The following is a 122,118-nucleotide window of genomic DNA, read 5'->3' on the forward strand; positions in this document are numbered from 1 at the left end:
TTCCATTGTAACAAAGGTGCTATGAGGAAACACTTCTGTGATGTTCCTTAAATATGTAGATTAGAAAGATTGGGGAAAGGACCTCAGAAAATGATTTCCAATCCTACATGGTTAGTTTTTAATTTTTCAGTCTTGCTCCTTTTGGATGATGCAGAGCAAGTGCCTCTGAAGAGTTTGCAAATGTGGCTTGGAATCATCAGAATCCTCCAGAAAAATACCTTCACTGGTCGTTTCCCAAAGGCTTTCTCCTTGCATGTCCTAACCTAGACACACAGGATACCCACATATTATGTCTGAACCTTACTGTTAGAAGAGAGGAGCGATTAAATGCTCTGTATGATGCCGTACAACCCCTCTGGCTGTATTCAGAGATTTATGATCATTTGCTTCATTTGCCTCAGACCTTAGGCCACTGCCCTGTTTTACACAGTCTGAGACAGAACCTTCTTAGGGTTTTATGTATGGTGAGAAGACTCATGAGCCATATAGTCCTTGGCCCCACTCAAAAACATTTATGCTCAAATCTTTCAGACACTTTACTTTCATTATTTTCCATTATTGTAATTTCTTAAATGAAGAGATCAAAACCCTGAAATCTCACTGACAGAGAGACACTGAGGCCTCTCTCTTCTTCAGGTTCCCAGCCTTAGGATCATTACAGTGGCAGTAGGCTGGGCACAGTAGTGAGGAGACAAAGCTCTGAGTGGTTTTTTAATGTCTTCATTAAAAATGAACATATTTTATGAGCATTCTCTTCTAATGTGTAATTTCACTTTGCTATGAAATCCCAAGTTCTTGGCAATGTGATCCCATTGGAGTATCTTTCAGCAAATAACACAAAGAACTTTTACTGGACTTTCTAGGACTGCACAACTTACACTTTGTAGGAATCCTCACTAATATTTGAAGGGATGATAATTAAAAAGAACCTGAAACAACAACAAACAAAAAATCCCAAGTTACTCCTGGATGAGAGCTTGAAAAATACTCCATCTGGCTTTTATGAAGTAGATAACCAGGATCAGTCTCCTGTAGAGCTGATGATAGGAGAAATTGTGGTGTTGTGAGGTCCCCAGGACGAGGTGAGAGATGAGAATTTGACTCCATGTTCTCAGAAGGCTGATTTATTATATTATGATATTATATTAAATTAAAACAAATGATATACTAAAACTGTACTAAAGAAAGAGAAAGGATCCATCAGAAGGCTAGACAAGAATGACAATGAAAGCTCATGAAGTGACTGACTCCTCGGAGTCTGACACAGCTGATGGTGATTGGTCATTAATAATAAACAATTCACATGCAACCAAAGATGCACCTGTTGGTAAATGATCTCCAGACCACATTCCCAAGCAATCAGATAATTATTGTTTTCATTCTTTTCTGAGGCCTCTCAGCTTCTCAGGAGAAAATTCTGGGCAAAGAGGATTTTTCAGAAAATATCATGGTGACAAGAAATCTCGTGACTAAAAAAATGGCAGCATAGAGCCTCTTCCATTAGCAGGGTCTGTCCCCATGTAGAGATTCTGCATTCTCTCAGCTGGATGCACTGACTGTATGCTCAGTCTCCCCTCAGTCTGACAGGCCACCAGTCTCCCAAAGGCACAAGGTGCTGAGCACGAGCAGCAGCCTTCTAGACTCACTCCTTGTTATGCAGGCACAGCATCAGTTGCCAAGTCAGCTCTGAGCACATCTACTCCCTGTAAAAAAAGATTGAAGCTCCTGCTCACATGACTGCTAAGGCTAAATGGAGCGTGGCTGATAGCCCTGAGACCTCAGGAGAGCATGATCTGTTTTATCCCCATCACAATTTTCATTATGAAACAACATTTCAGGGAACAAAATAATTTTGAAGTGGTAGTTCAATTTGGTTAGCTTCAAGTAGCTTAGCAAGCTGGACAAGGGGGCATTTTAAGACTAAACACTCAAAGTTTTTGTTTACAGTTTGGCATGAGGCAAAAATAATGGTAACAGTTCCTCATTGGGAATCCAAATCCAGCATTTAAACTTGTGTGCATCTCATCTGTCTCTGAGTTCTGATTTATTTTTCCCCCCTAGTCCTTTCCTGACATTTTTAAGCATTAAATGTTAATGTAATTAAGCTCTAATGTGATGACAGCCTCTAAGAAACATAGCATGCATTTTTGTCATACTCAGAAAGTCTCACAGTAGTGTGGGAATTTCCTCTTTTCCTTCAGTTCCTCAAGTTTTGGAACCTCTGCTTCCAAAAGTGACGCCAGCAACCAATTCATGTGGCCCCAGCACATGATGGAAGTGTGGCTATGGCATAAGCATTAAAATAAACATTTTAAACCTGAACACCTGACCAGAGTGTTATATATCAATCATATCATCATATCATATCATATCATATCATATCATATCATATCATATCATATCATATCATATCATATCATATATCATATCATATCAATCATATATCATACCATATCATAATAGACCAATTCAATCATCATATTGTATCATTTCCACTGAGCCCTGGGCTGTCCTAGTAATGCAACTAGTCATAATAAATACAATAAAATAATAAAATTTTTTTAGACGGTAACAAATATAATGACCATGAGCTAGCAAGGACTGTTTCATGCAGTACTGAGCAGAACTATAATGTGACTTAAGTGTTTTATATATTTCTTCTGAGGGATGGGAAATTCCATTTGCTGTGGCAGATGGAGATTCTTTTGTGTTCCTTCTCTTCTGAGCCATGCTCTCCAATGAAGAAAGTGTTTCTTTCCCAATCCCAGAGGTATCTGTCCCTTTCTGTTCCAATGTGGTACATCACACATCGTGGTATTTGTGCTTGGTCTGTAAGAGAAGTAAGTTACAGGAAAACATTCTGTCAGTTATGGTAACTTCTACAAAGTAGTTGGCTGAAGTTAAACCTTCCTATAATTCCTAGGGATTCTAAGCACAAACATCCCCTTCACATAGTAATCATAGCAACAAAAAGCCCTCCAACTTTTTAGTAAGGAAATGTTCTTTTGTTTCAATTTGCTGTAATTAAAGCCTGCTCTTTGCATTAGAAAATCAAATTCCATTTACCAGATGAATAATTCCCTTGAGTTCTCTTTGCTTCCATTGTTCTGAAGCCATCAAACTTCTCCCTGTTTGGCTAAGGAAGCCCTGCAAGTTTGGGTTTTTTTCTCTCTCAAAATTAACCCCGTATAACATGCAGAGTGAGAGCAGAATAAGAGCTCTGTGACATTGCTGGTTGCAAGCTGCCCTGCTTCTCCTTTTCCAGAGAAGGTACCTCTCCTCCCACAGAAGGTGATTCTCTTGGCTAGGGAGTCTCTCTGCTGGAACAGAGCTTTGGTTCAGAACTTGTGGATTTTATTCTTACAGTATTAACAAACCACAATATCCATTGCTGCAGAATCAGAAAAAAATCTTAAGTATTTGAGAACAGATGGATGAGGATTTTTCTGCCTTTTTTTTTTTTTTTTTTTTTTTTTATTCAGCTTAGATCATAAATCTTCTTTAACTAAAAAACCCCCAAACCATACCACTGGAAGCCACTTTATTGTTTAAAATAGGATGGTTATTCCCATGGATCTGCAAAGAATGGATATGAAACTATCAATGCCATACAACCCCTGCTCTATTCCCTTTTCTCTCTCTCAATATCTGTGCTCTCTTCAGCTTACCAAATCTTCCCCCAGCTCCTCTTTATCATTCCAACACATCCAAGACCACCATTTTCTACAAAGCTGCAAAATAATTTACGTTGAAAGGGAGATCGTCCAGTCTGATCTGCTGGTTGAAGTTACTTGGAACCACAAAGAGCTGTGCTTCAAATATCTCCAAGGATGGAGTTTCCTCAGGTTCTCTGGACTCCTGCCCTTCGGCTGCACCACTGTCATGGGCATATTTGGAGGGGGAAGATCACTCAGAATTTTCTGCTGAAATTTAATACATTTCAAGAGTTTAATGCTGTTAAAATTAGTTCTGTTACTCTTAATAGCCAGGCCATGGTTAGCAGTAATGGATTTTCTCCTCTTCCATCCAGGCATAAGGGCCTCTGCTCCATCTCAGCAATCCAAGCACTGAATTTGAATCTTAACACAGCTTCAATTCTTCAGAGGCATAGGCAGGAGTCTCTTCCCTGTCAGGGAGAGCAAAAACAGCAGTGAGCTGGCACAGACTTATGAGCAGAGCTGTGAAGAGGAGATAAAAGTAGGAGCATGCTGGGATGCCCAGAGAAATCCTTGTGCCACCCCATGCTTCCTCATCAGCTTTGCTGCTGCTCCTCTGCCACTGATAGCTCCAGGGCATAAACAGCTCTGAGGATCAGGGGTGGATGCCAAGGGAAAGGTGAGTTGGTGGCACAGAAGGTGGAAAGCAAAGCAAATGGTTTCTCCTGGATAATTTGCTCCTCGATATTAAATGGACCTGAGTATGTCTCCTTGACTCCAGATGAGTCAAGGAGCTGTAAAATGAAGTCAGAGGTAACTAGGAAGACATTCTGGAGAATGCTGGATATCTAATCTGTGAGCAGTCTCTGTGCTTTGTCCAGAGATTAAAATATGAGAGCATTAAATATCTGACCATATAAAGTGATGCACTATAATGAGTGAAGACCCTTACAGCTGATTCCTTTAACAACATAAATCAGTCAAGTATTACAGGTTTTTCATGCTGTTTTGAAAAAAAAAAAAATCCTTAAAAGTCTGGGGGCTTTTTTTGACAATGAGCTTAGAGCAATTGTTTCACATGACAGTTGACAATTTGACATCCAAAATTTTGAGCAAGAGCAACTATGCTAATCAAGGAATTTTTGTTGGGATATTCCAATTTTCTAATTTGTTTGCTTGTTTGTTTGTTTTAAAACTTAATTTAACATATAAAGCCAAGATTATAGTTGACTTTTTATTGCACGTTCCAGCTCTGGAATTTGTAACTTCTTGATGCAATGTTTTTGAACATTTTGATTTAAAAATGTGAGTTAGAGGAAGCACCATGAAATTCCTGAATCATGTGAAAGAAACCTGTCTTGACCTTCATATAAACAGATGGTTTTTACAGTTTTCTGTTTGGGTGTATTTTTTGTTTGTTTTTGTTCGTGTTTTGTTTGTTTGTTTTGTGGTTGTGTTTTTCCCCCATTTGGTTTATGCTAACACAAATTCTTGTCTTGCCTTTTCATTTTCATGTACCACACCTGGCCTGATCTCCTGGGAATCTCTAACCCTTCCTGAAATCCAAGGGGAAGAATGTCCCTGCCACTGCTGAGGGACTTGCAAACACTGCAGAGAATTTGTCTCTGGTATCCACTTTGACTTATGATCCTGCAGTAAGTTGGTGAAATGTTTTTGCTGGGCAGTGCACCCAACATTGTCCCTGCCACAGCCTCCATCCAGCAAAACCAAATGAAATTCAGAGCTTAATGAAGGACAAAACCCAGTGCCTTTCTTATTCAAAGGGTTTATTTTCTAACAATGTTTCTTTCATGACTTGTTCTTCTGATACAGAGTTATCATTGTGCCTTAAACAATTACTAGCTTGAATCCAAAAGGAATCTGCAAGTTTGTGTCACCTTATCTAAAAGAATCGAGAACAAGAGAATACAGATGGAGCAAAACTCCTTCCCCACTTCTTTTCAGCCTATGGCAAAGGTGGCGAGAGGCCTTGAGTGTTTGTCTTTGGAAGAATCAGCCCTTTCAGAAGCAGGTGGTGTCAAGATCGATTGATGTGAATGCAGCTTAGTGTCCTTGCCAGCTCTTAGTGTGCATGGCTGCCTGTCCCAAACAGCCCCTGTGAGGGCCACATGCTGATACCTTTTCTCATAGTGGGCAATCCCCCACTCTCCAGCTAGTCACAATCACACTAGAGAGGGCTGGACTCAACAAGGGCAGTGCAGATGGCAGATCCTCATGCACAGTGTGCAAACAGCAGGCTCAGATCCAAAGACCTTGCAGAGCTTCACAAGCAGCCATTAGAAACCTGCAAACTCTGATTGGTGTGATGGATAATTACTGTATTGAAGTTCTCTGAAATACATGGAGACCTCTGTTGGTTCTCTTTTAACCCACCTTTCTAAAACCCTTCTGTCCTATACTAGTAGGAGTAACAATGGCAAGCAGTGAAACATCATGAAAAAAGCTGCAGGTGAATAAAATAAATAGTAGGAGTGATGACTTGGTTTGGTGAAAATCAGTCTCCCCATTCCTGTGCAGCTGGTTGGAGTGCATGTAACAACTGCTTGCTTGGTTAGGTTAAGTCATACCTGGCAAATCTAATGGTCTAAGAGTTGAGCTGTGTGTGGGCAGCCTCAGGACTTTGCCAAGACAATGCTGGATGTCAGGCAGACCAAGGGAATCAGCACATCCAAAGTAGGTACCTGACACTCTGAAGCGCAAGACAGTAGCTCACGGAACACCACCATCCAATCCTAAGTGTGGAGTGAGTTCTCATCCAGTTTGGGATGGCAATATGGTACATAAACTGAAGGAGCAGCAGCTGTCTTCTCAAAGGTGTGATTGCCACAGTTTGCATGTGTGCATGCACGGTCAGAAACAGAGTCAGCAACAGGCACTTTTAGGATGGGCCTTAGTCAGCTTAAGTGAGTCATTCATCCAACCATTTCTCAGAGTTTGACCCCACTGAGTGTTCCATCTTCCTCCTGTCCTGTCTTAGGAGTCATGCTGGTGGGTTAACAGCATTCCTGATGTCACTTGGTAGGTATCAGGATAGGGATGCCCAGCACCTTGCAGTGTCAGGTGACAAGAACATCCCCTGAGTCATGGGAGGAGCACCAGACATGCTTTATGACTAATGCAGGAAGAATGTGGCTTGTTTACTGGCTGGCAAGAATGTCTGTATGTGACATGGCTATATGTGGTATGAAATCAGAATTAATCAACTGCATGCTTTGGGACACTTGGGAGAAGGATTAGAACCTGATTTCAGGATATCTGGTGAGATTACTTTTGAAGCAGGAGGTGCTGGAGCCGTTCCTGAACCACAGCAAAGTCTGAGAAACCATCACAGGAAAAACAGACATCCCACAATACCCAGAAGAGTGTTTGCATGGAAATGACAGCCAGCCAGTATGTGCTGAGTTGTTTTTGTGGTGAGTCATGGTGGTGAGCACACACCAGGTGAGCAGGAATGAACGGCCTGCAGAGTGTGGGGAGCTCATGCTCTGGCATAACGCAAAAGCTTGGGTAACATGGCGACAGCTATTTTTCCTCATGTCTCTTCAAACCTTGAAAAAGTCTCTCCAAAACATGTTATTTGGCTGGAACAAGGTTTGGAGCTGTGGATGTGACCTCAGCCAAAACTTCACACACAGTAAAAAGAATACTCAAATATCTTACCTAAGCCTTTATTTAGGCAGCAAACTCCTCACCCCAGGATTTGCAAGCTTTATTGCTGTCCAGCAGAACTTCAGAGTTTCTGTGTTTCCAATTATTAGAGTACATATTACTTGGCATAAGCAAGGACTAGGATCTAGCCTTGAAATAGTAAGCACTTAAGGGCTGTGGGGTTTGTTTTGGGAGAACTCTGTTTTTTGCAATGTGTGTAACACCTGGCAGCAATTCACCAATACTTTGGCATGGTGGCTCTAAGCACCATGTTCTTGAGTGCAGCTGTGTCAATGCACAGCTATCTTTCTAATCATGCTGTTGGAATTAGTGAGATAAGCTAGAAACAGACTTTGGTCTCTACTTAATGGGCCACCCTGATGACTCTTATTTACATTTTTGAGCCTTTCCTGTCCCATCTGTGACTCAGGTTGAATGGATGATGTTGATTTCTCCTCCCTAGGTCTCTACCAAAATTCATCATGTCCATTTTGGAATGTTCCTCTGACCTGTGTAGACTTTTGAATTTTGATCCTAACCACCCAAGTCCTTGCAGGCTTTCTGACTCCACCCCTAAGCTTTGTAAGTATACGCTCTTCCATACCCTCTGCCATTAATCAGCTGTTTCAGTCCTATCCTTCAAGTCAGACATCCCATCAAAGAAAAAAGTGAGTTTGGTACAGCCAAGCCAGTGGGGTTTTTCAACAGCTAATTACCTTCCAAGGACTTAAAATCCTTATTGGTGCCAGGGTCTTTCCAGTGATCAAAGCTAGGTCCTTCAGTTTGGTTTTAATTAGCTCAGTACTGTTCAGTTCCAGGTGCTCAGGGGCTTGCTTGTCCTCCAGTGATCCAGTATTGCTCAGATGCTCTGCTGCCCATTCCCCAGATGCTGCTGACTTGAGCTCACCTGTCTCCTCCAAGCAGCCATCCCACAGGACCCATTCCTAGAGGAAGACCTCTATACTGTCTCACTGTTCTTCCTCCTGCATGCTTTCATTTCAATAAAACCTCAATAAAACTATCTCTCAGATGGAGAACCACACGAGTCAATTCCACCAACAGTGCAGGCCCTCCTGCTTGCCCAAATCAGCACAGCAGCCTTTTAAATCATTCTGGGCATTTCCCTTTGTCTTCATGAGAATTGGATCAAGCTTTCACTGAAGGTGTTGTAACAACGAGGCAACTTGTGCTGCTTGTCAGGGAGGCTCCTCAGAGAAGTTCAAAGTCTGCTGGGAGTGGTTGAAGCCATTAAACCATTTTAATTGTTAGTACAAGACTTGAAATGTGAAAGACATATTTTCTCAGGAGAGCATTGCAGAGATGATAATTTGGGCAGTGTGCTATGTTTTGTGTGAAAAGTCTTAATCAAAACATTTTCTGTTTCATAAACCAATGATCTGATCCTCAACAGAGCTCTGGTTTTATACTGGGGCTCTATCCTCTGCAGATCTCTGAGAATTTGTGACTATAAGGGAAAGTTTGACTCTACTTTGTAGTTTATTTTCTTCTCAGCAAACAGAATTTTGATTTTATATGAAGGGGAAAAGATTATATGAAGGGAAAAAGACAGGAAACAAACATGGCACAAGTAAGCCACAGAGAGACCTGACTGACCCCTCCTTATATGTCTAAGAAGATTAGGAGAACTAAGAGTCCAGATTTTGCCTATCTGAATAATTTTAGGGTCTGAAACACAACTGTTCAAGGAGTAGAGACTAATCCCTTATGTTTTTATAACAAAAAACTCCCAACCAAACCCAAAACACAAACCAAAAGTAAACCCCCCAAACAGCAGAAGTTATAAGTAATATATAAGTCTGGGCAGAATTGCAGCGGTTGCTACAGTAACTGCAGAATCACTGAGTTAAAAAACTGGATGCATGAGTTAACTAATGGTCATTAAACTCTTTGAAAAGTAAAAGGTAAACATGAAATGGATTTTTTACACATTTCTCTAAAATTTGTTAACAAGAAAATTAATTATGGTAACCTAGTACCTACAGGTAAGGGATAAAATTACAAATTATGCAAAATAGTAATTTATTCAGTTGAGGAACTGGTGGTCCAACTGCTGATGACCAAAGTGCTGTGTGAATTGCTGAAAGCTATACTGAACAACCCTTTCCAGCATATTGGTTTATTTCTCCTCTTCTCCTGCTTGGCTCTTGAGGTGCCTAAAATCTCATTGCCTGTATCTTTTCCACAAAAACCCACTTGGTGCTTGCCTTTGGGTGGAACCACAGAAAGCTTCCCCTGGGTGAGAGCTTAGGCACCTGGTTCACAAGTCACCAATTCTGAATCTCCTCCGTGCCAGATTCACACAGCAGTGATTTGTGGGCATTTTTACTAGAGGCTTGATGGACTAGGACTCAAAGAAAACATTAGTTGCGTCACAGTTCCACCACATCCCATGTTTCTCATCTGGGAAGTTTAGGAGATACCACCACTGGAGGCCTGGAGTAGTCAAGCTTCTGTAAGCGTGGCCTCAATGAGTCTGTCTGCGGTCAAGGAAGGACTAGAGTTTTTAGTTCTTTTCTATCCTTGTGCCCCAAGGGGTATCTGAGTCACCTCAGATGTGGGGCATGAGAATCAAATCCCCCCTGCTGTCTATGGAAACTGGAAAATGCATCCCACGCTTTGCTGGAGATTGTGTTCTCTAGCTTGGTTCCTTTTGTTTCCCTCTAGGGAAAGAGAGAGGGTGGTGAGACACTGGTTGAGATGTCCTCTGGAAGGGAGAGGTCTGCGTTTCAGACTCAAGCCCAAGCCAAGTGAAGCCCTAATCAAGGTATGAGGATGACTCACTTCTGCTCACCCTTCTGACTGTATTTCTCTGTAGGATGTGACACCCGTAACCTGGCAACACAGCACTGGTGACATCACTTTTTTTGCAACAAGTTTGGCAGCTGTATAGAATGCCTTACAGGAAAAAGAGCTCACATCATAGACACTGGATTCCCAAGAAAAAACTCATGTGATTGTTTGCTCTGCTGCTCTAGCCCTCATCCCTTCCCCAGGGATTTTATTAGAGAGTCTGGGCTAATTTCCAGCGAATTTGATAGAGGTTAAATGTCTCAAAAATACAGAGTTTCTAAAAGAGCCACAAATATTGATGGCCATGTAGAACAGAGATTTCCAGATTAGTGACCCTACTGAGACACTAATGGAGACTCAGTTTTATTAATAAAGACCAGAAAATCAAAAAAGGAAAGAGCCACCAGGAATCAGACTTTGTAAGTCCCACTGCTTATGAAATTGCTAACTCCTACTTGTTATTACTTGTCTTCATAAAAACACTGCCTGTCTTCTCCCTCGGGCATCTGTTACAAGTGTTACTGAAGACGTCCTTGCAGAAAGAAAACAATTATTTTAATAGCTCCCTTTAATAAGAATACAGGCACTGCAGTTAATCAGCTGCCTTTTCGAGCCCTCGCCCATTCGGAGCCCGGTGCAGCAGGTCTGAAAACACAGGGTGTAAAAATGTGATTGCCAAGCCCCCCAAGGCTGTGTGAGAGCTGGAAAAGGCACTGCTATCACATGGTGGGCTGGTAGGAACTGCAATTGCTGCCTGAACACTGAAGGCAAACTCTGTGTTTTTCTGTTGAGTAACATCTTCTCTCTCCTTCTATCCCTCATCATAAAACCCAGTTTATTTGTTTAGAGCCTCTGCAGTGTAGATGAGGGATGTTAAAAAGTGTAAAAATGGATTAATAGATTCTTTTAAGACCAACTAAAGGCTAAGAAGTTAGCCTTTAAAATCTATTGGCCTGTAGGCAGATTTTTTGCATCAATTATGCCAAAAGACATTGTTCACCAGTACCTGCTCCCACTCCATCAGATTCAAGCGCTTCTACATCATCCTTAAACATTGCATTTAGAGGCTTGAAGTACTGCAAAACCTCCTTCAGATGGAAAAGGTTTGGTTTTGTTCTTTCTTCTTTGAAGAACACCTGCAGGGAAGAGTCATTTGAGACTTCCAGAGCTGGCAAGCAGGTGACACAACCCTTCCCCTGCGTTTCTCATGTGGCCAGCTGCTTGCCCTGGTGCCACTCAGCTGTCCAGAAACCTCTTTCACTACCAGTTTAGGGGGACAGGATGTGAAATGTTCAGTTGAGGAGGGCTGTAGACAGTGGCAAAGCAAGTCCAAGATCAACAAATCTGGGCAATGATGAAACCACTGTTCTCCAGCTCCTTGCTTTATAACACTGTCCAGTGAAACACAAAAAGACTCTGCAGGAAGTCTGATGGCTGCTCCCAGGGGCCTTTTGAGGGTGTCCCCCCACACCTCTCACTGCTGGAGCCTGCCTGGCCCTGTGAGGTCCTCCCCATTCACACCCTCAGAGCAGTGAAACTCAATTTTGCTGTCACTGAGAGGTTTCTAAGCCAGCCCTGGCCAGCAGCCAGCCACTCAGTAGGCAGCAAGCTGAGGATCCTGAGGAATAAGCCACCCACGGTGTCTCAGAGCCCTCTAAACCTGTTGGGGCTGACGGAGATTCAGGAATCCTGGATTCATGGCCCCTTGCCAGGATAGGTGCCAAGCAGACCAGGGAGGCTACCTGCCAGCCAGTGATCACCAGGAGACTATGATCAATCCATCTCTTCTTGAATAAATTTACATACACTGGGCTCAGGAGTGGATCAAAGATAAAATCTAGTATCTCCCTGAGTTTCACAAGATTTATTTTCTGTTGCTTACACTGGCTGTCAATAATTTTGCCATTGTTTTTTCAATAATTTACTGACTGAACCTCGTTTTAATGGATTGCCTCAGATTAATGGATTGCCTAAAACTGATGTCAGGCCATTGATGGATCTTTTTTTATTTTGTTTTCTGCTTAACTTTTCAAGACCTTTTCACATCTTTTGGTGCTTTCCTGAAATGTGCCAAAGGCTGACTCAGATCTCAGCAAGCTTCCTGTAACTTAAAACAACAACAAAAAATACAGGTATGGGGCTAATGGAATGATAATCCCCTCATTCTCCCTCCCCCCAGCCCACATTTCACATTAGCATGAGGTCATTCTCAGGATTGGGTGATGGGACACTTGTTACATCCCTCTGAGCTCTGCTTCCTCAGCTGCATCCATTCTCACAGGTTAATTTGGTGCTGCAAATTCAAGGAATGTTGAGTAGTTGCTGTCAACAGAAAGTGCTGGACAAAAAGGACATCTGTTTTCTTTCTGAAAATGCTCCTGCCTTTTTTTCTGAAACACAGAAAACTTAGTGCTGCCAGCAACATAGATGATGCCTCAGATAGATTTTGGGGCTTTTCAGCTTCAAAACTTAGTTAATGAGCCTGGATCAATGCAAAACAACCTGCTGTAGAATGGAAGAGAGTGTGTTCTCCATTGAGATAACAGCTTGTGGAGCTATTACTGTAATAATACGGCCTTGCAAAGAATACTCATTTCAATGGTTAATTGTTTCCAGCTCTGTGCTGGTATGGTCCCAGCAGGAACAGGCCCAGCATGACTCCTGCTGCATTGGCTGCTGCTATCGCAGCGCACAGAGCACTTTCCAGCAGACGTGGAAGCATTTAATCAACTAAGCAAGCACTTTCTGCACTCCAGCAGCCAGCAGAGAGCCAATGCCCTGATGCAGCCAGTGCCCTAATGCAGCCAGTGCCATTCTCGTAATGGTAATTTGCTAACTCCACTGCTGGGCTGAGCAGAAGGGAAAAAGTGTGATGCGCAGCAGAGTACCCAGAGTCAGGGTTAAAGCACCCATGCCCCTGGGCAGTCTGAGAGCCTGGTAAAGCCTGGTGCAGCCTGCACTCCCTTAAGCACATTCTCCTTTGCCAAGAAGCTGAATAAATGTAACTTTTTATTTCAGGTGGACACAAATGATTTCCATTAAAAACGCCAATTTCCATTAAAAATGCCATGAAAAATACATGTACAAGCTGCTACTGCAAGTGGTTTCATTTTCATTAGAGGGCAAACCAAGAGTGTTGATGTTGAAAATACATATGTACCATATTCTATGCAGCTAAAAGAAATACATAGAGAGAGACAGTCAGCACAAGGCAGCATCAAGGTGCATAGCTGGCATCTGCAGTCATATCATATCATATGCTCTTTCTTTCAATTCCCCCTTCCTTTTCAATTACACCCACCGATTATATTTCGATTCATTGACATTGCAGTCACTCCTGTGTGGGCACAGTCAAGCTAGCTTCAAATGAGCTAATTTGGCTACAGATAACATTGCAGACAGTGCAGTATGGGAGTGGATGCAGTAGGAACTGGGTAAATATTTTAGTGGCTTCTCCAAAATGGGCCGTGGTGGGCTGCTGCGGCTCTCAGGGCACAAACAAACTGTGTCAAATCCAGCTGAGGCACACGGGCAATACACAGCCACGATTTTGGTGCAGAATGAGGTTACTCTCAGGGAAGGGCTAGGCATGCTGCAGACCACCACCCCGGCTGAGGCAGAGCTAGTAAATAGACCTAATGTGTCCAAAAGCATCATTCTGTGGGTGGGGAGTTTCAGTTTGTTCAGCACTCTTGTAATTACTTGAGACGTTAAAAAAAAAAAAAAAAAAAAAAGGAAGAAAATGCAGACTTTACCCCGATATATAAAAGCATAGTGCCTGTAGGAGCACAAAACCAGTGGAGATGACTGATGAGGCTTTCATGAGGTCGGAAAACACACCTATGCCTCACCAGATGCAGCGACGAGCCCAGGGAACTTCTGGGACAGTTATGCTGCAGGGAGCGTCTCAACACCCGATACCTCAGCGTCCTGTCACCTGGGGATGGAAAAAGCCTGCCCTCAACGGCCAGGCGACAGCACTGGGGACGTTCTTAGTCCCTCCTCCTTTAAGCCCCCCGCCGGCGCCGGGGTCGGGGTCGGGGCCGGGGCCTCTCCGTGGGGAGCCCCGGGGATGCCGCTCCCGGCCCGGCCCCGCTCGACCCGGCCGGTGCCCGCCGTGCCCGGGCGGGGGCGGGCGCGGCGCGGGTGACGCCCGGGGGGCGGTGGCGGCGGCGGCGGCCCCGCCTCGCCCGGCCGAGGGGCGGGGACTCCCGCGGAGCTACTACTACCGCCGGCGGGGCAGCGGCGGCTGCGAGCGTCGGGGCCGGAGCGGGGCCGGGCGGGCAGCGGCTGCGGAGGCTCCTCCCGCGCTGGAGAGCTGCGGTGCTCGAGGTGGGGAGAGGAGGAGAAGAAGAACGAGGAAAGGCGCGGGGGCCCCTCGGCTGGGCGCAGGGTTCCGCTGATCGGGCGAGTGTGGCGGAGCGGGGTCTGTCCGCAGCTGCCCCGCCGCCGCCAGCTTCCCGCGGAGGTCCATGAGTGGCGGGCGGGCAGCCCCGGCAGCGCCCCGCGCCCGCTCCCCCGGCTCCGGCAGCGGCCCGTGGCGGCGGTGAGATGGGGGGCAGCCTGGGCTGCCACCGCTCCATCCCCCGCGACCCGGCCGACCTGTGCCACAGCCGCAAGTTCAGCGCGGCGTGCAACTTCAGCAACATCCTCGTCAACCAGGAGAGGCTCAACATCAACACGGCCACGGAGGAGGAGCTGATGACCCTGCCCGGGGTCACCCGAGTGGTGGCCCAGAACATCGTGGAGTACCGCGAGTACATCGGCGGCTTCAAGAAAGTGGAGGACCTGGCGCTGGTGAGCGGGGTGGGGGCGGCCAAGCTGGAGCAGGTGAAGTTCGAGATCTGCGTGAGCAGCAAGGGCAGCTCGGCGCAGCACTCGCCCAGCTCCGTGCGCAAGGACCCGGCCTCTGAGCACCACCTGTCCGCCACCAAGATCAACATCAATACGGCCACCCCAGCACAGCTCATGAGCATCCGTGGCATCACTGAGAAGATCGCCAACAGCATTGTGGACTACCGTAAAGAGCACGGGCCCTTCAAAAGTATCGAGGACCTGGTGAGGATGGACTGCATCAATTCCTCCTTTCTGGACAAAATCAGGCATCAGATTTTTGCAGAGCGCTCCAGGCCCCCTTCAACAAATACCAATGGTGGCCTCAACTTCATGGCCAAGCCTCACCCCAGCCCCACCTCTCTAAGCCTCCAGAGCGAGGACCTGGACTTTCCTCCCGGGGGTCCAACCCAGATCATATCCACTCGCCCCTCTGTGGAGATGTTTGGGGGGGTGAGAGATGGCAGACCCGTCTTCAGGGTGGCTACGTGGAACCTGCAAAGCTGCTCCATCGAGAAGGCCAACAACCCAGGCGTGCGGGAGGTCGTGTGCATGACGCTCCTGGAGAACAGGTAGGAGGCAGCACCTGACCTGCAGGCCCAGCTCCATGCAGGATTGTAGGCTCATGCCTTTGAGGTTTGGGCACTGTAGAGTCTTGTTGTGATCCTAGTGGGACTCACTCCTTCCCAGGATTACTAAATGTTTCCCACTTCTTGCATGAAACTGTGTTTGAGTCATAACGCTGGGACTGTAGTGGCTGTCCCTCCATAAAGCTGCTGTAACCTCGATAGGCAGTGGAGCTCCTGAGGAGGGTGTGTGTGTACACACAGCTGTGCAGGGGAGACTGGGCTGTCACAGTCACCTTAGACTTGTTAATGGTTGGTCAAGGATTGTTTCTCCATTAAGAGCCTTTTGAACATGTCATGGAGAGCTGCCTTTCCTGCCAGAAGCTGGGGGGCAGTAGCAGGAGAAGGGCTGTGTAACAGGTGTGGAATGCCACAGCTCGTCCTGCAAGGGTGACACAGCTTCTTAATGAGCGGTCATGGGGCATCTCCTGAGCTGGAGGGAGTGCTCATCCTTGGGGGTGTGAGACATGGAGCACCTGCCTGGGGAGGTTGTGCTGTCCTTGTGCCAGGCTTTGTGCCCTGACTGCACTGAGCACTTGGTGGTGTGGCAAACAGGATGGTACTTCAGGTGTTAATGCAAAGCTGTGAGTTTGGGTTTTGTTTTTTGTGTAAAATTGGGCAAGGGTGCTGGGGATGTCTGTGTTACTAAACTTTCTGCTGGACACAGAAATGCAGATTGCAATGAGCATTTTGAAATAACTCTAGCCCTTTCCTTTTCATATGTCAGATCTGTCCCAGCTGATCTGGCATTTAGTTTACAACACAGGTAAAGTTACTTTTCTCTCTGGCTGTGACTCAGACTTCCAGCAGGAAATTAATAGGGGCAGGGGACTCTTAGGCTTCTGCAAAAGGGATGTTGTGGGGAGGGGAAGTGCTCATGAACTGTTATCTCTGTCCTTTTCCATTATTATGCTGAATAACAGCTCTTGTCGGTGTGGTTGCAGAGGTCAGGCATGCAAGCAGGATGGTGACAGTGATTTGAAATCCTGTGCTGCAGTACAGTATTTGTGGCCAGGGATACTTCTGCTATGCACTGCTTGGGAGCCTGATGCTCCCACAAAGGAAACATCTGTCATCTCACAGCCACTACTGTTTGATACCCAAAATGAAGATGATAGACCAGCAGGGTTATTGAGATGTTATACTGATGGCTTCAGCCTAACATCTGTCAATATTCTACTTCACTAGTTCACGTATCCTGTGCTTCCCTCTTTGTCTCCACTTTCTCTTGCTCTTTTTCTTTTTTCCTTTTGTTGTTTTGTTTTGGTTTGGTTTTGGTTTTTTTGTTTTTTTTTTTTTTTTTGGGGTAAGCAGCTGGAATGGAGCTGCTGGGAATAGAAACTCATTATCTCTAGTCTCAGAATAATTCTAATAATCCAGTTTTGGAAGAAAAGTGACTTTGGTGGTTTATTTATGTTTTTTATATACATATCTAAGGGATTTTTAAGGGCCTCCTCCACTAAAGTGCTGTCACTTCTGTAACTTCAGCATTTTGGGGGGAAAAGCTCCAAACAAGATGGCCCACCTATTACAAAAATCAGGAAGATGTAGTGGCTTATGAAATAAAGCTGCCTTAGCCCAAGCTGGCCACTGTGTGTGCAGAGTGTGGCCCTAGAAATTAGTTTAATTTTTGCCCTTAGACTGCATGGTGCTAGTTTCTGTGCAGCTTAGCCAGCAGGTCTTTAGCTGTGCTGGGTGCTGTAAAATGTCTCCTGGATACTTTGAAGTTTCAAAGGAGCTTGGTAGAAGTACTTGTTTTTGTTCTGTTTTATTGCACATATCTGTGTCATCCATCACACAGGGTGAGTGCGATGCAATTGTTTTCTGTACTTGATCCAATTTGTGATAACGTGAGAAGCTGGAAAGAAATGAGAGCAATGTGCATCCACAGACAAGCCTGCAAAACTTTCCTGGGAAACTAAATGTGGGAACAGAAAAAAAGCAACACTCTGCAGGAAAAATATATACATTAGGAAAAGCCATACTCAGCAACTCAGGGAGGAATTTCCTCTTGCTTGTGTGAGCATTGCTGGGGTCAGTGGAGCTTTGTAGCTGTAAAACAGCCTCAGCTGAGGCCAGAAACTGCCTTCATTCTGCTTTTGAGCTCTGTGGTCTCACTCCCAGCTCAGGTTGTTCCCCTGGGAATGGACAAAATGCCTTGCAAACTAATCTTTTTCCCAGGTAAATCAACTTCAGTAGACAGTCAGCTGGAGAAATTCACCTCTTGCTTCTCCAAGCAAGAATATATCACTGCACGGGGCTCACCAGCTTTCAGCCTCACAAAATCCATGGGTGTGTTTTCAAGGTGCTCTGTGGGTGTCCCACTTGTGTTGCTCAAGTCTCCAGCTATGACCCAAGCTGGAGGTGGATCTGAAGGCTCTTTGGCCTGACAGCAGGTGCTCTTGTGAGCTGTGCTAATGGGCACCTGCTTGCTGCTGCCCTGATGTGCAGGAATAAGTGTGCTCCTTCATACTGGTTCCTTACAGTCAGGGCTGGTCTCAGGTAGTCCAGGATGCTCTCAGGAGTTGAAGCACTGTCTTGTTGCAGTACATACAGCTGGAGGAGCTACCTCACCTTGTTTCTTAAGTCTAGAAATAAAGAACAGCAAGTGAAGAAGATCAGTAAAACTGTGTAAAGAGAAGCAAAGAATCTAAATTTTATGTATTGGGGACTTTAATGCCAGTTAAAAGGCTTGCTTTGGGGTTTGCTTTTTTAAAATTTATTGGTTGGGTTTTTTTGTTTTAATGACCTGGTCACAGCAAGTAGCTTTACAACCCCTCGGGGTTGTTCTTTCAGGTGTTAACCACAGGGAAAAGTACTGCTTCTTTCCAGGTGAGGCTGGAAGGCTGTGCTCCTTCTGTCTTCCAGCCCTTTGCATTTAGGGGACAGTTGTGCAGGAAGGGAGGAAGGCCAGACTTTCATTCAAACCAAACAAAATGCAAGAAAATGTCGTATTGCAACTTGCTGAAGGGAGGAGAGGGAAAAAAAAAACCAATTCAAAGTCTCATGCTTGTTCCCAGAAGTGCTAAATTTCTGAAGAGCAGTGGAAGGAATGTACACTAAATCAGTAAGCATGACTACTACTGCTAAGCTATTTTGAAATTCATTGCTGTAGTGCAAAAATAATGAAATACAGCAAGGTCCTCACCCTCTTTTCTCATATTACAAGGATCTATGTTTATCACAGTGTTTGAAGTGAAGGAGCGAGGTGTTTTCATTCAGAGGACTAGAGGGTAATTTTAGAAGAGCTTAACATGATGAACGAGGAGGCGAGCATGACACATAATTGGATTGAAGTATCAAGTCTGGGGTGAGTTTGTCCAAACCTGCAGTGTTTCTTGCAGGTGTTGTTCAGAAAATCTGGGATTTATTGACAATGAGTCAGAGTTGGCCTGTCTCTGGGGATGCAGGTCATCCCCTCTCTGACCTCCATGTCCTCCCCATTCTCAGGGGGAATGAGGGAATCAACTTCTTCTCACCAAAAAACTAAAGAAAAATGTAGGATAAGAGCAGCATGATTAAAAGGGCAAGTTCAGGTCAAAGGCAGCAAGTGTTTTTGTGGAGAATAAGTAGCCCCATATTTCCAGCTCCAGATGATGTTTCTTCTGGGCAAGGATGGTAGAAGCACCCCAGAACTGTCCCATACCCCAGGTCCATATGGAAGGATACTTTTGCCACTCCTTATCCATACCTGCCTCAGGCCTGTCCCTCCTTGCCATAAACTGAGCTTGTGGCTCCTGTGACACCCTGTGACTGCTTTCTCTGGCTGTCAGGGTGCCTGCTGGATGGTCCCATGAAGAAGTGTGGGGCAGGCTTTGCAACACCAACCGACAGAAAGACAGGGCACCTTAAAGGTGCAAACTCCAGTCTGGCTGTGTGCTTCAAAGTCTGAAAGTAGCCAAGAGCAGTGATCAGCTGTGCACTTTCCCCAGCATGGTTTTCAGTGGAGGTTTTCCAGCTAGTTTTCATGATGCTTTATAATACGGAGCAGCAACTTTGTGAAGACTCTTAACTTTTTTTTTTTTTTCCTTTGGAAGCACACTTTGCAGTTGACTGAATGAAAATTGATAGAGGGTGTGAAGGCTAGAATTTGTACTATATCTAAAGGAGGGGGAACTGTGTGTCAAGATGATAGTGGGTCCAAAGGTCCACAGAGCCCAGTTCCCCTTCATTTCAGATGTCAAGCAGTTCAAGCTGTTGTTTCCTTCTGCTGCTTTCTTTGGGCAGCTTCTTGGTGTGGTTACATCTTCTACATGCAAAAAGTGTAAGTAATAAAGCCTTAACACTTGTCACAAAAACTGCAGAACCACAGAAGAGCTCAGGTTGAAAGTGACTTCAGAGTATCATCTGACCCAGCCTTTCTTGGGAAAGGGAGCCTGGATGAAATTATCTATCCCTGTGTCCAATCACATAGGCTAGAGGATTGAAAACTTCTAGCAGTGTGGTTCTTCTGTGTCACAACACAGGAGGTTGTTCCAGTTATTGACTCTTTTCAGTATAAAAAAAACTTAAAGCTTGCATGTCTATAGAGTAACAAATACAAATAGCAGTATAAGGTTTGTACTTAGCACTAGTGTTGGTTTTTTTCTTTGGCATGAACAGTAAGCCTTAGGAACATGTCCATTCTTTTTCCTTCCCAAGGTTTGTAACTGGTGAGCTGTTTTCGGTTTGGTTAGACAGAAGCGTAGAGGTCTCTCAAAGGCAAGAAATTAATCTCAATTTCTGTGTCTGGGACTTAAATCAGTGTTCCAGCTGGGGGGAATAGTAGGTAAACCTCAGCCCTAAATTTCTTCCTGAGAGGCAGTGGGTTTACAGGCAAGCCCTGGGTAACCCTTGCTGTGCCTCCTTGCTTGAAAATTCCTCTTCTGAGCCTTACCTACCCCAGGAGACCTTAAGCACATCCTCTTGTCACCCAATAAAAAGAGGTTTCTGAGCCAACCTCTGAAGCAGTCTCTTCCTATTAAGACATGAGGAAAACTTAATCTTGCTCAGGCCCCTGCACTAGGTGCTGGAGGCAGGAGAACCACTTTTGCCATTGTTCCACTACACTAAATAACAGGGTGGGGCTTTTACTTTCCTCTCCAGTCTCTTAGTCTGGGCTGAGAGGTGGGGTTTTACAAGGGGCAGCTCTGCTACTGGGCCTTGTTAATTTGCTTGGGAAGGGGTATGGTGTGGTACCTTGCCTCCAGGATTGTACTGGGTTTCCCATCAAGATGATGGAAAAATATTGCACCCCCACAGAGCAGACATCGTAGTACTTTGCCATGGCAGTAGTGATGGGTGTACTTGCACACTTCAGAGGCTCACCACCAGCTTGTATTTGTTGTTTCTACACCTTTGCTGAAGTTCTCAGTGGTCGGTCAAAGCCCTGAAGCGCATCTGTTTTATATGTCTTTCTTTGTAAAGCTATGTGGTTTTCCCTCCATTGGGTTAGGCTGGAGCCTTGCCAAGAATAATTCCCCTGCAAGAAAAGATCAGGAAAGAGGGCCTGGCTTGAGTAACCTGACCATGCTAATAAGTCTTAAAGAGCAGAAGAACAAGTACACCCTCTTCTCCTTATGTAATAGAGAGGAAATCCTGCCTCCTGCAACTTCAGAGAAAACTTAAGGAAAAAAAAGGAATTGTTAGATGATATCATTTATGTGCACTTCACAAAGGGGTTTTAATGAGCAGTAGAAAAAAATGATGCATATAAAACCATCATTAATTTGCACTTTCTGATACCTCAGAGGACAAAAAAAATGGGGTGATGGAAGAGTTGTTGTTTTGGGGATTGGCTTTTTTGTTGGTATTTTTTTTTGGCCTCTGCCGGCATGACACCAATGATGTTTTAGCTACTGGAGACTAGTGGGTACCTTGTACTGCCTTCTGCATACCATCTGTCATGGGAGAGCAGCAGGTCAGACCCTGAGATATGTATTTTCCAGTGAAATGAAACTTGACTGATTTACTCCTGTTCAGGATTTGGCCCATTCCTTTGCCTGTGTAAAATCACGTGAAGGCTGCCAAGCTTAATGCTAAAGAACACTGCCCTCTCCCTGGGGGTTAGGGCTCCTCTGAGGTACTGCTCCCATCTTGGATAGGGGTTCCAGCCACTTTCAGGACTGCTGCTGCGGGAGCAAGTGATGTCAGTTTTAAATTAATCAAACAATATGCTAATTGGATTCCATTTCCAAACTTCTGCTTCGTATGGATGCAGCACTGAGCCCCTCTACAAGGGCATCACCTGCTCCTCCTGCAGGAGGTGGGCTGCTTGTTCAAAGTACTTTGCAACTCCTGGGTCTTTGCAGGAGAGATCAAAAGCAGTGGGTGGACTTTCAGCAGGACTCTGATGGATATATGCCATCCCTGTGTCCAGACACTTGGAGAAGGCATCTGGAGCCACTGCTCTGCAGGAGATCTCAGAGGGGAATGCACTGAGTTAGCTGATTGATCCTGTTTGGTCTCTGCTGCCACAGCCCCCACAGATTTCCTTCCTCAGGCATGACATAGGAATGTAGGGCAGGCCCTTGAAATTACCCCTGAGTAGCCTTTCCAGGGATTTTCTGTTTTAAATGGAGATCTGGGCATTGTTTTAACTTTGCACAACTGCAGTTTCAGTGTATTTCCTGGACATTCAAGAGCTGTATCCAACCAGTCATTTTTATCTGCTTTAAAGTTGAGAATGTGGCTGGAAAAATAGTATAGTTAAAGGCTGGTTTATCCATATAAAATAAACATTATTCTTCTCCTTTTTAAAATTATAACCATGCCCTGCCACTATTACTTGTGCTATAAAGCTTGACTAAAATGAAACAGATTAGTGGGGAAAGAGTTGGTTCATATATTATTCTTTCTCCCAACATGTCTAATTGATACATCTGGCAGCACTTAATGGCCACATAGTCCATGCCTGCTTGACTATTTTGCACGTGTTATTTTGTGTCACTGGATTCATGTTGCACATTGCAGGTATTTTGGTAAACCAGAGCTGCCAGCTTATTCCTGTAGATCCTGCAAGGTTTACTTCATTCCATGTGGCAAAGATTAAATGGGTTGGCTGATTTATAGTAATAAATCGGTGAATTATTAAGTGATGCTGTACTGCCTGTTCCTGATCATTCTGCTCGACTTCTCAGAAATCTTGTGCCACATGGCTGTAGGAGACAGACTAGGTGCCTACTCACAGGGCTTTGTCCTCTAAATAGAAATATTTAATGCTTCGTGATTTTTTTCTGTGGTTTGGGAACTTGCAGTACAGCTGCAGGATGGGTGGTTTTCTAGCTTTGTCTTTGAAAAGAGCAACAGGACCATTTACATTCCTTACTGGGAAAGAAGAGCCAAGGGACTCCTCAGTTCCTGACAAGGTGAAAGCAGAAGCTCGGTCACTCACTGTTTACTAGAGGAAAACTCTGTCTCTGCAACCAAGTGCTGGTCTAGCTCACTGTGAGTATGGATCTCTAGCAGTGTTAATCAGGGACATTTAGGACAGAGTTTTTTTTCAAATTCAAATTTAGCTGCATCCTTCTTGATGTAATTGAGCTTCAATGTGTTTCCTACAGCTTCATTGTTAGGAGGACCCTGCTTCTTTAGCTTCTAATTAGTGTTTCTTTGGGAACATGATTTCAAGATTTTTCTGGATGAGGGGAGAAGAGGTGATAGGTCATGGATTACAGTGTGCATATAACTTTATTTTTAAGTCACATTGTTCTTCATTGTAATGCAAGTGTAAGCTGACAGATGGAAGCACAGTGTCCTTACTGAAATAATTACAATATGCTGCAGTAATTTCTTAACACTATTATATGGTGTGGTGATGGAGACAAGAACCATGGCACATTAATAATAACAGTGCTTAAAAATAGGAACACAATAGCTTCATCACTTCCAGGTTTTTTTTTTTTCTTATTATTATTTTGCAGAGGTACTGTGCTTTGTTTGAGTAATAGCTGGTGATCCCCACTGATTTATCAAAGAGTAAAAGTGCATGATGGCTTTGCTGAGGGGAGGGGAAGACCTACCAGAGACCTCCCTCATCTCAGGCCTGGGTGCTCCACAGTGGATTCCAAATGCCTTATAAGGTGCCAAGAGCACCTTAGAGGGCATCGTATCAGTAGTAGATAAATATGAAGGGAATATTTAAAAAAAGGATAAAAAAGGATATTTTTCTGTCAGTAAACTGTTTCATCTCACCCCTGGCATATACAGCATATCCATGTCCTGATCAGACCATGTGACATTTTCAAATGGCACGAGTGTTTTAAACTGCTCGGTCGGTCACCGGCGGGGAGGCTCAGTGCCACTGACCTCCTTTCCCTCCCTGCTGCTGGGGGCTTGTGCAGGAAGGAACCTGTGTCAGCACCAAGCTGTTATTTTCAGTGCCTGTGGTAAAATTATTAGAGGCCAGTGAGTAAGAGAAATAAGTTTACCCTGCATGTGTCCCATGTGCATGCATGTTCCAAAAGTTCAACTGTGTATAAAAATATAATTTAATAAACAATTAATTCCTATGGAAAAATACATCTGGGGTTATATTGTCATGTGTGCTAGGGATGGCTGAGAACACTGTGGATACTGGATGTATACTGGATACTGTGAGTGCAATGGAATTAATGCAGCCTTCTTGTGCAGAATGGGTTGGAATCCCTCTGACTGAGGCTGTCTGGAAGGGAGCCTTATGCAGGCTGTCCATCTGTCTGTTCTGTCCCTGTGTCTGTCATGGAGTTCAGGGGAGAGCACAGTAATGCCCTTCTTCTGTTTGTGGTGAACATCCCAATGGGCAAGGCTATACCTGGGAGCAGCTCTCGCTGTAGGCTTGCGGATACCGATAATGAGGAGGAACCAGAAAATTTCCTTTTCCTTCTGTGTGGCTATTTTTCTCCCTGTTTTTAGAGGTGTTTCAGGTAACGTAATCAATCTCCTGTGCAAATTTAGCTACAACAGCTGTCCAAGGCATTCACAGCTGAGCGGGTTTTTAATGGGTTCCCGAACAGCTAATTGATCGGCTCTGCTCTGGCTGCGTGAGGCGGTGGCAGCCTTCCTGCCCCAAATCCCTCGCGCTTGCTGCACGCCAGTCCTGCACAGCCGCCGTTCCCTCTGCTTCGCCACGAGGGCGGGATAAAGGAGTTGCCGCTTTTGCCTTCAGACTTATCCTTCCACTCCTTGGTATTTTTAGCTCCGTTGTTCCCCTTGGCTTCCGTGTCGCTCTGCCGGTCACAGCCCTGCGGGTGCGGAGGCGCAGGCGCTCGGCTGCCCAGGGCTTGCTCCAGGCTCCCTGGAGGTCATTGCCGGTCAGTGCCCACTCTCTCTAGCTCAGGCTTGGCTGGAGTAAAGGTTAGCCACCTTTCTGCCAAACTGGAAGCAGTGTGCTGTTGGATACACACTGGATGTTAACTGAGAAACCTTATATTTGGTTTATTTGTTCTATTTAAACAAATAAGAGCAAGTGTGGTTCCGTCTCAATGCCATTGAATTGCAGGGTGCTGTGTCAAAAGCAGGTCTTAATTAGGTGTTGAAAAATGAACTGTCAGGCAAGTTTTCCTTTCATACATGCAAGGCAAGTTCTTCGGGTTTGCTGTCAAACCTATTGCCTGTAGAATGTTAAATGACTGCCTTACTCCTCTTTTTTTTTTCTCCTTCTAAGCAGGCAGAAACATGGAATAGTTTGAACCCCTGTCAGAGAGGATAGTCTTAGCTGGGAACAACCCATATGACTTGTTTTAAAACAGTCTGCTTTTCTAACAGGGCAGGAAATTTCCAGTGGTAATTCCATTTTAAGCTAATATGGGCAGATTCTGCTCTTCCACTGAACACAATGATGGGTAAAAATTGCCTTAGGGAAATCTTTGAGTTGTTCCCCTCTTGTGATGTGTGAGGCTGATGGTGGTGAGGCACATACCAGCACCACAATACACAGGAGAGGAAGTATACTGTGTCTGCAAGAGATTCTGCCCCCACACACAAAACACCAGAGCTGCTGGTGAATTAAGAGCTAAAATAAATACTATTACCAAGAAAATACTGCAGTGCCACCTGACTACCCTTTGCAACCTTTATTCTGACCGGCCCAAGTTTTCATATGATTCTGGCAGCACTGACAGTGCAATTTTTGGCTATCTGTCTATATCTTCCTGCTAGTCCTTCGTACAGCTCTTTCCATTATCTATAGCTGTCCCCTTTACAGTCCCCTTTCACAATTCATGGAGACTACCAGCTGCCCACTGACGTCCCTGTTGGCTGTTCTCCTGAAAACATGGCACTGATCAATAAGTAGTATGTGGCCTGGGTGAGGGCAAAGGGGTCAGTACTGCTGGCAGATAGCACAGAGGTACTTCCAACACATCCCAGAGGGATCTCTTGGTGAAGATTACCCATTGGTTACCAAAAACCCCTACAATGTCTTGCTTTAATTGCTTCTGAGTTCTCAAGTGCAAAGCAGCACTGCACCAAAGGAAGCCTTGGCTTAAAGGACAAGATACAGTTTCAGTCATCAGCTGTTGGATATAGATACAGATAGAAATTTCAACAATCTCCACTCTGGGCTGTTGTCAGTAAAAGTTCTGAAAACATTGCTGCTGGATGGAAGCTGTGCAAAAGCCACCTCCAAGGATGTGGTGTTTCCCATTTCTATTTTAAGCTGAGAGCACTTGGACTTGGCTGAGGTTTGACTTACTTCTCTATCCATTTTTTCCCTTCTTTTTTTTTTTTTTTTTTTTTTTTTTTTTGGTTTTGTTTTGTTTTGTTTTCTCTGTGTGTGTGTATGCAGCAGATTTTTTGAGGAGCTGGATGCAAGGATGATGGTGACCTGTATTGCCCTGTGGAGCTCTGAAATTTGGCAAAAAGAAACTGAAAGTAAGAAACTGGGCAGATATCTGTATATTGGTTGTCTATAGGTTGAAAGGAAGTTGCCTCAAAAACTTGCTTCTATCTTTGACCTTATATTTGAAGCTTCCTCTTGCAACCTGAACATGAATCCCCCTTCCATGTCCTCTTTCTACCCCTCCTGAATCTAAAGCCTTTTCCCTGGTTTTACTTGGCTTTTTGGTATGTTCAAGTCTTGCCATACCTTGAACACTTCCAGTTATCTCAAATGCTGCTTGATCAAGCCTTTGCTTTCACACCATGAGGGTTGAATGAAATCATCTCTCACCTACAAGGCTGAGGACTTTAGTTTCCTTGGATCATTTGTGATACTTCCCCCAAATCTTTCTAATGCCATCTTCCTGCTCCAAGATGTGCTGCAGCATTTCTTTCTCTGCTGAGAAAGGCCTCTTGCCAGGCAGTTTGAAAATCAGTGCCTTTTAAGATATATCAAGTTTCAGGCAAAAGCTGCCTGAAAACTGCAGCCTCGCCTTTTATTTCTGAGGGTGTTGGGAATTCTTGCAATTAGAGGAGGCTCTTGTACCATTGCTTTAAAGGAAAAAAGTATTTATGCTTTCTATTTCTGTTCCTCAGAGGTACTAAAAGCTCTGCAGAGAAATAAATTGTTAGCTTCCTGATGTGTTGGTAGTGGTTTTATTTTTAACTTCTTCGAGCAGTTGTTTTAAAGGAGTTTGTATGTACATTAAGCACTTGGCAGTGTGAGTACTCGGTATATTTTCCTATCTGATTATGCTGTGCGGGTGCCTGCTGCACTGACAGTTTATGGTTCCTCTTCCATATGCATCCTATCTTCCTGAAGATAGTGTCGGAGATGTCAGCTCTGTGAGGAGAGACTGATGAATTTATATCAGAAGAATCTTTTTTGTCTAGCAGCTCTTCAGCAGAGCATGCTGTTCAGAATATCTCTTAAAAATAGAAAGCACTGGAAGAATATCATCTTTGACATGGCGGTGTCATTCATCATCAGTGCCAAATTGATTTGGCTATTTCCTGGTATTAGTAGGAGAAAGCCTGAGTTGCCCACACAAGGTTCCCTGTGCCCCACTTTTTAGAGTGCTTAGTGATATATTTAGGATTATTGTTTTGCAGTCTACAGCCAGACCAGCACAAAGTGTGTGTACTCACTTAACTCATACCTAAGTGTGTTTTTCAGTAGGAATGTAACTATGATGGTCTAAAAACTTCAGTTCTTTTGGAGATGAGACTTCCTTGTGTGTTTATCTGCTGCAGGACAATTTCATGTTATCAAGAAGCAAGGGTCATACAACAGCATGAATCCAGCATCCAAAAAAAGCACAGGGATTGTTGCTTCCCTTTTTATTACTCCCTGTGCTTGGCTCGAGTTTCACCTCCCGGGTCTACTCCTCAAAACCGGGATGTTCTTGGAAATGCTGTCATATCTAGTAGTTTTTTCCCACTGAATTGGTGGATACATTTTGGACAGTTTGATTATCCCTTTTTTTCATCGTCCTGAGTGCTTAATCCAATCAAACACTTCTGCATGTTTCCCTGTCACCCTATTTTTATGTCTTGTTTTCCATACTGGCATTCTGCCCTGTGAGTGCAATGAATGGCAAGATATATTTTAGTTCTGTGTTATTGCCCATAGGTATTAAATTACTGGTTTGATTATTTTTATAAGCTGTTTTTATAGCACAACTTTAGGAGGCAGACAGGCTAACAAAGTCTATGTGAGGCACTCCTCTTCAAATAATCTGGAATGATTTCCATGGAGCAATGATTACTTCCTCCTCAGAATAATCAAGGAACGCGAGTGGGATCAACATTGTTAAAAGTTTATAGTTTCTCCTCCCTGGACTTTTTAGACTGCAGGTTGTATACACCATTGATAAGAATCACTGGTGCCCTCTTTATGTTGCCTTATGTCCACTATTGAATCCAATAAAATTGTCACCAGGCCTCAGCGTTCAATGTTCTTGCTCCTTTTCCCTGGAGATATTTGCACTGCCAGCTTCACCATTTCCCCAAAACACTGGTTTTGGGGTGTAACCACCTGCTTAAGCTTGGGAAGATCAGTGGCAACCTGGAGGTATGTGTGGCATGGCAGTGGGGGGCCAGGGCATCAGGGAGAACCTAGGGGGAACATCTTCACGAGCATCCCACATAATCCTGTTTCATGCCCTGCATGTAGTTTGTTAGGAGTTTGTTTGACTTGGAGCTTGTTAAGAGTTTGCCTTGGATCATGTTACAAAACATGCAAATCATATCAAAAGCTGCACAACACAGAATTTTGCACCAGTATGTGCATCCCATCAAGCATGATTTCCTCCTGTCATCCCTTTCCAAGATACATTTGCACTTCAGCTCCAATATTTGGAGAGCTCTGGATCTGCATAAAGCAGGCTTTCTCATTCCCACAGAAGTCTGGTGTTTCTAAGACTGTTTTGTGCTGAAGGTTAAGGATCTGGGCTGCACAAGTAGCACCCAATGCCAAGAAAGGGAAAGCTAAACTTGAGCCACCATTCCCCGCTTGGCCAGGGCTGGTCTGCATAGGGGGCTCTGTAGTCCTCTTGCATCCTTATGCTGTAAAGGCCATTCTTATGTCCAGACGTCTCTGAGCCTGGCACGCAGGGGTCCGCTGTGACTGAGAAGCTTTCAAAGCTCCTTCCTGCATGTCATTGTGCAGCTAGAAGCTGGGATTGCTTCCAGCTCACTGAAGACACTCCGACATTGTTTCCTCCTAATCCCCTCATTCTCACAGAGCATGGTTTTTCGGAAGGCTAGCATGTTCCCTTGCTGGCTTTCCACGCGGGAACAGAAGCTGCAGTTCCTGGGAATAACGTAACCCTGAATTAGCGATGAGCCAAGGCGGAGGGCGGCTGCATGGTGTGATGGTGGGATGAGCCTTTGGCTCTGTGCTGTGTTAGGGAGGATGCCTGGCTAGCCAGGCTGGCTTGTGGCTGTGCTCCATTTATCTGCTTGCTGGCTTGCCAACAAGAAGCACAAATGTTTAGCAGTGGTGGGGCTGGGTTTCAGCAGGAAGAAATGCCAGCCCCCCATCCCCCTTCTTGCAGCCGCTCAGAGATTGATCCACACCTGGTTTGCTGTTTCTTTTTGTGTGCTGTCAGTCTGGGGAAATAAAAGCAGGTTAATGGGACAGGGAGGAGGGTGCTTTCTACTGAACTGGCCTTTTTTTTCCCCAAACCCAGATACAAGCAGAGAGAGAGAGAACAAGGTAATGAATAAATATATATATTCAGATGTCTTTACAAGGGCATCTTTCAGTGCAGGGATTTGACCTTGGAGATATGGATTGTGTCATTTATAAGATGGTGGCCTGAAGATGTGGCTCCAGAAGACTTTGCGCATCTCTCAAAGCATTCACAGGTCCAAAGGGAAAGAAGAGTAAAGGGAATTTATTCCAGCTAAGTTCTGTCACCTTTTCTTGCCTTCTAGCAGGTCAGGAGCTCAGGTGAAATTATAACTTTTGGTACATCTGGCTGTGCTACTGTTCACTCTGCTGCTCCTTCTGATGTTATTAGCTGTTTGTATTTGGAGCACTGAAGGAGATATTAAAAGAGAGGGAAGCTGGGATTGAAGCTGGGATTTTTTTTCAGGTTTTCTCCTAATGACAAGAACCTGGAAACATCTATAACCATGTGCACCAGCCAGCATGACTGGGATCCCTAAATCAGTGGTGGATCTATGGTGGGTCCTGTCTATTCCCTAAATAGATGTTGGAGCCTCCTTTGCAGTATCAGGCTCTAACTTTCAAGTTTTGCCTCCTAGGAATATTCAAAAATGGCGAAGATAGTTTATGAAAAAATAGCAGAATTAACTTAGAGCTATACTTAGCAATTTTGCAGGTCTGTTGTGATCTGTAATCTCACACTTTTTGCTTTCATCCCTCTGAGTGTGTCCTGTGGAAGAGGCTGTGCTCTTGGGAGATAGGACAGCTAAAGTGGGAGGCGGGTAGTCAGTCAAATCCCACAATGATATGCATGATCTTAGATTGGATATTAGGAAAATTTTCTTTGCTGAAAGGGTTGCCAAGTATTGGAACAGGCTGCCAAGGGAAGGGGTTGAGTTGCCACCCCTGGAGGTATTTAAAAGATGTGTAGGTGTGGAGCTTAGGGACAGGGTTTAGTGGTGAACTTGGTGCTGTCAGGTTAATGGTTGGAGCTGGTGATCTTGCAGGTCTATTCCAGCCTAAATATTTCTATGATTCTATGGGTTGCCACTGTGAGCTTTGGGTCACATCCTGGTGTGACGTAAAGGGCACAGCCATCGGAGACACATTGCTCCACCTCCTCCAGCTAACCCACATCCCTTTCACCTCACATCCTGTAGACACGATGGGTATTTCCCTTCTTGAAAGAGGGCTTTAAAGCATTATTGTGTTTTGGGATGGGGGTAGGGCAGAGAGGAAATCAAAAGCCCAGCATGCTGGCTTTGCTGACTTAGGGAATCAGATGGTTTGCCTTGTGAGAGATTTCTTCAGTGCAGAGCTGGTTGTGAAGTGGTGGTTTGTGGCAATGTTGACTAATTCATGTTTTCCTGCCAGACGAGGAGGTAGATTGATCCCAACAAAGTGTTGGTTCTGCCTCATGGTGTAACGAAACTCCCTTTGCATGCTGTCTTTGTATCTGTGCATGCACAAGTTGCCCCTGCTTGCTCATCAGAACAGGTTGTCTCTCTGCTTCTGGCTGTGGTCAGCAAACTTAAGCTGGTGGGAGGTTTTGTAGTGACCCAGGCTCTGGGAAGAGCGCCCTGCCATCCTTTCAAATGAAGGGAGGAGCATCACTGCTGAAAATCTGCTCCAGTGTGTGCTCAGCCTCTTTTTCTGCCCATGCTGAATACTAAAATGTGTTCTTTTTTTTTTTTTTTTTTTTTTTTTTTTTTTTTGCCTGAACTATTTGTGCTTTTCTCTAAAGAGGAAAAGGGCAATTTAAAAATCTCCTTTCTGCTCCCTTCTTCTACCCCACTTTTCTGGGAAAGCTGTCCTTAGCATTTTCCTCTGTGTTTATGTCATGAGATATGTAACATATGTTGTCATCTCCTCCCGATGTTCTCCTAAAAGAGGAAGGCACAACTGCAGCCTCTGTAGCCTTTCTTCCCCAAGGGTACTGCTTCTTTCCTCATCCTCCCGTGTCACTACATAGTCATTTGTACATATGGCACTGTCCGAGTGAGACCACCCAGTCTTGTCATCATTGCCTTGCTGAGCTTGCTGTGGACTTGGTAAGAGGTTGCCTATGACCTAGGGTGTCACCCAGAGACCCATCCTACCTCTTTGCTCCATTAGGGCTCATTTTTATGTTTCCTCATGCTCCTATCCCCAAGGATGGCGCTGCTTCATGTTGGCCTTACTGAGATGCCAAAATTGCCATTTTGCAGTCGGCTTTCTTATTCAGTGAAGCGACTGAATGCTTCTGTACCTGCTTTCTTTTCATCATCTGTGATATGGCCAGTTTTTTCCTGAATATTGGGGTTTCAGGCATTGGGGAAGCAGTTGTGATTTTCCTTACTGGCTTATATGTATATGCCACAGTAGGGTTATCATTTGCTTAGTGTTTTATTGATTAAGCTAGTGAAGCTGGTGAGCCTCTAAGGGACCACAGGCAGTTCAGCTGTAGATTAAGATCCAGGAAGCCCCAAGTGCCTGATTGGCATTGTGTATGGGAGGAGCTAGCCTGCTGGGGGACTACGCCTTCCCAGTTGCTGTTCCACGGACTCCCCTTCATCAGGAGAACATGTGGATGTGGAGGCTTTCCTGCTCTCTGGGTATCCTGGCCACCTGGACTGCAAACCAGCATCAGTCCCACTGAAGTGATTAATGTGTCTGGAAGCCTCAGTACCCTTTAACGTGTGCTGCACATCTGCAAAAAACTGGAATGCTGAGCCAAGGTGAATGGAAAGGAGAAATGGCTTCTGCCTCCAAACCCATTCTCCTTTCTAAGCCTTGAGTCATGGAGCAATAAACAGGAAAAGGAATGAAATCACCTTTTTGATGCTGTGCAGGTATGCTAGAGTTATGCCCTATTAAAAGTTCAGTAAACTCTATTAACCTTTCTTACACTGCTAGGACTTGCATAACATCAGGAACTTCTTTCCCTTGCAGTAGTACAGAGGCTGTGTGGCGTGTGTGCTATTTTTCTCTTTTCTCTGTAAAGCAAAAAAGGCATGCTGGTTTTCCTTAACCAAGGGAGATAAGAGAACTTCCTCTTATTCAGTCCTGTGGCAATGCAATCCTAACCAAATACTATCCAGCTGAATTTGAGCATGTGGAGACATCTGCCTTTGGCAATTTTTATTTTTATTAGTGAGAGAGAGTGAGAGTCAATGTTTCCTCTCTTTCAGTGTGAATCGTAGTAACCCCTAAGATGTCTGGCTGGATCCCTGCCTGTGCAGGGTTATTTCAGTTCAGGCAATGCACACTGCTGCAGCTCATGGCAGGCTGCATCCACTCACAGGCAAAGCGCCTTAAATCTTTGCCCTACACACACTGTGTAGCACAAATAAGAAGATGCTGAGAATCATGTGTTTAACAAAATCTCCTTTCCATGGCTCTTTGAAGAGCTTTAAAACGATTTTTTTTTTAAATCCCCAACAAGCTCACAGTCTTTAAAATTATAAGGATTTGGGATTTTACTTTTAAGTTTACCTGTACCCTCTCTAAAAGAAAAACCTTTGGTGACAGAGCTGACACAGCAGAATCGTGTTTATTGTCCACTATTATGCATCTGGTAAAGCGGATATGACAAGTTCTCTTTTCTTGAGACCTTAAATCTTTCCTTTTTTTCTTAGTGGATACTAGAAGGTGGATGCTAGCAGGATACTAGCAGGTTAAATAGAATTCCTCCATAGATGCAGTCCTCTGCAATTTTTGTAACAGTCATTTCTACAACTTCGCATTGTTACGAAGTTGTATGTAAGGTTACATACCTGCATGCTGGCTGTGCACTGCAGCAGCTGTGACAGTTTGCAGGCATCAGTGTTTATTAAGAGCTCTAAAATAAAATTAATGACCCTTTCCATCCTCCCAGCCTTTGTGATTTCTTAGGTGTCCTGCTTTTGGTTTGAATTTTTGATTATTTTGGCTTATTTTGTAAATAGCATATGGTCATTTAGGATTAAGCTGCAGCTGTTCAGTGCTTGGGGATTTGTTTGATGCCCTTTAAGAGAGAGACAGTCTCAGACTTCTGTTGCTTAACAGGGCCTTTCTGAGAAGAAGACTCTGACACTTCCTGTTGCTGTCCTGTTCTTCTAAACTACCACTTGTCATCCACCAGGTTTTTCCTCTGCCTCCATTATTAATCCTCTAAAAAACAGAGCTTGCAATTTGTAATCAAGATTATAGCTAGGAGCTATTTGACTAAATTGTGGGGGGAGGAAGGGGGGCTACGACAAAAATCAGAGGAATGATCCAAATAGTGAAGAGTAAATGCTGAAGTAATGAATAATGCATTAATGCTGTCCTTAAGTGGGAAGTAGGAGCCCTGTACACTATATAATTAGCACTTATATAACATGTATGCATTCCTGCTCTGTAAAATGTCTAAAGGAGGAACAAAAACATGAGGTGGTCTAAGTGGAGTAGACTGTGCCTGGGAACTGTAGCCACTCTGGGTCAGTCCCACCTCCTCTCTGACACCATGCTGGATGGGTGCACTCGCTTCTCTGTGGCTTCAAGCGCATTCTGATCAGTGAAGAAGAAGCAGCACATGTCCCTGAGATCTCCCGCTAGCTTCTTGCTACTCTTTCTCAGCACCCAGAGCTGATCCAGGTTAATCTGGGACCTTCGTGTCTGCCAAGTAGATTGGCTTCACTTAACCAGCTGCTGAATGCTCAGCTTGCTGAGCAGGAGTGGTGACTGCTCAGGCCGTGTTCTCTGCAGTTGCAGGAGACAGCCAGACTATGCCCTGGCTGTTTGGGCCATCGCCGCTCGCTGCCTCTGTAAAGAATGTGCAAGTCCACAGGGAATGGTGTATGGAGACATTAAATTACACAGGCAGGAGAGCTGCTGTGTGGTGGGAACGTGGCACGGAGTGAGATTTTCTGGGTGGTCACCTCTGGCATTTGATCAGTCCTGCTCTGCCTATTGAGGGAGATAGAGCCGTGTCCTACGGCCACCAGGAGAGTGGATGTGGCCAGCGTGGTGCTGGGAGCAGGGTGCCTGGGCAGTGCTGTTGTGTTTCAGCCTGATGCTGCTCTGCCTGGCCTTGTTCAGCTGTGCTGTACTATTCCTTATCAAAGTCGGGCACTTGGAGACTGACACTAATTCTCATTTGTTTACTTTTTATTTTTTTCAACACTGACAAATGCAGGGGTTCTGTTTGACGTAAACTCATGACTCATGCTCTTGAAATTGCAGGAATTGCTCTGGAAATTACATGGGGTTCTGGCTTGTTGCTGTTCTGCCATTCACCTGGAGTTTCAGGAGGCTCCACTTTGATGGCATTCCTCTTGAGCTTCCACAGAACATGGCTTTTCCTTAGGACCAAGGAGAAACTGTAAGCTGCCATGCTTCTGTGCCCAGACCTCTGCTGCAGGGAAGCATTTACTAGGCAGGCTGCTGTGCACAGTGTTTCTGCAGACATTGACCAAAAGATCTGCTTTTGTAACAGTGCCAATTATTACAGGCAATATAAGCTTCTGTGTGTGTACACATATAACACTCTTGATTTGAAACTTGCTATTCCACAATTTAAACTCTCAGTGATAACTTCCATCACAGAAACTTAAGATTTTCCCTCTTCTCTAGGAGAAATAGATCACTTTAATGAGTCTCCTTAACTGATGGAGTTTGTCCTGATCTCAAAGTCATAAGATACTAGAACAAAGAGGCTGCTGTGATAAGTGAATGTAAAGTAACTCAGCTGTGCTATTTGCTAAGCACATTATACAACAAGGGGAAAAACCTTCTGCTGTGCTTTATTCAAGGAAACTTTTAACATGGCACATTAATAAACCCATGCCAGAAAATCCCACACAGTTTAGGACCTAAGCAGGAGCTCAAATAAAGGATTAGTTGCCCTCCACCTACCTTATTCCTGGGGTGTGACTGATTTGACTGTGGTCTCATTATTGGTGAGGCATCCCTTTTGTGTATCTTTTGGTCAAATATTTCACAACAGCATGCCATCTGCTGTGGAGGGCAGCTTCAATCTTGACAGCAGGCTGCAGCCCAGAGAGCCTGGGACCCACCAGAGGAGATGCTTCTATGGACAGTGGTGCCATCCTGTTATGAGAGATGAGAACAGCAGGGAAAGTGGGAAAACCCTTTGCCTTCCTTACCATGTGTCTCTAAAGAATCTGGCACAAGCTACTGTTGGGGCAGGGGAAAGAAAACATTACTTGACTCCTGTATCTTGTCAGATAAGCCTCTTCCTTTGTCAACAAAGACCGTTTGTGGCAGTAGATATTTGCCATGCAGGATAATTATCCTTTATGATGAGTAATAAGTTATTGCGCTCTATAACAGTGTGTAATTTGAGACAGTGGCCACTGTGACAGATGGTAGCCCTTGAATCCTGAAGACCCTGAAGAAACTCAACTGTGTCAATGGAGCCTTGTGAAGCTCGAATGGAAGCCCATAGCTCAGCACTGCAAGTAAAATGACTCCCTGCTTTACTACAAGAGGGCATTTGGTTGGCTTGGGATCTTTAAAACAGATATTAAAATAAGCTTCCTCACTCAGAAGCTGGTGCAGCACTGGAAGATGTTATCTCAAGGTCATGGTGTCTTAGTGTTTTAGAGGTTTTCAAGACTACAGCTGACCCCATGAGAGCCCCATGTTGAGGACACTGCTGCATCTAATGGTCTCTTTTGACCAATGTTCCTGGGTTTGTGGCTCTGCAGTACTGCTAGAGACAGGCACATGGGATTTGGTTCGTAGGAGATTCTTCTCTTTGCCACCCACTGTCTCAATGAATTTTCTGAGAAGCAGTGGAAAAAGTGAAAGGTAGCAGCCTGTGGAAATAGGCCATAGTCTGCCTGGCTTCATGTTTGCATTGCTTCTACTTTCTTTTTGCACGGTCTGTCCCTTCTGCTTGGTGTAACTCTGCCAGCAAACTGAGCAGAGGCTGGTTTGAGGACTGCTGTTGGCTGGGAGAGTGTCGACTCAGCCAGTTTTTCTGACTTTGAGAACCGAGGACGGATTACATTTGCTCCCGGATTAGAGTTACAGCTATGTGATGCATCCACGGGAGGTTTAAATCCCAACCTTTCCGTGTTACTCTGATACTCGGAGCACAGGCTATATGTGGTTGTGGCTTTTGGCTAGCTGGAGGCTTAAGCTTGACATAACCCTCATCACACTTCAAAGTCATTACTGAAGTACAAAACAACTGGACTGATAGAAAGACCGTCTGGTCTGTTATTTGGGTTAAAGTTACATAAATGGCACTCCAAATGCCCCGTAAGCAAAATTCTCTTTTCTAGTGCAGTATCATGTGATGTTGTAGATGAAGCTGATAGGATAATTTTGTTAATTAGCTCTTGAAAAGAAGGCTTTTAACTTCTTACCCTTTTTTGACGAGTAGTTTTTTTTTATCTAATTTGTGCTTTCTGTGGGCTCTTGCAGATGCAACCTCCGTATTGGCTGACTGTTGTTTTCTGGCTACAATTATTTGCATTTCTGGCAACCTAAGAGCATAGTGTTACATCAGTATAAACAAAATTCTTTATGGCTTAACATCAACACTACTTGTAAATAATAGCGCAGACTGACAGAAGGCTGAGATGTTTTCTGTGGCTTTTCTGACATTTAAAGGCTCGGGTGCATGCAAGACGGAGGAGTGTCATCTTCGCTGGTATGCAAAACTTGGGTTTTCTGCCTTTGCTGCCTCTGGCCTGCTTCTCTTCACAGTTTTCTATTTCTTCACTTTTTGTTTTGGACTGTTCAATTGACCTCTGTTTTAGTAGGATGAGTATTCATGTTCATTCAAGCTTGGGTTGCTCTGTTTTCAGTAACCTTTGCGTGGGCTAGCTGAGTGACAGTTTTGAGGAATTCTCATCTATTGTGACCTTTCCTTCACCATCTGGGATAGATGCTGTAAGGAGAGCACCCCAGTTGTTGGCAGTGGGTCCTGACGCCATCCCTGTGTGTGGAGCAGCAGATGGCTGTGCTGACTGACACTCCATTGTGTTGACATGCGGACTTGATAGTGTTAGGCTAGGCCTGCACTGGAGACTTTTCTTGGAGTAGTAATGCATGAGTGTTATCGTGTTAAACCCACATTTTCCCCCCTCTCACAGTGACAAGATCTCAGTCACCTTGACAAAGTCTTTGGATGCCTGCTCCTTGCCCTCGCAGAGCACTGGTGTCAAGGTCTTGTCACCAGCTTCCCAAGCACCACTATAGGAATACAGGTGGGCTGGCTTTTGGCCACAGAGTGGGAAGTCCTTTAAACATAAGGGCTGTCTGCTAATACAGTTTCTGCTTTGTTTCCCACCTGTTATAATGATGCGCTTCCTTTTAGCTTTTTTGTCAAAATGTCCTTGAATTTGTAAGACAACCTAAGCTGCTCGTGAAAGAGCCATGGAGAAAAGTGCACTTGACCAAAGCGCTGCTCTTGGTTTCTGTAGTGCTCCTTTTCCCTCACCACAGTGCCTCTCCTCAGTAATTTTGTAGGATCTCTTGGAGCATTTCTTGTGCACCTTCTTCTGTTTTAATACCCAGTGTTTAGTGTCTTCCAGCACTTAAACAATTCCATTTTGGCACAAAGTCTTTGATGCGCGTATGAAATGCACAATGGCTGTGACACTTTGCCAGCCTCTTGGAAGAGGGAGACGGCTCTTGAGGGTCAATCTCTTTCTTAAGAGTGTGCTGTAAAAACCTACAAAGTTCTGTATCCAGATTCAGCCAGGAAGCTTCAATACTCTTTGCACAACACCAGGATAAATCTAAGTGGCACTCAGATGTCACCAGCTGATCATAGTTGTACTGCCGTAAGGCTGACATTTGCTCTTGAGAAAATTTTTTGCAAAGCAAACTGACTTTCACTGTATTCCTTAGTAATGATTTTAACTGTGTAAACTCATTTCTCTGAGATGAGGCTGTGCATGTATGGCAAAGTAATACTGCCTTAAGTTTCTGAGGCTGAATGAAGGGCCATGACGAGCTTTCACATGAGAGCTTGATAGCATATGGTTCATGTCCCTAACGGAGAAAGGGATGTGGGCTATTCCAAATCACATTTTATTTTGCAGGGACACAGAGGCATATTTTTAAAGTACAGTCCCAATTAACCACTTTGCCTCCCAAGGCCCCATAATTTTGCTGTAAGCTTTGTAATTCATGGCAGAAGGGTAGTGTGGTGGTGTGCCCTTTCCAAGCATATCCATTTATTTAACTAGAAACTACTCAGTTTTTCCACTGCTGCTGTAAGGCAGGATTGGGTGGGAGAAGGTGCTCTTTCTGGAACTAAGAGACTCTACCCCAGCAGGAAATGATTCAGAAAATCTAGAAAAACAGCCAAATGCCAGGGACTACATACACTATAACATAATGCCTATATTTGGAAGCTCTAAGTCACCTTTGATTTTTATGACCTTCTAAATTTTTGTTTTTAGTGTTGATCTCCTCCCTTGTTGGACAGATTTGAATAATTCAGTGCAAGTTAAATAAGCTGTTCATGTCCAGTTTAGTGACCCAGAAGAAATCAATGTTGCCACAGACACAACATTCTCTGTGAGTCTTTCTCTTCCTGCAGAATTATAGGGAAATGGGCATATTTTGAAAAATTAAAAAAAAAAAAAATCCTGTGACTGTGGACATTATACAGAGGATTTTTCCCAACTCCGAAACAATTGAGCATAAGGTGAACTGGTTTGGATGAAGACATTATTGTTCTTAGCTAAATATAATAAGAAATAAACTACTGAGGAGGAAAAGTGCATTTTAGCATTATATGAATTAAGCCAAAAAGCAACTCCCCCCTTTTTTTTTAAATGCAGGCAACTGATTTTGGTTTGCTGTCTGTCAGAAGGGAGTTGCAACAACTGGTGTAATTTTTTTTGTGCATAAATATAACACACATGCACACGGATGCGCCACTTGCAGTAGTACTCTCTTCTGTTGCCTGAATTATCATGTAGTGAAGTGTTTGTCACAGGAGCCATCAGTGAAGGTGGAGGTGGAAGTGGTGACAAAGAAGCCTGCTGGACTGTCAACCTGAGTTTTGAATGATTTTGGGAGTTTGGCTGCATTGCCACTGCATGTACTTGGTTCCTGATAGTATTTATGTGCGGACAAGATTGTTGTTTGTTTAGTATAATTTAATATAGGTATTTGATTTACTGCTTCTTTATTCATTAGGTTACTATTTTGTAGTCGTTATGTTCCTGGCATCCTGGCAATCTCAGGCCTTTTGTGGTTTCATCTCATGCGTTTGGGAATTTGGGACATATTTTCAGCTGCCTAGTCTATTTTAAACTCTCTTTTAAAATTAAAAAAAAAAAAATCAACAAATAACGGGTTAGAACAGATTGATCCTTTTGAGCCATTTGCCTAATTAACCTTTGCCTCTCAGGAATCAGCTTTGATTCTGTTCAATCAAGTGCAATGTATCCCAGCCCTTAATAACCAGCATTTCTTCTGAGGACCTTGGAAGCCTTCCCTGACTTTTACTTTTCTAAATGCTGCCACTGTCTTGGCATTGCACCAGTTTGCAGAAACCGAATTGGAAAAGGACAGGAAAGAATAATAACAGGATATCAAGAGAAAAGGCCGTAGGATGGCCTCTAACTTAGTCAAGTGTTTCTGAAAAGTACAGTTAGCACAATGCTTGGGTCTTCAGTACTCTGTACCTCAAATGCAGATTTATGAACCTAATAATGAAAGAAAGGACAGTATTTATGTGTGCATTGCATGCACCCAAAGGATGACCCTTCTGTGACTTCCTCTAGTGTAAAAGTTTGAGGGAATCTTCAGAGAGACTTCATACAGGTGGAAATGATGTCCTCTTCTCCTCCCTTTCCTGAAAAAAGGAAAGAATTAGGCCCAAGATCTGATCCTCTATGTGGAGAAAGAGGTAAATAGGACTCTTCCCAGTTGCTCCTAACCTACTCTCCCTTATAGAACCCCTGGAATTTGCACCTGAAAAAGCATCACTGCCTCACTACTCAGGAGACACCTTTTCTGGGTAGATGGATAAGAGTGATGTTTTCTTAGCCTCACAGAGATTCTCTGAGTTTTGAGCAGCTCCCCTCTTAATTTTGCTGAGTGTGACCTGCTCTGCTTACTGATGTAGTGAAGGTCTGTATGCACAGCAGCATGGATTTCATCCATTTGGAAATAGCTTGGGTTGGGTGTTTCCAAGGAGGTGGTCAAGAAGGCTTCCAGGTCTCATTATACATGGGCATTCACGTGTTTCCTGCAGTTGGTTGTGGTTTGAGTCATTGTGAGCATGTTTTATTCCCTCCCAGAATTCTAGGAAGAAGTTTGCTGCCTTGCAGCCTTTTTGGTTTTTCTCTCATGCCTTGGGAATACACAGTGCTCAGAGTTTATGAATCATCCTTCTGTCTCTGCAATGATACAGCTGCACTGAAACCACAGCATCAGCTGAGCATAAATCAGATCCTCAGTGCAAAGTTCATATGTCCTGCAAAGTGATGGCTTTGCTGCAAATTTAGGGCAGAGATCAGCAAGTGGAGAGCGTCCCTGAGTCCAGGAAACCACTGAAATAGGAAAGGAAAGAAATGAACTATTTCAATTGCCTTCTGCCTTGTAATGCTGCTGTTCTCCCCCTTCAACTCTCAGTAGTAACCATCCATAATTCATGTTTTTCTTCTTCTAGTTCCATTACAGTTTCCTTTCTCCCCGTGACAAATACTTCAATCACTCACATAATGTAATAGGATCCATGAATGCAAACATCAGGGTGGGAGAGTTTGTGTGGCCTGCACTGCATTGCCAATTTGCTTGATGGATTTTGGCTTCTCTGCTCCTTCCATTTACTCCTGATTCCCTTTCCAGCTGCAGTGCCTTGATCTGCTTTTTGGTTTCAGACCATGCTGCAGGCAAATCAGCAATGACTAGACATTGAAGAATATCTGCTTTCATCCCAATGAGAAAGATGCAAAAAAAAGTAGCCCTAAATAAATTTGCCTATATATAGTTGTGTAGATATATGAATGTTTCAAAAATTATATCTAACACATATATGATCTGTTTTATGTGTATCTGTAGTATAGATAGATACAGATACATTTAATATGTAGGACATTCAGCTTCCTGATTTTATCATTATTTCTTCTTACTGTGGATACATTTTTTCCTGAGAATCTTCCAACATATTTTGTTGTGTCATTAGCTGGCAGTTAGTCCCAAAGCAATATGGCATGGTATTCCCATCCAAGCCCTTAAGCTTACTTCAGAAACTCTCTGGTGGCTTCCAGCAGCCGTTAAGATGTGGCACTGGGCACAGTTTTTCCTTCCATTTAAGGAGTGATTGAGAAGATGCAGATGCTTTTATTGGAAAAGGAGAAACTGGGGATTTTTTTCCTTATCCAACTTCACAGGGATAGATGAAGGAAGTGTACGAGGCTGAAAGTCATTGAGCATGCTTTTCTTTCCTCCTTCTGCTTTTGTTTTTATGAGGGTGTGAGTAAACAGGGTCTTGGGGGGAAATGACTACTTTGTAAATTGGCTATGCCAGCAAAAATAAGATATATTTTACAGTGTATGCATTGATGAAAGCTTAAAAGTTGCTCATTCAGTGTGAAGGCATCCCACTTGGGTGACCCGTTGCCCTGGTCAGTGTGGGCAGCCCCAAAAAAGGAGAGGCACAGATCCCTTTGCAGCCCCAGGGTGCTCAGACTTGCTGCCCCCATCATCCCACTGTGTTTAACTTAGTCTGCTAAGTGCAATTGGTGCTATTGGTGGGAGTCTGCTGTTCTTTTACCTACCCTTGTGCAGGGTAGTCATCACAGGGGCAGACAGAGTCAGGAAGAGAAGACTTGGGTCCCATTAGTCATTAGCAGTGAGGTCCAGCAGCAGGTCTATATTTAAAACAAACAGTCAAACACCAAAAAATACCCACCTCTGCTCCCTCTATACACACTACTGCCCCCCACATTTGTTTAAGCCACAAGATCTCTGTTTATCTGTGTTTGCCACTTTTGGGCTGTTAGCTTTCCCTGCTCTCCATCTATTTCTCTAGGAGTTAATCACAGCCCTTGACCTCAGGCTGTTGACAGCAGGGACCACCACAGCCCTCTCAGGGAACACCTACATGCATGGGGTTCTTCCCCAACTTTATTGTTACTTGCCCTATTGTTACTCATCCAGCAAATGCTGAAAGAAAAACAGGGGCTGTGGTGTGAATGGTAATGATTGTGCCCTTTCAGCAGCACAAGGGGAGACTAAGGTGAGGGGTGGAGAGAGCAGGCAGATGATGGGGAGTGCTCCTCCCAGGTACCAGGTACCATTAGCACAGCTCAGCTGCATTTTATTTTTTCTTTCTTTTATTAGTCCAACTCTCACATTTCATGCCCATCTCTTAGAGCAGAATAGATTTATGAGCAAGGCTGGTTTGGATAGGTTTGCAGATACAATTTTGACATACAAATTTGGTGGCCCAAGTGGTTTTGTCCTGTTCTTTTTGTTAGCTAACTCACACATGTGTGTCTGTCAGTAAACACTTCAGTTACATGCTTTCATGCTCTACTCTTAGATATGTAAGTGTTCCATAAAACTTCACCATGGGCCATAATATGTTTGTGGGATCTTATCTCAAGAGCAAAGAGGAAGAGTTTGTAAACCAAAAGGATGGGAGAAAGGAATTATTTAATGTTGCTCAAAATGGTTTGGGATTGAGTGGTTTTTGCATGGGCTATTTGTAATAATGTCTGTGAGTCTAGCTGAAGCAAGATTTGGTGCAGCTGTATGCTGAAGAAGGTGACAGAAAAGCAAGAGGAGTCAAATGGCATTTCTCAATGTTGTTAACTTTAGGCTTATGCAGTGGCTGATAGAAAGCATGAGGGTTTCGGAAAACCTCAGGCCTCCAGCAAAGGTATGTAGTTGAGCTTTTGTAGGGCACCGCCGTGAGGCCAAGTGTTCGCTTAAATGCTTCACTGAGTCTCTGATTCCTGAACTTAATGCTTCACATTTTCCTCACTTTCTCCTCTTTCCCCTTTGCTCAAAATTACCAGGTTCTGCACTGAATGGAAGCCTCAGCTCCATGCTGTGCTCAGCTCAGCAGAAATAGGTCACTGTGCTCACTGATGCTCTGCTCTGGGGACCCTCTCTCTTGATAGTGGCAGCCAGGTGACCTATGTCTGTAATGGCTGCAGTTCTAGTTCTGTGCAGGGGTGGTCCAGAAACTGACTGTAATTCTAAAAACCTTCCCACCCCTAAAGCACCCTTCAAGCTGATTTTGGAGGAAGCAGTTTCTCTTCCTCAGGTTAAGAACTGAGGTGCATTCTGCATGGATGGAGCTGGGATCTGCTGTGTGTGGCAGTCTCAGACCATCCCATCTGTCTTGCTGCAGAGCCATAGGTTCACTGGTTTGCAGGCAGATGACCCTCTAGTGGTTCTTAAGAGAGCCCCAACATTCCCCACTGCAAGAGCAGATGGGATTTTGTGGGTAATGTGAATTCAAGCTGGGAAGTGAAACTCAGTGCAAATTAAACGCGGTCCTGATGGCTCAGGGTAAACAGGAAGCCATCAGCAGGCAAGGGACCTATCTGCAAGTTTGCAGCATTGCAAAAGGCTGCCAAAAAGACTTAAATTACTCCTGGGTATGTGGGATTAAAAAGAGAAACCCAATGCTACTTGTTTTTGAGTAGGAAGACTTTGAGGAAAGGATTTCAATGATACCCTGAGGTGTAGAAATGTGTTGAAGCTATAGGCATTTGCTCAGCACTGTGACTAATCTTCTGGAAACCAAAAGGAATTCCCTTAGAGGAGAATGCCGTGCGTCACCCATGGCCAAAAAAAGAGGGAGTCATGTTTCCTTGACAGCACATCATGTTTGCATATTTTCAGTGCTGGAGGAGAGTCCTTCATCCTGATCACTGCATGTTTTCAAGTATTTTGAGTGTGCCTGGGGTGCCAGGATATTAATTTCAATAGCTTTGTTTAAATAGATCATGTAAGTAATTCAGTCAGTGATTATTTATAATAGAGTTTCATATTCAAGCAGAGGCATTTTCAGTATAGTTACTCATATTACAGGTTTCTTAGCCAGTATATTTTAAAGCTAGTAAATTAGAGCAGACTCTCCAAGAGCCATTAGGTTTTTTTGGGAAATATGACTTTTCTACAACTTTATTCATGAGCTAGTGTTTGCACAACACGGGTGAGGATGAAAGAAATAATGCCAAGGATATACATAAACAGAGTTGTACCTAAGTGTTGTATTGTAGACTGCAAGAGCTTGGGCTTCAGCTTTGGCTTTTGGTAATTATTTGCATTTCATTTGAGGATTTTTTAGTTGGAGACTTCCTCCCGCTCTCTCCCCCCAGTTACTGTCTGTATTCCCATGTACTTTGAACTCCTTGGTGAACCAAAAAGCTACGAACAGCAAATGAAGTTATGAGCTGCTCTCAGTGGTTGTAAGATTGCTGATGTAGTGCCTAAATAAGCAGCCTGAAATCTTTTTGAAGCATCAAATGCCCAAAGCAGCAGCCTTGAAAGAAGCAGAATTTCCAAGCTCACATTGCATCAAAGTAGCACATACTAATGTTGCTTGGAACTGCTGGAAGAAATAGCAGTAAATAACTGGTTATCAAGAGCAATTTTCCAGGCTGTAATCCAATGGACAGAGAAAGCATCTGTGATGGTGCTTTAGGAAAGAAGGATCTTGCAGCTGATACTTGTGTTTGCACATTCCTTTTGACCAAGAAAAAATACCAGAGGTATTTTCAGGTGTCACCTGAGGAGAAAAGAGTAAAGTACTAGGCAAACGTTGATCTCTTAATTTGTAACAGCAGAGGAAGTCTTTTTCTCTCCAGGAATCAAACCAATATTGCTGCAAATCATGCATCTTCTTTGAACTGAGATTTGATTCTGACCCTGCATATGCAGGATCTCTGCAAGAGGTAAACCCTTTGTATGGTTTCTTCACCTCTGAACGAGGGTACAGCATCTCCATAATATAATGAAACAAAGTAAAAAGATTCCTGCTTCCTGTTTCATTACTTGCTTTTCTATGACTAGATACTTTTTTAAAAATAAGTACAGAGCAGTTGAAAAAGTTCTTGTGGGGCTTTACAGGTGTAAATGGGAAGGAAGGTAGGTTTTTACACTGAGGTGATGACTTTTAATGAAAGTGGTACTTGCTTTTAGGGCACTCTACATCTTTCTTCTGTAGCTATTGAGTGTCAGATAACTCACATATAACGTTCTAGAAATAAATCAGTCAACTGGTAGAAGCATCCGCAGCCTTGACTGATTTGATTAAGTAATCAAAAAGAAAAATACAACAATAATTTGCATACCCCCAACCCATGTATGCATAGACTTGAAGGCACCTTTGCAGCAGCCCAGGTGGCTGTGAGCACCCTGAGTGCATCCTGTGTGTGTTAGCCCACCTCCCTCTCACCCGTCCGGTGTATTTCTCAAGTGCACTGCAACAGAGGTGAGTAATCCAAAAGGTGACTCCTGAATTCAGAGACAAGTCTTAACTGTGGCTGCATTGTTCCTGCTGGGTTATTGGACTTTGTTCTCCAAGGTGCATCAGCTAAGGCTCCTTCTGAGTTGGGCACAGCACTGCAGTGTTTTTTAAATGGAACAGCCTTCTTTCCTTGCTGCCCAGCCCATCTCTATTTTGCATGCTGGCTGAATTGCAAAGAAAATTATGTTAAAAATACGTTGTACTGGTTTTGTACTTTCCCTAACTGCCTTCCAGTTCAGCTGAATTTGTCTATGTGCAGCCTAGTGTGTTCACCAAACAGTAACACCAAATCACATGTCCCCTGCTACCACAGTGGTTGGGCTTTAATGGAATACCTTTTTCATTTTTCTGATTATCCCAATGTTTTCTGAACCATCTCCACCCTCTTTGTCTTAGTAGTAATAGTCTCTGCAGACTAGAAATGCATTGTCTGTAGCTATTTTATAATTCATTGGGTATAGGCTTTTTATGATACCTTGAAGATACTGAAAGCTGGAAGTCCATTAAAGTGAAAGCACATTGGTGTTTAGGGATTAGGCTCTGAATACCTGCAGTGGGAAGCCATAGAAAGACAGGACTAGCACTATGCTTTGCCAGCTGCTGTTGCAGGATGGATGTACATAATTAGCATATAAGGTATCAGTGGATGCTCAAGAATTATGCAATATTGCTCTGAGGTTTTGAAAGGCTAATAAAACTTTTTGTATTATATCCTTTGGCAGGCTTGTATGTTGACTATTCACACCTTCTTGAATATGAGCTTTTAACTGTACTGGCTTTTTAGTGTGTCTATGTGCAGGGTGGTGAGAGTAATTTAAACAATATTTATATGCATCATTTGATTCTTCTATTGCCATAAAAATGTTTTTGTATCCCTGGGTAAAGGAAATTATCCTCTGGAGTTCAAGGATAATATATTAAGTGACTGGGTTTAAGACTGGGTAAGGGAAGTGAGCCTGTGGAGTAGCAATACAGGTGTAGAATCCTGTTTGAGTGGATCTCATAACCCTGTTGAAGTGAATGAAATTCAGTGTGCAGGATTTAGCCCCTAGAGGTAAACTTAGAAAAGATTCAGTAGGTGAAGAAATTTGGGATTGATTAACAAAGGGCATTACAAGAATAATAATTGAGGATTACCTTTCTACTCTAACTTTAAATGGTGCTGCACATTTCCCTCATCTCTCCCTCAAATTTCTTGAGCAAGATGGTCTTAATTAGTGCACCTTATATATAATATTGTGAATCCCTGGGAATGGTCTTTTGGGACTTATAGAAACCTGTTGACACTGAGGAACAAAGCTGACTATAACTGATAGAAATGTCTCAAATATTTTTCTGTGTTTGTCATTCAGAAAATCCTTTGGCGTTAATTTGGGTTATTGCAAAAGTAATGATTGTTGCAGTTTCTCTATAAGGCAAATTCAGATACACTTGTAACTTGGAAACCAAAAAATCTGCTTGCGACAGCTAATTCAAGGCAAACAAAGTGTCATTGTCTCTCTTGCTTTATTTTGTTTCATCATGAGCATTTCTTGTATTTCTTTTTTCTAGAGAGAGTATAAAAACAGCGCTGCAGTTCTGCTGTTTCTTCAATTTCTGTAATGTTTGCAGTAGAGTGATTAATTCTCTTTTTCTCTCTGTTTTTTCTTACAGTATCAAGCTTTTGGCTGTGCAGGAGCTGGCTGACAGAGAAGCACTGGAAAAGGTATTTAAAAATACATCTAATGCAATTATTGTAACAGATTTAAACTCTCAATAGCTGTGCTTCCTAACTTCATGGAATACCATGCTGCATAAAATAGGACATCTTCCTAGCTACAGAGCGCTTGAAGGCAGAGGGTCAATGTTTTGTCTAAGCTGACCTTGTGCTTTTGGTGTTTTCTGATTTTACAGCAAGCTTGGGGTAAGCAATGCTTAAAAATAAGCAGTAACTGATAAAATCCAGTGTTGCTCTTCATCCAAGGGTATTGCAAGCACAGCAGGCTCAGGTCAGATACATGGAGGAAATTCTTTACTGTGGGGGTGAGAGGGCACTTGAACAGGTCCCTCAGGGTTGTGGATGCCTCATTCCTAGAAGTGTTCAAGGCCGGGTTGGATGGGGCTTTGACCCATCTGGTCTGGTGAAAGGTGTCCCTGCCCATGGCAGGGGTGTTGGAACCAGATGATCTTTTAAGGTCCCTTCCTACCCAAACAGTTCTATGATGGCCTGCTTCTGGATGAAGAACCAAATTTCTTTCTGCTTTATGATTCTTCTGGCCTGGCAAGTAGGACTGGACTCCCAGTGCCCATACTGGGACCAGTGGTTTCCCTTCACTTTCTACACTAACTCCTTCACCTCAAGAGCAAGGAGCCTGCTGTGAGGCAGCATGAGAGACCTTTTAGCATGCAAAGAAAACAAGTGGATTCTGAGCCCTGTTGGAAAAACTGCTGTCTTAGAGCAGGCATGGAACTGGTCCTGATCCAGGCAGCCCCTCTGTACCTATGAGTGGTGTGACAAGGCTCGGGAAGGAAGGAGCAGCCCGGCCTTGAGCACATCCTTTTCTGTGTGAGGGAGGATGTCCTGCAGTGCTGTGCTCAGGCTGCATCTGCTGGGTACTCTAGAAATAATGAGCAAAACAAGATACAGCAGCAGTGGGTGCTTCAGCCTTGTGCTTTGCCACTGGCTGGAGATGCATTTCACTGAGATCCTCCATACACCCCAGTAAATTCACACAGGGCATCTCTTCACTGGGAACTCTGATTCTGACATGAAGAGGTAGATTTTGATAATAGGCAGTGACACAGGACTGTGCAGAGACATTGTAGTTTTTTACACGTGAACAAGACACGGTTCTCAACCACTCATTCTGCAGATCAGGTTGTTCTTAGCAAATTTTCATTGTTTGCAGCAGTCAGATTCACTGGCCCCTCACACCCTGTACCCTTCCAACCTTTCCAATGGACCTGTACCTCCCTTTGGCCCAAAGCCTCCAAAAACATGGCCTGGCAAGGTTAAGTGACCTCAGCCTGGTGGGAATGGCAGTTTGAGGCATTGTCTGGAGCGCTGCAGGAAGCTCTTCAGAAAGAGCTCAGGCTCAGAAAAATGATCTTTCTAAATTGAGCTCTCTGAATATTTGATATCTGCTTTCATACAATGCCAAGCTTAAAGAATTTAAAAGGCCAGTTTAGCCCTATGGAAAATAACAGGCTTGAATTATGTAAGTTCAAAGAAATTTGCTGTCTTTATTTTTTTAAATACAGGAGGGGAAAGAAGCTCAGAGAACAGAACAAAATCCCTTGTCAAGCCTGCTTGCAGAGTCAGGTTTTGAGAACACTGTGCTGAGTTTTGTATTCTTTATTTTTCAGCATTATACTGCAGGAATACAGAATAGTATTAAATGATAATTTTTTCATATTTATTCTAAGATGGGTTTTTCTGGTTTTCAAAGGGAAGTTTCCTTTAAAGTACTATGGACATGATAACTTAAAACTGGTTTTTTTGTGTAGGACACTTTCCAGGCTGTCGTAGATGGTTTTGAGCTTTGGAAACTTTCTTGTTTCTAAAATTTGCTACCCAGCTTTGAAAGTGTTCTTATACATTTTTGACACTTGCATGGAATCCTGGAGTGAGCAGAAGCCCCCTGCTGAACAGACTTAGGGGCTGCAGATTAGCTCTGTGAAATCAAACCACATCAAATTGGGTGCATGTGCAGCTCATCTCTTGACGACCAGGGCCACGGTGCAGTGTCATAAATTCTTCTGGCCATGAAAAACACAGGCAGACTGTGAGGTGAGGCACATGAAGCCAGTGGACTGTTGGAGCAGGCTGGGAGAACTTGCTTGAACTGTTGGGGTCTTGCTTGCTGGAAAAGGAGTTTGTGCTGTTCTGTCTGAGGTACTTAAGTATCTTTAAATGTTTCTCCCACCTTGGCTATTGAAAATGAACTAACACACTGTGAGAAGCTTTGTGTCATGCAAAAACTCCATTTGTTTAATTTCCTAAATCCCAATGTTTTGGCAAATTGGGCCAAAATGGCCCTTTAAGCCCAAGGTCTACCACACTGGTGGCATTTATGCCTGGTGTTGCCAAAACAGGAGGGATGATTGGCAAGGTTTAATTACAGCCTGTCCTGGACTGGGACATGCTGGACCCTTGGATGCTGCTCATGAGCTGGTTTGTTTTTCTGGGGTGCCACAGTCTCCTGTTAGCAGTACAGACAGGGTGCTGCTTGTGGAGCTGAGCCCCAGCACCATGCTTACTGCTGTTAGGAGGAATGGGAAAATAATAATTTATTTCAGTGAACCAGGCCACATAAGAAGAACAAGAGCCTTTACCTGAGAAAATTCTGGATCAGAGGTGGGTTTGCGTTTGTTTTGGCCATAGCCTGTCAGATCAATCCGGCACAGGCTCCACGTGAGTGGTCTTGCAGGCAGCTTAAAACCAAGCCCGTGCTTACCTGTGTTTTGTCCTACCTTCAGCCTCCAAATCAATGTGTTTGCTTCCCCCTGCCCCCTCACTGAGCTTGCCCTGCTGCTGTGGGATTGCATTGCTTACGTGCCTTCCTTCAGCAGTGCTGCTGGCATTTGCCGAGGGCAGGGAAGAACGCAGATGGCCAGATGCCATGGGAGGGCTTCCAGCCATGCCAGCCTCGTCCCCACAAGGGTTCAAGGCTGCTCAGCCTTTAGGAAGAAGTATCACAGGCACGCAGGCTTGTTGGTGCCGAGTCCTGTATGGAACATCTCTTCCTCTTCCAGAAGCACAGCTCTGGGAGGCACTCCCAGCGACACTCTTGTCCCAGTGTGTTTTGGAGTACTTTACTTTATCTAATTTTGGCAAGTCCTTAATTGCAGAAGAAGAATTCCACTTGCCAAATGGTAATTGTATTTATTTGGGGAAGGGGAAAAAATAATTCTCCCAAGGAACATGCTGTTTTTATAGTTTAAAAATAAATCTGTGTAAGTAATTAGGTTGAACTGCCTAGCCAGGTGACATTTCTCATAGGTAACTGTTTTAGAATTTAAATTCGCAGCCTTTTTCAATAGGCATGCATGTACACCAAGGCAATGTTCTCATTGGTGCTTGATGCCATTAAGTTATGCAGGAAGAGTCATCCATCTTACAAGAAAAATAAAAATATTCTTTGCATTCTAAGCATTTTCTCCTGCATCTTTCAGGTGTTAACAGGGGCTCTTGAGTTAATTTCTGCTTCAGAGGTGGGTTATAGAGGAAATAAATAAATTGTACAATTCAATAATCCCCCAGCAGCTCTTTAAAAGGTAAGCCTGCTTTGTGAGCAAGCAACAGTAACCCATTATTTTCCTATTTGTGTATTAAAATGTAAATGCATTTGCTGTTACTCAAGATGACAAAGGACTGTTCACTTGACTCCACAAAGAAGTTTGTTGGCTTCTCAGTCTAGGAAATGCAAATCATGTGATTCTGATCTGCAGTTTGTGAAGTGTGGAATTCACTTGCAAAGTGATGATTGTTCTGCCTGGAGTTGGAAGAGATCTACTTAGATTGCTATGAGACACACTATGTGGGCTGAAGGACAATAGGAATTGGGGTGAGAATTTTGATTTTGTTAAGGAATGATGTTCTTGAAGTTGACAATGACTTGCAGCTTGAAAATCAGTGTAAGTTACACAAGTTTCACTTTTAAGGTCTGCCTATAAGAATGACAGCTAATTTATGTGAGCTATGTCCAAGAGGTCAGTGAAAAGAAAGTGAAAAGAACAAAACAATTATCAGTAGGCTTGCAGTGTCTGTGTGGGGATTTTCACCTTTACTGGAGGAGTTTTGGAGGTCACAAATCAAGAGGGATTGAAAGTCTTTCACCTGGTGCCTCTGAAGCACAGAATGCATTCTCTGGGCACAAGGGCAGGCAGGCATGCACTTCTCAATACAGGAAGGGATCTCTTCTGTCTGCTGGTCTAACCTTACTTGGTCATCCATTGGGAATTTCTGCTGGAGATGACAGAATGAGAAAACTCTGATCAGCCTTTTCCTCCAGGCAGATTCCCCCCACGCCATTTATCTTTCTTCATATTTACCTTGTTGCATTAAATGGAAAACTTAGCTCTGTAAACAAATAATCTCTGCAATCTGTGCTCTTTTTTTTTGGTTTTTCCCACCTCCATGAGCTGTACTACTGGCTGGACTTGTCTTCCATGATGTGGAATCAGTTTCCTGGGTTTCCTCACCTGTAGGAAAGACCAGATGTCTGTATCTGGGAAATATTTGCTAAATTCAGCCCCTTCCCATCACACAGAATTTTCACACTGTGCATGAGGAATCAGTGAATCACAACTGAGGTGATACTGAGAAGGTGGCATTATTTTACTAGAAGAAATTTAACGTGCCTGCCATTGATCAAAAAGTGGCTTTTGTGTGAGGGAAAATCAGTGACTGCTGTTGCACAATTTTACAGGGTAAGATAAGGCAAAAAGGGGGTCCTTGTTTATTTTTAGTAGCATTGCTCTGCTGGTGCAATTTCAGCTGCAGTCAAAAAGAGGTTTGTAAAATGCTGAGCTGCCCTGTGTGTTCCCTGCTTAGCTGCCTTCTTTTTACACAGCACATGGAGAATTTTAACTAAAAATTTGCTTTTGTTTTCTTGATCCAGTGTACTGTTTCCTCCAGATATTATCAGAACATAAAAAGTATGACGTCAATTGAAGTTCCAGAATTTCCAGTATGAAATGCATCTGCTGGAGGTTTTTATTTATCTTTTGTCTGCTTTTGAGTAGATTGAGCCAGATCAGTGTTTAATCATGATTAAGCCCATTGTAATCTCTGTTCTTTATAAAATCCCTCTCCAAGCAGAGCGGGTTGTTTATTTGTGAAAGGTTATCCCTAGGAGCTTTTCAGTGTTTGAAAGAGAGGTGGTGGTTTTCATTTGCAGGGGTAAGCATAGGCACATCACATCTTGCTTGCATGGATATATATGTGGTTTTGTGTGCATTTGATGTGATTTTTTTTTTTTTTAATGTTGCCCAGAAATGATGTTAGTCTGGGACTGAGTCTTTGTGTGCATATTTTTAATTGCCATAATCCTTCTGTACAGTGTGAACCCTATCTTGCAATCTTGCTTTGGGCTGTTGGTTAAAAAAGATCATAAGGCGATTTGCAACGAATGAATTAGTTGCTGTAAAGGAGTTATATTTACTGCCTGTTCTTAGACCTATCCTTTCCAGAAAGCAGTTGACCCCTTTGAAAATTAAGTACATTTGGATGTCCCCTAGAGTCAGATAAGGAAACAGCAGTCTTGCTTTCACAGATCAGGAAAAGCAGATGTCAACTTGGCCAGTGACTCAATCAGGACATTTGATCAGTTTCTTCCAGCCCTGTCACTGCCTCATTTTTCTGCTCCCCATTTCTAGAGATGATAGCTGGAGTCAAGTCTCTGAGCTGTGGGCTGCACTTCTGCAGAGTTCATCAGCTGATGTAGTTCCTTCTGCCCTGTTCCTTCAAAGCCACCATGGACTCAATGATTGATTTCTTAGAGTAAAAGGAGATTATTCCAAATCATCCCACTGATTTTGCTTCTATTCTTTTCTCACCTTATACCCTATTACTTTACCCTTTTGCTTTCCCACACCTTCCCTGTATTTCCCCCTCTCTCCGTTGTCTTGCTTGTTTACCTGAGTGAAAGTAATACTCAGTATTCCTATAATTTTTTTCAGACTGCACCCCATGGGGTCATGAAATCTCAGAGTGAAGGAAAGAATAGCTGTAATTGGAAAGCAATAATTTTTGGCTGAATGAAGCTGCAAATGCTGTAGCATTTTTTACTAAATGGGTGCCTTTTTTGGCATTAGCATATCTACTCAATTGTCTTAGGAACACTGCAGCTATACTGTGTTTGCTTCTGGCCTTTTATATTTTTCATCCTTTCTGTCCTCTAGGAGGGATCTAGATGGCTGGAAGTTTAAGGACATGTATTGGTGGACCTTAACATTCTGGCCAGGTCTATGATGATTCCAGTAGCTCTATGCTGGAGGACCTGTGACTACTTTATCTTTCCAGGCCCCTCACCTGCAAACTATCAGCACTTGGTCAGCAGCATTGGAACCACAGGCTTTCATCTTCTAGGATTTCTGGTGTCTTTGATCCTGGCTGGGTTCTTTTTCTCTGTAGTTGCATTGCCCACCTCTTTTCTGATGATCAGTGGACTTTAATAACCAAAACACTAGAAGCCATGCTATACACAGCACAGGAGCTACAGAGAACACAAATTCTCTTAAAATGCTGTCACCTTATTAGGTGCCCTCTCCTTCCCTAGAGCACTGCTGAGCCTCTCTGAGCAGTGGTGGTGCGGAGATTGCTTGTTCTAATAGCCTGGAATTTTTTGCAAATCATCTGGTCTTGTCCCTGAACATAAGCCAAACTCACCCAATAATGAAATCGTTCTCTACACTTCCAGAGCAGGGAGAAACAGAAAATATGTGTTTATAAGTGCTGGCAAGTGTTAAGGTTTGGTTGTGAGTAGTAGAAGTAACAGGGGGCTTACTCAGTCCTTTTTCCTTGATTTCTTCTAGAAGATGGTAGAAGGCAAAAAGCAAGTTTAAAGAACAGGAACAGTTTTGAATAGTCAGCAATTTGAGGAAGAGTGTTTTTTGGTTTTGTTGCTTTTTTTTTTTTTCTTTTTTAATAGATTGACATAGCTGCAAGGGTGTTTTAATGTCATCCCAAATAATTTTTGATAGTAATACATATGCTCTCCATGGGAAGCCAGAATCCATGGATTCTGTTGGAGCTTTGGTCAGGGTTGAAGGACAGTCCTGTAGACTCCGTGGAGGGCATGCTAGTAAGGACAGACAGAAAACCATGAATTATTTCTCATGGAAACTTATAAATAAAGAATGAGTTGTTTCAGAGAGGAATCATTGTTAAATTGGGCCCTCTAAATTAAGGGCTGGAGCTGTAAAAACAAAAAAGAAAGGAGTATGATTTTTTAAAAAAATTTTTTAAAGGTAAAATACCATGGCCCAGGCTAACAGCCTGGAAGAGATCCTCCAGATTATAAGCATTAAAAAAAAATAAATTAGGAGGTGAGGCAGATTAAAATAACTTTACAGAAGATGGCACAGTGTTCTGTAGGGTGGTGTAATCAATGCCTGAAGGAAGAATAAATATTTGAGGCTGGCAGTGGTTGTGAGTCATATTAGATGTTTCTTTCTTCCTTGTTTTTGTGTTCTTACCATGGGAAAGAATGCTTGCTCTCAGCAGAGATCAGTTAATCAGTTAGGGAAAACAGTAATACCAACAGTATGAAAGAAATGAAGCCACGAAACACCCAACTCACTTATTATTACCTCTAGATTTAGTGAAATTTTACCATGAAATGGAGGGACACCTAATCTTACATGCTTAAGCAGCTTTCTTTGATTAATAACATTCAAATATTGTGCTTTGCCTGCTCCCTTTGAGTTTTATTTGTTCTTCTTTTGCATTAGAACATTTCCTCCCCCTTCCTCTTCTCCTCTGGCTGAAGGTGGCATGCAGATGAGGAGATTCAGATGATGGCAAATTGATAGAGCTCATTTTGTTTGAGGTGCTTTTAGTCAGTGAATGATCTACTGTTCCTTATCACTTTTGTATTTCATGTTTCATAGGATAGTTCTCTATTTGCTTTCTATACTAAGGGCTAGGTTCTAATAAACTCATTGTCACCTCGTGAAGTCCTGGTAGTTCCTGGGTGAGTAAGGTTGTGTTCACAGTGGTGTCATTTTACACCACGCTGCAGAAATTGATTCCTGGGCTTCATGGGAAAATAATTGACCCAGGATTAAACATAAAAAACCAACCCCCAGGCCCTAAGGAAAAAGGAGAAAAACCTCCGAAACAAACTGAAAACCCCCAACAAAACCCCACAAAAACCCCACCAGCAGCAAACATCTGAAAACCCACACAAAGAAAAAACAAACCAAAACCATGAAAAGGTATTCCCAGGAAGCCATTGACTCCTGGTTGCCCGGTACCTGATATCCAGTCCAAATGGACACATAGTTTAGGTCTCCAGACAACTGCTGCATGGATGCTCATGATTTTGTGATTCTGTGATTTTAGCTACTCAGTTGAGCTGGGTACTATTCGATAACAACATAGTGCAACTCCTTGAACTCACTCAATTTTTGTAAAACCATTGTGGTAAAAAAGATATTTTCACAGTCACCAGAGCTTCTTTTTATTCCTTTTTATATCATGTCAATCCCCTTGGCATGCCATTATAGCTGTTAATGATTATAGTGCCTACTTATGAAGTATAAAACACTGGCTTGAAAAGACTTCAAGAATAAATGTGTGACCATCCTTGATGACCTCTTGAGCCTTAATTTATGAACTATGTTTAAAATAAAAAAAGTCTTTGGAGTATGAAAAGAAGTAGTCAGGAAATGTCTTCTCCCAAATGAGTCCATCCTGCAAAGTATAAGAAAAAAGCTCAGCTTGTGAATGGAAACATGAAAAATTAAGAACCCACAAATGTTCTACATAAAGGCCTGGTAAAATATGGCTGTCCCCTTCCACAGGGAAAGGACAGCATAGATTTCCACCATGCATCTCTGAAGACACCTTTCCATTAAACAGCAAACTAGGTGAAAGATAGTGAGTATTCAATTCTGACAGGAGGCAGCTGAACATCCCATAATTCTTCACTAGTGCCCCCAGCACTAAAAATGTGTTAGTGGAGTTACTGTATTGTCTCTTTCAGTTGTGGTTCTGCTGCTCTGTGTTAAAGGTTCTTCCTTGTCTTCTTTTTGAAGATCTATAAAAAGACACTGTTTTTATAAATAATCATCTTTGTTTAGGATGAAGGTAGGAGAACAGGCCAGTGAATGACCTGCATTGTTGTCCTGGGAACACAGTGTTTAGAGGTGAGCAAAGAACTGGGTGTATGGGCAACAATATGTTTTTTTAATCATATATTGAAAGATTACAACAGTAACTTCCTCTCAGTTAGTCCAGAAAAGTAAGCATTTGGGTGGCTGTGGTGAGCTATAATTCATCTGGGAGGGCAGTGTAGAAACTCACTGTTCTCATAAGTTTTTACAAAGCAAGTACTCAGAAGGGAAAGCAAGTAACTTGGGAGTGCAGACTTAGGCTCCTACCACTCCCCAGTGGATCCTGTAAAGCCGGCCTGACTTAGGAAAAAGTGATCTGATTCCAACAAGTTTGTGTATGGAAACAAACCATCACACACTTTTGATAACTGAGATAATGTTAAACTTATCAGCATAATTATTTCCGGCACATTCCCGAAGCACAATGGGTGAGTAACACAGCAGTGGCAGGAGAGGGGCTTGTGTCCAGCTGGATTCACATCCAGGGGCTGCTTCAAAAGAGAGTCAGGCTCAGATACCTGATGTGGGAAACAATGCCTTCAGTTTGAAAAACCTTCCAGTCTTGCCAAGCATCATTTAGCTGCTGCCTAACCCCAGGGCGCCTTAAATGACGGTCTCCTCTGACGCTTTGATTTGCTGAGAAGTGCCTCTCTGCAGACATGGAATTGCCCACCTCTGAAACAGGCTGAGGGACTGCACCGCTAAGTTTCTAGCCTGTGTATAGTTGGGCTTGAAAAATGATCCTTCCTCATCCTGTCCCCTCTGAGAAGCTCAGTCCTGAGGGTTTCCTTTTTAAAAAGTATAAAGCTTAGAAGTGGTTTTTGCAGCAAAGCTGGGAATTCAGGTCACCACAAGGCTAACGGGGGTGAGGCTGAGGTATAGTGTTTGCTCTGTGGTCAATAACATAGTGCCTGGAGCTGTCATTCCAGAGCTGAGTGAGAATCTGATCTTCAGAGGAAATAAATCCTTCCTCTGTGGGTGTCTGAATTACTGGTGTGCTCTTTAAGAAGCAGAAACAGCACATTTTCCAGGAAAAAATAGTCCTTCTTGAGTTGAGGAGAAAGCCATAGGTGCCTTCAGATGGACCAAGCTCTGAACATTGCCAGATGGTCTCAGGAATCCACTGTCTATTTTGTTGTATCTTTTATCAAGCTTTTGCACATTATCCCAACAGATGAGCTTTGTATGTCCATTGCACACCAAGGTATGTAGAGGTGGTGACTGTGCCTATGGGTCCTGTATTATTTCTGAAGAAAGACAAGGGGTGAATATTTGGTTGTGCTGAAGGGCTCTGCCTTGATTTCACCTCTTGCAATGAGTATATAGAGCTTTTTGAAGGGTGAATTAGGCAATGTGAAGAATGTGGAGGGTAGCAAGAATTTATTTGGCCATGAATCTGGATGTTTTGATTTAGTTCCAGTACAGAAAGGATGGGTAGGTGTTGCCCCAGGTCTCAATGACCCAGTACAAATAGGACATGCTGGCATGGCCAAAGGGGCAGATAAGTTTTCCAGGCATGAATCTATGGCCTTTGCCTGTTCAGTGGATTGATTAGCTTTTTTTCTTTGTCCTAGAATTTTTCTCCCAAACTTTTAAATGTTTTAAAATTATTTACTCAGCTCTAACGTCAGTGTAGAATTCTGTACAATATTGAGAAAGAGAAAGCTTTTTTCATCACAAATATATACATATGGATAAGACTGAAACTGATTCCCTGAAGGAGAGGTTGTTCTCCTTTGAAAACACTTATAATTACCTGCCTATCAGACCCCCATCAACCTTTGTCTAATAGCAATACATGAACACCACAAGCAGTAAAGATGATGCAGTCTTCAATGAAGTCTTCCTGAAAGGGACTGTTTGAATGGGCATGTGAATAATGTCATAACTTAAAATAGTTATGACTACGGTGTCACCCCAGTTTTCCCACATGCTTCTTATGTGGAATGGAGCCAGTGAGTGCATCCTGCACGGCAGGGGATGCACCTCGTTCTCATGTGTGTTTTTTTCAACTGTGTTGCAAACAGGAAAGGGATATGCTTGAGAGAAAGGCAAACAAGCAGTGAAGGCCTGAGACAACATTCTTGTCAGTTTCAGGCTTTAATCGTAATAAGGCTTCCTTCCGTGCTGTTACATTTGGTTATAGGAGAATGCAGATGTCACTAAAACACCTGCTGCTCCTCTGTGTCCCCTTCCTGAGTTGCTCCAGCCTGTGGGAAGTGCATTCAGTGTTACCCAACTGCACAAGTGTGCTGAGCATCCTGGCCCCGCTGTGTCCTTGATCTCCTCTTGACTTGCCTTCTGCTGTCATGTGTGCCTACACCAGGACAACAGTCCTGAAGCCTCTGACCTTTCCCTATCTCAATAGCCAGTACAATAAAATACAGCACCCACAGGTCTCTTCAGCCCTCAGCTCTGCTTTTCCTCCTCACAAACCTGATCTAACAAAACACTCATCTTCTGGAAGTCAAATCAGAAAGTTTTTCTTGAAAACCAACGGTGTTGGTTTCAGGTTCTTGGAAATATTTGTAACATTTCTGATCCTGGCTTACTGGGTCAGGCTTCCTTAGGGTGAGGAACTGTAGCTGTGTCCTGTGGTAGATTGGATTTGGATGATGGGTGTTCAGGTCTGCTTTTTCAATTAGAAATAAACATACAGTCCAGTTGGATGAATAAAGAAATGATAATATGCATTTAATTTTTAATTTATACATTACATAGGAATAGAGCAGGGAAATCAAGTATGGATTAAAAATGAACATTGCCAGATGGTCTCAGGAAGCCACTGTCTATTTTGTTGTATCTTTTATCAGAAATAAATTCCATCATATTTCAGGATGGGATTTTTATTGGAGAGTATTGTGGGCCTTCTCCTCAAGTGCCACTGCTCAATTTACAAGGTCTATCTTAGAGCTCTTCTGTTTACCCTTCCTAGGTGCTCCAAGTCCTTCATCCTGGGAGATGCTCTGTAGCACAAAACAGCCCTTACCTCAAACTGCAAGTGTCTTTCCCCATGGAAAGACAAATCTTTGCTAATATGACATCTACACATAGCTGAGATGATAAGGAATTGATAGAAGTTTCTTACTCATCTTTAGTACTCATTAAAGCTGCTCCCTCTAGTGCTTATTAAAAGAAAAGTAACTGTGCATTTGTGACATCTAGAAAGGGAAAATTTATTCTGTTGTTCTCATCTCTCTTCTCAATTAAAAGGAACCAAAATCACCTTTTCTTTGATGAATCAAGTAGTTGTTTACCTCAACTGCAGTGCCCTTTTGGCCTGACAGCTTCTGTGCTGGTTAACCAAAATGGATATTTAATTGTTTTGAGTGCCTTTCTGAAGTTCAGGTGATGATTATTGCACCTAGATGTACCAGGCCACAACAACAGGCTCACCCTGCAATCTCCTCTTGACTGCTCTTTCTCCTGGTGCCCTTCTCACAGCCTCTGCTCTGACTCCAGGTCTGAAACAAAGGTATCCTCCAAAGAGCAATCCCTGGCAAATAAGAAATGTGTAATTTATTAAATCGTAAGGTATTTTTTTCTGGGTCACATTTAGATTCCCTGGGGTTTAGCCCATTACAGGAGTAACACTTGGCAGGCCAAGATGTTCAGCATGCAGTGGTGTCATCAGCTGGGAAGGATGAGATCCTGCTGCACAAATAGGGTTGGCTGCACAAATAAAACACAGAGTAACCAGGGCATCCTGAAGAAGAGGTGATGGGAGCTGCTTGTGCGCAGAATTGCAGAGTGCTCGCTGGCAGCTCTACTAGGGGACAGAGATACTGCACTGGAAGAGATTGAACTTTATGCTCAAGTTAGATGTTCCTGCTTTGAGTGCCCTGGGGAGGCAGGTAGGTGTGTTAGGAAGACTCTGACTGCATTATGGTCTCTAGCATGTACCAGCCCAGCATATGTTTTTTTCCCTGCTCCCACATTAGTCCAAGACGCCTTGCCTTTGCTTCTCCAGTCACTCTTCAAATGTGCATTTCTCCAGCTTCTTCCAGCTGCCCTCTGTTCTCTTCCTAAGTCAGCCATAAGTACCTGTCTCTGCTTCTGGACAGGCAGGGAGGGACAGGTGCCAGCTCTTTATCAGGGTGGACAAAGACAAATTGCACCTTTGGATCCTCCCTTCTTGGGAAAATGACGTGTTACTTATCAGCAGTTGTAACAGAGCTTGTTCCAGTTCCAGGGGTAGGAGTTCTTATTGGCGCCCTGTATGCCAGATGGGGGCAATCCTAGAACTGCAGACTAGTTTTTGGTTGGAGAAGACCATAAAGATCATTGAATCCAATGGGCAGGTAGTTACCTGGCACAAGGAGGTTGACCACTCACAAGCACAGACTTCCCTTTGTATGCCTTGGAGCCTGGTGCTGCCGTGTTCCTGTTCCCAGGCAGCACTGCCTATCCCACTGAAATCTGCACCCAGCTGGAGAGAGACCACAAGGTATCTGTGTAAATAAGCCTGGGTGCTGTTGGTCTCACAGTGTGTGTGTGAGCTTTGACTTATTATATGTAGGTTATAATGAAGAGGCTGGTTAAATTTCAGGAAACTTGCAGCTTGAATGGCTCTAGGGAAAAACAAAGCTAGAGCTCTTTTTCATAGGAGAATTTTTTTTTTTTTGGAGGGGGGTGGGAAGGAAGTTGTTTTGATTAAGTGAGATTTTAATTTTTCTTTATCACTTGAAGAATTGCCTCTCAAAGGGGTTGGCATAGCTCTAACTTAGCTTTGCAAAAGAGGAAAGGCATTTTTTTTTCATTCCCAATGTGGACTAGGAGCTTGTCTGTATATTTTTGCTGCATGAGGGAAAGCGTAATCTTGGTGGACGTTGGGTTTTGTGGGCAGAACAACATGATTTGAAAAATGCCATTCTCACTTCAGCAAAAAAACATGACCTCAGCAAGTATGCTGTCACAGCTTCAAAATATGTGTGCCTGTAAGCCTTGGAAAATGAGTACAGATTGAAATCAGCGGCTGTAGGCCAAGTTCTCCATGGCTGCAGCCGTACCCAGAACGAGCTTTTTTCCTGAACAAACCGTGTAATCTTATTTGTCGTCTTTTTGCATCCACAAAGTCAAATCAAGGCCTTAAAAAAAAAAAAAATCAATTTGAAGGAAACAAACTATTCAAACTAGTCAACTGCAGATGCTCTTTTTAATAAAATCATGGCTTTTGTAGGATTTTTTCAGTCCTGTCATGCTTTATGCTGGCTGGACCTTCTAGGCAGCTGCAACCTAGAGATAAGTCTTTTGTTAGGTTACTTTTAAGGTCCTAATTTCAACAATATTTTTGTCTTTCTGATTCAAATTATTTAAGTGTTAGAAAACTCATTGACTACATCCACTCTGTTTGAAGACATCAGAATAGCATTAGGAGTGAGTAATTATTGCTGCTGTGATTTATTGTATTAGCTGGGGTAGCACCTGGTGATCAGCTGAGAGCAGAGCTGTGTTCCCAGGCTGTGCAAACACCCTACCTACCTCTGAGTTCCATAAATCAGCCCAGCCCCAGCACTGCCTGAAGGTACATAATGAGCAACAATGTGGTATGTTACTGTGGCATCTTAAATAAGAAGCCCCAGCCAACCTCTGCACGTCAGAAAACTTGTTTTAAAAACCGTGCCAAGTGTTTTTGCTTCAGGTGTGCAACCAAAATTGCTCTTGGGCTTCTGAGGCAGATATGGGTGCCTGGGCTGTATCTGAGAATCAATGCCTACAGCTTCAGCCTGAAGGATGCTGAACTTGCAGACAAGGGAGTCAGTGAAAGATCAGGATTTGATTTTAGTTTCTGAATCAAAAGGTAAACATGAAAATAACTATCCCATCATTTTACTGATAGCCGTGTAGGAAATACTTATATCCGTGCAGCTCTGTAGCTCTTCAAACTGTGTGAGACACATCCCACTGCAAAGAGTCACTGTGCACATGACATTATTGTTTGCCTTGCGTGTACATTGTTAAATTGCTGCTTGATCTGGAGGGGTGTTCTGGATCTAAGACTTTGTCCGAGGATCCTTCTTCACTGTGAAAGCCTCTGCATTTCAACCCAGTTTCTCCAATATCCAGAACAAGATGATGCACGGTGGAAGTCCCTGTTGCTCTTTCGCAGGGATGACTTTTTCCCAGCCCCTTTCCTCACAGCCAGAACCTCTGCCACAGCTAGGGCGTCTGACTGCTGCCTATCCCTGCCAGCTTCCAGCCAGAGCCTGCCTGGAGCCAACATCAGCCTTGCAAAGGACTCTAGCTCTTGTTGAGCCTGGTTTTGAAAAACACCTAACAAAAAGTATTATATTGCATATAATATATTATCTGCATAAGAAGTTTCAGATCCCAGAAATTCCAGGGTGGTTTTTCTTATTTATTTATTTAGTTAGTTAGTTAGTTACTTACTTACTTACTTACTTTTATTTAAATCTCAAGATGTTAATCAGGCAGACTCAGGGGCTCTCCACAGTGTCCACAGTTCTGGTGTCTCTGATCTGCTGGGCATTAGGATGCAGCCTCTCTAGCTCTGACCCTGAGCTTGGACATGTAATGGTGTCTGAGTGCTGTGGCTGTTCAGCAGTGACCAAGGAGATGAGCACCTCTGGGAAGCATGAGAAGGACGTGCTAGAACTCCGTGCAAGTGTGTAGCTGCTTCCTTCATGCACTGAGGAAATCGAGCACGTGTCCCTGGCGTAAAGTCAGAGGAGCCTTAACCCCAAAACTCCAGCTACTGCGCTTGGCCTACACCCTTCCTCTCATGTCGTGCCAGTGGCTGTGTTGTTGGAGTGGGGCCAGCCACGCTATGGGGGCCTCCTGCCCCCAGGAGGATTTGGCAGCTGTTTGTGAAGCCCCAGGCAGGGGTGGGATATGGTGCAGCCAGCGTCTTCGGAGGCAGCACAGAGGAAACCCCTTTCCAATCAAACAAGTAGCTCTGGAGGAAAAGAAAAGGGTCTGAGGGATAAATGTTCTCCTTGCAGGATTTGCACTGAGTTATTTTAGCTTTTATTTATCTCCAGTTTGGGGGTGAGTCACCCTGGGATGTGGCTCGGACCACCTCCTTTGCAAGCCTTCAGGGAAGGCAGAGAGCACAGCCTGTGCTCCTCTGTGCCTCTTACCAGTGCTTTACTACACACTTTGTTTTGCAATTTTTTTTAAAACTCTCCAAGCTGATGTTATTTTTTTTCCCCTTTCCTCTCTCTCTAGTTTTGTATGGAGCTGAACCAGCCGACGCTGCCAAACATCCGCAAGTGGAAGGGCCCTAGAGGATGTTGGAAGGGTGTTGTTTCCGAAAAGCCCTCAGGCCAGCTACACAAGGTACATTAATCCCTAAGTCTGAACTTTGGCTTTGCTTTTTTCCCCCCCTCTGACCAAGGACATATTTGAATGTTCAAGGCAACGCTTTTTACAAATCCTTTTTGGCAAGGTTTGCATTTCTTGTTTTTTAAGCTTTTTAAGTTCCTATAGCTTTTAATTTGACTCTACATTTTGGAAGAATTGTGGCACACTTGTAAGGAGGAAGATGTGTGTGTGTACTTGGTGTGTGTGTTTTTGGGGGAGGTGGACAAAAGCAGTACAGATATATAGATGAAAAGCCATGCTTTTGGACAAGGTAAGAGTCCTGAGTTTTTCCCCTGGCAGGCTGCAGTACTTCTGACATTTTTTGTGCAAGTCACCTGAGCTTGCTCCCTGGTGCTGCACTGGCTGGCATTTGGAAGGGCTTCCCATTTTCCCACCCTTTTCCTAGTTTGCAAGTGAAGAGTCCTCAGAGGAGCCCTGCAGCCTGTCATCCTCACCTGCAAGGGTTTACGTTTTGTGTTCCCCAGAGTCCTCAGCACAGGTGTTAAAAATGCTGTGGACTCCATTTGAAATCTGCACTGTGCTTTTCCCTGCAGCATCTTCTGCTCTGACAATATACATATATATGTATATATGTGTGTGTATATATATATATATATATGTGTGTGTGTGTGTGTGTGTGTGTGTGTGTGTGTTTAAATGGGTACTGCAGGAAGGTACTGATTTATTAAGGTGACGACAGCTGCACCTGCCTACCCTTGACAATATTCAAAGTGTAGCTGCACTAGGCTGGACATCACTGACAGTCCCCAAAAGCAGTTTCTCCTGAGGGAAATCTCTCTTTTTCACCTTTAAGGGTGCTAATGAGTTTTCAGAGCAGTGCCCTCCTTGAGCTGGAGACAGTTGTTGCTGAACAGGGTTGTTCTCATGGTGCAGTTGTTGCCGTGTTGCCGGATGTTGTTGTGGGTAGAAGCAGGATCTGAGACCTGTCACGTAACAAGTAGTGCCTGTTAGCACATGGGGCAGTCTTCAGCAATCTATTGATCCAGAATGATCTATTCTGAGCACTCTTGTTAGTGGCTGCAGCTGTGTCTTGTAGCCAAGCTGCTTAGAATCCACATTTCTCTATTTTGACTTTTCCAAATCAGGTTGCATCACTGTTCACTGGTTTTGGACTCATGTTTTCGCAGGTGCACCTCCTTTTAGGAGGTGAAAAACCCAAGAATGAGGGGAAAATAAATCCAAACAAAACAAAACCCACCACCTGGGCAGCACAAGGATTGTACTCTAGCTAGACAGACACACAGTGTCAAGAAGGGTGTGGAAAGATACAGAGTGTCTGAATGTATCTAAAGTTTAGATACAATCCACACTTATTGCAGTGCAGAATGTAAATGCCCTTCAGGACATTTTTATTTGTGGCTGGAGTTTTCCTTTGGGATCTCTTGTTAGGCCAGATCATTAAAGCACTGAATATAAATAGTTGTGCAAAGCTGTCAAAGTAGTTCCCTCCACTTTTTCTCTTTTTACCAAGAATTATTAATAATATCTCAGAATTTCTATGTTAAATTCAGAGTCTTTAGTCAGTTCTTTCTTGAGCTGTACTTCCAAAGATAACAATCTTTGGAAGCTTTGACTACAGGGTGACTAAATAAAAATTATCATCCACCTTGTTTTACAGACAGGGATATAAGAATGAGCAGTTCCCAAAATAATGGGAGAAATGTGCAGCTAAACTAAGAATAGAAATTTTATCTACTTGGCTCTTCCTTTTAGCTGCTTTAACAGGAATCTGGCTGAGCTGTAGAACCTTTTAGCAAGCCAAAAAGTCTCTTCTTTTTCTGGGGCTAGTTAGTCCTTCAGGTTTGAGCACTGTGTACACAAATGCAGTGAGGTAACACAGTGTAACCCCGAGAACACAGCATCTTTGGCACAAGGTGATTTTGGGATGCTGTGTAGGGCTAAATAACACAAAATGGTGGATGGTGCTTCTGGCTTGTTCTTCCATACAGTCTGAGCATTTCAACCAGGCAATTACTTTTGACTGCCATGTTGATATGAAGTCCGGAGCCTGGAAATAGCCAACAGCTGTTGGCAGCAGTTTTATTATTTCACATCTTTTCCTGTATCAGTTTTTAGACCTTAGGCTTCTTACTGGTGGAATAATTTTGTCAGTATTTTAAAGGTGACATATCAAAGGAGCTACCGAAGAATTTGAACCAGCCTTAATCCTTTCAAGGCTCTTGGGAAGTCAGTGAAGCAGTTAACACTTTTTTATTGCAGCTGAAATGGAGAAAACTCTTCCTTGAAACAGATTTAATTGTGATTTGCTAAGGGAAGTGGGTTTGAATGATGCCAAGGGAAATGGTGTCTGGGCAGTGGGAGAAGAGGCTGACAGTGTTTGAATTAGATACTGCTGCTGGTGTGACCAGCATAGAAAGCTTTCTGAAAATGCCAATTCCATGTCATGAAGTGATCCAAAAATAAAATCCCATTTAGGATCATAGAAGCAGAGCTGAAAGGAGCAAAGAGCTGAGCATGAAACATACAAGCTGGAAAAGACAGAGAAATTGATAGGGCTGAGAGATCTAGACCAGATTTCACTCTAAGAGACTGAAGGGGCTGGGATATTTATAGCTTGCAGCTGAAAAAAGGCAGTGAGATGGTGTGGAGCCTGGGGAGAAGGAAAAACGGTGCACAGCATCATCTGCTGCAAGCCCTAGCAGTCACCCAGTGAGACCTCAGGGCACCAAACTCATGGTTAGACAATTAATCATGAGGGTAACAAACTACCACATTGCTCAGAGGTATCCAATGCCTTGCCTGGAGTAGGAGGAAATGGGGACATGTCAGCCCAAACACGCACACGAGGGGCAGCACCCTTCAGCCCTGCAGTGGTCCTGACCATGCTCAGCCTCTGGAAGATAAAAGAGACTATTAAATCCTTGGCTTTACTGGAGCAGTGCTGCAATTAGCTGGGTGTCCAACAGCCAGTGTGCAGATGTGAGGGGCTGTGAGTAGCAAAGTGATGAGTGGTTCAGCTTGGCACACTCACTCTTCAGTGAAGTCAGTGGAGCTTCCCAGGAAGCATTCCTCCCACATCTGGTGGGAGTTTTGGAAGGGTGAACTGAAGAAGCCTATTTGTCCTCTGTATCTTCCACTAAAAGCCCAGGAAACTGTTTCTATTTTATGCTTGGGCATAGCCAGTTGGGCTTCCTGACCTCGGCAGGCACCATGACTAGATATAGATATCTAGATATAGATATAGATAGATATAAATATAGATAGATAGATGTATAGATAGATAGATAGATAGATTTGGGCAGAATGTTTTGTTTTTACCATATTGTTCTCCTTCCTTTTTAATTCCAGGGAGTTGAATATTCTGGCTTCCTCTGGGATACAACAGCTGGCATTGAGCTGAAAGATGCCTCGTCTCAGGAGACTGCACAGACTAATGGCAACGGGAGGCACTCGTATCCTCATCCTTATCTTGCACATTTCAAGGTAACTGCCACAGCACCAGTCCAACCTTGCAGAACTTTTACTAAAAAGAATTTGGCAATGGTGAAAAGAGACAGAGCCTTCTCACAGATAAAAATTTGCATGAGCCTCTGACTCTTCTTATCACTGTCCCATTGCTTGATTATGGATAGGTGCTTAATGCACCTTAATACATGTGGTAGTTCACCACAGTCAGTCCTTTCCCTTGCCCCTGTGGGAGCAAACCCTGCTGCAAGGCAGTATTTGAGAACCTGAGGGTCAGTGGATCCTCAATAGAAGCCAGACCACAGGGCTGGGATTCTTGTCCATGCCACAAAAAGGGATGAGTGCAGGAAGAATGGAAGTGAATACTATATATATATATATATATATATATATAAGAGTATGTGTGTGTGTAAGACACAGTGCTCCAATGAGATGGGCTGGCCTATGTTATATTGCTATCACACTTCAGAGTTTCCATTTTAAAGCTTTTTCACTAGGGCCAAACCTATCTAAAAGAACATCATCACTTTTGGAACCAGTTCTTGGGCATATGCTGGAGCAAACATATGAGCAGAGAGAGCCCATCTCCACACAGTCTGTGATGAAAAGGTCCAGTTTAGGGAACTTGACATCTCTGGTATGATGAGAATGCTTTGTGAGAAGCATTAATTGAATAATTATTAATAAATAAAGTATTAGTAATTAATTGATGGTACAAATAGGTCAAAATGATTCCCAGAAGATGAACAGGAGATTGGAGGGAGCCAACAACTCCTTTCAAGGTACATTAAGTTTCTTGGTTACTCTCTGTGACAAGCCAGGGCTAATCACAAGACAGCCGTAATTAGCCCCTGTAATGACCATGACATTATTTGTAGCTTATTAACAACTGGTTTTACATAAACTGATTTTCATAAGCAGCTGACTTCTTTCTGCTGACTTTTTCACCACAGTGGTGAAAGGAAGCTGCTTGCTAATGCAAACCAGTTTCTCCAGAACTGGGAGGGTATGAGGTTGCTGCAAACAAAGCTGCAAAATGCAAATGCCTCCCTCCTCTTCCTCCCCACACTGAGACACACCAAGATACACCACATACACAGCAGTGTGAGTCCTACTGCTCCGATTTACTGCTGAAAGTGCTGGGAGCCAGCACGTGGATTTGCGTTGTGACCTTCCATCCCCCACGTGCACGGCATTGATTTCTCCTCCTTGCCCCCCAGGTTGGAATGAATGACCTGACCGTGGTTAACCTTCACCTGGCCCTGCCGCCCTCCGCAGCAGAGAACAGCGGGAAGAACCACGACAGCCACAAACTGGCAGCCTGTGCACAGAGTTTGCAGGAGACTCTGAAAGGTAAGGCAGGGGTTTTTCCTGCCAGCTGTCACACTATCTAATTCAAAGGAATTTATAAAAGAGTGAACTTTGTGAGCATTTCAGAAATACCCTTATCAGCCTCACAATTGTCTTTACCCATATTTGTGTGATGCATAGCGTGACAAACGTGTTTTCCCTTGCTCATTGTCTTACAGCCTTTCCTGATTAACACAAATAGCAAAGGAGATCCTACTGGCTTTGACACCATTTTTTCAAATTAAATTCCTTCTGGTTTTGTGCTACTGTAACAGCAAGTTCTGCAAAAGGAAAGAAAAGTCACTAGAGTTGAGACCCTATTTTAAGTGCTTTGCGGAAATGACATCTATCTGTGATCAAAGCTTAATTTTTTTTTTTTTTTTTTCCTTCCAAGAGAAATAGCTCTATATATTTAAGTTTTGGATAATTGGAAGCTCTTTGGAAAACCCAATGCAAATTTGTAGATGGCTGCTAATGGGAAAAGAGACCAAATCCTGCTTTGGTACCTGGATGTAATATGTAGAATAATTTTGTTGATTTAAAATAAGTTGCTCTGGCTTTACAACAGAATGAAATGACACCAGAATTTAGACCTGACCTTGAGCACTGGATTAGGCAGCTGGATTTCTTTACTTAATTTCTGTGAGTTTGCTTTTTACTTAGCTTGCAAATTATGTTTAACTTCCTGTGAAGCAGAACAAAGTAGTTTAGATTCTAAATGTTGCTGATCTTGTTACTGGAACAGAAAAAGTCTAGCCCTTTGTTTACTGCTCAAGAAAGATGTGAAAGGGTTGCAAGGTTCTTCGCGTGATGATTTTCAACTTGGCCCAGCTCAGCAAGTTTGGTCTCTTGGAAGTGTTAATGTCCCTCTTGTATAACTCTAGAGGTATTTGCAGTTTTTCTGCGTGTTCTATTGTAGTTCCTTTTGAGCTGCAGAAGCCTGTCAGAGCTATTTTGAGTGCTACTGATTTAAGTGTTTGTCCACGTACTTTAAAATTGGAAAGGATGAAGGTAAACAAAAGGATCATTTGTTTAATCCCCAAAGGCTGAGCTGAAACATGGGATAAATGTGTAGCTCTTCTGAAGTCAACTGAGCTGCACTTCCACTTCATCTAAATTTAGACTGTTGGTGTTCTCTTTATTTCATGTTTTAGTATTTTCATATGGCAGGCACATTACTGGAGCATGCTTGTTCTTGGCTTAGTCTTTCACAAAAGAAGAAATTCACATTCCTCCAAACTTGTGGGATGCAGGTGTGGTCTCCTAAGGAAATGGTAGTGCACACACATGTGACTTTGAAGTAGTGAATTACCCTGCCAAAATGAATTTCATGCTGAAAATTACCACCATCCTCCAGTTTCTTTCAAATTAGTCCACAAAATATGGGCAGTAAGAACTGGTTTGTGTGTGGGTACTGCAAATTTGAGTTTCTGTTCCCATTTTGCTAACAGATGCCTGTTCTGTTATCTTTTATTCTCACTAAGAGGCAGGTGAGCATTTGAGGAACATTGTTTACTATCCACAGCCTTCCTTAACACAGGGCATAGTATCCCCATATTTATCCCATTATATTGGTCAGTCCTGGTTCCTTTTTCCCTCTCTTTTCTTCCTTTCATCAGTACTGGAGAGATGCAGTGGCTGTTAGCTCATAGTTAACTCTTTGCAGCAGCGCTTATGTGTTCTCTCAAGAGCTCCACCAGTTTGTCTCCAGTGTGGTGACCATAGGCAGCACACAGATGTTATTCTAGATGTCCTGGTAGTGGCTGGACCCAGGGACCAGGGTGCTGGGTGCTTTGAGAGAGTCCTGAGGAGAGCAACTTGCAAGTGCTGGTGGATGAGTGGCTGGACATGACCCAGCCATGTCGACTTGCAGCCCAGAAAGTCAGCCTCATCCCTGGCTGCATCAAAAGCAGCGTGGCCAGCAGGGTGCGGGAAGGGATTCTGTCTCTCTAATCTGCTCCCATGAGACCCCACCTGGAGAGCTCTGGGATCCCCAGTGTAGGAAGGACATGGACCTGTTGGAGCAAGTCCACAGAAGGGCTTTGAAGATGATCAGAGGGCTAGAACACCTCTCCTGTGAAGAAAGGCTGAGGTATCTGGGGTTGTTCAGTCTGAAGAAGAGAAGACTTAGGGAATATCTTACAGCAGTCTTCCAGTACCTGAAAGGGGCCTACAAGAGAGCTGAAGAGGGACTTTTTACGAGGACATGTAGTGATGGAACAAGGGGGAATGGCCTTGAACTGAAAGAGGGTAGTTTTAGATGAGATATTAGGAAGAAATTCTTGATAATGAGAGTGGCGAAGCACAAGTTGCCCAGAGTATCTGTGAATGCTCCTCCTTTGCAGTATTCAAGGCCAAGCTGGATGGGACTTTGAATGATCTGGTTTAGTGGGAGGTGTCCCTGCCCATGGCAGGGGGCTCAAACTAGATGATCTTTAAGGTCCCTTCCAACACAAACCATTTTGCGATTCTGTGATATCTTCTTCCACGTGGCTCAGCAATATTCCATGGGTTACCCGTGCATCAGGGACTGGGCTTACAAGACTTCTGAGAAGACTTAGCAGCCAATGTAACATCATATCCTTCCATCAGATGTGTGTCACTCTGTCCAGGAAGGATTTGAGCATTTAAGAGTCTGTTTAATTCATGGGGGAAATCATGGTAAATCAGGAGTGTGTCCTACAGATGTCCCCTTGCCCTGCCATGAAGCAAAGGAGGGTTTCCCTGTTCCTGCAGAGAGGCAGATTTTGACACTGCAGACCTTCTGCAGGCACTGTCAGTCCCTCAGCTGATTGCCTTGGCACACCAGAGCTCAGCCACTGCAGCAGAGGGCTGAGTTAAGCTTTTGCTTTGCTTTGCTGGCCAAGAGCCACCTGCAGGCAATGCCAAAATTTGCCAGTGCTTTAGTGAATTTGAAGATGCCTTTGCAAACAGACCAGACTTATTTTTTCGCCTGAGGAGTTCTCCATTGACAAGGCACAGTTGCTTTGGGCCCAGAGGGTGTGAACGTGTGTGAGAGCACTGCTGAGAGGTCATGAACAGGACACGTGCCTGGCCGCTGTGGGCTTTATGCCACCATGTCCCAACAGATGGAGGCTCTGGGTCCTTGTGGACAGTACAGTCTGTGCCAGGGACCTTTGCAGCAGAAGATTGGTTGTTAAGAGAGCTCCTACTGCTCTGTCTGTTGGAGGAGGAGGAGGACCAGATTGCATTGGCCAAGGAGCTTCTGGCTCCTGAGGAGCAGAATCAAGCCCTGCCAGTCTTAAACTCATTTCTTCCAAAAGAGGAAAATCACAGCACAGCACCAATAGCATTGTCTTAATTTTCTGTTTTTCTCTCCGTCTGATTGTAACTATGGGCATCATGATGGCAGTTTTTGATCAGTTATCATCCCTCATTATTTGCAAGGGTATGATTTCTTCCAGAAAGAAGAAATCATGCCCATATGCTCTTCCAGAGCTTTTGCTAAGTTTGGCTGAGAGCCATTGGGGCTCATCCATGAGACCCCTGAGAGCTGCAGCTGCTGTGAGCAGCTCTGCTCCCTGCCTCTGCTGAGAGACCCAGGAGTGTCCAGTGAGACAGAGTCACACACTTGGGAGCATCCAGGTGGGTTCACTTCCTTCCCTCTCATGTCTGGATGTCTGTCAGGGTCTTGGGAGGCAGACAGACACAAAACTGCAGTGCTGGCATGCATGATGTTGTTGTTGTTGCAGGAGCTGGCAGAGGTAGGGGCAGGGCTGAGAGTGAGCCAGGACGAAGGGGAAATGAAGTTGGTGGTTGTCTAGAAAACTGGTTGCTTGCTCTTCCCTCCTTAGCACAGGGCTGCCTGATGTATTCCCCACTCCTTTGCAGTCTGAGGAGCTCCTGTCAGAGGGGAACCAAGAGCACTCCCTTCTCGCCCCAGTGGCAAATGGGATTTCAGCTTCTTTAACGAGCTCCAGCCTATTCCGTCTGTCAACTTTACACTTTGTTATGATTTATGCTTAGTTATTCTAAATGCAAATTCTAAATGGGTTAAGAATATAGTGATTCCCTTCCTGGGCAGTCAGCTTCAAGCTGACTGCTTACCTCCTTCCAAGCATACATCCAAGTGCTGGATCATTTATCCTCTGTTGTTTCTAACCTCTCCAGAATGGAAAGGTTAAAATTTTCAGTTAAAATTTTCACTTGTAAGTACAGTGGGGTTTTTTCAAAGATATTTCATGTAAGAGAGGTAGTCTTGAAGATTTGCTAAAAAAAGCATGCATCGTTTAGGATAGGATAGAATAGATTTTGTGCATAATCAAGGTACTGCTGTTAAGATCCCAGCCTGTCTAACCTTTTTAAATACCAAGGATGTGCTTCAGAGGTTTCTGTAATGGCCTTTTCCAACATAGTGTGGAGATGAAAGCATGAAAGGAGCCAAGTGCTGCCTGGGCCATTAAGCAAGTGTTAGCACTGAAGGACCAAAGTTACATTTCAGGCTTCCTGGTCCTGCCAAACAAGAAATCTTGCAAAAGATCTTTGTCATGAGATGTATTCACAACTACCAGCTCACAGCAGGCATAGTCGTTCCATTAGACAACGACTGATTTTTCTTTTGGGTTCTGATGGAGCTTAAAAAAATTCAAGTTCATATTCAGGTGGATTTTTTTCCTTCAAAGGTGGGAAGACTGCTGTAATGACTGCTTTATAGAATAGTATTTAAACTTCATGTTATTTACAATATGATTTGTGACTTACAAAGAGTAGAGAAACCACAAATAATTTCACTAACTATTCATTGCCCCTCTGCACCTTAGCAAGCACCATGTTTTGAAGTATTTGTAAGTAGTATGCCCTCAGTCTCACTTGCTCTCTTGCCCTTTCCCAGTTCATCTTTTCTGCACTGCAAGACAGGAGTGGAATAGATTTTGTTGAGCTTGTGCTCCCTCTCCTGGATGACTACTTCTACAGCAACAGCAAAAAATGAGATTTATCCAGAGCATTCCGTCGGATCCCATCCCCTCTCACACTTCAATCCCAGGAAAGAAAAAGCTTATAGGCTATTCATAAATCTCTCCTCTGAAGTCAGCTTTGGGATAATTTTTTTTTGGTGCATTTGTGCCTCGTTTCACCATCCTTCTTGAGTGCCAAGCAGTGACTTGGCAGCATCTCTGGTCAGCTCTCAGCATTCTTCTTCCGTTGCCTTGTCAGACATTTCTGGCAGTGGTTTGAGATGGGCAGAGGTGTGTGCTTTGTCCTCTTACCCAAGGGCACAGCTGGAATGTCTGCATCCATATCTGTGGGGCTAGGAGAGCAGACATTGTGGATATAAGATTAAGGGTCTCGAGTTTCTATTCTCCCTCATTAGGGTTGGAAACAAAACATAACTGAAGTAATTTTCTGTTCTAAGTTGAGCAACATCCCTTCAGTCAGTCAGGCAGAAGAAAGTTGTAGTCAGGGAGTGTTTGTGTGGTTTCTCAACTCATCTTCTGCCATCAGGCTTGCAGACTGTTCCTTGGTCCCATTCCGTGGGGGTTTTTTTATGCAGAGGTTAGAATGAGCACTGCACTTTTGGCACTGTGGTGTATACCAGCATAAGGCTGCATCTTCCTGGGTGCCTCACAAAAGTGTCCTTGAATCTTAAAGAAAATCTATTAAAAAAATGTCCACATAAGCTAAAGCCAGAAGATATTTCTTGCAGAAAAACAAAACAAAAAAAGAGACACAGGTTTCTAAAAACCTCTGAGACTCAGACTGAGACAAACTGCTTGTCTTTGAGTTTGTCACTAACAGGGAGTAGCAAGGAAAAGACACTAATCTTTGGGCTCCAGTAATGCTTGTCTCTCACAGTACCCTTCTGGACAAAATGTCCAGCACACAGCTGGATAACCATGTTACATGATGGGTGAGCACCCAGGTCACAGATCAGGCCCAAAAATTTACAGTGAATGGGGTGACATCAGGCTAGCATCTAGTCACTGGGCACCATCCTTGGCCCAGTTCTCTTCAGCATTCAGAAATGGACATGGGACTTGAAGGAATACTGAGTTTGGAAACAACACTACATTGTGAGGAGCTGTCAACTCCCTTGAGGGCAGACAGGTTCTGCAGAGAGACCTCAACAAACTGGAGAGATGGAAAACCACCAACCATATGAAGATTAACAAGTTCCAGATTCTGCACCTGGGATCGGACAACCCTGGTTGGGTGCACAGACTGGGGAATGAGAGGCTGGAGAGTAGCCCTGTGGAAAAAAGACCTGGGGATCCTGGTTGATGGCAAGCTGAACAAGGGTCAGCAGTGCCCTGGCAGCCAGGAGGACCAGCCATGTCCTAGGGGGCATCAGGGACAGCATGGCCAGCTGGGCAAGGGAGGGGATTGTCCTGCTCTGCTCTGCTCTGCTCTGCTCTGCTCTGCTCTGCTCTGCTCTGCTCTGCTCTGCACGGGGGTGGCCTCACTTTAGGTTCTGGGGGCAGTTTGGGGTGTCACAATATAAAAAAGACATTTAGCTGTTAGAGAGTGTCCAGAGGAACACCATGAGGATGGTGAAGGGCCTTGAGGAGAAGTTGTATGAAGAGCATCTGAGGTCACTTGTCTGTTCAGCCTGGAGAAGAGGAGACTGAGGGGAGATCTCATTGTGATCTTGAACATACTCAGGAGGATAAGAGGAGGGGCAGGTACTGATCTCTTCACTTTTGTGCCCAGGGACAGGACCTGAGGGAATGGCCTGAAGCTGAGTTCAGAGGTTTAGGTGGGGTGTTAGGAAGAAGTTCCTCACCCAGAGAGTGCATGGGGACTGGCTGCCCAGAGAAGTGATTACAGCAGAAAAGCCTGCCTGAGTGTTTGAACAGTGCTCTCAGGCACATGGTGTGACTTGGGGTATCCTGTGCAGGGCCAGGAGTTGGACTTGATAACCCTTATGAGGCCCTTCCAACTTCCAGCATTTTCTATGATTCTATGACCCTATAATAAATGAGATTATATTTAAAAATAAGCATCAAATATGTACTGGATGGTTTTATTGTCATGAAGAGAATGGCCATGAATAAATAGTCAGTGGAAAGGGCTTTAAACAACATTTATTTCAGGAGTTCAGAATGCAATCACTTTGTTTATTCAGTATTTGTATTTTTCCTTTTTCCATTAATCCTCTTGTACTTGAGTGATGGATGTCCATTGCTCCCATTCTTCTTCTATTTTTCTTGTTTTCTAGGAGAAAAAGATGTAATAATCCTTGGAGATTTTAACCAGGCCCCAGACAGCAGCGACCATGACATCCTGAGGAAGGAGAAGTTTCACCACCTGGTCCCTTCCAGCACCTTCACCAACATCAGCACAAAGAACCCACAAGGGTCCAAGTCGCTGGATAACATCTGGATCAGTCGGAGCCTGAAAAAGGTTTTCACAGGTAGAGTTGCTTGAGTGAGGTCATGTAACCTGGAGCTGGGTTCGCCTCGCTTTATGCGGTGTCACTTAACGTTTTCCCTGTGACTCTCTTTGATGCAGGCCACTGGGCTGTCGTGCGAGAAGGGCTCACAAACCCATGGATCCCGGATAACTGGTCCTGGGGTGGGGTGGCCTCAGAGCACTGCCCCGTGCTTGCTGAGTTTTACCTGGAAAAGGACTGGAACAGGAAGGAGGTGACGCGGAATGGGAACGGGGTGACGGTTGAACGCAGCGACTCCCACACTAAGCACGAACGATGACGTGAACTTGAGGGTGCCTCTCCTGCCACCCAGGGAAGGCTCTGGTCACTCATGACTCCCCAGCAGAGCAGGACTGCCTTCCCCTCCCTCTCCTTCCTGCTCTCCTCCCTGCACCTAAAAAGCATCAGCACTTGATTTTGTTGGTCCTGGCTTTGTGCCCCTCCTGGACAGTTCTGGATGGAGCCTCATGGCAGCAGAACAATCTGCAACTTTTTCCGGGGACACGGCGGACATTTCCACACCTGGAGATTTGGATAAGAATTGTACAGAAAATAAAGTGTACTTTTAATATTGGAAAAGCTCTTTGCTGAAATGCAGCTGAACAGGGTTTTGCTGGGAGGGGGAAGGGCAGGTGATGGTTATTTTCCTTTGCCTGCTTATAAATTGAGGTAGTAAGAGAGGCCCCAAAAAGAGAGACACAGTGGACATTCTTGGCAAGTCTCAAATGCCATTCAGGAATTGCAAAAGGTGCTGGAACTGATATCTATGTGACCTGCAGTGAGATGTGAGTGGTGCCTCTGCCCCAGCCTGGAGAGACACTGTTCCTCCACAGCCCCATGTAGGCACCCCCTCATCCTTTCTTTCCTCCATCCTTACACTGCTGGCACGATCATTTTGCCCCAGAATAGCATCCTGGAGCTTGACTTTGTCTTTTTGTTTGGTGCAACATTCAGTGTTGGGTTTTCTTCCTGCACAATATTTTTCAGGAGCTGGGAAAGCACCAACTTCTCCCTCTGCATAATCAGGTCCACTTCTCAGTGCCCTTTATCATGCTCCCTTTGGGCATCTCACAGGAACAGCCCATGTCCTCTGGGCCTGCAGCTGGCATCAGTGAGATGTAGCCATGGGTCTTTGTCTAGGAGTCGATGTTCTGCAGGCCATGCATCCTGGAGATCTATGGATGAGCCCATATTCATGTGATTCCTGCAGGGGCTGGCCCACACGGGTACTGACCTCCAAAATTCCATTGACTTTTTTAGGGGGGTTCAGTTTCTCCCTCTGGCAGACCAGGCTGTTATGCATCCCTTTCCTGAGCCTCGCTGCTGCCTAGGCCTGGTTCACTCACCACAACAACCACAAATACAGAGTGTGGTCATTGTCCATATGGCAGGGATGGGGCTGCTTCCAAGGAGGTTTGGGTTCTCTGCATGTCCTGGGTGGGGGCACTTCAGTCAGTGCCCTGCCTCGGCAGTGCCAGGAAAGGAGTGTTGAATTTGCCACCCATGTGAGATTTTTCATGCAGCAATCAATAACCAGTGACCTAGAAAGGAAAGAGCAGCACTTCAGCATCTGCAAAACAAATAGTTTGAGTGTGAGAGGTGTTGAGCTGGCCCCTAACCCAGTGCCTAGCACTCTGGGCTGCAGATGACCACATATTTTGCTGCTGAGAGGAAAGGAAAGTTCTCTGACATGGCTCACTACTCTTGACAGCAGTGCCACACCAAAGGAGATGTTGTAACTGAGGGTTTTAGAGCAAAACAGTAAAATATTATTGCAGTAATTTTATTACTCTAGCTTTCTGAGATATCACCTCATTTCTAACGACTCAATAATAACTAATTTCTCAACAACTAAATAAATTCCCATGCAAACACTCACAGTTGAACAGCTTTTCTATCTGTATGCAAACCTAAACCCAGAAAAAGGTGGCATAGTGTGGGGGGCACTCTCAAACTGAGGGAGATTTCAAGGATATTTCAAGAGGTCAAGTGAATGAACTAAGAACTCAGAACATCAGACAAAAAAATGTACCTTTAGTTGCTCAACATTCCCTGTTGAAAATGGAAGGTGCAGGCACCTATTTCTGGTCATTAAAGAAACTAGCCAAAGACCTTGGCTCCAGCTTTCATTCTCAATCCTTGCTGCAACTTTGTCCTTTTCAGTCAGGCACAATTTTGCTGTCCTCTTTTAATTTGAACAGCACCAGATTCCCCAAGAAACTCTCACTGGATAATTGCAATATATAGGCAAAGATGCAACAGAGTTGCCTTAGTCAAATGAATATTACATGAGGTGAGAGGCAGTAATATACCCAAGAACACACTCACTCTCTTCTGCCAGCTACTGTTTCCTTGCTATAAATATGTTTGGAGGCTGAAATTATTTTACAGCTCTAGAAATAAAACTTGGAAAGGCCAGATTCCATTTATTCTGCCGTGGGTGTAAATAAGTGCAGAGGCACCGAAGCCTAGACAAGCACCTGCAGCCTCCTGAGCAGGTGACAGTGCTCACAGGTGCTGCAGGGAGCACTGCTGCACCTGCTTTGGCTTTGGCTCATGAGTTAACAGGGGCTGCTGGGGTGGGAAATGAGCTGAGCCCCCTTCATAGCCCATGTGTGAGCTGTAGGGAAAGTTAATGAGGCTGGTCAGTAGCCCAGAGGTTCCTCAGCCCAGTGGAGAGCTCTGGGAAGGTGATTACTGGGTGGATAAAAAGATGCATTGGGATAAGGTGGGAGGAAGATGGAGGAATTGGATATCTACAGGTGGGATTCTGCCTTGTGTGGAGCATCTGTAGGAGGTATGTGCCTGGTTACTTCATGTTGGCAATCAGCAGTGCCTCACTGTGTCTCACTGGTTTTAAAAAGTTTGGTTTTTTTCTGACAACCCTGGAGGAGGATGAGGTGGTTGTGAGTTTGATGGATTTTGGATTTCCCAAGAACATCTGTTGTGCTGTAGTTCAGAAGCTGAAGTGGTGGCTGTGTTCCTCCTGCCCCTGTGGGAGCAAACCTGAACAGCAATTTTATTTCAAGATGCTCCTAGCGCAAGCTCTGCTGGCCCAGCTTTAGTGCCCAGGCAGTGCCAAGGAAGGCAGCTACTAAGGAGGGGCTATAGAAGCAGTGAGCCATTCTTATAGAAGGGTGGATACACCTTACACACCTTGGGGTCCCCTCAGAAGCCCAAATTTTGTGAGGCAGGGTCCTGCTTCATTAGTAATGTCATCAGTGGCTAGAGGCTGATTTGGTCCAGGTTTAATTTTTTGTAAGGCCATTTATCTCAGCTGTGCAGAGTGAAGGTTGGTGAAGCTCTTCCCTGCCCACTGCACATGGAGCCTTGGCCACCTCCTTACAACAAAGTGCTGCCTCTTGTCCCCTGCTGACATGTGCCAGCCCCAGACCTCCCCTGGCCAGGGGACATGGTGACAGCTGATGCACAGCACATCACAGGTCCCTGTGGTGGATGTGGCTGGTGAGACCTCACTGTGGTGGCTTCTGCAGGGAGCTCACTCCTCCTTCTGGCAGGAGAGGCAGCTCCTGAAAAAAACACATTTGAGTTTCTACCTTTTAGCATCTTCTGGAAAAAGCCTGAAGCAGCATCTAGCTCACCAAGGCTGAGGGGCCCATTTCTAGCATTTGGCCTCTTTGCTCCTCACAATGAAAGCTTTTCAATTATTCTCAGCCAAATTATTCTCCTTTCCTATTTGCTCTGACCCATTTGCTTCATGGGAAACCCTCTGCTTTGTCCTGTAAGCTTTCTTAAAGAACTTAGCAAATGTCCATTTGGTCACCTGGCTTTGCAGTGTTGTTGCACTGCAGTGTTGCAAGCCATCTAAAAAGGAGGTGTGATATAGAAGGGTTTAGAGAGTTGCTAAAAACCTCTGAGGAGCAAACACAAGGAAATAACTGTCCTGGAGATGAACTTCCAAGAACCAGGTTGTGGCAGCAGTGGGTTGATAAATCCTTATGCAGCAGGCAGGAGTGGAGGTTTGACTGTACAAGTTAATCAGCCTTGGTCTTGGCACTCTTAAACCCTAAGGGGAGTCAGTGCTCAGTGTTCCTAGAAAATGACAGAAAAGGGTCAGTCCAGGGGACTTCAAGGTTTCCCTAGACATCTAAATGTTACCTTTTGACATGGAGTTGATTTTTGGTTTTAAACCTGGTGTTTTGATGGAGCATACTGGTCACAGGCAGGAGCCAGATGCGATGGTAAGCAGAGCTCCCGGGTCAGCAGCTGCTGTTCACTGGGAGCATGTCAGGTCATAAATTTAAGCACTCAGAAATTAGGTGGAAATGTCCCATATTTAGGTTATGAGCTTTTCCTTAGCTGCAGGAAGCAAGGCAAAGTCATGCAGGCATTTCCTGGCCGCTGACTTTAACACTTTTGTACAGAGTTTCTAGAGGGGAAAAGCTTTATAGGAGGCTTATGTTCTTTGTTTTTCCTAAGCAAAATGTAAAGTTCTCCCCCGTGCTAGGAGTCACACTGACTGTGAATCAGGGCTCTTGTGGGAAACAGCCTGCAGCAGCTTTTTTCATCTCCAGAAGATGCAGCAGCAGGTTTCTGTGAGCTGGCTGCTCTCAGGGTGACTGGAGGGCCATGCCAGCAGACTGCACAGCTCTCACTGTCAACACTCAGCAGTTCTGGGTGCTTCCCACATTCCATAGAGCAGGACAAGACCACAATTACAGACAGAGTCCTTGTCTGCTTATCTGGTTGTTAGGGTTTTAAGCCTTAAGCGATTTTTACCTCTGCATGAGTAGATAAAAAAGCTCCTTTGTAAAATCGAAGTAGCTAAAAGGATTTACTCTGAAGTATCTAGAGGTTAGGTGTGCACTTAGGAAATATGTTGCTGGATGACCCTTTTATGACCCATTCGTCTGGCCACCTCATAACCCTGCACAATTAGATGTTCCCAGCCTGAGGGATGTCCAAATTTCTCTTTATCAGCTGTTTGAAAGGCCTCATTTAAAAAGGGAAAAAAAATGGAATGTGCACAGACCTGAACTGCAACATTGTTCAAACTTTATGTGAAAACACAAGGAGCACCAGGGACTCAGAGCACCTTCCCACCAGGTTTTAGAGAGAGACCTTCAGGGAAGCTCTTCTTTCAGACCTCCTTACTTCCTTGTCTATAGACAGGCTGCCTTGCAGCTGGGTGGTCAGTTTACCTGCCCCCATTCTTACTGCCTGAAGTTCTCAGCAGGATCCCACAAAGGGCACCTTGGTACCCTTGCACACCCTCCTTTGGGGGAACCTTACCTTGATTGCTTCAAGTGCACAGCCATTGTTCCTTTAACTGACCAAGGGTGCTGGGAGCTGGAGGAGTGTGCACTAGAGAGACTGGGAAATGGGGAAGGACAGAGATGAGACAACAGATGGAGGAGTGAATCTCCACTGGAGGCTTCTCCACATGATCCTCTGGTGACATATCCTGCCCATGCCTGGAAAAGCTTCTTGGCTGAAAGTTATATGAGAAGATCAAAAATACAAGACAGCTCAGCTTTAAAACACTGCCAGGAGGAGAGGAAGAAGAGGTTGACTTACAGATCACCTGTGAATTTTTTGGTGGGTGGGAGGAATTTGCTTATTTTCTAGGCTGTGAAAATATGGTAGTGAATATATTCCTTAGATAAAACGGAACGTGAAGGACTTGGATTTAAAAAAAGCAGGCTGATGGATGAGTGCTAGAGACCAGGACAAAAGTCAGACAAGAGAGAAAAAAGCCAGTAAGCTGGAGCAAACAGCCTGACAGGTCTCTTGCTTGGAATGTGCCACAGGATGGAAACTGGGCCCTAAAATATAAATGTGAGATCCTCCAAGTGTCCTTTTCAGAGCACTCCTAGGACAGGGCCTGAATATGAGCCCAGCTCTGCTGTATTGGAGTAGCTGTGAAGTGGAATTGCACAGATCCAGTGAGAAGATCCCTGCAGGGATGTGTCCATCCCACTCTGACCCTGGGGGATGGCAGTAGTACCATGGCTTCATGCCAGCCCCTCCTGTGCCACCATCTGCATTTCTCCCACCACCAACTTTTTTAGGAATTTTTTCCAGGAATTTTTTATTTTCAAAACCATGTCTGTACAACCTGACCCTGCTCACTGATGAGAGCCCTGTTTGTGGGCTCTCTACCCCAGCTCTTTCCTTCTTCACGCTGTGGCCAGTGCAGTCCCAACTTCAGCCTCAGTTTCTTCACTTCCTTCTTCTAAAGAGCTGAAATAATGCTGTACTTCACCCTGCTTGTCCATAGACACCTCAGAAAAAGATGTTTAAAGTGTCTCAGGGGTACTGTGTGATTGGGGGAGATACAAAACATTTTAGTTGCAGCAAAAAAATTAATTTGGACAACTTTAATGGGAAGGGTAAGGATATGCCTTGAAAGGTAATCCTAATGACATCCTTCTGCAATGGAATCAATGTAAATGAAAGGGTTTAAAATTCAATATTCAGATTTTCTGGATTTAATATAGACTGTGAGAAGTCTCTAATTGTTCATCAAAGCCAAAATAGATTCTCCTTTCTGTATCTCAGACACTCATTTTAAACTGCATACTGAAAAAAAGTCCTCTAACTTAATTTTGTGTTAATATATTACAGAAGTTATTAATACTTTAAAATTACTATTCCCCGAACTGGACAGACAAACAAAATAAATGAATAAAAAAAATCCCCCCAAACAAACCCAAACAAAAGAATTGTTCCAGCTGTTTCCTTTTGCCTTTCTCTTAGCTTAGACAAGGTGTCTCTCAACTTCCACTCTGACTCATGCGTCTCCAGATTTCCATCCCAGTTTCCAGCATAAATGATTTCCATCTTTCCTTCATTTCAGAGAACCTTGGTGCTTAAGTTGCTTCTCAAACTGCTGGCAGGGCATTCAGCTTCACAAGTCTGGCACTTGAGTGCTGCAAAAAATCTTCAGAGCTGCATTGCTCCTGCAGATCCCCTGTAACAAATGTGAGATTTATTCAGTACTGAAATGGACCTGCCAGTGACGGCTGAGGGCTGTGTTTCACCCTGCTGATGCTGTACAAGGGGTGTCAGAGATGCATGGGGCAAGGGACAACAGTGGTGGTTTGAAGAGCCTTTGAAGGAACAGATTTCAGGCCATGTTTTCCAAACTTCCTAGGGAAAGGGAATACGGTGTGATAATACTTAGCAGGCTTGCAAGGAAAATTAGCAATTGACTTTGAAAATATTTCCTTTAAAAAGAACCCACAACCCTTGAATATTACCCTTACTTACACATAAGGAGCTGAGCCATAAGGAGATGACGGGACTCCTTGGAGATAAGTAAGCACATTTTATAATGTGAGAGGAGATGGGGAGCACTGGAATGAAACAGCAGGGGAGGGGGGTGTGGATCAAAGTGTTTAAGTGGAACATTTGGAGTTGCCATTTCCCACATGGATGGTGCTGAGAATTGCATTTCAGCAAAGAGGCTCCAACAATGCCTCAGACCATATCCTAGAAAATAGGAGAATAATTTCCTCATGAGCAGCCAGGAATTCTGACTGAGCAGGGAGAGCCATACCCAGTGTAAGACTTCAACAGACCCTTCACGACCCCAGCCCTAAGTGATGTTTTTGAAAAAGTCAGAAAGGCACCTCTTCCACACACAACATAGGATGTCCAAGTTGCTGTAGAGCCGAGGCCATTAGAGAGTAACCCTTTGACACAACATGATGTAACACTTCAGTACTCTCATCTCTGTCATTATTTTGTCTTTATTTGTAAAAGTTGTATAAAATGCCTTTCAAAATTGGTCTGGTGAAACGGGGAGGCTTTTCCAATGCCAGCCAGGTTTCTGTATAGGAATAACACAGCAAGACATAGATACACACCAAAGCAACCAAGCCAGACAGCCAGGAAAGGCTGCCAACTCATCACTGACACCATGAAACTGTGCAGTGACATGAGCTCACTGCTGTCCACACACTCCACCACAGAACTTCAGAATCACAACTCAGTAACCAGTCTCTTCACAGTGAAGAACAAAAATTCAGGAAAATTTACAAAAGCTACACTTCAAAATTTGAGACACTTCTACAAAGGAGGAATGACATGATGCCAAACCCAGAAGCTGACAGCTTCACCTATTGCTACATATTGATACTAACCACTTCCAGACTCCAAATTTTGCACCAGGCAAATCTATTTCTAGAATAATGAAGAATGGAAGTCTAATGGCACCTACTGCTTTGCAAAAAAGGTGATGCAGGTCTTCAAGTCAAGCAAAAAGGCCTGTAGTAGTGTTTAGGGCTACAGAGTGTAAAAGAGCCAGGCCTCCAGGCATGGCATTTTGTGGCAAACGTGTGACTAGCACAGAGTCCTGGTTTTGAGGACACATTATGCACATGCACTTTGATTATAAGATGCTACTACTGTGGGAGGAGAAAAACCACTTTGCTTATGTAAAAGGCATGGGAGAAAGGCAGGGATCTCTCCTATCAGCATAAAATCAGTTCAAAATTGTTCCTTTCTTAAAGGACAGTCTCTTTTGCTGTCAGGGTCAGCAAAGTAAGCCAGATTTTTCCACAGTATAGCCCAAATGATCTCTGCCCAGTTTACTCTAAAGTCAGCTTTTGACTGTAATCCTTGGCTTGACTTCAGTCATGTGTGACTTTCTTGCTGTTTCTGGCAAAGGAGCCAAAACCTGGAGCACACTTGTGGGACTGACTGCAAATGGCTCCTGTCAGGCTGCTGCAGCAGCTCTGTGCCTGCTCTGCACAGCTCTGAAACAAAACTGGGCAGGCCAAGTCACCAGTGATCAAACTAGACAGCCTGTAGGAGGAAAGGAGAAAACAGCATACAGAGGCTGAATGGCTTTCAGCTCCTGAACAATACTGACAACACAAAATTAAGGCTGCTGCAAGCAGTTCTCAGTCCCTGCCTTCAAAACAACTAAATTTAGTAAATTTATGCTTGTTGAATGCATTTTCTTTTTTGCAGCAGTCAGCCAGCCACTGCAAACAATCTGCAACAGTATCTGAAAGGCAGCTGCTTTTATGGGATTATTCATAAACCTTCAGACCTCTTAGCCAGCCATCACCTTTTCCTCACAGATTTTCCTATGGATCAGGTAACATGTTCTCAAGATTTTACTGTAATGTCTGGTAATGTCTTGGTACAAAACAAGGTGGTAGAGTTATTGCATTTGTTACATAAAAGAACAGATAAGAGGGGAGGGATACTGTGGCTCAGGTCCATGCAAATGTGGTGTGGAGAAAATCTTGGCTTCATCTACTCACCTTATCTCATGCCAGGCCTGTTACCAGTGGGCAAGAGCAGCAGGATAAGAAAGGGCAAAAGTCCTGTCCAAGGCTCCCACTAGTTTCTGCCCAGGCCCCTCTGACCACAGCTGCTTCCCAGGAGCTCAGAGGAGCCCTTGTAAAATTCTGTCTACTAAAACAAAACCCATTGTCAGAATACTTTGCCTCACCAATTCCATAATAATCCACAATCAGAAAATGTAGCTTATGTAGTAAGTCCTCCTGCATCATCTAAGTTATTTATCATGTGACTAGAGAAAGCTCTTTGCTGCAAGGAGCTTTATTTCCTTGGCCCTGGACATAGCACCCGCAGTTAAAACAGAGGTAAAGTTGCTCCAGAGTGGTGCAGCACTTCTGTTGGAACACAGGAATAGGGCACTTGAGAGTCATCTTCTCTCCCCCAGTCACATCTTGTTTCTGAAATGAGCTCTGCAAGCTCAAGCTTGCTGTAGTGTGGGGGCACTGCTCAAAAGTGTGACCTGGTCCTCTGTAGGCTCAGGTGATCCAAAGCAGAAGCTTAGTGTGCTGGATTGTGGCCCTGTGTTCCTGAATTTATTTAGAACCATAGGTCATGAAATCACAGTTTTGCTCAATCCTCCTTCCAACACACTGCCATGCTGAATTTCCTAGACATGCTATGCTTGTCCTCAAAGGAGGGAGGCCCTTCCCAGAATTCAGCTTTCTGAAACATGTACTATACACATAAAAATGTAGAACAGTGTAACTTTTTGAGGGAATGAAGGGGAAAGCTTTGCTACCCGATTACAATCACTAAACCAGCACTACCTAGCTTTTCCCTCTTTTCTTAAATGCTAATCCTCTCACTTAAAAAAAAGACCCTGAAACATTTTGTAATGTTACAGACTTCAATCCTGTGGCACAAAGACCTGCTTCTGTGCACTGTTTTTAAACTTTCTGTTTTCATTGCAGTGATGACTAAATGGGAAAGTTATGCAGACAGCAATGCAGCACAATCTACAGCAGTTCTATTGCTATGAACCATGACAGCTATGACCAAAGACAAGGCAAACAAAAGTGAACTAAGGGGGAATTTCTCCTCTGTCTCCTTTCCTCCACCTCTAAACCTGGGAGGGGAAAGGCAATATATTACAAGAGACAGCACTGAGCACTACACCAAGCATACAAAACAGAGTAGATGGCTGGACAGATCACTGCAGAGGAATTTCTAAGCCAAATTTTACAAAAATGCACAATTTCTTTAAAAAATAATCAATATACAATCACAATACAAAAGGACATAAAGGGGCTTTTTCTGAATTCCACATATTCTGGCCACTCTTCCCTCCCATTCCTCAGAAGTCCCTTTCTGCAAGCTCTGGGAAGTCCAGTTCTACATCGTTACACAGTATGTGAATGGATGTCTAACACTCTTAATTTATGAGATCCTGGAGCTCCTCATCAGTCAGCTCATTGACTTCCATGATCTTTTTCAAATGTTCCATGTACCGGGCATGGTCTTGCAAAAAGTGTGGCACCCTCATGTTCTCAATCACAGCTAATCCTTTCAGGCGATCCACGTCCTCATATGAGATCTGTAAGGAAGGACATGGGTCATTGTAGCAGTACAGTCCCATTGCCACCCTGCTGCTGCTGCTATAAATTCTCTTCTGTAAATGAGAAAATATTTCAGAGCTGGAGAATTTAAAACCTTAGAGAAGCGTTTGAAAACATGAGCAACTGTGTGCTTCAGTGGAAGATGCAAAAGACGTGTAAATTTAGCAAATGCCTTCATAATTCCTGATTCTGTTTTGATTCAATCAGTGAACAGACTTGTAGGAATGTGAATGAGAACCATCTACAGCAGCTGCAGGAATAGAGAGAGAAAGAATGGAGCACATGTGAGTCTTGGAATGTCTTCTCAATAAGGCAGAAAGATTTACATAAGAATGGAAAAGCAGTGCAAAAGACTAAGGAACTAGAAAGGGAGGGCAGCACAGGCACGGCACAGGAAACAGTTTGGGAAATGCATGGTGCCAGCTGACCTGAACTCTGCTGTTTCATTTTCATTAGTAAATGTGCTTATGCAAAGCTAAATTAAAATGCATATCTAGTAACTAACTACAGCATGAGCAATACCAAGCACCCCAATTTTAGTTTTTTTTGTTTACCACATTCAATAGCAGAGTGTAGACTGGGTTTGCCTCATGGCATCAGAGCCTTCTGGGTATTGGTGCTGAACTCTCATTTTGCAGCTATTAGAGGATCTGGTAGCTTTTTACCCTAAGGAAAAAATGGATGTTTCTATCTTCATAGTCTTATGGTTCTAAAAGCTAGGACTTCTAATCACAGTAGCTCAAGATGCTGTGAATGATAGTCCAGAAAGGATGACTGCTTTGGCTGGGCACAAGCTGCCATGGATGCACAGAGCACTCCTTGGGCAGCTGTCCAGTGATGAAATCTGTGTGGTTGTCACTGTGTCCAAGCTGTGTGTTCTGGGCACCCTGCAGACAGCAGCATATGCTCTGGCAAAGCCCACCAGCCTCACTGTGCTTCACACGAGCTTTGTGCCAGGTGGCTTGAGTGGAGCCTGCTCCTTCCAACCTTATTGCCCCATGTTTCCCCTAAGGAGCTAAGCCCTGTAGGGTCTGGTTTCCCTGGAAGCAGCCTGTCCTCTGGGCAGGTGATGATTTCTACTCAGCAGCAATTAGAGTGCACATGAAGGATTCACCAGTGTGCAAGGGGCATGGAAGGGCTTTCTGCAAAGACAGGACAGTGCAATCCAGATTGCTAAACCTGATCCTGATTGCTAAACAGAGACAGGTGAATATCTCAGCAATGATAATTGGAACAAAGCCCAATAGGAGAATCAATTTGCATCTCAGTACACAAGTGTGCTTTTCTAGTTGCAAGGACAAGATGCACCCAATTAAGAAAACAAACAGACACCCATGCCCAGGCTCATTCAAGTCACTAAGATCCTGCTATTTGAAGATTGTGTGGCATTACACCTAATTAACTTACTTAGAAGTGGATAGAGACAAGCTCCACAAAACCACACCATCTCTCAGTCTGGAGACATAGCACCACATGCAATTAAATTCTATCTCTTTTCCTGCCTAAAGAAAGAAAAAGGATCCTTCTCCCCTCATATTTATGTTCAGAGGTTTCTGTTACTGCTGGAAACAAGAAACATGTATCTATAATCTGAGATATGGTTTGAATGGGATGCATTTTTGCAGTCCTTGCAATTGCTAAAAATTTACCAAAGTTGACATCCTGAGGAGATCAAAAAAATAATTCCATCCTATGGTGGAAACAGGTTATTTTCCTTACCACATTTTATTAGTCATTTCACTAGATAACATAGACTGAGGCTAAACCAGGCTTACTTATGGTCTTCATAATGTGCTCATGTGTTTCTTGGGAAACACAAACAGTAGGTGATATTTTGCTGCTTCTACTTTTTCAAACTCTGGTAGTTACGCTATACTCAAGTGCACCCAGTATCTGCATTCTATTTCTCTTTGGCAATATTTGCATGCAATTACCACATGAATATTTTCCAGTGCTTCCTGTGTTTGATTCTTTCCTGTTAAGTTTTAAAACTGCTCCTTTTAAGAAACACCATTTCTCAGGTTACAAGTGTTTTCCTTAGTCCCTTCTAGGTATGTTGAACAGCTTGCATGTATCCACAGCACAATCTTCTACACTTTAAGTAATGTCAGAAGCAATAGGAAGGCAGGACCTGGAAAATGTGCCAGCCAAGCTTAATACTCCCTTTGGAACAACCTGATCCTCCCATTCCACCCTAAAAAAATCCAAGTAAATCCCCCATTTAAAGTGGTGATAAATCACTGGGCTAGATCCCAGTGCAAGTTTTATGCTTCTCTCTTTTGTGAGAAGATATATTGGAGCAGACCCAGTGAAGGGTCACTAAGATGATGAAGGCACTGGAGCATCCCTCCTGTGAGGAAAGGCTGAGAGAGCTGGAACTGTTTAGCCTGGAGAAAAGCAAGCTCACAGGAATCATCAGTGTGTATAAACATGGGAATGGGGCTCTTCTCACCAGCACACACTGGCAGGGCAAGGGACAGTGAGCACCAGCTAAACTAAAATGCATAAAATTCCATCTGAACTAAAAACATTTTTGTACAATGAGGGTGGAAAAACACTGGCACCAGCCACCCAGAGGGGTTATGGAGTCACCATCAGTGGAGATATTCAAAGCCCAACTGGACATGATCCAGGGCAAACTGCTCTAGCTGATACTGCTTAAGCATGGAAGTTGGAGTAGATGATGTTGACCTCAACTAATCTGTGGTGCTGAGAACAGACATTGCCCTGATACACAAATTTCCAGCTTGACTGCAGATGTCTGAAGCTAAACCATTCAGAATACACTTTAAGATCCCTTGATTTTAAAAGCTGTAAAATCAAGCACTTATAAATTATCATACTGCTAGAAATAAATTGCTTGTAGGCCCTCAATGTGGGTGTCATGCAATGTGGATCATAGTGGAAGCTGTAATTTTATGAGGAATGACTTAGTGTATTTTTCAAGTGGCCTGACAACCTGCAGACTCCCTGAAGAGAGAGAGGCATAAAGCAGTAAAGGAACTGTGTGTTCAGTGGTTCAGCAGGCAGAAGCTGTGTGGAGTTGAGCAGGCTTAAAGCAAAAGGAAATTTCAGAGAGAAACTTGCAGACTTATTTGACAGAGTGATTTTATTTTCCAAGCTTCCTAACTTGGTTCAATTACCTAAATAGCTCTTGCTTATCAATAAGGATGATTCTGACAGTAAAGGGAAAACTCCAATGTGGACCAAAACCCTCTATCATAATAGGCCCCTTCCCTTTATCACCCATTGGTTGCTAAGTAGGCAGAAATGGTGTACCAGCTCTAAATTCAAGCTCAAATCAATTTGACTCCCTGCTTATGCAAGCATGAACCCTGCTTAATGAACTGTGAAATCTTAGCAATCCTTGGGTTTAGGAAGTGTGACAAAATTTCTGCACTTTTTAGAATGAACTGAGAACAAACAAGCCATGACAGTTAGAATGGACCTAAAATTCATTCACATTCTGTGAATATAGAAATATTATTCTGGGGGGAAAACCCCCTCATTTTTTAAAAAGACCTGCCATCAGTGAGAGAACTTTGAGATGAAATATTCTTTGTGGTGGAAGGGGGGTGCATTAATGTCAATGCACTGCTAGGACCACTGCCTTATTTAGTACCTGTCTTGTTTGGACAAAGCAGTCTGTCGTACTGCAAGTCAGGGAGTATCCCATAAAGGGAGGAAAGTCTGAGAAACATGACCATAAAATCTTAATCTGATAAGTGAAGAATGAGGTCAAGCTGATAGAAATTTTCAGGACCTCAAAATACTTGCAACTAGCACAGTGTAACTGAAGGTGCTGTACAGAGCAGAGAATTCTAGATCAAAGTAAAAGCACCATGACTCATAGTTCATTACAGGCAGGCTTGCTGAAACGATAAAACTGTACCCTTGGGAATAATGAGTTCAATCACCTTTCCAAGGGCTGTCAGAAGATGGAAATCAATGGATTCCCTGTATCTCAGGATTCGGAGGATGCCATCCAAGTACACCTGGTCCTTATTGAAACAGCCTGAAAGGAATGGAGACACGTTGCACTCTATCAGTGTTTGGTCGAGGCATGTTCTCAGAAGCCATTATGAGCAGAACAATTTTATTTTTAAAAACTAGATATTTATATCCCTGACTTTGAACACCTTTCCAAAAACTAGCTAGACGGCAAAACCCATCAGCCAGAAAAAGAAATCAAACATAGAAGATAGAGCCTGTGAATAACCACAGGCAACATTACATCTGTAGAAAGCAGGTCAAACTGTATGAATTTTTGCATTTATGTTCCATTTCCACCAAAAAAAAAAAAAATCTTTACTGATTCAGCTTGAAGGTCTCACCCAAGAGCATTTTCAGCCTTGTTTTCCATATAAGAATTCCTGAGACCCCATTTCAGAGAGTGTGGATTCTGATTTCTCCCTTTTGCAAAGGTTTAACTGTGTGACATGATTAGGGAGCTCTGTACATGTTCTGAAAACCCCCCTGAAGTACAAAAGAGAAGACAAACAGGGAACTCACCCGGCTGTGAGGTGTCAGTCCACCCTCTCTTGGCCCGTACGCAGTAATCCCACCTAGTGTTGGGGTCCTTGACAAATTTGCCCACATCCTGGAAAAGCTGACTGAAGGACATTTGGCTGGCCTGGTACACTGTGTAGTAGAGCAGGGCAGCTCTCCAAAGAAAAGGGTCTTTGCGGAACAGGACGCTGTGAATGCTCGCCAGCCCCTCTTCTGTGGGGTTGATTGGCTTTAACCCGTGTTTCCTACGGCCATTGCGGTTGCACCAAGGCTGGCTGTTGTTGTTGAAACCTCGAAAGTAATGAGTCCCTGGGAAAAAAAAAGTTAAAGGAATCTGGCACTTAGAACAGTTGCATCCAATGATTAAGAAAAAGTTATAAAATATATAAGGAGATACCCATTTCAGAACTCTGAGCTGGTAGGACTGGGCACTGAGAAAAGCAATGATTTTAGCCTTGTCTACAACAGACATTTTGTCAGAGATATATATACCACACACATATTCACCTACTGACTGCAAGTGAAATTCCTGAAAATGCTTAAGGAATGCCACTATCAGGAGGACTTGACTTTCTAAATCTGTGAAAAGGAATTTTCAGAAGCCTTACACGCTGAATTGTATCTGGCATAGGCTAGGCATTGTAGGGAACAGCAGGAAGGAAAATCAAAGTCAAAGGGCAGAAATGTTGCCTCCTGAAGGTGATTAAACAGCACGACTGCAGCCTTGGAAGATGCTATGTTCCCTAAAATGTAACAGTGGTTCTAGGCAATTGCAAGGCTTATTCTTCAGTTGCTATTCAGGCACTAGTCAATATTTTATGTACTTAGTTGAAACAGAAAAATTTGCACTGAAAAATTTGTAGAAATTTTCCATAGGGCTGGACCAACCTTGTGTAATGCAAAACCACAGCAATTACACCAGTTTAGGGATCACTGGGTAAATTCTTCATACCTAAAGCACGCCTACATTTGCAAGCAGTGCAGCGTGACAGACACAGATTTGTAAAGTGACACGGCCGGAGCAGAGGTTGAACAGTCACACTATTTTTATTTCCCCCCCCCCCTTTTTTTTTTTTTTTTTTTTTAACTCTAGAGTAGTTTGAAGAAAATTGTTCTAATAAGCAATGACAGCACAGAAGGTATACCCTGGAGCAGAGCCTCTGGGTTAGCATCATCTGAAAGGATTACTGTGTCTGCTCCCTTTGGCATGGGAACCTCAGTGCTGTAAGTGGGACTGGCTGGTAGGCTTACTTCAAAAGCTTGCTCTGGACCTGACCTAAAATGCTAATGTCTCTGAACCCTAGGAATCCTTTTACTGCATGCTGCAGTAACAAAAAGATTTCTCCTTCCCTTTAGCCCATCTCCAGCTGAGGTTCTTTGGATAGGGATGTTCCCTCCTACTGTACCAGTTCAGTGCCTGGCTGTACCATAAGTAAGAATGCATGCAAGTACTCCCCTGTGCCTGCAGAAGGGATGTGATGCTCATACCAATTTCGTGTCTCAGCATCCCCTCCAGCCAGTGCTCTCGCGCGGTGGAGACATTGATGGTGAGAGTGGGGCGGCCGTTCACCACGGTCATGGAGGCTCGCGACAGCAGGTCCTCCGTGAGATGGACCACAATCTGAAGAGGAGAGAGTTCAGGCACAACTGAAAGAGCTCTCTTCTCGCTCCTGATCCTGCTTTTTCCTCTGGCTCTTCCATGATTTCATTTCTCTTTGGTCCCTTGCCCTCCGCAACTCTGCCTTGCGATCAGTGATCGCGTGAGAGAGCCTTCTGAATGAGTTCATCCTGCTCACCTGTGCTACTGACAGAAGCTCACTTTATTGGGTGAGTGAGGGTGAAGATAGACCAAAGGGAAACTGAAAAATTTAGTACGGTAATAGTGCCTAGACTCAGAGGGCAGGGAGCAATTGCATGCACAGTTAATTAGAGAAAATACCAGTTTTTGAACTGTGTTGAATTATCTTAGTATTACTGAGAACTGAAAAATACTAGATAAGAACATGTAAATTGACTAGGTATATAATTAGCTGTCTGAATGCATTTCAATTGCAATTCTAAAGCCACTTGAATGAGAGGTGGAAGTACTGTGTACTTTTTCTCCTGTTACATAATGCAGACTTGAAATATTGAAATACTGGCATTGTTTTGTTCTACACAGAAAAATAGTTCTAGCTTTCCTGTTCTCTCTTGGAAAACTGGTAATCAAAACAAAAACTGGCAGAGAAGGAAACTAATGCATATTTATATATTGTATTATTTGACTTCAAAAAGCCTTTTTAAACGAGTGACTGAGAGGGAAAAGTGAAACTCTTTGTTAAAGACTAAGCACCTTTCCCTCTTCATGTAAAGCCTAATGAAACAGTACTACTCAAAAGAGTATAAGGGAGACTACTTTAAAGAAAGATTACTTTTTTCAGTATCCAAAAAAAGGACCCAGGGATCAAAGGCATGAATATAACACTTCCCTGTACTCAAAACTCACCCTCAGCTTCAAGTTCAACAGCAAACCACCAGACCCATAAAATTTGCATTTAAGAGGCAGTAAAAAAAGGTAAATCCCAAAGCATTTAAAGTACAGGTGCCACTTAGTTTTTTTAACACCTCTTCAGCTGGAGAGAGTATTTTCATATTTTAGGCCATCCTAAGCATGATGTATTAACCCTATATTCACAGAAAAAATGAAGTATTTCATTAAGAAGGACATGGGCTGCTGGATGAGGATGCAGGATCCAGCGGCCATGAACTCAAACCAAGCCAAAAATGAAGAGGGAGATAAAAGCACAGGAAAAGACAAAACATACTTTTTTTTTTTTGCTTGCTCTAAACGGTAGTTTATTAATCCCACCCTTAGAAACCCAGGTAAAGTCTGGTTATCACTGTCAAATCATAGTCTCGTAAAAATGTGTGATGAGTATAGCAGTTTCTTCTATAATATTATGTTTACCAATTAAATCTAGTTTCTGAGAAATTATTTTTGCCTCATGATTCCAGACTCCTCTTGCTCACTGCCAGTGACCTCATCTAGGTCTTTGTCATCTGGTGATTTCATTTGGATTAATCCCTTTCTTATATATTCAATTTCATCTGACTTTTCCAAGCAATTTCATGTAAGTTCATCAAACTGGTCTTCTAAAATTCTGAATATAGAAAATAAGGGGTTTTTTCACAGGGCTCTAAAAATTAGATGGCTAAAGCCAGGAAAAAACAGCACTTAAACCAACTCAACAAGTTCTTTCAGACATTTTTATTCACTTATGTCACTTTCATTTGTGTTGCTTCTTATAAATCACTCTCTTGGGCTGCTGCTTATTTTTCTTGGCCTTTTCTTAACTCTTTCCTTTGGTGTAAATAATTTGATACAGGAGAACAGATGGCAGAACTGATGAATAAATGGAAATGTGCTGGTCTCCAAGTAGCTGAAAAAAGGAGGGAAGGAAGGGTGTCGTTCTTGGGTACTCCCAAAAGAAGAGAATTTAAGAAAAAGCATATATGAATCAGGAAACAGGCTCAGAGAGATGACTGAAGTGTTCACAATGAATGTGTGTAGTTTCAATTGTTCAGACATAAGACTGGGCTTAGCTATGAGAAAAGTATGATGTAAGGAATTTTCTTGTGATTATGGCGGAAAGGCCTCCCAGATGGTCTCTTGGGTCCATCCAATGTCTAAGGTCCACACAACTGTTTCTTTCCTGATGCAGTGCAGGACTTACCTCACCAAGACAGCCTTCTTTCACCATGTACTTCCTGACGTGATTCCAGATACGACTTTTGGTCAGCAAGCTGCCTCCAGTGGCCTGCTCAAATTTTTCATAGCTTCCATATTTCTGCAACGTTCGCTTCATAATGTTAATGGACTATAAAAAGAAAAAACACAGCAAATATCAGGGCAGTAAGATCCCCATGAGAAACTAACACTTGTATTCTTCCTCTCTCTCTCAATCTCTCTTTTTTCCTTAGTTTAAAATCCTTCTTTTCTTAACTCACTGGCAGTCACTAACAGGCTGTACTCATTTAATACATGCCGACATGTTCTGCAATGAATTTATGCCATCTTCAGATGTACATTAATGCCAAAGTGCTGAAAAAAGATTCTCATCAACTCATCTTAGACCCACAGACATCAGCGTGATGATTAGACGATTATCAGTCTAGTGAAATAATACCCATTTTCTCTTTAATTTTGGCAGTGTCGTACAACTGCCTTGTAAAACAGATGTAACAGGTCTCCAGGACATTTGCAGTTTGACAGCTTGTTTCTTTTTATGTTTTTCCAAAGAATTTGAAAAAGATCAACTATTACTGTCATCTTGCTTCATTTCTTGGCATGTTCTAATTTAGGAACACTGATTAAGCAGATGTGTAACCATAATTTTAACAGTAATACCTCTACCAAAAATGTCTCCTTACAATAAAATCCCTTGTACCATGGGTGTCTGTGAGAGAAAGGAGGAGAGAGAGCAGGAACTTTGATTTACAGAACTTTGATTTAAACTTTTCACTTAAACCACAGTACTTCTTTAAAACCCCCCAAAATGAAGGCCTATTTCATGAGGTAAATAGAGTAGTATCAACTAGATTCTAGTTGATCAAGTTGATTCTACTGAATCAACTAGATTCAGTAGATTCTCCTATGAATTGCTGCTAGAAGAAGTCCCTTGAGCAAAGCTCAGCACAATGCCCATAACCATGATATGAACTATGCATATTGAAGATTTTATTGATGGGGTGTGAAATGCTCATCCCTAGTTATCTTCTTTCCAGCACATCATTTCACACCCTTAAAAGAAAATGTGGTATGGAGTAACTTCTTTCCCAGAAACAGTCCAGATACAGGGAATAGCTTTTTGTCATAGACTTGATAATAGAAGCTCCTGGCATTACCTTAAAAAATTAATGTTCTTGCTAAGAAAATACCACTAACAATAAAAGGTGAAAATCTTGCAGACTGAATCTCTTTTTACATTGTACACTTATATCCCTTCATGAACCCGTTTGTCTCCAGCTATGTAATTCTGACATTGTCAGGTTGACTGACTTTCCACAAAAATTGAATTAATTTTTTATCTCTCACAGCTACCAACAATCCTTCTCTAATGTTTTTCAAGTTGAAACTAATCAACCCTGTGTAATTGCTACTGAAACCCATAAATGACAGCTAGACATATCCTTAAAGTCTAATAGCACTTTGATGAAGGAAATGTCACTTACCTGAATGCCAAAGAAATATTGCACTTAATGTTCAGTATTTCTTTGTCTTGTATATTTTTCTAAACCATTTTTCCCTTTTTTAAAATTACCTATGAATTTTAACTTCTAAAAACATTGTCTGTTTTATAATTTTTTTAGTGTCTGCACATTCTGAGCCATTTGCCTGTCTTATACAAAATCCTCAGTTAAGGAAGCAATCTAAATGCTCCCACCCTTTTCCCAGGAAGTTTACTCTCAGCCAGCAGCCTAACCAATTAATGATAAAAGTTCTTCAGTCTCCTTTGCCAGGTGCCAGATCCTTAAGATATATATATCACCTACTAATTGTTTGGTATATCAGGTTTCTATGAACAATCTGTCAATCTTCTAGCATGAAATTTGTCTTCACAATTCATTGATAATAAATTTCAATGAAATCTATAAGACTAAACATTAAATACTTACTTAAATTCTAGGATGCCTAAGTTCATTTGAAATGAAATTAATTCAGAGGACCTTAGCTGGAGTGCAGGAATTTTCTGAAACCACATCATCACAATGAACAGTGAGAAAATGAGCACTGAACACATCAAACCTCCTACTTGTCTGTCTGTAACAGCAAACTCCCTGGAGCTGAGACCTCCAGGCTACAGGAGGCAGCATGATTTTGGGAGTCAGGAGACCCAAGTGCTAACTCTTCCTGCCTGCCTGCAGGCACCTTCCTGGGCTGTTGAAGACTTTCCTAAATGCTGTGAGACACTTGAATCAACAGCACTATATAAACAGCAGGTTTTCAGACACAGGTCCTCCTCAAGAAACACAGACCCACTCCAACCTCTCCTACCTCAACCTGACAGAGTTCACAGCTTCAAGGGGAAACTTCTTTATGTGCCACTCTAGCTAACCCACATCCTGGCATTCCATCCACATCCAGATAAGTATTTCATGTTTGAGCTCCTGCATACTAAGAAAGTTCTTAAGCTTAAGCATTCTCTTTGCTGAACAGATATTCAGAAATTACTAAGAAGAGGGCTTCCCCCTATCACCTTCTCTCTTGACTCTGTTTCAAGTGAAACTGAAAAAAGTCCTGAAAAATCTTTCCAAGCGGGCAGGTGTGGCTCTGGAAGCACTGAAACAACAGGGAGAGCCATCACGCAGAGACACATTGCACAGAAATCCCTAGGGAGTGGCAGAAGGCCCTGACACTGGGGTGAGCCCCATCCCCAGTGATGTTCCTGGTTTGGACACTTCTTGCCACAACCACTCCTGCTGGGGGTGGTTCCGGAGGGGAAAAGGTTTGGGAAATGTTTGGTTTCCAGGCACTGACTACAATACCAAGCCCTTAATTTGGGATTCTGCACCTGCCTCCAAGGTGAGATGACTCAGTCAGCTGTTGCAAGAACTTGCTGGGAAAGGGGAAAATCCAGACCAGCATGCCAGCTGCTGCCTGCTGCAGCATCTAACTGTGAGCTAATTTTCCAGCCTCCGGGCCAGCAGAACATTGGTACTGCTAGAGTTCCTAAGGCCAAACTGTAAACTCTTCAGCAACAAGTAAAAAAATAGAAGAAAAGAAGAACTATGTGGCTATAGCAGGTTACTGGTTAGGAGTAATAATTCCTGTTCTTTTCAATATTACCTAAAATGTCTGCTTATCCCTCTGATCACTACTACAGAGTGCCAAAGGAAGCAGCAATCATAAGGCCCCATCCAGAAGGCAATGACACAGATGCATGAACAAGAGCAAGGCAAGGCTGTTTAACTGACTGGATTAGGTTATGGTGGTGTTGGCTTTTTAAAACAACTTATTTACAGCCAACTAGGTCTCTGAATTTCAAGTCACCCATGTCCAGTAACTCAGCTCAGTGGTTGAGAGTTCTTGTAGAAATATGTACTGACAAGACTTCTTATGAGTAGTGTGAGGCAAGCAAGTCAGAGAAGGGTCTCAGTGATCTAGGAGTCAGCCTCCTATTTGAGTCAGCTCATCCTACATTCAGAAGCAGCTCTGCTGCAAAGGAGTTGCAATCTCTGCTGAGATTTGTAAGACAGACAAGGTAGATACACACCATTGCTCTTCTTCCTGCATAACTTATCTGCTGGGGGGCGGAAAGCTTCCAAGGTGCATCATTAGGTAACACTCAGAACCAGGCTGAGCTTGTTAGTTTAATCAACAGCCATAAAATGGTGGCTGTCTGGGTCAAGAGGAATGGAGGAAGGAAGGTAAGAATATATTTCTAGTCCACTCAGGTGGTAGTATTTGGGGTTTTATTCAGTGTTCCCAGAGGCTTTTCTTTTGCATGCTTGTTCTGAGTGGTATAAAAGTCATGTTAAAGTAATTTAGAGCTGATAGAAATATTTTTAATTAAAAACTATTAAATTACTTTGTAAAGAATTTGAGGTTATTACTCACTGGGTTTTTTGTATGAGACTGTGCTCTGAAGTAAAGCTATCTTCCTACTGTGGTATCACCAGATCTATTAGTCCCTTCTAGGGGAAGAGAGATGTTTGTGTCAGACCCTGAGAACCTGTGCCACTTGGATGGCCTGACATGCTTTGTGTTATGTATTAGCACACCTTATCTACAAATCCTAGTTAGCAAGGGAATTTGTTAGTGGTGCAGAATGAAGTGTTTTACAACCAAGTGCTTTATACAGTGTCATGTCCTTGAATCTTCCACATGCCTCAGCTGTGACATCACTTGGACATAGCAAAGGATTACTCAGTGTTGAATGCCATGTTGTTTAACCTTCCCGCTCCACCTAAATTTTTTTCCCCGACATCTGATAAATTTGCTAATTGTAGGCTATTTTTATGATTGTCTTAAAAGGTGTCATGCAAACACTTGCAATGTGGAATAACTGGTTTATTTATGAATTCAAAACTGCTATACTCTTATGAGTACAAGGGAAGAGGATGTATAACTCTTTTGTGGGAGGATCACTCATTTGATGAAATGGTTGGGGGTTTTTTGTTGGTTTTTTTCAATGTATACAGAAATAGAATTTTTGCTGCCTTGTACAATTCAAAGAAACAGGGTACCTAAAATTGCAACTTGCTGATTTCGGTTCAGCAAATTGCAACTGTTAAGTTCATCTACTCTGCAAACACTGGGAACAACTATTTCTAAGCAAATATTGCCACCTCTTGCATCTCAGCAAAAAAACAAACACTTTGAGTACTAAGAAACTTCACAATGAGGGATAAATAGTTTGAACCAGAAAACTTTCAGAGCACAGAGCTGCTGCAGTGACCTTGGAACACAGTGGTAAAAAAAATTAACTTCTGTAATATCAGATATGTTAATCCTTGTGAAGAGTGAAAATCTTCATGCTATTTTCTGTTCTCCAGTTTACTTTCCTAAAGGCACTGTATTGTGTGACTCATGAAAAAACCTTACTATGAATAAAATATCATAACGTAGATATGAAGGGAGAAACAAACAGAACACAGTTTGAGAAGGAAGACACTAAAACTAACATTTTTCAAATGCACTAATAACTCAAAAATGTTTTCTCTGTGTCTGTGAAAAGTCAATCAATAAAAGTGTTGGGCTGTGCCCAAGGTTTAAAAGCTCTGATTTAAGCAGAGGCATGGGGTAAAGTGGGTGCTCACAAGCCTGTGTGTCCCCACTGCAGCATTGCTGGGTTAATGGTTTGCAAACCTTCAGTGCTCTTTGCCTTTAAAAAAAAGTAAATAAATGGGGCAGAGTGTGATTTGTCTTCCAGACATATTTCAGTAATGCTGTATTAACCAATTTCATCGACATGCACAAATGCAGAAAGGGCAGTAAGAAAACACAATCTGTTTTAATGTCCAAGCAGGCTATGCACAGCTGTGGTTAAAAAGATTTTTGACATGACTGAAAAATTCTCTGAAATGTCAGGTTTTGAGCTCATTTTGCTTAAGTATCCTAAAATTCCCTATAAACATGGTGGGTTCATTCAGTAAGAGCTGGGTTTACAGCTTTTTACTCATAAAAGAGCAAGCAAATGTAAGTTGCCATGAGCACCTTTTGTAGAAAAAAATAGGAATAACTGCTCACAGTTACCAAGGCTTTCTAAAATAAGTGGAGCAATAAACAGAAGCTAAATATGCTTAAAAAAAAAAAAAAAAACAACCCAACAAAACTTAACTGAACATTCTTGTAGCTAAAAGGATAACTACACACAGTTGCATTTTTACTGCAGACCCTGCTCTTGATACTGTGAGTACTTTTTTTGCAACTGAAGTCATCCTTTCTGAATTTGCTGTAAGATACCTACGTTTTTCTTCTGACAAGTAAAATCTGCGTGAAAAAAAAAAGAGCAATGAGGAAAAGCAAGTGCCCCTACAATACTTCCTGATTAAAAATTTTGATTAATGCTTTTTCTGGATAGTAAATTTGCATGAAATTAAATTCAAATTTGCGTGGAGACGAAAATGTCTACAGCCAGGTGTAGATAAAAGAGAGAGAGTGACACCTGCTGGGCTTGGAGCTATGTTAAAGCTGCTGGTTTGGGCATTTTTAAGTGCAAGGTATTTTTGTTTGGTATTTTTAGGAGCTGAACTTTGAATACATGCTTTTCTAGTGACTCAAACTAAGTCTTGTGAAACAATTTACATATTCCTTGTTAATTGTTAGAAATATACTTCCTTGAATATTAAATAATTTGCTGCCTTTTATAAAGTTGTTACAGGGCCTTTATTTTCCCATACTTTTTATGGACAGGAAAAAAGGTAGAGTTATAAATCAGAAAAATACTGAGGAATGATTTCTTTTTAAAATATTCAGTATTTACACTTATGGGTTTTTGTTAAAAGAAGGGTAAACCACAGACAGGTTTGCTCCAAAAAATCATCCTGCATAAAAGGACCTTTAAGGCTTTTCTAACCCACACTAAAAGGGATAATTTGTATTAAATTCAGTTTCTCAAATCAGTAGTTGTTGATTTGCTGTCATCTATGTTGCTAATATTGCTAAAAAAAATCAAAGGAAAACCTATTAAAAAGCTCAAGTCAAGGGGCAATTTTATTTGGTGTCATTGCAATTTAGTTCGTTGTTTGGAAGTACAGAAGAAGATTTTAAGTATAGCACAGCTGTTCCCTTTTCTCATAAAGAAAATAAATTTTTAATGTAAACCCAGAAACTGAGTTGTTAAAATATACAGATATTTTCAATGTGAAAATGGAGACTATCAATACAATGATGTAATGGGTAACAACACTTTTGTAAATTCTTGGATTTAGAAAGAGAAAAAAAAACCCAGTCTGTTCACAAGTCAGGGATCATGTCTTACAATCCCTAGTCCTTTTAAGTCATGTATCTTATGTATCTTTGCCACCAGGATTTTTAATTTTAAGTGAAATACTCATATTGCAAAGAGTGAAACTCGTGGAATGGCAGGATGTCTTCCCAAGTTAAGTATCACTTGAATACGTAAGAGTCTCTGTTTAGAAAAGCCTGTCAGACCAAAATAAGATCTAAACCATTTAAAAATATAAAAAAAAATCTTCTGAACCATTTAAAAATAGCAAAAGTGGGAAGAATACTGCTTCTGATACTGTTCAGATAAGCACTGGGTTTTGTCACTTAGGTCAAAGTTGAAAAAAGGGCTTTTTTTGTTTAGGTTTTTTGCAACTGAGGAAGCTGAGGCAGTTACACAGAATGGCAATGTCTGTAGCTATGTTACCAGTGGGGCTGTAAGTTATGAAAAACCAAAATTTTCTTCTTAAAATTTACCTCTCTCCGGAATGGAATGTGGCTGCTGCTTGATTGAGCCTAATGTATATGTAAATACCCTTTCAAAGTTGATTAAAACAAGGAACATCAACACATGCTTATCCAATAACTATGACCTCAAATAATTGCGATCCCCTCCCAATCCCTGTGTCACCAAGAGGATTGGCAGGATTTCTATGCTGCCTTATTCCTCTGCCTGTTTGGGCACTGTATTTTTCCTCATTGCCTACAAAATTTTCTTGCTTTAAATTATGTTTCATGTAAACCCATTTAGAAGGAGCTGTGCCTTTATCCCTTAAAACCCTGTAAATTTCAGAAAGGTTATAATTTTTTTTAATTAAAAAGTTTTTATTTCAGTTCTATTAGTGCATTCTCATCTTTGATGCATCTTCCAAAGAGCAGTGGAGAATAAGGTGAAATTACTTGCTACAAACAAAGCAAATACCACGTAATTGTAGGAAGAAATAATCACTGGAAATGGAGGGGAACAAAAGCAACTCTACCTGCTTAAGAAATCTGTCAGACGCATGGCTGTGCTTCGCTAACACATTCGGCAGAGCGGGGTTTTCATATTCAAACTGAGGATTGTACGTGAAATCTGAGTCGAAAAACTTAACCTTCTCTTTCTCCACGTTGGACGGCTTGATCGCGGTCAGCAAACACAGCTTCTGGCCAGCGGCGTCGCCTACGCTTCTCGAGGACGGGGACTGCTTTGGCTTTGAGAGGCTAGAATGTTTCTTGGCTCTGCTCCGGGGCCGGGCCGGCGGTGCCGGGGCGCTGCCGAGGGCGGCGGCCGCGGGGCCAGCGCCGAGCTGCGGCGGCTGCCGGGGCCCGCAGCGCCGCCCGCCCGGCAGGGACAGCGCCGCCTTCCCGCGGCCGCCCCGCGGGCTGGAGGAGCGCTTGGCGGCGGCTTTCCTGTGTTTCTTGTGGTGGGAGGACGACTGCTTCTGAGCGTGGTGTTTTTTCTCCTCTTTGCTCTGCAGAAGGACGTTGTAGCTACTGGTACCTGTTGTGAAAATGTCCTTAAGGATGCCAGAAGGCGGATGCTGGAGGCTGTTTTCATTATTAATGTTCAGCTTGTGTACTTCCAGACTCAGGACTGATTTCCTAGAAAGCTCCGTCTTAGGCCAGTGAAGTTTTTCTGCATTTAGGGAAAAAAAAGAAAACAATGTGGACACACTTGATTTTCACAAAGTGATACTAATCTTAAGGACTCAAAACTGCAACATAAAGGAAACACAAAGTGTCTTAACTGCAGTCACATCACATTTATCTTGACTTCTAGGCATAAGGGAGAACTGAGTGTGTATATCACTTTTGAACAATTAGACTGGGACTTGTAAGATCCAGCTAAACGAGTGTTTTATGCCTGCATCTCCATGCACAGCTACACTGCTGGCAGGTAAGAACTTAGTTGATTTTAAAAAGACTCTGCAGAACTTCATGAACATCTACTGCTACATTAACAAATGTATAGTTTTGAGCTGATTGATCTTTATCACGCAAGGAAGGCTTTCTGTAAGGATAAAGACTAACTTAAAATATAGGAAACTGCATAGGAGCATGTGAGCTGTGTTTACAGTGAAGTCCCACAGGGATGTGTGCTGCAATACAAGCAGTCTGGTGAGATCTCATCTGCAAAATCTGATTCACAGAGTTTACTCTCAGAAAAGGGTGAGAACATTGGAAAGGGCCAGTCACTGTAAACAATTTTCAACAGTATATGGATAGTAATATATGTTTAAAAGACTTCAGTCTCATGTGTTAATACAGTTTCAGTCTTAATACAGACAATAAGCCATATTCAGAGAGGCAACAGAGATCAGCTAGTTACACTCCTGAAAAGCCAAAAGACAATAGTGTGTATTTCACCTAATCAAAGTTGTTCTACTATAATAGCTGTCTTAAAAAAACACTTGAAAAGTAACATTATAAATCAAACTAAGTGCAAGAAGCAAATAAGGTTTCTTTAATTAGAGTGAACCATCCTTTCTTGCTCTGACCCCTGGCATAGCCTTTGGGGAAGACTGGTGCAGAGCAGCTGCACAGAAAAGTCACTGAGGATTAAAACTGAATTTAACATTTGTCCTGTTAGAGAGAAGTGACCTCGCTTCACTGGTTCTAACCACTTCCTCCTCTTGACAACCAGTTCCTCCTAGAACATTAGGTGAGCTGAAACTACACGTACAAATAAATTGTGCTACAGAGACATTTCCTACTTCTGTACCTAAAATAAAAGGATTCACAGAACAGGAGATATGGCTGTGGCATGATTAAAGCCTGCAAAAGGGATTTGAGCTTCATCCCCCAGTTATATGTAGTTGAACTGTAATTACTTTATATACAGTAATTATACTCTGAAGGTAATAGCAGCAAGAGATCATTAAATGCCTCCAAGGCAGAAAAAAAAATCAACAGTGGCTTAATTTCAGCTTTATTTTCACAGTAAAATTCAGCTTTGCTTCCAACATAAGCACCATGACAATGTATTTCATGCTGTTGGATCTCTGTCAATTCCATATCAACCTGTGTTCCTCAGCCCTCCTGAAAATCCTGCCCTAAAAACCAAAAAGACCAGAGGTCATATTTGCATGAACATGTGATGAGTGATCTGCAGCCAGGGTGTTTTCTCCACTGGAAAGAAGAGAGGTAGAAGCATTAGATTATTACCCTTCACTTAAGCATGTGTATCTTATGCAAACTCAGTATTCTTCCATCATAAGTCTGTGAATCCTCTTTCTATGCTTGGCACAGGAGCGTGCTCCTTGGCATTCCTGTTCAAGTTCTGTCAGATCATTCTCATCACATACATGACAACCTGCCTACATGGCTTATCTTGCTCTCCTATGAGCTGTTGTGGTGAGAAACACAGTCCCCCATCACAAGGAGAACAATATCAAACAAAATACATAAGAGAGATACATTTTTTGGATGCAACAGAATAGGATGACCACTCTCATATTTCTGGTATTTGAGACTGACTTCAGACTTGTATCAACTATTACAGTATGACAATCCTTACTTTTAAAGAAGGGTAAATGAAAACTAAGGTTTCCAGAATGTCTGAACACATATTAAATTTCTGAACACATGACTTTGCTTAGGTAGACAAAACTGGAGTTGCAAATTACACAGCTACTTCTTAAAATATACACAAAGAAATAACGTGATACTAGAGGCATTAATACTTCACCTTCTCTACTAACCAGCTCTTAAAAGCCACAAAGAATATAGAAGCCTTAAATTGCTGCTGTAATGGAACAATTAGAACTAATATCACACAAGTATCTAAGAAGTGATAAATAAAAAAGAAAAAAATTAGAAATTTAATTCAAGGCAACAACTCAAAATGACCTTAAACCACCCATTCCCTCCCTCCCCCAACGTTTGTGTCAATCTAATACCAAAAACTCATGACAGCAAGCTGTTAGAGCTAAGAGGTACAGCTGGCCAGTAATAAATGCTTTTATATGTGGACAATTGCCGAATGCCGTAAGTCAGAATTCTCCTGGAAGTGTCACAAATGGTGGCTGAGTGCTGAACATGCACTGGCAGGATTCACATGCACATGGCTGATATCAAAAATAGTTGTTCCCAATCTGTAGTTACTCTACAAGCACAATCTAGTAGCAAAGTGATTTTTCAGCTGCCAAAAAAAGTGTGGCTGTCCTTAACTTTCTTCTGACTAAAGGATACTGTTCCATGCCTATTTGTGCTGGAAACCTAGAATCAACAGGTAATCTGGCACATTTGAACTATTAGAATAGATAACAAAGAAGTTTTCACGGAAGTCTTTTAACTGCTATTCTAAAATTCTGTATAAGTCTTCTGAACATCATTACCAAATAAATTAGAAAATAATATTTGAGACTATGTCAAAATCATGTTGCAAAGCACAAAATTTAAAGTTCTTTCTCTTAGAAAATTCTCTTAGTACATTTGTTTAAGCTATAACATATTTTAAACTCACATCTGTAAATCAGATGGCATCAACCAAATTAAGAATATACTGTCTTCTGTGAAACTTATCTTACTATTTCCAAGAGCTTCCACTGATTAGCAATGCCTGGTGATTGAAAAAGAGGTCTAGTATTCTGAATATAAAACCAATTCATTGCACAAAACCAAATTCAGTGCCTCCTGAAAACCTGCTTCAGTATTTCAATAAGTACTGAGATGCTGTGCTGCTATAGTGTAGCCAATTGGAATGGATTATCAACCCAGATTAATTGCATGGATTGCTTAGCAGTGATTCCCAGCTTTTAAATTCTGGATACCATTGGACAGATTACTTCTAAAAGATATGAAAAAGGCAAATTGAATACTACCATGCTATGGTGTTACACCACAGATATCACGCTACAAATCCCACAGGTTTTATCTTTTGTATGTCATCCACATGCTGCGCTCCATGTGTTCTGAGAAGTACAAATCTGAACTTCCTGACTTATTTCTGGTTTTGCTGTAGAAAACTCTTAAAGAACATATGCCCCGGGCTCTATTTACCTTTGAGAGCCTCCCTCGTGTAATTTATGTACCAGGATTCTTTTCGTTGTTCTCACTTCCTAACACTCAACAGTCACAAAGCCACAAGCCCTTCAGCAATCAAAAAAAAAAAAAAAAAAAACACCAAAACCCACAACAAAACTAATACAGTCTTGTCCTAAAAGATTATCTCCATCATGTTTACTTCCATTTATTTCTGTCTTGTTCCTTTCTACCACAACACTAATAAATCATGGTCCTAGAGACACAGATGAAATATTACATGCAAAAATCTGCCACATTTGGAGTGCAATATGATGGCAAGGGATAAGCAAGCAGGGGACAGAAGGGCTGCCTATCCCCGTTTTGTCATAATTTAGGGTACCAAAGAACAGAAAACCCTCCTGTTAATGGCAACTTGGTCTGTCTTGGGCCCGAGTAGAGCTCTACCCCTCCTGAGTGCGATGGTGTTCGGTGTCTGCTGTCCCATAAGCTGGGCTAGCAGGGCAGCCAGCCGCCCAAACACAGCCACCCCTGTGAGTCTAAAGAATCTCACACGACAGCAGGTTGCGCCCTAGCCAAAATCCCATCATTGTCAAGAGATCAGCTGGAACTGGCAGTACTGGACTTACTCCATCCTGCAAACACAAGTGCACTATGTGTCACAGAACAATTCCAAGTACCACAGGCTTCACTTTGCAGAAAGAGTTTTATCTGTAACTTCCATTTATGAACAGGTAGCTGTCACAGCAGTACTGGAAAAGGGATGGAGTCCATGAGTGCTAACAGAGAATATGTGGGAACCACAAATTTCATGACAATTCTGCACTTATGAAACACATTCTATGTATAAATTGCATCCCAGTCACTAGACTTGAACCTTGCACTACTGCAGACACTGCCTAATCTTGTCAGAGGTTATTTATTACAAAAAAATGTTAGATTTTATGTCATGTTTAAGAGCCAGGTCATATTATTGGTCTCTGTCCTTTAGAAACTGATGGATTGAGCTAATAAGTCAATAATATACATGGTAAAATCCCAGTGTAAGCATTTTTCTAGCCTTTGGAGTGTGATGTATAAATAATATCTTCCTCTAGACTACAGGGCAGCTACTATCCAAGCAGCTTCTTAAATACCTGTTCCATAGGTGGAATGAGGTTAATGACAGGTATTTGTGGCACAGATATCTCTGTCTGGCTAGCCTTGCTCTAAAATAGCAGAGAGCTCCTGCAGTTTTTGAGCAGCTGTCACTCAGGTTATATCTTTTCAGTGAACAAATCCTGTCCAAACTGCAAGTGTGACTAAGGTGGTTCACAAACATGTTCATGAGCACTTCCTTCTATCCTAGGGATGTAATGGTTTGAGCCACTACTTTTGTTTTTAAGATTACCATTACTATGTTGGAATATGGCTGAGTTTCTTTTTTGCTCAAAATCAGAAATCATTTCAAGGCTGACTTCAATTTTCAAATCTATATGAATGCAAATAATGTATGTGATCTATCTACAAGCAATAGTTAAATTTGAAATTGTGAGATGAGAAGGAACTACACAGATGTGACAAGTAAGATTCTTCCTTTGTCTCACTGTGCAAAGGTACAATTACATTACAAAGAAATGCTTATCTCCAATATTCAGAAAATTTGAATAGATTCATAATGCCCTGTAGTTTATAGGCTCTAGACTGTATGGTTTGTCTGTGCAGAGGGCTATAGAAAGAATATTCTGAGAAAATGCAGGCAGCATAAAGTGTTGTATATGAACCTGTAATGTTCCACTGCCTCTCAAACACTACAGGCTTGTATTTGTGACATAACTGAATCTGACCAAAATTCTATACTCTATTTCCTCACTACTGGAAGACCCTTTAAAGTTTAAAAACACTCCAGTTTTGAACAGAAGCTGTCAGGCAACTTGAACTAGAATGCACTGGAAGCTCTGTCTATGACTGAACATGGTTTGACAGCAGAATTAGGCAATGAGTTTCTGTAAAAACACTGACATTGAGTTACTTTCTATTTTCACAAGCATCTTAGTTATTAACAAGAGCCTGTATGATATTGGGAACTTTTACATTTAACCTAAGATTCTTTTTTCCCCTCTAGCACCCCCCTCAAAAATATCCACCTATTTACTTTTCTTCTGCAAAGGTGTGATCTGTCATCCAGCTTTTAATTCTGAGCTTCAAAACCAAGGGCAGGTTTCAGCTATCAGCCAACTTGTATATCTGATTCATTAGCTGCTAGTGTTCATACGTAACTCTGCATTTTTAGGGATGATTGGCAGTTTGAATTTTCGTCTTTAGGATGACAATGCTATTTGAGATGTACTCTTTCTACCCTAAAAAAAAAAAAAAAAATGGACTCACTTGCAAGCAGTTTCCTGCACGTTTACTTCTATATTGAAATACAGTATTATATAACTGACTCCAAATTCGGGCCCTTCAAATTAAATTACATAGGCACAGTAATAATCAATAAAAGTGAAGACTTGGCTCTAATGAAATCAAGCAACAAACTCCCACTGATGTAATAAACTCAGGATATAATCACAGAACACTGGTTTCATCCTGTGCAGGAAGACCTGCACAGGATGAAACTCTCATCCAAGCAGGTCTCTGGCTTCTTCTCCTGCAACACAGGTGCAGTCAGGAATATCTGATGGAGGGATATGGACTCAAAATAACTACTTTTCACAAAATCTCATCCTTTAAGATTGCGGTGGCTATTGCACATCTCCAGGGTTGCTCTGATCGACCCCATGAACTTTATTTCTGTTCCCATTGTGAGAAGTAACACTCTAGTCATATCTGTGCACAGATGGAACAGCATATCAATTATGCAGAGAAAGAGTAGCTGTAAGAGATCTTAGTTATGATAGCAAGGGTACTGAATGAGGGCACGCTAAGACACCTCCAGCAGATTTATTGTAGATAGATTTTGCCATGGAAAAGAAACATTGGCTTGAGCCAGCTGAAGTAATGACACAAGAAAGGATGTCAAATTTAAACCAGGAAAACATCTGTTTTCAAGCAGCAGCTGTATTATACACAGCACAAGAAGACAGTTATGTGTGGCACCAAGTACCAGTCTATATTGTCGTTAAATAGTCATAACAGAGGTTTGTAGACACACATCCTCTAAGGATTTGTTCACTTCTCTGAGAACAGAGCAAAGGGTAAAGCCAAAACGTGAAAGACACAAGATGTAACCAGCCGTAGTTTTACTGGCATTCTTCCTTGCACGGTCTGTCCCTCGCTCCAGCGGAGCGGGTGTCACCTCCGCACTCCCCCGTGTCGCGGGGCAGGGCCCGCAGGTGGCACGCTCACTCCCCATTTACCGGGGGGCTCCTGCTCCTGGAGCCAGGCAGGTGTGGAGCCTTTTCCCCGTCCCCAGGGCACACCCCACCGACACCCGCGGCGCCGCCCGGGCGATGCTTCCTCGCTGGCCGGCGAAGCGCTGGCGGCCCGCCGGCTGCCCCGGGCGCGACGGGGACCGCGCCGCCCCCGCTCCCGCTCCTCACCGGTGACACAGATGGACTCCAGCATGGTGCTCCGCCGGGCAGCGCCGCCGCTCTGCCCCGCCGGCTGCCCCCCGCGCGGCGGGCTCCCTGCTCCCGGGCGGGGAGCCCAGAGGGGAGGCGGCGGGGAGGCAGCGCCCGGCGCCGCGGGATGCGCCCGCCGCGCCGCCTCGGCGGATCCGGGGAGCGCGGCTGGCCCCGGGCCGGCAGGCGGGAGCCGCGCCGGCAGAGCCCCCGCCCGCCCGCCTCTGCAGACTACAACTCCCGGCGGGCTCCGCGGGGCCCGAGAGCTGGAATGGGCGGGGCGTGGGCGCGCTGCACCCTGGGACCTGTAGTGCACCTGTCGGTGTCCCGGGATGCCTCCCCGCCGACGCCGCCCAGCAACATCATCCCGCTGTATCCCACCGGCACGGCTGGTCCCAGGTGTCAGCAGCATAGGCGCGGCTTTAGTGTCATCTTTTGCAGGAATCTAGGGAGCATAACTCACGGACAGACCAGCGCTGCAGTCCTCTGACAATCATCAGCTACCATCATCGCTGCAATTGGTAATAGTTGGTGTGATTGATAATTATCTGCTGGATCTGCGGCAGGCAGAGGAAGGACTGCATGGGACAAGGGTGCTTAGCCGGATATGTGCCACCCTGGGAGACGGGTCTCATGCTTGGAACTGTCCCATGTAATGAGAATGGAGGTATTGCATCAGGGTTCCGGTTTAGGGCGGTTACTGATGGTTATCATTTAGTTTACTACTACCGATAAGTAGTAAATAGAATTTAAAGTAGAAGACAGACTTTATATTACACCCTCCTGTGCCTTACTTGCTGTGCAATCTGTTGCTTTGCTTGTGAAACCTTTCACTCCTTGAAATACAATCTGAGTGTTTTAAAAATGAACATCAAATAGGAACAAGTTATTTTATCTTACCAATCATGGTTGTGTAACCCATTAATGTAGGCATGGTGTAGGAAGATTCTGTACTTTTCATGCAGACTGAAGGTGACTACTGAAGTCAGATTACATCAATACATTTTACTGTGTTAATAATGCATTCATTTTTCTTAAATGGTCAACATTTAAAGAAAGCTGGGAAGTTATGTGGTGCTTTAGTTGAGTATCTTTATCTGCCACGTTCCATCTCATCAATAAATCCATACCTGCAATGTGCTCTACACAGAGATTCTCTCCACAGCACTGTCCAGTAAGACCTGGCTGTATCATCAGGTAGCAGTGGAGGAAATTCTATGGATCACAGCTTGTTGATACTTCAGAGGTTCCTTTTCTGCCTCCTATCTGGAAAAGTTTCACTGAGATTTGTGAATCCTTCTTAGACAGACATGCATACTTGCAAGTATGCAATCATGAGACTGAGTAAACACTGTTCAGATAGCTCTGTCTGCTTTCATCTCAGTCTTCACAGGCAATTATTAAAAAAAACAAAAATAGGGGTTTAAAGCAAATATTTTCATTTTATTTTCTACTGCCTCACACACAGTCAAACCCAGGTACTCTTAAGACCAGCTATGAAAAGACTGAGGTGTCATTTTTCTCAGTTGGCTAATGAGGTGTGTTGAAACACACTTCTACCTAGCTGACAAATTTGATGTCACTTTTAACTTAAATTCTTTGAAGATCCAAAAAGATATATGCTCTGTCAACATATCCAAGTTTAACCTAAAATACCCTCTAAACCATTTTGCTAACAATGTAGCATCTGGAACTTGCAGGCTTGTCTCCAAATCTCAAATTGCAGGAACTGAATAAACACTTTTAAATTTAGAGAGACAAAGCTATCCCTAATGGGTTAGAGTTTGCTTGTTATACATGGCAATTGCAGGGAAAAAAAGCCCAAAAACCAGTGAATCGGTTCAAGCACTGCAAATAATTAGCACAGCTGATGAAGAAATTATAAACTGTTAAAATATAAAGACTGTGTACCATTTTAATGAAACTTCCCAGAAATTTAGCTGCATAGACCCTAATTCTCCTAGAGGTGTTATTTTATATATCCTTGGATGCCATAGCAATGAAATTAGTAACTATTCAGCTATTTTTGTGTATTTTACACATCTACATCTTCTCCTTGCTCCATCCAGTGAATGCCTTCTCTCCATCTCTCTCATCTCCTGCCTGCTTCTCCCTGGTGTCTTCTTTCCCTTAGTGCTTGAGTAGTCAGTGACCCCTGAATCTGCTGCCTCTAGTTTGTTTTTTTTCTCCTTCCCCACTAGCCTTTTCCTTTGCAGGATGGTGTGAAGGTTTTTTTAGGTCATACTAGATCCTGGCTGTAGCAAGAGGATGCCAAAAGCAATAGCAGCAGAAGGCACAGAGGAGGGATGCTAAAGGGCCACCTGTCCCAGCTTTCTGCTTCATCTCTGAGTAAGCTTTGTAACATTTGTTGATGAAAAGCATAGCATAGAAAGGTCAGTTGAGAAAAACATTACTGAATATCTCATGACAAAAGTGCTACACACACATATATAATTATATAATTTTATATATATATATATAAATATATATAGTGTACCTCTAGCAGTTCTGACCTTAAAGACATCTTAGCTTGCAAGTCTGTTTGAAAAGACAGCAAGGAAAAAGACAAGCTATTCTGTCATGAAAAAATTTCTGGAGGCTATCAGTGCAGCTGACACTGATCACATTGTAGCAAGATGAGGGAACATAGGGACAAATTGTGATGTTTAGATGAGCCACACTGGAATACAGCTTAAATGACACAGTTCCATAGTCCAAATGGATCTATTCCCATTGTTAGGAGCCAGAATAAAAGGGGACATGCATCTTGTATTTCAGCTTTAATGGAACATTACTTCCACAGATAATTTTGGATTTACCTGGTCATGTCTTCAGAGGTAATGTCATAGTCACTTGGTCACAAATACTGTTGCACACAGAGGAGTATCTTTATAGGAATATTAGCAACAACAATCTCTGCAATGTGTACAGTCTGGAAGAGCAGTGACACATTTTATTGATCTCTGTATCTGTCAGAAGCTAACACTGCAAAATTCCAACATATACACACATATATAAATGCACACACATATAGATGCACATCAAAATATATTTGCATATATCTGCATTTGGATTTTAAATATGTGTATATATATATATATATATATATATATATATATATACACACACACACATATACATATTTAAAATCCAAATGCAGAATAACATTGTTTTAACATCGGTTTTATTTGGTTCCTCCCTCATATTCACACCATCTTTCCACCACTTCTCTATGACAACAAAGAATTACTGATGAACTATGAAAGCTGAGAACGAGAGTCCTTAACTAACTCTGCATAATTTGGCACAGCTTCAGGCCCTTCAGAGTGGCCAAGGTCAGCCTTCTCTCCCTGCTTAATGACTCTTAGCTGGCTGAGGATCTCCTGACCAAACAATTTCACTGACCAAGTGACTCCAACTGACTGTCCTTCCAGACATATTCTTTCTAGAAGCTCCTTCAGGAATGTCTGACATTGCCTTCTGATTCCAGCTGGGTCCTACACTCCTAGTATACAGAAAATGCAGCACATGCTTGTGGGAGCTGCTTACTCATAGACTTGTTCAATGGGACTGCTATTTTAAGATGCACAACTTGATACAGCTCCAGTATTGAGATTGATTTATCCACTGAATTTGTTCACACTTTATGCTAAGGAAGCTCAAAACCATACACTCTATGCAACAAGGGCAAACAAAACATAGGCAAACCTTGCAGTTAAGTTCAAAGAAGTGAAAGCAATGTAAGAACCTTGTGATGTGAACCTATGAGTGCACCTGACTGTTGTCTGCTATCATATGAGGAAAGAAATCTGTCTATTGTACACTCACAAATGTACTTATACCTACTAATGAAAAAGAGGCTGCTTTCCTCTTTTTGCAGACAAGTAGCTTATAAAAATATAACAGTCACAGTAAAGCATTCACCTCCTTCAGTATGGACTGATGGACCAACTCACACCTCTTGTGACCTTTCCTCCTCTAACCGTCTGTCCACTTCTGCAGCAATGCCTTGTCTCTACAGGGGTCCTCCTCAGAAAGGCAGGCTGCTGCCTTTGGCAGTGGCAGGCAGCACTGGCAGGCAGCACTGGCAGGCAGCCGAGCACAAGCTGCCTGCCAAACTGCAAACACCAGCAGATGAATCACAGGTTCCTTGCTGTGGCAACACAAATACCAGGTCAGGCAGCACAGGCAGCACAAGACAATCTGCCCCGTGGTGGTTTTGGCTGGGGTAGAGTTAATTTTCCTCGCTGGCTGGTGTGGGGCTGTGTTTTGGATTTGTGCTGAACACAGGGTTGATAGTATGGAGAGGTTTTGTTATTGCTGAGCAGAGCTCACACAGAGCTGAGACCTTTTCTGCTTTTCCTACTGCCACAGTGGCCAGGAAGTACATGGGAGATTGGGAAGAGATGGAACCAGGACAGGTGACCCATAGTGACCAAAGGGACATTCCAGACCATTTGACATCATGCTCACTATATAAACTGGAGGGAAGAAGGAGCAAGAGGGGGATGTTTGGAGTGATGGTGTTTCTCTTCCCAAGTCACTGCTACGTGTGAGGGGGCCCTCTTGGAGCTGGCTGAACCTGCCTGCCCATGGGAAACACTGAATTAATCCCTTGTTTTGCTTTGCTTGTGCGTGTGGCTTTTGATTTTTCTGTCAAGCTGCCTTTATCTCAACCCACAAGTTTTTTTAGCTTTTACACTGCCCATTCTCTCCCTGATCCCATTGGTGGGGGAGTGAGTGACCAGCTGCATGGGGCTTGGCTGCTGGCTGGGGTTCAACCAGAGGCCACAAAAAATGACAATTTATTATACATTTGTACTTTGTGCCTTTTGAAGTTGGTCAACTCTTTTGTGGTGCTGGGATAATTTCAGTTGAAAAGCAAAGTTTTCCTAGCAGTGCATTGTTGGTTTTGACTTCTCAGGTGAGGAATTCTCTTATTTCTTAACCAACCTGAAAAAAGCACAATCTTCCTCTCTCTATTGCCGTTCATTTCCTTATCTTTTCCTCTTCCACTTTGTTTATTTGATCCCCTATTTTTTGCTAGTCCAAACTATGCAACAGACTTACAAAACAAGAAGGGGATATCCAAAAACCACAAAACACCTCCTTAGCAGATTTTTACAAGAACCGAAGTTACTACTTGTGCAGTAGTAAGTGTGAGTACATGGAGTTTTGGAAGCATCTCTCACCTACATGCTGGGCCCTGCACTCTTCTGCAGCAGGAGCTCCAGTGCTGGGAGCAGGGGACCCTTCCAGCTAACATTAGGGGGCAGTGATGCAATAGCTGTGGAAAGAGTGATGATGTACTTCTTCATCAAAGCATTTCACTTAATGGGACATCTAGAGTCTCACAGCTGGATAGGATAGGATAGGATAGGATAGGATAGGATAGGATAGGATAGGATAGGATAGGATAGGATAGGATAGGATAGGATAGGATAGGATAGGATAGGATAGGATAGGATAGGATAGGATAGGATAGGATAGGATAGGATAGGATAGGATAGGATAGGATAGGATCTGTAGAGCAGAAGGGACTTTTCCTGGCCTGGAGAGGGTGGTCTTCTGGTAAAACCTGTTTTCAAGGAGAAACGCTGACTCAGTGAGGGGCACAACCCAAGGTATAAACTCACTCTCTTTTTCCAGTTTCCAAGTACATGCCTGGCACTGCTACTGAGCTTTACTTTGCAGATTCCCACATAGTTTGTGAGGTTAAATGGGGCTATAAAACAGCTGAGGCTATTTTATTTATTCTGTGAGTAATAACACCTTCCAAGTGGTATCAGTGACAAATTCAGCCAATGAAAATTGTTCAGTAGTGTTGAGGAAAAGAGTAAACCAAACCAGAGGTATTTTCAGACTTTATTCGCCTCCACCTCCTTGCTGTTTTTGGAGAGTCTCTGGCTACATCCTCATCATGGTGTTAGCAGAGTTCTAGAGTTGGAGCTGCAGCTTCTCTGAGATGGGGACAGTGCAGGGTAAACACTGTCTTACCTTGTTACAGAGCTGCCAAGTTCAAAAGAGTTTTTGGATTAGACATATAAAATAAGGTGCCCATACCAACCTGCTTGCAAACAGCTGTTAGGGAGCAGCAGTTATCTTCATGGCCCAAGATCTGCACCATCTTCATGTGGGCCCTGACTTGAGGCATCCAAAGGCCCTTGGAGGTACAGAGAGACACAAATCTCATCACCATGGGAAGAGTTAAGGAAGAATTATTTTAAATAACTTCTTGGCCATTTCCATTCCCTTTGCCTTCTTTCATGCTTTATTGTAAGGTGAAGCAACCTTTGTCATACTAACCCAGGCATTCACATAACACAGTGTTTGCACTATAGACTGCTAATTTAGGTTTTACTCCATCAGATGCTTCTGTCCTTCTCATTAATGAAAATACATGGTCTTATTTTTATATTCCTTTAGTTAGTCTATTTTCTGTGTCCTATCAGTTTGTTAAGCAGAAACAGATTGAAATATTAAGGATATTTACTCATCTCTAACACATCCTCTGTGTAATTATATATGCAGTTTGTACTGAAGCTGAGATGATATAAAGGACCAGTGTCCCTCTTGGGTATGTGTGCGGAAAATAAAATTTAAGTTATGTTTATTTAAATTTCAGTAGAATTTGTCCCATAAGAAACATCTGTTTCTTATTTCAGATGTGCATTTTTTCCAAATGTTGAAAAAGGGATTTCCAAAGCAAGACACTGAGCAGCCTAAAATCCTGTCTAAGTAGCACCCTCTAGTGTAAATATGATACTTTTGCAGAAAGGATATCATTATACTGTATGGTTGGTTTTTTCCAAAGAACTGATAAAGAAAGTGAAAAAAACTACTGTGAACTCAGATAAAACCCATTTAGTATCCTTCTCATATCCTTTCCCTATTTAGCTAAGCATATAGACTACATTTAATTTGAAGCACCTATTTTGGTTTTAAAAACTTTCAGGTGATTTTGTAGGTAACATTCTTGGCCTTCCTTATAAATAATTTATTTTACATGTGTCCTGTAGTTTCATTTATTTATTTATAATATGATGGCAAGAGGTCAGAAAATTATCACCTGTTAAACTTACAGCCTCTGGAGTCTTTAAAAAAAAAGCTAGAGCTGATAAAACACTTTTTTTTTTTGTTAGTAAAAAATGGTTTCTCAACAAGAATGTCCTAATTTTTCCATTGTTCAGAAAATATTTCAAAAGCATAAAATGCAATACAATTTGGCTGGTGAAATTGCTGATGTGATTACTTCATTTGCACTATGTTGTAGTTGCAACAGATATGCTGTAGTGTCAGATACTCAGAGTAATATCTTCGTTTAAATTAACATAGCAGCACTTAAGTACTCTCACACCCTTTGCTTAATTTCAGAGTTTTTATGTCAGCAAACGGTACATCTGTACCATATGGATAAAGAAAGAAAAGGGGGTGTTTTACTTTGAGACACAAAAGAAAGGGGTCTAATTCTCCTTCTCCTGTGTAAATCAGTAAGGAGACCTAAATGAACAGCCCTGAGAAACTTTCTGTGATTTAGTGATACAAATGCAATATTATACTGACTGAAGACAATAAATCTTTTGAGAGTGCATGAAACGCAAATATTTCTTAACTCCCACAGCCTTGTAAAAAAAGCAGAGTTCAACCACCCAGAGATCTTTTTCTGAAACTGAGTCCACAATTGTCTTTTGCTGTTAACAAAATATGGTTTTTATCTCATTCCTTGTTTCACAACTTCTCAATTTTAATATATCCTCTTTCTTTTCCCCTGTTTCTTTGTTATCCCCCCTCGTTGTCTGCCATTTTTCATCCATCTTGTTTTAGTTCTTTCTCCCCATAATCATAGAATCATTAAGGTTAAAAAAAGACCTCTAAGATCATTGAGTCTGCCATTAACCTATAATGTTTTTGCTTTTCCCTCCATCTTTGATTTCCATGAGATTTTCCCCTTCAGTTGCTCCTCATAAGAGAGCTTCTGTACTATTTTCCCCCAGCAAGCATCCACTTGAAGGATTTCCCCCCCAACTACACTTGTCAAGGCAGAATAAGGAATGAATCCTTTTGGTAATAGAAAACAAAGTCCCAGGTAAAAGTTACACTGTAATGGCTATGGGGGCCTCGCATTGTTTTAGTCTGGGTGATGTCACTGCAGGCCCCCAGGTGGGTAATAACTAGCATTGACTCCATGCTTCTCAGAAGGCTGATCAATCACTTCATTATTCTATAGTTATTAAGAAACCCATTGCCCTTAGAGACGATCATGATACAGGTGGACCCAACTGGTCCTTGAATCCAAACACCATCACCATTGGCCAATTAAGAAACCACTCTTTGGTAAACGAATCTCCATAACACATCCACATGTTCAACAGGTGCAGCAAGTGAAGAAAAGCATTGTTTATCATTCTTTTCTCTGATCTTCTCACAGCCTTCCCCAGGACAATGCCTGGGAAAGTTGTGCATTGCTCTCTGGGGCAAGAGAGCTGCTGCCACAGGGTGTGCTGGTTATGAATTTCCTATCTGGACTATTAGGAGAGAGATCTGTGCTCTGAGCATTGCTAATTTAAATCCGTGTCACGCATTGGGTTACTCGCTCATGAAACCTGTCTTGTTCCTGAAATAAATATATTCCTTTACAGGATAATGTCAGTCTAAATTGCCTCTGTGATTATCATAGGAGCTGACAAAAGCAGTATAATCACCTTTGGCTTGGCTTAGAGAACATTTCCTAAATGCTGCCCATCAAAATGTTTTTGATTATGTAACATTAGTAATAGAAAGTACAGATTAATCTAAATTGCAGCGTTTTGCTAGATTATGGATCTGCCCTTTTATTATCTGTTTGGAGGTGAAATTGCCTTTTCCCAGGCCAGCTCTCTGGCATACCAGGATATTCAAGAGGATTTGAGAGCACAATTTGCTCTTCATTTCAGAATCACTGAAATAATGGATATTATATTTTTACTGCTCTTGTGTAGGACTCCCTTATTACAGGGGTCCTGCTGAGGGGCCTGGGAAGAGGGGAATTTCCTACAGCATGACTTCAATTTAGACATAGCCAAAACCCAGAGAGTCAGACCTGTGCCATATATCCTCCAGGATCCAGGAGAGGCAAAAAAGAAAGCGGGCTAGGGGAAGGAGATGTCCTCAAGAAGCTCTGCAAGGGCCGTCACCTTGTCTCTTCCCCAAGGTTCTTCTTCCCTCTTTGTCTAAAATCATGGGGAAGAATTAATTCTAGTTAAAACTCTAGCCCAGAAATTATGATGCATACCATCATGTGCTAGGCCATCCATTTGCTTCTCCTCTCTGTAGAATCCCATGCAATCCTACTACCAGGTGGGAAATGGCTCTCAGAATCATGACAGCCCTTCAGCTTATTAGTGGAAGAGTGGATTTTTTCTGGCAAAAAACACCTTTTGAAAGGAAATCTACACTTCAAGGAATCCTACACTACTGTATTCTAATTACCACGCTACAAATTGAATGTGTTTGCAAGTGCTAGATGGGTGAGCATCAACTTTTGAGTTATTAAACTATGAATAAAATGAAATTACAAGATGGCAAGTAGTAATTTTTTTCTAATCGACAGGATTTTTCTATGCATCAAGGAGCCATTTCGCTAATCTTTCCTTTGGAATCAGCATTATGAACTCAGTTTCTCAGCAGAAAGAAAGTTTTAGGAAATATTCTCTGACAATTACAAAATGGAGCTACATAGTGGACTACAGTGGGATCAGCATTTTCAATGTCAATATTTTACATTTCTGTTTGTATTGGTATTGTAAGGAAGCCAGAGATAAAAAACATTTTGGCAAGTGTTCTCCTTATTAGTTAAAAAGTGCTCCACTCTTATTGAAGTGCTAGTGCAAACATTTATAACCTTCTGAAAATGCACCCGTGAAAGCAGTCATTACACTTTAAAACTTTCTGAAGGAAAACCTGGGAAAGTAAAAATGTTCTTCTTGCCGTGTTAAAAGAAAAATGACTGGCTCCAGTGCATAAGTTCTCAACTCCCATGAAAACTGCAAGCCAGCAAAAACTGTTCCCCCAGTGCTTTGTATTGTGTTATTTATTGTTACAGAAAGAACTTCTTTTCATTAGCTTATGCCTGGCAAGAAGACATCTTAAACCACATCATGTGAGGGGAGGAGACAGTGAAGGGTGTGATTCATAATTTTTGACTGCAAGAGTCTGGCATAAAATATAAAGCTGAACAGGCAGAGCTGGCTCATTGTTCTGCTTGTTTCACATGGCATTCCTTTCTTTCCCTGTCTTTTTCTTTGTGCCTTTGCACTGTGAAAGATCAGTTGATTTTTCTTCCCATAAGTTGCTGCAGAAATAGTTTTACTTATTTATTAAGAAAAATAAACTTCAATGAATGAAAATGAATGAAAATTCCATTGCTAAGAGCTGTACCCCCACCACTATGCAAACACAGGCCTAATTTTTATGTCTAATTTCCTGAAAAGGATTGACTTTCTTTGGCTCCTTAGAGTAGTAAAAGGATAAGATATATTTACTATCTACTGGTTCCTGGAAGACAGATGTAATTCCTTGACAAGATGAGAAACTAAGTATTCTATTTATTTTTAGCAGGACCTTGATAAGTCTGGATCGGAATTATGAAGGAATTATTGGCTCTGTAGAGAGCAAAAGGGAAAGACATTTGTCACATATATACTGCATTGATTTAAGCAGTTATAAACTCCCAGGGATCTCCATTTCATTTTTCAGAGTACACAGGATAGAAATACATTTTACAAGAAATTTATTGCACAGATTAAGAATAATGATTTTCCTCTTTTTTATAGTAACAATTAGCATATGTCAGTGTTATTTACACATCCTTATGTACACTAACAGTGCAGCCACCCCCATTCTGTCGGCCCCCAGGCTGACCATCATGTGCTATGCTGTGTCATTTGAAAGACACCAGCAATGGATGGAGCCACATTTGGAAATGGACCAAGGACAGATGGAGCTGTACCATATAAATCTCAAAGACCCACAAGTAAAGCAGAAAGCATGTTTAGATTGCAGTAATTCTGTATTATTTAAAGGGTTCAAATTGTACATGACTTTTCTTCCTTTGGGATGGCAGGAGAAAGAAAGGACTTAATGGTAATCCTCTCTATTTTCTGCCAATGACTTTGAGCTCCATATTGGCTATTTTGTCTTCTGGTGTTTTCCTGCATTCCCTACTGCTTCATTAAAGGAATTTTTCTGTTTTTCACCAGTGATAGCTAAACCTAGTTTCTCTTGAAGGAAATAAAGCCTGTTCTTTCTTACCACTGAACAGGCTGGTTCATAGATTATGAATGAGTGACAAGTCCCATCTGGCAAGTCCTAATTTTCTGCCTGGTGTGTGAGCAAGTTCTGATGCTGGACCTCAGACTGCTCCAACCCATGTTTATCTGAGAACAGTGCAGGGATGTTTGTTTGCCAGAGTGTCCAATCTTGACGATTTCT

General features: G+C 42.9%; 2 protein-coding genes across 2 annotated transcripts; one reads left to right on the plus strand and one right to left on the minus strand.

Annotated features, from left to right (window-relative positions):
- Positions 1-14,387: 14,387 nt before the first annotated feature.
- EEPD1 (endonuclease/exonuclease/phosphatase family domain containing 1) lies at positions 14,388-76,948 on the plus strand. Its single transcript, XM_050970717.1, has 7 exons — positions 14,388-15,541; positions 47,692-47,743; positions 64,048-64,158; positions 67,513-67,647; positions 68,850-68,982; positions 76,157-76,351; positions 76,450-76,948. The coding sequence occupies exons 1-7, from the start codon at positions 14,688-14,690 to the stop codon at positions 76,647-76,649; spliced, it is 1,680 nt and encodes a 559-aa protein (XP_050826674.1). The 5' UTR covers positions 14,388-14,687; the 3' UTR covers positions 76,650-76,948.
- A 7,118-nt stretch (positions 76,949-84,066) lies between these two features.
- MATCAP2 (microtubule associated tyrosine carboxypeptidase 2) lies at positions 84,067-110,782 on the minus strand. The gene is made up of 7 exons (XM_050970718.1): positions 110,629-110,782; positions 103,123-103,760; positions 95,427-95,570; positions 93,202-93,334; positions 91,717-92,022; positions 91,122-91,219; positions 84,067-87,182 (listed from the first exon to the last, which is right to left on the minus strand). The coding sequence occupies exons 1-7, from the start codon at positions 110,651-110,653 to the stop codon at positions 87,021-87,023; spliced, it is 1,506 nt and encodes a 501-aa protein (XP_050826675.1). The 5' UTR covers positions 110,654-110,782; the 3' UTR covers positions 84,067-87,020.
- Between the last annotated feature and the right edge of the window lie 11,336 nt (positions 110,783-122,118).

This window comes from Serinus canaria, chromosome 2, assembly GCF_022539315.1.
Source record: "Serinus canaria isolate serCan28SL12 chromosome 2, serCan2020, whole genome shotgun sequence".
Taxonomy (NCBI): Eukaryota; Metazoa; Chordata; class Aves; order Passeriformes; family Fringillidae; genus Serinus; species Serinus canaria.

Bases quoted from the DNA above. Each gene is read 5' to 3' on its own strand.
- EEPD1 (XM_050970717.1), top strand. From the start codon at position 14,688: ATGGGGGGCAGCCTGGGCTGCCACCGCTCCATCCCCCGCGACCCGGCC. The intron at 15,542-47,691 runs GTAGGAGGCAGC...TTTTTCTTACAG, and splicing joins ATGACGCTCCTGGAGAACAG to TATCAAGCTTTTGGCTGTGC. The intron at 68,983-76,156 runs GTAAGGCAGGGG...CTTGTTTTCTAG, and splicing joins TTTGCAGGAGACTCTGAAAG to GAGAAAAAGATGTAATAATC.
- MATCAP2 (XM_050970718.1), bottom strand. From the start codon at position 110,653: ATGCTGGAGTCCATCTGTGTCACCG. The intron at 103,761-110,628 runs GTGAGGAGCGGG...CCCTAAATGCAG, and splicing joins GGAGTCCATCTGTGTCACCG to AAAAACTTCACTGGCCTAAG. The intron at 92,023-93,201 runs GTATGAGCATCA...TTTTTTTCCCAG, and splicing joins GATGCTGAGACACGAAATTG to GGACTCATTACTTTCGAGGT.